Source organism: Triturus cristatus, chromosome 3_2, assembly GCF_964204655.1.
Source record: "Triturus cristatus chromosome 3_2, aTriCri1.1, whole genome shotgun sequence".
NCBI lineage: Eukaryota > Metazoa > Chordata > Amphibia > Caudata > Salamandridae > Triturus > Triturus cristatus.
In genome coordinates, this window is record NC_140584.1 from 1,179,188,315 (window position 1) to 1,179,332,493 (window position 144,179).

Genomic DNA, 144,179 nt, shown 5'->3' on the forward strand with positions numbered 1-144,179 from the left:
CCCACCACAGAGGAGTCAGATGGGGCTTCAGATGGGGAGGTAGACAGCCAGAGCCAAGTAAGGAGACTTAGCCAGGCTAACTTAAGTTTACATGGGAGTTTGCATGGGGTCCCCCCATACAGACCCACAAGTAGACATTCACAGAGAAGCAGGAGGGACAGATCCCCTTCAAGGGAATCCATCCACTCCCATGTCTCTAACATCTCTAATGCTTCCTCTCACAGGGGAATGACTTCACCTGAGAGAAAGGAGCATGCAGCCAGAATGAGGGAGGCTAATCTGAGGATTCAGAGGGAAGAACTTGCCCTTGCCAAAGAGAAGCTTGCTCTGGCTAGAGAACAAAAGTTAAGTGGGTTAGAACCCACTGGTGGCAGCAACATTCCTAGAGATAGAGACAGGCACTATGATAATAGAAACCTGGGCAAGATTGTCCCTCCCTACAAGTGTGGGGATGACATCCACAAATGGATAACTGCTTTGGAGAGAGCTTGCAAAGTACAGCAGGTACCCCAAAGTCAGTGGGCAGCTATCTTGTGGCTCTCCTTCTCTGAGAAAGGAAGAGACAAGCTCCTCACAGTTAGTGATGAGGATGCAGATAATTACACTGTCCTGAAGAGTGCTCTGATTGATGGGTTTGGCCTAACCACTGAACAATACAGGTTGTTGTTCAGGGATACCCAGAAGACAAAGACTCAGGACTGGACTGACTTTGTAGATTGTGCCACTAAGGCTCTGGAAGGCTGGCTAATGGGAAGTAAGGTTAAGGACTATACAGGATTGTATAATTTGATCATGAGAGAGCAAATACTTAACAACTGTCAAAACCAGCTATTGCATCAACACCTGATTGTTTCTGATCTGACTTCTCCCCAAGAATTGGGAAAGAAGGCAGATAGATGGGTCAGGACTAGAGTTAAGCAGAAAAACCAGAACCAGGGCGGTGATCAGAAAAAGGCAGACCAGAAGGGTAATGAGCAGAAACAAAAAGACCAGAAGTCTTCACCAGGCCCCCAAAAGGCTCAGGGGGAGGGTGGTTCCAAAAAGGATAAGAAGAAAGATGGCCAAAAGAAACCATGGTGCAACTATTGTAAGTCCAACTCACATTGGTTTAGTGAGTGCACCAAGAAGGATAAGCCCCCAGCCACCATTGCCCCTAAGGCAACTGTACCCCCTAGTTCAGCTGTAAGTGGTGGTTCCCAGCAAAAGGGTGTAGTAGGGTTAACCCTGGGAACTGAGGAGGATTCTGGCCTAGTCAGAGTACCTACCCAGGCTGTCCTGATCTGTGATGGGGACTTAGCTTTGTCCTCTACTGTAGGCCCCAGTAACCTGGGCAAGTACAGACAGACACCTTTTATCAACCAAAGAATGGCTCAGGCCTACAGGGACACTGGAGCTAGTGTCACAATGGTGACACCTGCTTTTGTGGACCCTGGACAGATCATACTAGGTGAGAATTACCTAGTGACCAACGCTAGCAATGCCACTACCTCCCATAGTGTGGCTATTGTTAACTTCTCCTGGGGAGGGGTAACTGGCCTCAAGAAAGTTGTTGTTAGTTCAGACCTTCCTGTAGAGTGTTTACTGGGCAATGATCTTGAAACTTCAGTTTGGTCTGAAGTGGAGTATAGGACCCATGCAGAAATGCTGGGGATAGATGCACATGTCCTTGCTGTGACCAGGTCACAGGCCAAAAAGTGCAACACTGAACAAGTGCTGGATCCTGAAACTATGGACCAGTCACAACCCAAGAGAAAGAGCAGTAGGGTTAAGGCTGTGCCTTCCCCCCTGCCTCAGGTGGTGGATCAGCCCTCCCAGGAGGATGATTCTGAGAGCCCTGAAGGAACTGTCCTAGAAGAACTTGAACCTGATCAGGTTGAGTTTCTTGGGACAGGGGGACCTTCCAGGGCAGATCTGAGGCAGGCTCAATTAGACTGCCCCTCTCTTGAACCCCTCAGACAGCTGGCTGCTGCTGAGGCTGCAGGGAATGCTCAAGGTACCCATAGAGTGTATTGGGATGAAGGGCTACTGTACTCAGAGGCTAGAGACCCCAAGCCTGGTGCATCCAGGAGGTTGGTCATACCACTGAAGTTCAGAGGCTTCCTTCTAACCTTGGCCCATGATATTCCCCTTGCAGGACATTTAGGCCAGAACAAGACTTGGGACAGGCTTGTCCCTCACTTTCACTGGCCCCATATGTCAGAAGATACTAAGGAGTTTTGTCGCTCCTGTGTCACCTGCCAAGCCAGTGGCAAATCAGGTGGCACCACAAAGGCCACCCTCATACCACTACCTGTGGTGGGGGTCCCCTTTGAAAGAGTGGGCATAGATATTGTAGGACCAATGGACCCACAAACAGCATCTGGGCACAGATTCATACTGGTGATAGTGGACCATGCCACCAGGTACCCAGAAGCAATTCCCCTGAGGACCACAACAGCTCCTGTTGTGGCAAGGGCCCTGCTTGGAGTATTCTCCAGAGTGGGCTTTCCAAAGGAGGTCATTTCTGACAGAGGTGCCAACTTTATGTCAGGATACTTGACTGCAATGTGGAAGGAGTGTGGTGTTAACTATAAGTTCACCACACCCTATCACCCACAGTGCAATGGGCTTGTTGAGAGATTCAACAAGACCCTAAAGGGAATGATAAAAGGATTACCAGACAAGCTTAGGCGAAGATGGGACATCCTTTTACCCTGCCTTCTGTTTGCTTACAGAGAGGTCCCACAAAAGGGGGTTGGCTACAGCCCTTTTGAGCTTTTGTTTGGGCATCCTGTAAGAGGACCCCTGTGTTTGGTGAAGGAAGGATGGGAGAGACCTCTCAGACAACCCAAACTAGACATAGTGGATTATGTACTTGGTCTCCGCTCCAGGATGGCAGAGTATATGAAGAAGGCTTCTAAAAACCTTGAGGCAAGCCAAGAACTCCAAAAAGCTTGGCATGACCAAAAGGCTGTACTGACTGTTTACCAGCCAGGACAGAAAGTGTGGGTGTTGGAGCCAGTGGCCCCAGCAGCACTCCAAGACAAATGGTCTGGACCCCACACTATTGTTGAGAAAAAGGGAGAAGTCACCTACTTGGTGGACCTTGGGACTCCCAGAAGCCCCCACAGGGTGCTTCATGTCAACAGATTGAAGGCATATGTTGACAGGGCAGACATGGGGCTACTCATGGCTACAGATGAGGGGCAGGAGGAAGAGAGTGACCCTCTCCCAGACCTGTTGACTCAGAACCCTGATGATGGCTCAGTTGATGGTGTGGTCTTTTCTGACAGCCTCACTGTCCATCAACAACAGGACTGCAGACAAGTTTTGCAGGCCTACAGACATATGTTCTCTCTGACCCCAAGTCAGACAAACTGGTGCACCCATGAGGTGGACACTGGTGACAGTCTGCCTGTGAAGAGTAAAATCTACAGGCAACCTGACCATGTCAGGGACTGCATAAAAGTAGAGGTACAAAAGATGTTGGAGCTGGGAGTCATTGAGCCTTCAGAGAGCCCTTGGGCTAGTCCTGTAGTCCTTGTGCCAAAACCTCACACCCAAGATGGTAAGAGAGAGATGAGGTTTTGCGTGGATTACAGAGGTCTCAATGCTGTCACTAGGACAGATGCCCACCCAATACCTAGGGCAGATGAGCTCATTGACAGACTGGCAGCTGCTAAGTTTTTGAGCACATTTGACCTAACAGCAGGCTACTGGCAAATCAGACTAGCTGAGAGTGCAAAGGCCAAAACTGCTTTCTCGACCCCAGGAGGACATTATCAATTTGTGGTAATGCCCTTTGGTTTGAAGAATGCACCTGCCACTTTCCAAAGGCTGGTGAATCAAGTCCTTACTGGGTTGGATGATTATTGTGCAGCTTATCTTGATGATATTGCTGTCTTTAGCTCCACCTGGGAGGATCACCTGGTCCACCTGAGGAATGTTTTAGAGGCCCTGCAAAAGGCAGGCCTCACTATCAAGGCCACTAAGTGCCAGATAGGGCAGAGCAAGGTTGTATACCTGGGCCACCTAGTTGGTGGGGGTCAGGTTCAACCACTGGAGAGCAAGATCCAGACCATAAAGGACTGGGCTCCTCCAACTACCCAGACTCAGGTCAGAGCTTTCTTGGGCCTGTCTGGGTACTACAGAAAGTTTGTTAAGAACTATGGGTCCATAGTGACACCACTTAATGACTTGACCTCCAAGAAGATGCCAAAGAAAGTTCAGTGGACAGTAAGCTGTCAAAAAGCATTTGATGACCTGAAGCAGGCCATGTGCAGTGCACCTATTCTGAAAAGTCCAGACTACTCCAAAGAGTTCATTGTCCAGACAGATGCTTCTGAGTTAGGTGTGGGAGCTGTTCTTTCACAACTGAATGTAGATGGTCAAGACCAGCCCATTGCTTTTATAAGTAGAAGGCTGACCCCTAGAGAGAAACGTTGGTCAGCTATTGAGAGGGAGGCCTTTGCTGTGGTTTGGGCCCTGAAGAAGCTGAGGCCATACTTGTTTGGCACTCACTTCAAGATTCAGACAGACCATAAGCCCCTCTTGTGGCTAAATCAGATGAAGGGTGAAAATCCCAAACTTCTTAGGTGGTCCATTTCCCTACAGGGGATGGACTTCACAGTGGAACATAGACCTGGGACTGACCATGCCAATGCAGATGGACTCTCCAGATATTTCCACTTAGAACATGAAGACTCAACTGGTCAAGGTTAGTTTAATGTCCCTAAGTTTGGGGGGGGGGGTTGTGTAGGAGAGTAGGGTCTGCTTTCTATGTTCACCCCCACTTTTTGCTTTTGCTTTACTGGTTTTCGACTTAGATGTGGCTGTGGGCCTGCTACTCAGACCCACAGCCCTGCTGTTCTCTCTCTAAATTAATACTATGTACTTTAGGTGCATAACCCATTGGATAGGATCACCTTATTGGCCCCTGTACCGTGTACCCTAGGTACCCAGGGCATAGGTGTACCCTAGGCCTACCAGGGGCAGCAGCATGTATTGTGCCACCCCTGGCCTGGCCTTCCATTTTGACACAACTGGCTGATCCCTCAGCTGGGGCAAGGTCGTGTAATCACCCCTTGCTTAGGTGTAGTATTCCTATACCTAACTTACATATAGACACATGTGTACCCATCAGTCACTCCTATGGCAGGCCTTGACAATCCTGGAGGCAGAGTGCTTGGTAACATGTGAGATGGTGCTCTAGCATGAGCTGAGCCTGTCTGCAGCTTTCGGAACCTTGTCCTTATAGCTGTTCTATGATATAGCCTACCATATACTCTTAAAGTGCCTTATAATCTTAGACGGTTATGGTAACTATGGTCTGGCTTTATCAAAACATGTCGTGTAAGGTGTCTAACACTCGGGAATAATACCCCCATGCCATTTCTGGACATGAGAATATTATTCCCCCCTTCTAGAGGGAAAGACATGTTAAAATCATACTTCAACTGTTAGCCTCTGACCAAAGCCTCAGCATCACAAAATGGATGCTGCTGCCACGACACAAGTCTGACCTCCTGCAGCTGGGAGTGATCCCAGCCAGGGAGGCCTAGACAATAGGTTTCCTGCTTGGGGAGGTGCTAGCACCTCTCCAGACAGCCTTTAGTGTATTGGGGCAGGGTGGGCTGAAAGGAATGAGACATGCCTGGGGCACACAAGGTGTTCCTTGCATAGTCCAGTTCAAACCGGCGCTGGGGCACTCCAGCCCCAGCTCTGGCGCGAAACTGGACAAAGGGAAGTGGGTGTAACCACCCCCTCCCAGGTCCCACCCATAAGGCGTGACCTAGCAGGTATCCCAGCCCCCCAGATTAGTATAAGAGTGGGAGTTGGGCCTCAAGACTTTCGATTATCCTGAACCTGCAAAACTGAACAGAAACTCTGGACCTTCGACATTCGACGAAAGAAGAAGACTGAAGAATCTCCCTTGTAGCCAAGGAGTGGCTACCCTGTGCAAACAGGCACCATCAAGAGACTACCCTTTGCTTTGCGACAGTTCTACGAGGAACCGACTGCAGAGCCCGACCAGAGCCTTGATTTCCAGACTTCTCCGACCCTCATCCACATCTGCAGCAGAGCTGAGATCCGTGGAGGCGACGAGCGACGTGGGACCGGCTACCTGGGAAAAGTGGCTAGTAACTTACAGCGCAGCTTCTGAGGTACCCTCGAAGTTGTGCACCGGGGATTGAGAAGCCCCAACCCCAAGCACCATCTGCACCAAAGACCAGCCCCCCACACTCCACGAGTCCTGCGTGGGGCCCTTCAGCATTTTCCTGCTTGCCGCGTCTGTCCGGTTGCTTGCCCGCTGGCTAGTGGCCTTTGTGACGACGCTCCCTGAAATCTTCTGCGCTGGTTTGGCTCCTCCAGACTGGCTCCCGCTTCTCTGCAAAGAAGAAGCACCCCAGACCTTCCTGGTCTGCACCAGAAGCAAGTCCTTTGTTCTTCGTGGGTTCCGCTTGCCAAGGCTTGGTGAGTCCTAGTCCAACTTCGACGCCGCCGACAGCAAGAGCCTTCGTGGGACAGCTCGCCTCCTGGTCCTGGTCGTCCTCGACGCTTCCTGGTCCTCCTGGCTGCAGCGACAAGCTTCACCCTCACCTGCAACTCTTCACGACATCGCCTGGTTCCTTCCTGGTTCCACGTGGTCACTGGCTAGTGACCTTGACTCTGTCCCTTCTGCTTGCAGGTTTCTTCTCTTCTTGATCCCAGCCTTGGGATCCACCGGACACTCTCCCCTGACTGCCTGTCAGCATCTTTCTTCAGGCATCCATAGGAGTCGACGACGAAAACGACGCATCTTCACCCCTATGCACCCGCAGCCTGTGGGCTAGGTAACTTCGGGTACTCCGGTGCTCATCAGGATAGTGACTATCCTAGTGTCTAGTTTTCAAGTCTCAACTTCCTAGCTACTCCGGAAGTGTCCTAAATCTACCGTTTTCTAAACTGTACTATTGCTATTGACTTTTACGCATTACGCGTGAGTGTTTCCACTCTGCACACGAATCCCGTGGGCCTCCCACTTCCTAACTAACGCTAGTGTAGTGTAGCCCCAGCGATTCCCTAGGCCTAGGCCTATTCTATTTCCGTGACAGTGGTTCTTATACCACTTATTTAGTATATGGTTTGCGTGGCCCCTAGGGCCTAACTGTATTACTTACCTGTGTGACTTACTGTATGCATTAATAAGACTGTGTTGTACTTACCTCTAATCTCATAAAGAGTGCTGAGGGTTTGCTTAGAATAAATACACTTTATTTTATATATATATCTGTTGTGGTGTCCTTTCATTTGGTATTCAAGGGATTATATATGGTATCACAGCTGGCTTCACATGCCATTCAGAGTTTAGCCTAAGACTGCTCTTGTCCATGCTACCACTAGGATAGCTGGTCTATAAGGTTGACTTTACAACCAATCACCATAAGGGTATTTGGACTGATATAAGGTGTACACTATAACTAGTGACATCATACATCAGGCCAACTTCTCACACAGTGCACACATTTATTACAACCACTGGAAGCTTCCAGAACAGGGTCACATGACCACGAGTTGGGTTACTCTTGGGGGAAGGTATTCTAGTGAGATCATGAGAAGCAGTAAAGCTCGGAGCACGTGTCCTTCAAACGCATCGAAGAATGGAGCGCGACTCCTCCGCGCTCTCCACACACAACAATGTCGAAATGTCACGTGTCAGATTCCAGTTTCCGCTGCGCGGGATTCTGGCAGCAGCGACTCCTCCGCTAAGACAGAGGCGCGTCCACGGCTCTGTGAGCAGTTCAAAAAGGAAAAAGAAAATGATAACGCAATGTTCTTATCATTTTCAATGATAATAATGCAATTTTATTATGCCTTTATTTTTCCGTACTGACTTAGGTGCGGGGCTGAGCTATCCAGAGCAGGAGGCGGAGTGGTGTGCACTCTCTAAGTGTGCATGACGGTTTGACCAGCCGCCTTGGGCTGGCCAAAGAGTCATGTGCCCTTTGCATGTTTTCCACCGGCTGTATTGCACAGCATCAGTGGAGAACATGCACAGGCTCCCAGTCCCCGTCTGAGCGCTGAACCACGGTGGTCAGACCAATCACAACGCTGCTGTCATGCTGGTGACACAAGCATTGTGATTGGCTAGGCAGGCCTGTGTGCTTCCTGCTTCGACGACCGAAGAGGACCGAGAGGTGGCAGCCGGCCTGCAGGTAAGTGGATTCTTTTTTTTCATCCCTACCACCCTCCGCCCACCCCGCCTCCCTCGCTAAGCAGCAGCTGCCATTTGGATTCTGGTTAGCACAATAATAATGAAGATAATCAAAGATGGCTGCTACAGGTACATGACTAACATTAGCATCATTTGGTTTTCACAGCAGTGCCATCTAAAACCACAAAGCGTGTCACAGTGGCCACTGCTGCTGAATGGCGGGGTTACATAATGCAGAGGGACCAGCGTCTTGAGACCCCTGATTGATTGATTGAAAGTATGTACAGGTGTGTGTGGGGGTAGGGGAAGGGGCGTGGTGTCTGAGAATAAACGAGAATGAATCCCAGCTATTGAAATATTATCGTCGTGAGTTAACAAAACCTAATCTCCCATATCTAAGAGTACAGTGGTCAAACGCATGGAATGGTTCCTTTAAGAGCACAAGACTAGCCTCGAAAACCAACAATAACCACTGGACAAAACACCAACCTTTGGTCCCGGAGCAGCGTGCGCCCGGCATGAAGCCCTTTCAGGCCTCATCAGGGGTAGCAGGCAATATATACATACAACTAATATACAATAGAATATATAACCCTTCTGGCCCACATTAGTACTAACACCAGAACACTCAGCAGTTGTGTAGTCTATTGTAGTTCATAGAGACTGAATACAACTTTCCTTACACTGTTTGACAATCTCACACTCACATGAGACAAAACTGCTACCCATCATGTCCATTATACAGTATTGTACCAGTGGCATAATGATAATTGAGGGGGGCCCCCTGCAAGGTACGTGAAGGGGCCCCCTCCGGACTCTATCAGGAGCTCCCCGGCCGAAGTGCAGTGCTGAGGTGGCCCCCTGGAGCTTGGGGGGCCCCCGCACTGCGGGTGATGCGGGGGGCCTGTGTAGTCCGCAGCAATAAACCACCCATCACCAAATGAACAAGCGCGGGTTAGGTGAGGGGATCTGCAACATGCCGCTGGCCAACGGCGAGCTTTAAATCAGTCCACCACCGACAGTTTCAACAAGCCGCCTACTGTGGCCGTTGCTTGACATTTTATCAAGACAAGCAGAGATGGGATGATATTACCAGAGTCCATCCCAGCAGATCTCCCCACCATGACTTCCTTTAATCTGTGCCAGCTCAGGACCAAAAACTTTAATCAAAGTGTCTTAGAGTGGACATCCCAGCACAGTGGACGGCATTAAAGGGACCTGTGGAGCTGCTCAGAGCTGCTCAGAGCTGCCTGTTTACTGAAAACCATGAACTGCCACCTGCGTCTCACACTTCTTCAGCAACCTCACTGTTAATTACTACGTCTCTTCACATGACAACTGCACCTCGGTGGTCCTCGTGCACAACATAGAAACACTTTCTCCACACAGTATTAAAACTAAGACAACATGCTTCCAACAACACGCCCTACAAGGTGTAGCATGCGACCCATGTCCTTCAGCACCCCACACAGGGGTAGTAAGAGCTACATAAGTGTTGTAGCACAACACAATACAATACCTGCTCCCCCACTTGACCAAGATGTGTGATGCTGTGTGCCCCTATGCAAGTCACATTGTTTTATTGGGACCTAATATTGTGTTTGGCAAACCCGGAGTGCTTAGAAGCCGACCGGTCCTCCAGTGCAAGATGCGGGGCTTAGGAGATCATTTGGCTGAGTTCCGGGCTCTGTTGGGGCAGTGGTGGGGCTCGTGTTTCTTGAGGTGCAGTGACCCGCTGGACCAGAATCTTTTGTGCTCCAAGAAGAGCCCCTTGGGTGTAACTTTGGTGTAAGGATGGATGCTGGTATGATGTATGACTGGTTGTCCAAAGAGCCGGAGGATGATGAAGGTTACAGAAGGAGTATGTGATGAAGGCTACAGAGAGAGCACGCAGAAGTGATGAAGGTCAAAGAGGGAGAATGTAGGCATGATAAAGGAGCACAGAGGTGTGGGGACGATTGCCGAGGGAGTACCTGATGAATGATACTGAGGGAAAAGAGAGCACATACAGAAGGTGTCTGGGGAAGCATGTGATGAAGGTTGCTGAGGGAGCACATGAAGAAGGTGTCTGAGGAAGCATGTGAAGAAGGTCGCTGAGGGAGCACATGAAGAAGGCGTCTGAGGAAGCATGTGAAGAAGGTTACTGAGGGAGCACATGAAGAAGGTGTCTGGGGAAGCATGTGAAGAAGGTCGCTGAGGGACCACATGAAGAAGGCGTCTGAGGAAGCATGTGAAGAAGGTCGCTGAGGGAGCACATGAAGAAGGCGTCTGAGGAAGCATGTGAAGAAGGTCGCTGAGGGAGCACATGAAGAAGGTGTCTGAGGAAGCATGTGAAGAAGGTCGCTGAGGGAGCACATGAAGAAGGCGTCTGAGGAAGCATGTGAAGAAGGTTACTGAGGGAGCACATGAAGAAGGTGTCTGGGGAAGCATGTGAAGAAGGTCGCTGAGGGACCACATGAAGAAGGCGTCTGAGGAAGCATGTGAAGAAGGTCGCTGAAGGAGCACATGAAGAAGGTGTCTGAGGAAGCATGTGAAGAAGGTCGCTGAGGGAGCACATGAAGAGGGTGTCTGAGGAAGCATGTGAAGAAGGTCACTGAGGGAGCACATGAAGAAGGTGTCTGAGGAAGCATGTGATGAAGGTCCCTGAGGGAGCACATGAAGAAGGCGTCTGAGGAAGCATGTGATGAAGGTTGCTGAGGGAGCACATGAAGAAGGCGTCTGAGGAAGCATGTGATGAAGGTCGCTGAGGGAGCACATGAAGAAGGTGTCTGGGGAAGCATGTGAAGAAGGTCACTGAGGGAGCACATGAAGAAGGTGTCTGGGGAAGCATGTGATGAAGGTTGCTGAGGGCGCACATGAAGAAGGTGTCTGAGGAAGCATGTGATGAAGGTCACTGAGGGAGCACATGAAGAAGGTGTCTGGGGAAGCATGTGGTGAAGGTTGCTGAGGGAGCCGATACGTGAGGAAGGGCTGCATAGGGAACACCTAGTGAATGTCACAGAGGGAGAACATAAGAACAATGAAGGTTACTGAGGGAGCACATGAAGAAGATCCCTGAAAGAGCACGTGATGAAAGTTGCTGAGGGAGCACGTGATGAAGGTCACTGAGGGAGCACGTGATGAAGGTTACTGAGGGAGCATGCAATGAAGGCTATTGAGGGAGCATGCGATGAAGGTTACTGAGGGAGGATGCGATGAAGGTTACTGAGGGAGCATGCAATGAAGGCTATTGAGGGAGCATGCGATGAAGGTTACTGAGGGAGCATGCGATGAAGGCTATTGAGGGAGCATGCGATGAAGGTTACTGAGGGAGCATGCGATGAAGGTTACTGAGGGGGCATGTGATGCAAGTTACTGAAGGAGCACGTGATGAAGGCTACTGAGGGAGCACATGATGAAGGATGTTGAGGGAGCATGTGATGAAGACTCCTGAGGGAGCATGTGATGGAGGTCACTGAGGCAGCGTGTGATGAAGTTTGCTGAGGGAGCTGATACGCGATGAAGGGCTGCATAGTGACACCAAGTGAATGTTACTGAGGGGGAACATAGGGGTTATGAAGACAACTGAGGGAGCACGTGATGATGGCTACTGAGGGACCACCTAGGTGTGATGAACGTTACAGATGGAGATTGGAGGTCTGATGAAGTCTAGTGAGGGAGCAGTTGATGAAGGGTATTACGAGTGCATGTAAGTGTAATGATGGTTACAGAGCAAGAACATGGTGAAGGTTACTGAGGGAGCATGCGATGAAAGGTACTGAGGGAGCAGGTGATGAAGGTCACTGAGGGAGCATGTACTAAAGGGTATTGAGTGAGAATGGGATGAAGGGTACTGAGGGAGCATGTGTTAAAGGGTATTGAGTGAGCATGGGATCAAGGGTACTTAGGGAGCACATGATGAAGGTTACTGAGGGAGCATGTAATGAGTGGCACTGAGGGAGCACGTAATGAAGGTTGCTGAGGATGCACGTAATGAAGGCTTTTAAGAGAGCACGTCGGTGTAATGATCGTTGCAGAGCAAGAATTTGGTGAAGGGTACTGAAGGGTACTCGATGGTGGCTACTGAGGGAGCATGTGATGAAGGGTACTGAGGGAGCATGTGATGAAGACTACTGAGGGAGCATGTGATGAGGGTACTGAGGGAGCATGTGATGAAGGGTACTGAGGGAGCATGTGATGAAGACTACTGAGGGAGCATGTGATGAAGGGTACTGAGGGAGCATGGGATCAAGGGTACTGAGGGAGCACATGATGAAGGTTACTGAGGGAGCATGTAATGAGTGGCACTGAGGGAGCACGTAATGAAGGTTTCTAAGGATGCACGTAATGAAGGCTTTTAAGAGAGCATGTCGGTGTAATGATCGTTGCAGAGCAAGAATTTGGTGAAGGGTACTGAAGGGTACTCGATGGTGGCTACTGAGGGAGCATGTGATGAAGGGTACTGAGGGAGCATGTGATGAAGACTACTGAGGGAGCATGTGATGAGGGTACTGAGGGAGCATGTGATGAAGGGTACTGAGGGAGCATGTGATGAAGACTACTGAGGGAGCATGTGATGAAGGGTACTGAGGGAGCAAGTAGGTGTGATGAAGGTTACTGAGGGAGCACTGTTGCAGGGATTCTGCTCGGGAACAGAACTATGCTTGGGACCATAGAATGTCAGCAGGAAGGGACTGAGTCATCATACCCCCTCAGTACCACGAGCCCGACTAGCTATAGTCTCTCACTTGCCCTCCGAACCATATCCAGATAGACAAGTGAATTGACACCCCAGAACACAACGCTCCCAACCCTCTCAGTGACCGCGGTAACAGCACACACCCTTTCGCTTTCACACTTGTTCACAGCCACAAAAAGATATAACAACGACACAAAGGAAGTTTGAAATGTTTACTTAAACTGTTGTGCTCTAGAATGCAGTATTCGTGCCCCATAATCAGTACACAAATGCCTAACAAAAATACAGTCAGCGTAGACAGTAAACCGTATCTTAGGAAAAGCCCGGTCATATTATAAGACAGATTAGCCGAACTCCCGTCCCCTTCTACAGAAGTGGAATGATTATATAACAAAGATCTCTGGGATTAGTAGCGGACCCCGCACCTTAGCATACATGGGTGGACATTCTACATCTCAGGTTCAGCTGTGTTCTCTTCTCTGAAAATCTCTCTCTATGTATGTAACATTACTGCGCATGCCTATATGACAAGGCTCATATGCAGACCTACAACAGCTGCACTCGTGTGTTGTGTCTAGGTGCCTGTACCTGACAAAAACCAAGTAACAAGGGACATTGTTATTTGACCTTGTCTGTTCAGACTAAATCCCAGAAAAGATCAGAACACAAAAACAGCTGCATGTTCTTGTGTGAAGATACAATATGGCGCAAAAATATTCGTATGTGTCTATAGTAATGTGTGCAAAGCAAATGCGGCCTGTCTCGTGCATAGTTAGGCTAACATATGGAAAACTACAATGGGCCATGCACCGAACACATGACAGCATGTAGGTTTGATGAAGGTTATAGAAAGAGAATGTAGGCATGATGAAGGATACGGAGGGTGCATGTAGGCAGACCTTAGGCACATGGGAACCTGTGAATTTAATGAGTATTCCAAAAAAAAAAAGAGTGGTACTCAATGGTATAATTCATGAGCAAACTGTGATAATCAATGAAATCTCTGTCTGCACTTAATGCCCATATTTTTATTGCAACGTACGACCAACACTAAGAATTTCAAATCACGGAAAAGACTTTATCCAAAATTATTCACCAAGTAATATTGTACAATTATTTTCCAAACGTGCATGAGGTGGGTCCCCAGTGAGAAAACAGAAATAAATGCAACCAAAAAAGTGGTGAAAGGAAAAAGTGACAATGATGAGAATCCTTGTGTGTTTACAACAACTGTGTGTGATTCTTAATAATCCAACAATTGTTTCTATGCTGTTCAGTTGTCGACGACGTTTCGACACTCGCTAGGGTATAGGAGTCTCATCAGGACAGTTTCAACTAAAAACATTTGTAACAAATGAATTAAGGAATTAGAAAATGTGGTCTGTGATCATGTATGTTGCATGTAAGGGAAGTTGAGAAAATAAATCGCTAAAGGCCAGATGCTTATAATATAGGTTGCTTAAAATCTCTCAATTGTAACGTTCAGAGGGTAAAGATTTATGTTTTCTTCAATGTCATTCCCCGTCATCCATCTTGTCGTGCCATCGCCGTCTAACACGTGACTTGAACTAGTGTTTATTGTGTCTTATGATGAAGACTCGTCGATTTCATTGGCTGAGAAAATTATTCTGGTAGCTGAGTAAAGTGCATTTTCCCAAGGACAGAGCAACTGTACCAGACTGAATAATATACTATGTAACACTTTATGTGCCGAGAACAGATGTGGTGAACACTAGAGCTCCATGTATTAGAATAGGGAGGAATCCTAGACTGTATCTTGAGCCAACTGTTGCTCTTTGCTTATTCTCTGTCGGTTATGAGTACGAGAACCATGTACTACAGTAGTAAAATTGTGAAGCCTTTGTCTAAAACCCTATAAAAGACCGTGATTTCTCCACGCCGAGACGAGACCCAGGTCCCATTCTTAGAAAGCGAATCTATGCTGGACATTCAGTAGAACTTTAGAGTTCTTGCCGTACTCTTTACAATGTGTGTGCTTATTATTCTAACTCTAAACGGGGCACCTTGTCTGTCGTTCTTTACCAGCAATGCTTTATTTTGTCGTCTGCATGTTCCTCACCTTGCTTACTAAGAGAGACGGGTCCAGCGGCGAGCACCCAGGTCCAACAGGGACTAGACTGCTCCCGATCCGGCGCCAGTGCACCTGGGAGCACACCTCATATATGAGCTGGTCTGGATATATTGGTGTCGCATCACGGTAACGTGCTCGCCAGTGGTAGTTTGGAAAACATAATACAATCACTTAGTGGTAATCGATGCGCCTACATATGGGCAGCAAGGAGTGAAATCATCAGTCTCCTTCTGTTTGTAAACGCAGGCAGAGCAGAATATCTGAATGAACTTACCCCCCAAGTAGGTGGGGGACTGAGCAAATCAACATCTTGTAGCCCTCCCTCAATAGGATTCGAGGCGCAGGACACTAAGTACAAGGCTAAATGTGTGGACTCTGGTTGGACCTGTGGCGTCCTCCCAAGCCCGGGCACCCGCCAAATGACTATGGCACACGTGTTGGTATGTAACTGGGAACTTAACATTATAAACCTGCATTCGCTTCACTACGGTCACATCAGGCAACAAAGGTTCCGTCATTGCTAACTCACACTACACTACAGGTCTGTTGTAGGAAACCACCTCTTCCCGATACAGCCAGTGCAAAAAGTGAGACTGGCTGCAGCAAACTTGCATGCGTAGGCACGCTGGTCTGTGTTCAGTACCCATCCTCGAGAAGAAGGCTTGGAACACAGCGTGCCTTCCATCAGCCAGACCGTCACTGTCAATGATGGTCTGGCTGCTACCAGAGGTATACAGCGCATCAGTGGATGTGGAAACGGGCCCCTGGTATCTGAAACAGGGCCGTGCCATGCATAAGATCCGTGCACAAACGTTTGTGTCTTAGAGCCAATAATATTGTCTAGTAGCCCATCGACAGTTATATCAGAGAGCGAAACAGTAACATTCATCAATGTGGAACAGATAAACTTATTACAAAATCATTTTGCAAAAGTACTGCATTCATATTGTTAAAATCCTAGACAACAATAGTTGAGAATATTCAAAGATATTGGTGTGCCTCCTGCACTAGTGCATCCTCACAAAGCAGAACCAATGAGAGAAAATATAACAATTGCAATTCTATGTCAGGACCGGAGGCTCCGATTATGCTTCTCAATCTTTACTAGAAGCTCACAGCAGCCAATGAAAACACAGAAATAAACCATGTGACAACCATAGAGTCTCTGCTATATAAGGTCCCTGCCAGTCCATAGAGTCCTCTTTCTTTGCTCCGCAGCCAGTTAAGTGCATTTCAACTTTTCTCCATCCAAGCGATCTTCCCGGGCCCCCTTCACTACCGGGCCCTCCAGCGGCTCAAGATCCGACATCTCCGAAAAGGTCTCAGCTACTCAGAACAGATCCCTCTCTCAGAAGAGGCGAGGCTGGAGATGGAATGGTGGTTAAATCACATGGAGGCCTGGAACGGCCGAGCGCTTTTTGGAGCGGCACCGGATGTGATAATCGAATCGGATGCCAGCCGATGGGGTTGGGGAGCCCGTTGCGACACATTGACCACGGGTGGTCGCTGGTCTTCGGAGGAATTGCGCTTACATATCAATTGCCTAGAACTATTGGCCGGTTCCTTTGCGATCAGATGCCTTTCGCCACAGAAGGCAGATTGTTGCATCCTCCTCCGAATGGACAATATATCGGCGGTACGCTACGTCAACAAGTTGGGTGGTACCAAGTCGAAGATGTTGGCGGAGATCGCCAAAGATTTCTGGCATTTCTGTCTACAGAACAGAATTTCGGTGGTTGCAGAATACCTTCCCGGCTCCAGCAACCAGGTAGCAGATTGGAATTCCCGCCATCTGCAGGACTCCAGCGATTGGAGGTTGTTACCCACGGTGTTTCGACGCCTGACACAGGTTTGGGGTCCTTGCCTGATAGACCTATTTGCATCTCGACTGAACAAGCAAGTTCCCCAATTCTTCAGTTGGAGGCCGGATCCAGAGGCGATAGCCACGGATGCCTTCCTACAGGATTGGCCGACATCTCTGTGCTATGCATTCCCTCCGTTTCTCATGATCCCCAGGGTCCTGGCGCGAGTCAGGACTTTTCGCGCGGAGCTCATATTGATCACCCCTTTGTGGAGGGCTCAGGCATGGTTTCCAGTATTGTTAGCCATGACTTGTGCGATTCCGATCCTTCTTCCACGGGTGCAGAACCTATTGCTGGACCCTCTTCAGAATCCTCATCCCTTGGTGGCATCGGGCCAGCTCCCACTCGTTGCTTGGCGGGTTTCAGGGACAGATGGAGTGTCCCGGGCCTTTCACGCGAAGCTAGCAACACCCATAAGAGATATTCCTCATCTTGGAGGAGATGGTGTGATTGGTGCGCTCAACGGGACGTGGATCCCGCTAAGGCACATGTCTCTTTAGTGGTCAACTTCCTAGCCTCCATGGCTTCCTCCGGTTTAGCGTACAGGACGGTCAACAACTTCCGGTCCGCGATCTCGGCGGGACATCTACCTTTAGACGGTAAACCCATAGGGGAACACCCTCTGGTATGTAAATTGCTTAGAGGGGTCAGGATGGTGAAGCCTCCTTGCCCAAAGTATTCTCATCTCTGGGATGTCTCGGTGGTCCTTAGATTTCTTGAAGCCTGGCCTTCCAACAGATTCTTATCTCGGAAGCAGCTTTCGGCCAAGTTAACTATGCTCCTATGTTTGGTTTCCTGCAAACGGGTGTCTGATGTACGGGCACTGGATTTGGCGGGGCGTAGATTTACCCCGGACGGTGTGCATTTCATTCTATCCAGAAGAACCAAATGCAACACCACTTCAGTCACATATCCAAGTTTTCCTACTAATCCTAAATTGTGCGTAGTGCAATGTATTAAGGATTACGAGGTAAGTACTGAAGAATTTCGTACTATTATGCAAGGACAGTTGCATATTGCTCTGCAGAAGCCATTTCGCCCAGTGACTCCAGCTACTTTATCTAGATGGATGCGTTGGCTCATGGGCGAAGCGGGAATTGACATCTCCAAATTTGGAGCGCATTCTGCATGCGGAGCCATGGCTACGAAAGCATATTCGTCAGGTGTCAGCCTGGTAGATATCATGAATACAGCTGACTGGTCTAATGAGAGTATCTTCAAAACATTTTACTATAAACCCATTGTGAATATTGCGTCAATGGTGGTGGATCAGCTTTGAACAAGCATAATCGGAGCCTCCGGTCCTGACATAGAATTAAAAATTTGCGAACATTCGTGACAAGAATTTTCAATTCTATTAAGGACTACGGAGGCGAGGATTATCCCACCCAGAGATATACATTGTTTGATATAATGATTTTTATTCACCATGCTTTGCACATGGTATGTTATGATGCTTAGATTTCATCATGTGATGTTGTTGCTTATGCTATGGATTTGCATTTCTCTGTGTACTGTTTCCCCCCCCCCCTTTTCTCATGCTGTAATGTGGCTTTACTGAGCACTCTGGAACAGCTTTTATGGGGTGTTTCCTTTCCTTTCTTTCAGGAACAGACAGCAAGTAAGCTGGACTATGGTTTATCGGTGACTGGATGACTAACGTTCGGTGCTCCGCTCACGTGCGAGTTTGTCTGGATCGGGATCCAGGAAGAAGTTCGGCCCCGTTGGGCTTACAGTTCCTTGGTTGGAGAAGGCCCTGGCTATCGGTGATCCTCGAGAGCAGGTCGTGCATGGACTTAACTACCGTTCCAAAGAAAGAGGACTCTATGGACTGACAGGGACCTTATATAGCAGAGACTCTATGGTTGTCACATGGTTTATTTCTGTGTTTTCATTGGCTGCTGTGAGCTTCTAGTAAAGATTGAGAAGCATAATCCTCGCCTCCGTAGTCCTTAATAGAATTGAAAATTCTTGTCACGAATGTTCGCAAATTTTTAATTCAATGTTACCGTCTCCATAATGTTAAAAGCACGAGAATGACAGTGCAGCATTTACTAATATGTATCTGGACCTCATCAGCGGCACATTCTTTCGAAGGAGAACCAGAGAAAGACATAGCTCGCAGTTACTGGGTTGTGCCATGAAACTGCGCCATTCTTCTCTGTTATTCAGTCCATTGTCAATTGAGTTGCATTTAGTGATCCACTTGCACTCCAGCCTTTGGAGAATAAGTGCAAGATTTCCTCCTCTTTAGGAAGCTGTGCCATATCGATCACCTATGACCTGATTCTCATCATCCCCGTGTCGTTCTTTTCTTGTTAATGTAGGACCAAAGGTGCTCTTGTGACTCCACACCTGATCCTGCTCCGATGTTGTCCAATACGAGTTCCCACTTGTTGTGTGCCTTGCCCATGTAGATCTGTTGGCATGGGCACCAGATGCATCCAGTGGAAATCCATTGTGACAGCCAGCGCCTTTAACTCAAAGGACCCGCTGGGGAGACTCTAGGTGAGGTTATTGCTGACGTACAAAGTGAAACTGCTACCAAAGAGTCAACAGATTGTATGGTGATCTAAGTACTCTACAATGGCGAGAAGAAAGCCCGGGAGACCCTAGCGCCGCAGGCCACCTCCCCGGAGCCCGCGCTCGTATCAAAGCCCCGCAGACACCGGCTGTAAAGGCAGCGCAGCAGGGGGAGCGGCAGTATCCCGGACACTGCTAATTATGCTCAGACAAGTGTAAGCTTTGGATTGGAGAGGGGGAAAGGACATACAAGCTATGACCACCGCTCCTACCGCTGCGACGAGTCCTGGTGCCCGTCCACCCTCCGAGCCCGAGCTGCAGAGGGAATGATCCGAGCGCCGGGGCTGCAGCGCGGAGTCCGGCCGGAGCACGGGGAGCGCCCGGAGCGGGCCAGGTGGGAACATGCCGGGCTGGAAATAGAACTCGCTGGCTGGTGGTGCGCCCTCGCAGCGCCGGCCTTGTTGACAGTCCGTTGCTTTGGAAATATTTCATTTTTTCAGATTTCTCCATCTGTGAGTCCCGGCCTTGGGAGGAAGGCCGTCCGGGCACAGTCCCCATTATCATTTGGGCGATCTCCAGAGCCATGTATATCAAAAGCGGCGCTAGACAACGGCGGCGCCATTCATCGGACGGGGGAGACGAAGCTACGGAAACGCCGGTTTCCATGACCAGCGACCCAAGCCAGCAGGACACGCTGGCTACAACTTATGTGGGGCTGTGATCGAACTACTTTGAAACAGGGGTAAGGAGACTTGCCCCCCTCCGACAACAAAGAGCACGATAATGGACAAAGGAAAGATGGCGGTATTGGTCTAGGAGCGAAACCGAAACTAAGCTCCGAGAAAGCAACGGCAACGCCGCCATTTTAACCAGTGAGTAAAGACCCAGCAACCCAGTGTGGGTAAGAGACGCAATAGATACAGGGAGGTGTGTTCTTGTCCGTAGAGCTATGAGACGCTGGGGGGGGTATTACCAATAAGCTCAACCGCACGGTCAGTGGGACTGAGACGGGACTGTGGTGACGGCACATCTAGCTTCTCGCATCGTAAGCGAGAGCATGTAGCATGAGCGGTGGAAAATGCAAGGCGATGCGGGGAAATAAATAAAAAGAGTCCTCTAACAGACACAGAAAGGGGAGAGGCGTGAAGTGGTAGAGTGCAAAATGGTGCTGGGCTCCATGAGCAGTAGACAAAAGAAGTGAAAGTGAAACCTGCAAAGGGGTAAGCACCGAGGTTATACCTACACAACCGGAGGTTAGCACAGCAGAAGCGCCGTAATCTGTAGCCAAGCGTCTCTCCTAGCATCTGCAAGTGCTTGCACACACACCTGGGAGTGGCAGGACAAAGTGTACAGTGATCGGGGAGGCAGTAAGGGAGTTAAGCAGCAGTGGCAACCACTGCTGCTTATCGATCTACCCTCCACATGTTCACAGGTGACAGAGACGGCGTGCAAGGTTATTAATGTGCAGTAGGGAAGGAGCAACCACAAGTCTGGGGCAGATAAGTCCTCTCCGAACCAACGTAAGTTGCCCTCCTCTAGGCTCTTAGGGTATTTGAGGGTAGTTCTGTCTGAGTTAGGAGTGAGATGCACTCCTTGCCCCATTTCTTCACAGCTGTGCAGCACTTAATGCCAGCTACAATGTTTAGATGTGCGCAAGTACGCACCCTGGTCTTTTGCTGCATTGTCAGCAGCCCCGACATTCTGGACACAGGGCATTTGAGCCCCTTTGAGGTGGCCAGTTGACCAGGGGGGCCGGGGGGTTTGTAGGGGGCCAGGCCCTAATGTGTATTTGTGGTGCTAGGAAATGTATTTCATGTAGTTTGATTTTCGGACCCTGTTCTGGCTACCTCTAAATGTGTTTTTATGATTTTGAGGTTGTCTTGCATACTTTGGTTTATGCTAGTGAGATTATGTTCCACCCTGTGCTTTATGCCCCTAATGTTGGAGATACTTAGGAGGTTAGGGTCTAATATTAGACTGTTGAGATTTTGGGCGAACAATGTGTTTAGGGCCTACTGTGATGCTGTGCATAATGTGGTTTATGTCACAGGATGATGATAAGTACAGTGATTTTCCTCTTACACCACTCCATCTTCAGTCCTATCTTGTTGAATCAGTCCTGTTCTGAAGTAACAACCTGTTCCTAATCGCCTCACTTTCCTGACTCCACAATAGCTCAGATCCCTTCACCAGACGTCTGGATTATGTGCCCCCTTCTTGTCCTCATACTTCTCCTCACCACCGCCTTCCTAGTAACACCCTTCTCATATTCCCACCCCCCTCCTCCTCCACAATTTCCCAACATGGCCACCACTCGAATTAAGTCTGGAATTAATTGTTACAAAATCATTTACCCTTCTAACCTCACTAAAGCTGCAGCAAAATGTTTCAAGCATAACACCATTGAATGTTTCCCTGATTCCCTTTTTGTTGATCAGTTTTACAATGTTCGCTATGGGAGGCTCAAAAACGATCTCATTTTTTTCACGCACGACATTCCCTCTTGGTCTACCAGCTTTCACAATTCCCTTAACGTCACCTCCTCCTCCTCTATCCCTCATGGGAAACAGCTAAAAATGTCCCCCTCTGCGTGTTTCAACGGCTCCCTCACTATCTCACTCTATAACAACAGTACTGTCATGATCCAAGCCAAAGACACCTGTCCCTCTTGATTTGACCACCTCTTCCCTTCCCTACTCCCCTCCCCTGCGACCGGGCTATCCCTTGACTCTTCATCTAGCTCCACCAATTACTCCCTTTCTCCTCCCCGGACCCCCCCCCCCTCTCCAATAGGCTGCACCCTTGGGAGGCACAGGTCGACCCTCTTCTCTCCCCTCTGCCCTCCTCCCATTCTTCCCCCCTCAGAGTATGCCCCCCCTCTTCACTTCAGCCTTACCTCTAGCTAACACGCTCCTCGTCCATTCTGCACCGTCCCGGCACTCCATTCTCATCTCCTCCCCCCTATCCCTTCCGACCACCCCCCTCTTTAGACCACCTCTCCTCCAGCCTTCTCCCCTAGTTAACTTTCCTTACATTCCCCTTATTCCCTCCTCCTCTCTGCTTTTCCTCCCCCTCCTCCCCTCACTATGTACCCCGATTTACCCACAAATACATTCCATCTCTCTCCTCCCCCACACTCCTCCAGCAATGCTGTGCTACCCCCTTTCCCCCCCTGGTAACCCTTTCCCTCCCTCAGACCGAGCAGAACCACTTCCTTTCTTCAACTTCCCTATCTCCCAATCCCCCCCACTCTGCCTGATACCCGCTCCCTCACAGCCACCTCACCTAGCTGCCAGGACCTCCCCAATCCCCTCCCCTCTCTTCCTCCCAAACCTCCTTCACCCCTATGACTCCACACACTCCTCCCCTCTCCTTCCGCCCCACCGCCTCACTCCTCTCCTATCGTCCCCTAATTTTGTCCTTAATTCCTATCCTTCTTGCAACGCCAACAAAGACAATTCTCCTCCCACCCCTGGTGCACCAACTCCTGCTCTCATCCAAAACCTTTCCCCACCTCTGAACCCTATACCCCTACTCCCCTCCCATTCCCCCACCTCTCCCTGCCTTCCACCGCCAAGTGCACCCCCTCCTGTTTCCATCGAGCCACCCAACATGCCGGACTCTGCCTTACTCTCTCTGGAAAATAAGCTAGGCTCTCTAATCACCTCCATCTCCCAACTTGAAGCTACCATTTTAGTTTTAAGCTCCAAGATCTCAACTTTTCCATACACCTCAATTCCTTTGGAAAACACTCACCCTACCACGAGATGCACCTCGCCCCCACACCCCATAATAGCTAAGCATAGCCTGTCCTCTGCACATTCACACAAGCACTCGAACGCCACCCTTCTTCCACTTTCACTTCCCAGTAACCCTGTTATCGACACTACTCCGACCATCTCCTCTGTCAGAACCACTCATCCACCCAAACCCTCCTGAGCACCCTCATATAAGTACAATATCCCCATCACCCCTCATAGCCCAAGTGACCCCGTCACCAAAACAGTCGCGACAGAGCTGCGCTGTATGCTCCACAACTGCAGATCTGCAATAAAACACAAACTTGAAATCTCCGATACCATCAACTTGCACAATATTGACATGCTCCTCCTCACAGAGACCTGGTTCAACGATACCTCTCACTCTATGTTTGATCTCCTAGTACCCACAGGCTGTTCTATACTTAGAAATGACAGAATTGACAAAGTTGGGGTAGGTGTTGCAGTCATCTTTAGAAACTCCCTTCAACTTAAGGCTCTTCCTAACAGCTCCTTCCACACTTTTGAATGCCTATCTCTTGAGCTTCAATTCCACCACCGCTCACCTCTCAGATTCCATGTTATTTACCACCCGCCTGTTAGCAGCCCTTCGTTTATGGAGGAACTCAAGGACTGCATCAGCGACCAATACTCGCAAAGTGACAATCAGATCTTAGTGGATGACTTCAATGTCCACTGGGGCTCGCCTCAAGACACCTATGCGAATTTGCTGGCCACCTTCCTCTCTGCAAACGATCTTATCCAACACTGCACTGAAACAACACACTCTAAGGGCTCAACCCTGGACCTTGTTATTTCTAAAGCAGGCTTGCTGACCATCGCTACCCCTATTCATGTAGACTGGTCTGACCACCTCCTCATCCCATTCTCTCTTTACCTATCTCACTCTATAACTCTTGGCCAGCCTAAGAGGGCTACTTCCTGGTTCCGTGACACTAAAAATATTGACCTCAGTACCCTCTGTGATTCTGCTTTGCTATCACTTCCAAGGCTAGACCCGGACCTAGATGTTAACGAACTCAACTCCCAATGCCTTACAGTCCTTGCAGTCGAAATCAATAATGTCGCTCCTCTCCAAAGCAAAAAGAAAAGGCCCACTCCCTCAGCACCTTGGTTCAATAAATTCCTCTATGAAGAAAGGAAGTACCTAAGAGTCCTTGAGAAACAATGGAGACAAGCGCCCTCCACCGAAAATTTGGCCACGCTTCGTTCAGCAAGATCCAAGTACCACAAGCACATCTTCCTTGGAAAAGCGTCGCACTTAAAATCCCTCCTTGACTCAGCCAAAAATAGACCCAAAAAACTATTCGACCTCATCAAGAATCCAAACAGCTCTCCCCCAACCTCCAAATTGGAGGATTCCACAAAGAAAGCAGCGGAATTCGCTATATTCTTTGACGAAAAGGTGAAATCACTTGTAGATCAGGTCATTCATCCTACCCCTACAGAGGAGCGCAAATCCTTAACCATTTGGCAAAACTTTGACCCCATCTCTGATGATGCCCTCCTTAAATGCTTCCTCGATACAAAGCCCTCTAACCATTCTCTTGACCCCATCCCTAGTGCCATTGCCATTGACTTCAATACACATTCTCTTTCCTATTGGATCACTCTGGTCAACCTCTCCCTCAGTCAAGGCTCCCTCCCTGTTTCCTTCAAAACTGGGCAGGTCACTCCTCTGCTTAAAAACCCACCGCTGATGCGAACGACCTCAACAACTACCGTCCCATCACTAACCTACCCTTTCTTGCGAAAATCACAGAAAAATGTGTAGCGAAACAACTCTCTCGCCATATCAAGGACAATGATCTTCTGGACAACTTCCAATCCGGCTTCATTCAAAACTGCAGCACTGAAACAGCCCTGCTGCTAGTGATTGATGACGCGCTGCGGATACTCGATTCAGGGGAGTCTTGTCTTCTAATTCTTCTTGACCTTTCTGCAGCCTTTGACACAGTCAATCACAACACTCTCCTTAACACTCTTCAACAGAGAATGGGCATGGAGGGCACTGTGCTGAAATGGTTTGCCTCCTTCCTCTCTGATAGATCCCAAATGATCAAAATAGCGAACAGTCTTTCATCGCCTTTAGCGGTCGGTCAAGGTGTTCCTCAAGGCTCTATACTTGCACCCACACTGTTCAATCTCTATTTAGAACCATTGGGAAATCTCCTGAGTAAATCCGGGATCCACTATCATCTATATGCGGACGACACTCAAATCTACCTTAAGGTGGCCTCCTCTCACGATCTCTCCTTCCTAAGCTCTACTCTCGACTCCATTCAAAACTGGATGTTAACTCATCAACTGATCCTAAATCCCTCCAAAACTGAATTCCTCCTCCTCTCCTCCTCACTTTCTCCTCCCACAGTGAAATCATGGATGAATCAGATTAATCTACTGAACAATAAACCCATCATTGTCGAGAGCGCAAAATCCATTGGTGTCATACTCGACTAAAAACTCAATCTACTCTCCCACATTGATTCCATTGCAAAGTCTGCTCGATACCAACTGCGCCTTCTTTGGGGGATTCGTCGCTTCTTCCCGGAGCATGACCTTAAAACCCTGGTCCAATCGCTGGTTCTCTCCAGATTGGACTACTGCAATTCTCTTCTTACTGGCCTCCCCAAATCCCACCTGTCCCCCCTGAAGTCGGTTCTCCATTCAGCAGCTCGTTTCATATATGGGGCCAAAAGAAGCGACAACATCACACCCATTTTATCCACCCTCCGTTGGCTTCCCATAGAGGCAAGATCTATCTACAAGACTGCCTGTATCACCCACAAAGCCTTGCACCCCTCCTCCCCTCGCTACCTGGCGAATAAACTGAAACTCTCTGGAGGCTCCAGACCATCACGTAATGCAGAAAATGTATTGCTTGAACCTCCCACTTTCAAGAAGGAAAGATCGATGGCCCAATCCTTTTCAGGCAACGCGGTGAGAATCTGGAACTCACTTCCGCCTCAGCTCCGGACCACCACCTCTTCCCAGGCCTTCAAAACTGACCTCAAAGCTCTCCTCCTTCAAATACACTTCCAAATTTAATTCACGCCCTCTATTTTCTGAAGGAAGTCCTTCCATTATAGGAAATTCTGTTCTCCATGCCTATAGAAGTGCCTTCCCAGTGTGTGTTTGTGTTTTGAGTGTCTGCCATTTAGTGCAGTATTATACCTCTAATTGTACTTTTTACTCTTTTGTAACATGCACATATGTCACCTTTCCTTTTGTAACGTAGCGTTTGCTACCTCTTGTATTTTTTTGCTTGTGATACATGCACAATGGCCACCACTGCCTCATGTAACGTAACCTTTATTTTAGTGTTTTGAGTGTCTGCAATGTATTGCAATTTTTTACCTCTACGTGTACTTTGTATGCTCTTGTAACCTGCACACGTCACTTTATTCCTTTTGTAACGTATCGTTTGCTACCTCTTGTATTTTGTTTGCTCCTGATACTTGCACTAATGTCACTATTGCCTCATGTAACGTACCGTTTGATTTTGTAACATGCTCACTTGTAATTTTCTCCTCATGTATCATTACTGTTCCTATTGTGAAGCGCTCTGACACCTTCGGGTAAAGTCCGCGCTATATAAAAACGCATTAAATAAAAATAAAATAAAAATAAATGCAGTAGACCACATTCGATGTGTTACAGTTCGAGAAATATTTTAGTTACACATTTATCGTGCTGTGTTCAAGCCCTTTGGGATTGCGTGTGTATTCGTAGGCTACACACTTGCATGGATAGCGACCCTTCAAGGGTTCAAGTCCTCACACACTTACTAAGGTATCGTTGCAGGCAGCGTTGTCATTACTAGCTGACCTGACAACATGGTCTCTGATACCCTCACCTCTTCAGAAGCAAACAAAGGAGGTTCAAAGGACTTGTCCAGACTCCCTGGAATGTGCCAATCTTTTTATGATGGAAGTTACTTTGTTGGCAATGGGGCAAAAACTAGTGAGACACACTATCCCGTCACTCGACTCCTTGGACCTTGTCTTCCGGGGTTCTCGGGTGGTTACAGATCGAGCAGCACATGTCTAGGACAGTGTCAGGGTGTGAAATGTGCAGTCTGAAGGCACACGACACACAACTGCCACTGGCGGGTCTCCTGGGATAAAAACAACTTCAGGATGAGACCCGGCTGCTCTCGCGGTGGCTGAGATGGTGAATGATACATGTCAATGGCCTTTTACATCCTCCAGGTTCACCCGACAGTTGTCTTGGGTGTGTCCAAATGTCTCTGTCCCGGCCTGAGAAAAGGCTTTGTTGCCTCTTGGTTTGGCGCGATAATCACAGACTTTAATCCCCACTAACCCTAATGTGTAAGGAAGAGGGCTGATGGGCCTGGAATGATCTTACTACACGGGGCAGGGCATGCCATGGGTGCCAAGGCAAACACCAAAGCAAAGCCAGTGCCGGCAAACCACCCCGGGGCAAATATTAGGAGAGCGCGATGGGAACAAAGCCTCTTAGAAACTGTTCGTCCGCAGTGCCTGCGGTCACACGAAGGAGCACCCTACGAGTGCAGTTTACACAGCACACAGCGCTGGACGAGTTGTCTGACGTCACCCAGAAAAGGAAGTTGTTATTAGTATCTAACTCAACAGCAGCCACTGTAAGGGGGTCTGCAGCCAGGCAGGCTGAGGGGGCCCTGAAGGATCTGAACCTGTGACGGATACTTACACCGAAGAGCCTCACCCAGTGTGTTGTACACACAGCAGCACAAAAATGTCTGTTGTTAACTGCCCGCCTCCTCCTCAACATAGCACCCCAAAGAGCCTGGCAAATCACACTCATTCAGTCAATGCATTTGTACACACTCAATGTATGGAAAATCTCACCTGCATCCCTGAACGAATCCAGGGCCATATTTACAAGGGCTTTATCTCCGCTTTTTTGGCTTTTAAAGCCAAAAAAGCGGAGATAAAAATATCGCCCTATTAACAAGAGGGTGCTAACATGCATTAGCGCATGTTAGCACCCTTTTACCCGACGCCTCCCTTCGCATCTCTAATGAGATGCAAAGTGGGCGTCACTGGGCAGTACAACCTTGTAAATATCGCTGATGTACACATCGCAATATTTACAAGGCTGCCCACGCATTTTAGCAGACGTTAGTTTTTGGAGAAAACAGCTGTTTTCTCCAAAAACGAACATCTGCTAAAACGCAGACTTACCTATATTTACCATTGGGGTTGGATCGTATCAGCAAGGTTATCGCCGTTTTCCATGGAACATCGCTGGAAAACCAGCAATGTTTCATGGAAAACATTGCTATCGCTGGGAAATTATCGCCATTGCGCTATGCGTTGTTAATACAACGCTAGCATGGCGATAATTTCCTGCGATAGCCAGCGATAACATCTTTCTCACTAAGAGCGGCCAGCGATAATTATCACTGCCGCTTGTTAATATGCCCCCCAGGGGCATATTATCAAGGACGGCGTTAAAAATTATCACCGGTTTAGCGGCAGAAAACTGCAGCTAAAGCGGCGATAATGGGCTTGATAATATGCCCTTGAGAATTCCCATAGAAGCCCATGTTCTGGTGTCAACATGGGCTTCTATTGGAATTCTCCAGGGCATATTATCAAGCCCATTATCGCTGCTTTAGCGGCAGTTTTCTGCCGCTAAACCGGCGATAATTTTAACGCCGTCCTTGATAATATGCCCCCCTGTACATTGTTGGTGATAAACGATATGTATGAGGTTGACTTACCGCCCAGGCTCTGCAGGTGTTCACTATGTGCCCATCGGGGCACTGCTTTCGGCGCCAAACTCTGCCCTCTAAACTTCTGATTAAGACACTGATGGGCCAGATTTACTAAGAAGCCACACAACGCAGCACAACAACAAAAGTTCTGCGCTGCGTGAAAGGTAGAGAGCAGAACAGCACCCTATCTGCCTAGCTGTGGCGCTGTTCTCCTCCCTCCCTGTCCTGGCGCACTCTTGACGGTCATGCACTCACACCCACACCCTGGTGCCGCAGTGCTAGGGGGCCCGTGTTCTCCGAAGCATGGGTTTTGTACTGGAAGGAGTCTCTTCAGTGCTTTTCTCACTTTGTACGTGTGCTGGACAATGCAACTCACATGCAAAGTAGGAAAAATGAGGAGCCGCGGCCCGTGGAGGGAGTTCCGTGGGCCGGTAAGGCGGGGCGGGGGAGGGGCAGGGTGGGGGGTTCTAAAAACTGGAATATGGATAATTGCAATACGAAATTCGTTACCTGTAATTATCCATATTCCGGTTTTTAGAACCCCCCCACCCTGCCCCTCCCCCGCCCCGCCTTACCGCCCCACGGAACTCCCTCCACGGGCCGCGGCTGAAAATGAGGAGAAATGAGGGGGCATACTATCAAGGTCCGGCGATAAATATCGCAAAGCGCGCTTAGCGCTTGCATATTTATCGCCGGCTATCTCTGGAATTTATCACCCCGTTAGCGCGTTATCAACAACGCGCATCATCAAGGCGATAAAAATTCCAGAGATAGTTGAGATATCGCCGTTTCCCATGGTGGAAAAAGGCAATATCCTAGATGATAGGGCCTGTGGTCTTAGCCACACAATCCACCCCCCATGTTAAGTATGCCTTAGTCAGGAATTTAACAGACGTTAAATTCCTGCGTTAAGGCATACTTAACGCGATTTAAAAAATCGCTCACCTTCCTTGATAATATCACGAAGCTGCCTTCGCGATATTTCCCCTGGTTGGTTTCATAGCCACGCCTAATTACCATCTCATTAGCGATGCAAAGTAAGGCATGCTGGAAACGGGGGCTAAATCAGCAAAACACGCCATAGCGTGTCTTTGCTGATAAGGCAATGAAATTATCGCCGCTTTTCGGCCGGAAACGGACGCAAAAGTGGCGGTAATTTCATTGTGCTGCCTTGATGATATGCCCTGAAATCTTTCTCATCGGTGCACCTGTTTCGAGGAGTTGTAGGATGTGGTTGCAAATCTCTGTCTTCACTTGTTTGTAGGTAGGGATTTGCATCAAAACCCATGGGGGTGGCACAGGAACGCTACTCATGGAATGAGTTCTTGAGACAAAGTAACACAAGGCAGTGAACTGTGCAACTTTGCATTAATTTGGGATACTATCAAACGCAAGTCCAGATATGCTTTGGATAGTAAATCACTCCTTAACCCTTTGCGTTGGGTTTGCGTTCTAAAAGTAAAACAATCCTGACGCAAAGCATCAGTGAACCTGAGCCTTTGCTCCACACCTCAGACAACCTTTCCTCTTGAAGAGAAATAGTCCTGCCCTCTGACATGGACGGCCACCTGAGTGTCACATTTTGGGCAGGTACATTGAGCACTTCCTGTCCAGGAATCTAGTCTGTAACTCTACAGTACATGTAAATGTAAATGTGCAGATATTTATATAGCGCAAATCACCAACCGGTCTCTAAGCGCTTGCTTAGGGAACCCGTCCTGGTATTCCCCTGTGAGATAACCCAGCAGGGCATCCACAAGGTGAAAGCCAGGCATCCCGCCGCGAGGGGCCATTGTGGAGATTAAGCAAGCTATTGCCCAGAGTCGCAGAGTGTGAACCCATGAATCGAGTATGCACTGGAGCGAGAATTATCGAGTCCATGGACAATTTATGGACTCAAGACCCAGCCGAGCCGGGAATTGAACCCTGGTCCCGGGCTGACCTCTGCTTCCAGGTCTGCCTACTCTAACCAGTGAGCCACACTTCTCCACATGACTGTGCAACCAGAGCAGATTCTTTCCTGTTCCTTGCTTCAACCCTTTCTCTCTCCTCTGCATGGACTGTAATTATGTAACCTGAGGCAGACATCTTTTACTGGGCCTTATTACTGTGCGAACAAGAAGTCCTCGCTTTGCAGCAAAGGAAGGGGGTGTATTTAGCATCTCAGACGCGAACATTTATATTTGATGTGTTTGAAGAATGATGAGGAGCTGAGCCACATTGGACATTTTCATTAGACTTTGATGCATATTTGAGGGCTAAGAGCTTGGCCAGTAACTGTACCGTGCCACGGGAAGGGTCACAGCATGACAGCGGAGGGTCTACTTGGCAAATTACCTGTAGGAAAGTAGGATCTGCTTTAATTGTTACCCCCATGTTTTGCCTGGTGTAATGCTGTTTCTGACTAGTCTGACTGGGATCCTGCTAATCAGGACCCCAGTCTCTGTGCTTTCGCTCCTAAATTGGGCATGGAGAGTACTTAAGTAAATCCCAGATTGGCTACTGGTGTACCCTAGTAAGTCCCTAGTATATGGTACTGAGGTACCCAGGGCATAGGTACACCAGGAGTCCCCTATGGGCTGAAGCATGCATTATGCCACTCATGGGTGACCACTCAAATTGTGACTACAGGCCTACCAGCGCAGCCTGTGTAAGCTGATGCTAGCACATCTTACAACAGATATAAGTTTGCTGACTACCTCTCAGACAGGGTTTAGTGTATTGGGGTCGGGTGGGGATGCTTGCCAGCGCCACTCAGACTGCTTGAGGGGCACCTTTTATGTCCTCCTTGCATACTCCAGCTGAAACCAGTTCGGTGAGCCATTGGCCCCCGCTCTGGTGCGAAACTGGACAAAGGACATGGGAGTATCCTCCCCACTGTCCGACCCCTCCCCTGGGTGAGACCCCTGAATCGTCCCAGCCATTTCCTTAGGGTACTTAAGGGCTTACCTGTGGGTGGGTCCCTAGATTGTCGTGGGATTCAATTCAGATCAAACTCCGCGTCCTCTTCAACCATCTGGACATTCTGACCGAGTCCTGCAGACCGCGTCGGACTGACTGTATTGGACTTCACCTTTGGAAACCAGACTGTAACCAGGAAGACTCAGTCTGCTCCTGGTCTCTTCGTTCTGCAAGCCCGCTGCACCGTCAGTGTCCATGCTCCATACAGGTCCCTTGCAGGTCCTGTGGGCATCGAAAGACATGCGAAGAAATCTCCCTGGGAGTGAAGGCGTCACTCCTCTGCATTCGCAGGCACCACAACACAAGCTGACCGATTGCTGATCCTGGTCTCCTACCGGGTCGGTAACACAGGTGATGGTTCCACACTTCTTTGAGGCCTGCACTGTCTTCAGACCGAGTCTGAGGCCAGGATCTCTTGTCGACACCACCGAAACTGAGTTCCTGTGCACCGTGTCGGCTGGCCATTGCTAAGGCTGGGCGGCTCTTGTCTCCAGAGATCTTTGGCCCTGTTGAGGGTCTTCTTTGATTCTAGTGGGCTCCCCTGATTGCTCAGGGCCTACTCTGACTCACTTGAGCATGGTGAGTCCCTCAGACCTTGTTGGTCCCAACGCTGCACCTTTTTCCCTTGCCACGTTGTTTGCAGGTGCCAAAGCTGGTTGGTGCTCCTGACGGACACCGACCCCTTAACTCTCAACATCCAATGTGGAACAGCTCGTGAACTGCTTCTGGTCTTCCACAGCATTGCCTGGTCCTCACAGCTGCAGCTCTGAGGTCACCGCCAACTCTCCTGCAACACCTGAAATCAGTGGGCATTCGTATTCCTTGCCTGGTCACTCCTGAGTGGCATGGACTCTGTCCCTTCTGCTTGCAGGTACTTCTCTCCTTGAATTCACCTTTGGATTCCACAAGACACTTTCACCTTCTCCAGCAGCGGCATCTTCCTGAAGTCCTCCATTGGAATTGACTGCAGTTTCCAACGCCACTTCACACCTATGCACTCGTCTTCCCTGGTGCAGGTATCCTGGTTCCTAGGGTATCCACGGGTGGGGTGGCTCTCAAATCTTCTGTCTTCCACAGGGTTTCTTCAGGGTCCTCAGGGAAGGGTCCTTCTCCTTTAAAATTGCAATCACGACTTACCCATTGACTTGAATTGAGCTCGCGGTCGTGTTCCCACTCTGCTCACAGCCTCGTTGGGGTTCCTGGTTACTTACCTTGGGCCATTCCTTGGGTCCCCAGCATTTCTATGTCTTCTGGGTAAGTCTCGACTCAATTCGCGATTCGCAGTCCATCTAATTTAGTATATGCTTTGGTCTCCCACTGGCGACCACTGTGTATTTCGTGCTACTTACTTCTTTTTATTGCAAAATATTGTGTGCATTGCGCATATCTCTGGTTAGGCGATAATTGTATGTGTTGGTAAGTGTCTTATAATAAATACATATTTTTCTAAATACACTTTGTGGTTCTTTTTCTTTTAATCTATACCAATAAGACTAAGCTCTGGTAAAACAAGCTGCTTTACACTCCTTCTGGACTAAGTCTGTAGCCACAGCTACCACTTAGAGAGCTTTCTAAGGTTGTCTAAGACCACTACAATTACCACAAGGGTTGTCTGGATTAATGCAGGGTGCCCACTTACATAAGTGAGCACCATAAACTAAGCCAGCATCCTACATTACCCACTAAAGATTTTTAGATAAAAATAATTTGCCTGTTAAGGGGCATGTTGCCACAACATTATCAAACCTGTTAACTGGCAGGTGGGTAAGTTGCTCGGGGCAAACTTTTTACCACCATACTATGAAGCAGGATTCTGGAGATGGGTGACAAAAATGTTGGTGCCTATTTGTTGTTATGCATATTGTGGCGTTGGTGGTGGTGATGTGTTTGTTTGTTTTTTTGCGCGACAGTGCATTTGTGCTGTATTTGCGCAAAGAGAGTTTGTTAAGTTGTTCTGTGGTTGCAGGTTTTGGGTTTGTTTTCACTGTTCTTTTATTGTGCCCTGTTATCTTTTAATTGTGCTATTATGTTGCTTTGTGTAGGTTATCGTGTCATATTCTGTTGTTTACTTCCACGTTTCCAGCCAAAAGCCCAACATGCTGCTAGAGTTTTAGTGGCCAGCGATCCTTTACCTCTGTCAGAGGTGGTAAAATCGTGTTGCTCCCGCGTTTCAAGTGTTTAAGACAACAGTCATCCCAAAACTGTAGCAGAGACGTTCTAACCCTAGCGCTGCCAATGCTTACTTTATGTTATATGTCCCTCTACGACTACGTTGATGCTTTTAAGGGCCATCTCCTCTCAGCTTCTCCAGCTCTCGCGAGCACGCGCCTGCACGTCAGAATTGTAAAACCTGGCCATGTCACTAATGATAGAAGCGTCTGAAATTGGGTTTTACTAGTGTGCGCTGCTTTATCTCCGTAATATCGACTCCTTGGTTAATCAAGGAGTCCTTGGTATGAATGAATGAATGAAAAACTTTATTCGATTACTATTAACAATAATCATAAAAGCATCATCATAAATAAATACATAGTAAGCAAAAAAATTTGCACAATTTATACAAATACAAAAAGAGCATCACATTTACATGGTAAGGAGTATTCCTACTTTTAGGGAATCCACCTCGTTCATAATATAATAGATTTCCTACATTTTACCACGTTTTTCAAAAAATTTGCCAGGCACCAAATAACGAATTCATTATTTAAAAATTGTAGTACTAAAAACGCTGGTCGACATTTTTTAAAATCTAATTCCTTTAAAATTGGTAACAACCATTTTTTCCTTATCAAAGTATAAAATCTACAAAAAAATACGGTGTGAATTGTAGATTGTATTGAAGTATCGTCACAGGGGCATAATTGCATCTCTTGTGACCATTCCTTCGCTTTTGGGAAGCTTATCATGCGATGAAAGATATCTAATCTACATCTGGCTATCAGTAGTCTTTCATATTGGCTAGAAACCAGAATAAGATAAGGTTGCATGTTATATGTGGTCATTGTCATTGGGTGATGTACTACCGCAGGCTTCGATACTTCTTTCGATAGCCGTCGTGATTCTAGGAGTGCCATAGATTTCCTTCTCAGCTCCTTCTCAGCTAGGTATCATTCTCATAGTACGCGGGTCCTTATAGAAATTAGGATGTCCTAAATCATTTAAAAAGTCACGGACATATTTTAACCATTTTAAATTCATTACATCAGTCATTCCCATAACATCCTTAAAAACATCTTGATTTACATGAGTTTCCTCGTTTGTCCACAGCCTGTGCCACAGCATCACTGGCTCTGTCTTAATTATATCTGTTAGAAATGGGTCGCCTAATTCTGCATGGCAAACGTACGATGATGTACTTCTGGGAAGTGCCAGTATATATCTCAAAAATGTATTTTCAATTAACTGGAGTGATTGGACATTACAATGCCCCCATAATCCAGAGCCATACGTAGCTAAGGATATGCATTTCGCTCTATAAATTTGTAATAATATTTGCGGGAGCCTTGTACCTAATTTCTTTGAGAAGTTATATAAAGCAGCAGTTGTCTTAATAAAAACAAGTCTTCTCGTTTGAACCGCTTGAACCCATGTTAAGTTATGATCAAATAAGATACCTAGGTAGCTAAAAGTGTTGACAAAATTAATTTCTATAAAAAGGTCTCTACACTTTTTACTCCCTCTTCCACATCTCATGATAAAGGTTTTTGTTGTATTAACCCTTAGACCCAACTCAGACATCAAATCCACATAGCTATCTAATAATCTTTGCAATCCTACCTGGGTTCGACACATTAAAACTGCGTCGTCCCCATACATTAAAGATGGATTGGGACGGCCATTGATTACTGGAAAGTCGTGACCTGATTGGAGCAAAGCGTTTTCCAGACCATTTGTATAAAGATTAAAAAGATAGGGGGCCAGGACACAACCTTGCCTGACCCCCTTCTTTATTGGAAAAAATCTTGTACATGCACCATCATTACCATAGCGTACTCTCGCCTTGGCATTCTGGTACGTATCTCTCAGAAAGTCTATAATGTCACGATTTACCCCTATGCCTTCGAGGATCCCCCCCAGCTTCACGTGTACCACACAATCAAACGCTGCGGTTATATCGACGAATGCTAAATATAGCTTTCATTTTTTTAAATGAGCATACTTTCCCATTAGAATGCTCAGATTAAGACTCTGTTCAATGGTTCCCAATCCATTACGGAAACCGTATTGCAGGTCTGAAAAAAATCTTCTTTTCCTCCCCCCACTCCTGTAGTCTAGCCAATATGACCCGCCCAACAATTTTCGCAGTAGAATCTAATAAAGATATTGGGCGATAGCATGCCGGATCGTGTCTATTGCCATTTTTAAATATTGGGACCAAAATTGATTGGCTCCAAGTCTCGATATAATTAGGCGGGCTGCTAGCCCTTAATATTTGTGTCAGTATGGGTCCCCATAAATCTACGTTTGTCCTATACAAGTCAAGAGGAATCGCGTCGGGGCCTGGTGCCTTTACCCCCTTACTTGCTAATATTGCCATATTAACCTCTTCTAATGTAATTTGGAGATTATTTGTTTGTACTTGCTGCAATGAAGTAGGCTTAAAGTCTTCTTTATCTGTGGATTCTAGTAAATCTCCGGAAACGTGATTACTAAAAAGTTTGGCAAAATGCTCTACCCATTTGTCTTCCGTTATGGCTATTTCTATTTTTGGGGTATCATCTGACTCCAGGGAGGGTGCCCGGACTGCTTTCCAGAAAGCCGCCCTGTCCTTAGACTTGGCCGCTTCCTGTAAGGTTTGCCAGTGCCCCTCCCTAATTTCCCTTTTACGTTGTTTTATTATATTTGAATAATCCTTCCTTGCCTCCCTCAGTTTAATTTGGTCCCGGGGGATTGTATGGGTCTCTCTTTTCAGTTTGGAATAGGCTTTGGTGCACTTTGAATCAAACCATCCTTTATCCTTTTTCACGGAGCTTCTACTGGTTTTCCATAGCACATCGTTTATGACTCTGGTAACCTCTTGAAAGGATGCCAAGATTATATCATTCGTTACATTTTCCGCTAGTAGTGCATCTATTGGTAGTTTACTTTTCACCACTGTTTTGTGAGTTATTTCTACCGGATCTACCAGCTGCCATTTTAGAGAGTATCCATTTCTCTTGTTCAATTCCAATTGTTCAGGGGGGTATGTATTCTTAGAAATTTGATTATCTTTACTGGTCGTAATCAAAAAGGAATGGATCACTTGTAGCTGGCACCAGGGTTCGGGTAGTTGTTTCCGATATTTGGTAAAAAACCCTCATTCACGTAAGGCAGTTTGTGGGCGGTATATCTTGTTTCTCCGCCTGATATTAAATACGTGACAGCATCATCATAGGGTTTTTCCCATGCTTCCTCCAACCCGGAGGGAACCACTGGAAGTTCCAGTAGTTACCAGTCCAATTCGACTCCTATTGATGATAGGTTTAAGACAACCTTTAAAGAAAGCTATCCTAGTGGTAGCTGTGGAGAGCAGCCTTCAGGCTAAGTCTTGAAGGAGTGTTAAGCTTATTGTTTTACCATAATAACCTCTTGAATAACCAAATGAAAGAGTAGCCCACACAGGTATATATATAAAATATATGTATTTATTCTAGACAGAATCCCACAGTCACTTTATGTGGCTAGTGGCAAAGTTACACTTCAAACAAGCATTTATAAACACAATAAATAGCACAGAAATCAATGGGCCCCAGGGGGGGACCAAACCATATACTAAAATAGTGGTATAAGAACCACGACAATTCTACAGGCAATGCCTAGGGCATTCAGGATCGCTGGCCCCTTTAGAATCCACCCACAGTTAAGAGGAAGGGGACCCACGGGAGGCGTGTGCAGTACGAGAAGTTGCTATCGGGATCGCAATGTTAGCCTATGGAGAATGTCGCGGTTGAATAATTAAGGTTTAAGGACAATTCTAACAACAGTACAAAGTTAAGGCTTGAGACTTAAGGCTTTGGAGAGCCCACCACCACGGAAGTACCGAAGTACCACTGTTACCTGCCCCAGGGAAGCCGGGTGCATAGGTCGATTCTGGTGTCGGGTCGCGGGCTGATTTTCTATGGAAAAGTAGTCCAAACTGCTGCTAGCTGGAAGCGTCGTTGAAGTCGTGAAGATTAAAGTTGAAGAGAAGATAAAGATGAACCTGAAAGCAGAGGGGACAGAGTCTGGGTCACAGCACAGTGACCAGGGAGCTCACAGGAAGGAACTCGTGGATGTCGGGTGCTTCAGGTGTGGAAGGTACAGCGGGGCTCTGCAGTCACGGGCTCCGGGAGGCTTCAAGGAAGGCCAGCTTCTGGAGGGCGACTGTCCCACGTCGGCTGAGGGTCGCTGCGGTGTTAGTGTCCCGATTGGATCCACTAAGCATTGGCAACCGCAACCCACGCAAGATGAACAAAGCAGCTGCAGGTGCAGACCCACGAGGTCTGAGGGTGCTCTCCTTTGCAGGGAGCGTAGAGCAGGCCTGGAGCAACCAGGGGAACTCTTGGAAAAGAAGATTGTCCTCCGTCAGGGCCCACAAGTCGAGAGACAAGGGACCGCGGAAGGCAGCAAAATGGAGTGCGTAAAAGGGCTCCCACGGGCCACCGGAGCGAGCCAGGGAGCTGAGAGTCGGCACAAATGCTGCTGGATGGTTGGCTCAGAAATGGGCCAAAGCACAACTTCCCCACTGGTCGGGGTCATGTGCTGGACAAGAGGTGGCCGGTGTCTCGGGGTATGCAGGGATCTCGACACCCACGTGGTCCAGGGTGCTCAGACTTGCTGGGCACACTCACAGGACGCTGGGATGCACTGGAGATCCACCTCGAGGTTGCTGGAAGGCGTCGAAGGTCGTGAGAGCAACGAAGTTCCAACCGGGTATCTTGTAGTCTTTTAGGTGCCTGCCAAGCAGGGGGATAACTCCTTTATCCCAAGGGAGATTTCTTCAGTCAGCTGGGCAGCAGCTTGTCGGAGGTCAGTTCTGTGAAGTCCTGTACGAATCTAAGGCTCTAGGGCAAAGTTATTCCCATATATCCCCAAGATCAGGGGATGGTCCAAAATAGAGCCTACCAATCAGAGTAGAGGCGGGAAAGGGTGGCTACACCCACTCCCCTTTGTGTGTTTCCCGCCTGGGCGAGGGGCAGGATGCCCCTGAACCGGTTCCAGGCGGTGTATGCAGAATTGGGGCTCTGCAGCTGCCTACGTGCAACTCTGAAAGGACATTTGGTGCACCCACCCTGTTCCAATCCACATTATCCTGTCTGGGGAGGTGCTGGCACCTCCCTGCCACAGGAGCCCTATTGTCCAGATGGCGAGGCTGGGGTTTTCCCCAGCAACAGCCAGCCAGAGTCGTGTAGGTGGCGGACAGTAGCCATTTTGTGGTACATGTGCACTTTTAAATTGGGGTCTAAATTCTACCGCTTTTCCCATATCACCCTCCTAGCAAGGGGGAATCGTGCCCCCATGCCCATGGCTGGACTGGGGGTATGATTCCTTCATGTTTGACACCAAACACGATATGGTTCTGTGTAGCCATTCCCAAGTTACAGCGATGACGCAATAACTTATAATGCGGTTAAGAGTATATGGTATGGCTACACTACAAACAACCCAGTAACGATTTTACGAAGGTTGCAGAGAGGTCCTACTCACGTAGGGGTCCCCCCTCACACATACCTCAGCACCCAGCCCTGTAGGATTACCAGGGCCTGCCATAGGGGTGACCTATGAGAGTATATGTGTTGTAATGGTATGGGACATAGGGTACCTACATCCCTGTAAGGGGTGCTAGCACCACCTTACCCAGGCTACAGTAGTGGCCTGGTGGTGTCAGTTTGGGTGGCTGTCCCAGGGTGGCACAATAAGTGCTGCAGCCCTGGTAGGCCTACTGGGGGACCCATGCCCTGGGTACCTAGGGTACCATCTACAAGGGATTGGTAGGGCATGCCCAGCATCCAATTATGTTTGTACCTAGAGTACTCACAACAGTTTTAGGGAGAAAGCAGATAGGCTGGGGTCCTGGATAGCAGGATCCCAGCCAGACTAGTCAAAAACCACTTAAATACCAGGCAAAAAGTTGGGGGCAACCATTAGTCAGATTCCACTCTCCTACATAACCCCCCCCCCCCCCAAACGAAAGGAGATAAGGCAAACCTTGTCCAGATAAGCCTTTATTTCCTGAGTGGCCATATAAGGAAGAACCTGTACTAACATGGTTGCTCCCTGTGTCATGGTCCACTTGGGAAATCCTACCCCAAGGGGTTCTAGAGTTTCTCCAAAGTCTGGGAAAATTACCTGTATTGGTTTTTGGGTCAGAGGTGGGCTGGTGGGGTGTCTGAGTCTGGAAGTGAGACCCTACTTGTGTTGGTCTCAACCTCCTCAGATCACTGGCCACTATGGAAGCCTTTCTGCCCATGACTGTGTCATATCTGGCCCTAAGGGTCAACCTCTGGCTGCCTACAGCTGGGGGTTGGATCCCTTTGGCTGGAAGAGTGGAGGGCACTGGAAGGTTTGGGGCAGCTAGGCCCCAGGTTTCCCTGTGCTCAACAACATCCATTTGAGGGGTGCCTATACCTAGGGGTAAGGGGGATCCCTCAGTTTGTAGAGGAATATTCACCTGGCTGAAACTACTCTGCTGGGTGTCCCTAATCTGTTGATGAGGGGGTTCCTCTGGACAGGGGCCCAATAAGGGTCCACTGACCTCCGTGACCTCTGCAGCCCTGGGCTGACTGAGGCAGGGTAGAGAGGGGCAGGATACCTGCTCCAGACTGGGTACCACCTTGGAAGGGTCCCCTGCCATCAGAGAGGTGGGCAGGCCAGGCCTGTCCACTTCTGGGGCAGTTACTTCACAAGGGGCAGGATCAGTTCCCTGAGAAACTTGACCCTTACCTGTAGTCTGGTGGGGGGAGGACTGTTCCTCTTCCCCTATGCTCTCTGTTTGGGTAGAGTGATCCATAGTTTCAGGCTTCACTCTTTCTATTTTCTCCTGGGGTGGAGGTGAGGCCCTCAGGGGCTCATCCACTCTCTCAGGGATTCCTACCATTTTCAAATGGGCCTTGTGGTCAACCTCAGCCCAGGCTGAGATTTCTAGATCATTCCCCAGTAGACAATCTACAGGCAAGTTTGGGGACACTGCCACTCTCTTTGGGCCAGTGACCCCTCCCCAGCTGAGATTTATCACTGCCATGGGATGATCTGTCCTGATTCCATCTATATTGGTCACCTGGTAGCTAAACCCAGGTAAAAGCTGATCTAGGGGCACTAGCCTCTTGGTCACCATGGTGACACTGGCCCCTGTGTCCTTATAGGCCACAGCCTTCTGACCATTGATTATTGGTTCTTGTCTGTACCTGCCCAGAATACTGGGGCTCATGGTAAAGTTGGCAAACCCCATGCCACCATCACAGACCATAGTTGCTTGAGTAGGGGACCTGGATAGGCCAGAGTCCCCCTGAGTTCCCCAACAAATCCCAACTAAGTTTTTGGGTGCACTCCCACCACCTGGGGGATTACTACTAGTAGCAACAGGAGGTGTTGGAGCTGGTTTTGGAGGAACATTTTCTTTATTGCCATTCTTAGGACAGCCGGAGTCAGTTTTCCAGTGGCCAGGTTGCTTACACACATGGCAATATGGTTTCTTGTTGTTAGAGGAAGTATTTTGGGACCCACCCCCAGCACTGGGTTTTTGGGGCCCTTCAGAGGACTTTTCTTGTTTATCATCCCCACCTTTCTCTTTGGGCTTAGTGGAATCCTTCTTCTGGTCACCAACTTGGTTCTTAGGCCTAATCCTGGTTCTGACCCATTTGTCTGCCTTCTTTCCCAATTCTTGGGGAGAGGTCAGATCAGAGTCCACCAGGTGCTGGTGTAAAAGTTGATTTTGACAATTATTAAGAATCTGCTCCCTCATAATGAGATTATACAATCCTTGATAATCATTAACTTTACTGCCATTTAACCAACCTTCCAGTGCCTTGGTTGCACAATCCACAAAGTCTACCCAATCTTGATTCTGTGCTTTCTGGGTGTCTCTGAACTTAAGTCTGTATTGATCAGTGGTTAAGCCAAACCCATCTATTAAAGCAGCTTTCAAGATATAATAATCATCAGCATCCTCTTCTCTTACAGAGAGGAGCTTGTCTCTTCCTTTATCTGAAAAGGAGAGCCACAGGATTGCTGCCCACTGCTCTACTGGGACCCTCTGTACTCTACAGGCCCTTTCAAGAGCAGATATCCATTTGTGGATATCATCCCCATTGTGATAGGGGGGCACAATCTTGTGGAGGTTCCTATTGTCAGGGACTTTCTCTCTAACTCTAGGGGTTTCATTACTGCCACCAGGGATCTCTAGACCCCACTTTCTTGAAGCTTTCTGAAGCTCCAGGGTTTCCTTGTCCAATGCTAACTGTTCTCTTTTAAGCTCAAGCTTAGCCTGCTCAAATTTGATCAGTCTGCATTTCCTCTCATGAGAGGATTCTCTTCTCTGAGAAGAGGCAGAGGACCCTTTGGATCTCCTAGAATGGTTGGATCCCACTGAGGGGGATCTGTTCCTTCTTGGATCCACCACTCTCCTTTTAAGGGTGGAGGGAGTGCCTTTTGAGCCATCACCTCCATGTTGTGAGTGGTTTGTTTCTTCCAGGTCAGGATTTTCATCCTCTTCCTGTTCCTCATCAGAGTCCACTCTGGGAGTGTCCTCTTCTGAAGGATGCCCACCCACTCTGTCTGTCCCTCTGGACCCTATGGACTCCATAAAGTCTGCTATGAGCAGGATTTCCCTGAGACGTTGTGTGTTGGCACCTTTGTTTGTCTTCAGTTTTCTAAGGGTGCACATTTCCCTGAGCTCTGCAAAGGAGAAATTATCATACTTATCTACTGGGACCCTCTGGGGTCCTTCCATAGCCTTAGTGGCACCTGCACCTGAAGACATGTTTAGTGTAGTGATGTATCTACCTACACTAAGTGTGGCCTACTGAACCCTCTCTTGAGTTGTAGTCAAGGTGTGCTAAACCCTCTAGACACAACTCTAAGTTCAGTAGAACTTATTGTATTCTAGCTTGAATTTATATGTACCTTTGGTACCTTGTGGCTTTCACTTTAGAAATTCAATTTGTTATCTGGTAAAACAATGGCAAGCTTGAATCCAACCGCTGCACACCAATGTGAGAAGTTGGCCTGGCATATGCTGTTCCTAGTTATAGGGACACCTTGCACCAGTCCAATTCGACTCCTATTGATGATAGGTTTAAGACAACCTTTAAAGAAAGCTATCCTAGTGGTAGCTGTGGAGAGCAGCCTTCAGGCTAAGTCTTGAAGGAGTGTTAAGCTTATTGTTTTACCATAATAACCTCTTGAATAACCAAATGAAAGACTAGCCCACACAGGTATATATATAAAATATATGTATTTATTCTAGACAGAATCCCACAGTCACTTTATGTGGCTAGTGGCAAAGTTACACTTCAAACAAGCATTTATAAACACAATAAATAGCACAGAAATCAATGGGCCCCAGGGGGGGACCAAACCATATACTAAAATAGTGGTATAAGAACCACGACAATTCTACAGGCAATGCCTAGGGCATTCAGGATCGCTGGCCCCTTTAGAATCCACCCACAGTTAAGAGGAAGGGGACCCACGGGAGGCGTGTGCAGTACGAGAAGTTGCTATCGGGATCGCAATGTTAGCCTATGGAGAATGTCGCGGTTGAATAATTAAGGTTTAAGGACACTTCTAACAACAGTACAAAGTTAAGGCTTGAGACTTAAGGCTTTGGAGAGCCCACCACCACGGAAGTACCGAAGTACCACTGTTACCTGCCCCAGGGAAGCCGGGTGCATAGGTCGATTCTGGTGTCGGGTCGCGGGCTGATTTTCTATGGAAAAGTAGTCCAAACTGCTGCTAGCTGGAAGCGTCGTTGAAGTCGTGAAGATTAAAGTTGAAGAGAAGATAAAGATGAACCTGAAAGCAGAGGGGACAGAGTCTGGGTCACAGCACAGTGACCAGGGAGCTCACAGGAAGGAACTCGTGGATGTCGGGTGCTTCAGGTGTGGAAGGTACAGCGGGGCTCTGCAGTCACGGGCTCCAGGAGGCTTCAAGGAAGGCCAGCTTCTGGAGGGCGACTGTCCCACGTCGGCTGAGGGTCGCTGCGGTGTTAGTGTCCCGATTGGATCCACTAAGCATTGGCAACCGCAACCCACGCAAGATGAACAAAGCAGCTGCTGGTGCAGACCCACGAGGTCTGAGGGTGCTCTCCTTTGCAGGGAGCGTAGAGCAGGCCTGGAGCAACCAGGGGAACTCTTGGAAAAGAAGATTGTCCTCCGTCAGGGCCCACAAGTCGAGAGACAAGGGACCGTGGAAGGCAGCAAAATGGAGTGCGTAAAAGGGCTCCCACGGGCCACCGGAGCGGGCCAGGGAGCTGAGAGTCGGCACAAATGCTGCTGGATGGTTGGCTCAGAAATGGGCCAAAGCACAACTTCCCCACTGGTCGGGGTCGTGTGCTGGACAAGAGGTGGCCGGTGTCTCGGGGTATGCGGGGATCTCGACACCCACGTGGTCCAGGGTGCTCAGACTTGCTGGGCACACTCACAGGACGCTGGGATGCACTGGAGACCCACCTCGAGGTTGCTGGAAGGCTTTGAAGGTCGTGAGAGCAACGAAGTTCCAACCGGGTATCTTGTAGTCTTTTAGGTGCCTGCCAAGCAGGGGGATAACTCCTTTATCCCAAGGGAGATTTCTTCAGTCAGCTGGGCAGCAGCTCGTCGAAGGTCAGTTCTGTGAAGTCCTGTACGAATCTAAGGCTCTAGGGCAAAGTTATTCCCATATATCCCCAAGATTAGGGGATGGTCCAAAATAGAGCCTACCAATCAGAGTAGAGGCGGGAAAGGGTGGCTACACCCACTCCCCTTTGTGTGTTTCCCGCCTGGGCGAGGGGCAGGATGCCCCTGAACCGGTTCCAGGCGGTGTATGCAGAATTGGGGCTCTGCAGCTGCCTACGTGCAACTCTGAAAGGACATTTGGTGCACCCACCCTGTTCCAATCCACATTATCCTGTCTGGGGAGGTGCTGGCACCTCCCTGCCACAGGAGCCCTATTGTCCAGATGGCGAGGCTGGGGTTTTCCCCAGCAACAGCCAGCCAGAGTCGTGTAGGTGGCGGACAGTAGCCATTTTGTGGTACATGTGCACTTTTAAATTGGGGTCTAAATTCTACCGCTTTTCCCATATCACCCTCCTAGCAAGGGGGAATCATGCCCCCATGCCCATGGCTGGACTGGGGGTATGATTCCTTCATGTTTGACACCAAACACGATATGGTTCTGTGTAGCCATTCCCAAGTTACAGCGATGACGCAATAACTTATAATGCGGTTAAGAGTATATGGTATGGCTACACTACAAACAACCCAGTAACGATTTTACGAAGGTTGCAGAGAGGTCCTACTCACGTAGGGGTCCCCCCTCACACATACCTCAGCACCCAGCCCTGTAGGATTACCAGGGCCTGCCATAGGGGTGACCTATGAGAGTATATGTGTTGTAATGGTATGGGACATAGGGTACCTACATCCCTGTAAGGGGTGCTAGCACCACCTTACCCAGGCTACAGTAGTGGCCTGGTGGTGTCAGTTTGGGTGGCTGTCCCAGGGTGGCACAATAAGTGCTGCAGCCCTGGTAGGCCTACTGGGGGGCCCATGCCCTGGGTACCTAGGGTACCATCTACAAGGGACTGGTAGGGCATGCCCAGCATCCAATTATGTTTGTACCTAGAGTACTCACAACAGTTTTAGGGAGAAAGCAGATAGGCTGGGCTCCTGGATAGCAGGATCCCAGCCAGACTAGTCAAAAACCACTTAAATACCAGGCAAAAAGTTGGGGGCAACCATTAGTCAGATTCCACTGTCCTACAGTGATTACTAAAAATTTTGGCAAAATGCTCTACCCATTTGTCTTCCGTTATGGCTATTTCTATTTTTGGGGTATCATCTGACTCCAGGGAGGGTGCCCGGACTGCTTTCCAGAAAGCCGCCCTGTCCTTAGACTTGGCCGCTTCCTGTAAGGTTTGCCAGTGCCCCTCCCTAATTTCCCTTTTACGTTGTTTTATTATATTTGAATAATCCTTCCTTGCCTCCCTCAGTTTAATTTGGTCCCGGGGATTGTATGGGTCTCTCTTTTCAGTTTGGAATAGGCTTTGGTGCACTTTGAATCAAACCATCCTTTATCCTTTTTCACGGAGCTTCTACTGGTTTTCCATAGCACATCGTTTATGACTCTGGTAACCTCTTGAAAGGATGCCAAGATTATATCATTCGTTACATTTTCCGCTAGTAGTGCATCTATTGATAGTTTACTTTTCACCACTGTTTTGTGAGTTATTTCTACCGGATCTACCAGCTGCCATTTTAGAGAGTATCCATTTCTCTTGTTCAATTCCAATTGTTCAGGGGGGTATGTATTCTTAGAAATTTGATTATCTTTACTGGTCGTAATCAAAAAGGAATGGATCACTTGTAGCTGGCACCAGGGTTCGGGTAGTTGTTTCCGATATTTGGTAAAAAACCCTCATTCACGTAAGGCAGTTTGTGGGCGGTATATCTTGTTTCTCCGCCTGATATTAAATACGTGACAGCATCATCATAGGGTTTTTCCCATGCTTCCTCCAACCCGGAGGGAACCACTGGAAGTTCCAGTAGTGATCAGGGAAAAAAACTAAAAATACAAAAATGTGAGAAGTGCTCAAGTGTTGTGACTAGTTATGTTAAAAAATTCCTCAAGCTACCTATATTCAATTTTATTCTGTTAGGTACAGGGAAAAAAATAAAAAACAGCTAGTTGCAGAGTGGACGTATAATGAATCCGCTGCAATTTTAGTCTGAGTGGTCGGTCGACATGTTTCAGCCCCTAATGTGCCCAATCGGGTCGGGGGGCTTTATTCAGGACCTTAGGTGCAAACAAAGTGAGATATGGATAGTCTCCAAAAACAGGTGGATGGTCCAATATTGCTCATATGGACTTTGTCGAGGGTAGTCCCTATGACCCCGGGGGCGGGGGGAGGGGGAGGAAGAGAGGTAAACATATACGTCCTTGATTAGTACAAAAAGGACGAGGTCATTATCTAGTAAAGCTGAAATCACAATACAGAAGCAAATATAAATGGCAAATCGTTTGATACATATTGGTATACATCTTTACAAGCAAGTGGAGATTCGAACCAACTGCGTTGAGGAATGGTGGGTTAAAAACAGGTAAGTGAAAAGGGGTTAAAAAATAGCACAGATAGTACTTGTAACGAAATAGAGATTGCACTCGTGTTAGGTGGATAAATAAGTGCAGAGCTTAGAAGTTCTGTTGAAATTTTCATGGGGTGTAATTGAAAAAACCGGCGATTAATAGTGTTGTTAGTTCTCTCAATAGATGCCTCAGGATATTGGGGAGGTCGAGAGGTCGTGTTAAATAAAGTTATTGCAAAGCATTGGTTAGTACAAATATTGTTAGTTAATTCTAGACGGTAAGTTATCTCAAGTATAAGTTATATCAAGTGTAAGGGCCCAGAAAGAACTAGCCTCTACTTAGGAAAGTTGTTGGTAAAAGTTATGATAAACGATATAGATGTAAATACCTTCGAGGTTCCAATTCAGAACTCCGTGAGGGCGAACAAGTATGCGATATTACTGTTAGGATAAAGAGGGGAAACAAGGGATAACAATGTAGAATTCGTAACGGTACAAAATAACATTACGAAATAACTTTACGTGTCTTCTTTGGAGGCTGAAGGTGGTTCACCATACCGCGATTTCGGTGCAGCCACGACTTGTGCTGACGCTGTCTTCCTGTTCACACGGAAGACCCGAGAGGCGGGATTAAGTAGAGGTTAGAGCCAGGGAAGAAAGACTGTTTGTGTTGGGATAGTATCATGGCTATTACAAAAACCTTGGTGAGAGAGTGAATATCGTTTATTAGTGACAACGAAAAACGTTGGATGATAACAACGAAAAAATGGAAAAGGAAGATGACGAGTTTGAGATTTTAGAAATTAATTGAGTACTCAATTGCTGCGGTAGTGATTGCCATCATAGAGAATTGGCCAAACAAGATAATGTTGGCAAGTCACATGAGAGGGAGAGTGCTCGTGTACGTTCAGGTTCTGTTCTGACATCTAGGTTCCTTAAAACGTTCAGCCAATGAGTGTCATGCTCAGATGAGAAAGTGTTCGTGGATATTCATGTTCATGTTATATTCAGGCGTCTAGTTACAGTTACACGCTCAACCAAGAGATGTCGTCGTTCAATCCTTGTATATTAGTCTTTAGGCGGTGCACCCACCTTTGTTCCTTTTCAAAAAGTATTCTTTCAGCATTGGATCTTTTTGAAGTTAGGGTTTCAAGTATTATCCATCTGAGATCGTCGACAGTGTGTGGGTGATCGATATAGTGACTGCTCATTTTGGTTGTTCCTCGTCTGCACTTAACATTACTTCTATGTTCGCAGATTCTCTGTTTGATTTTGCGGCAGGTCATCCCGATATATCTGAGATTACACGGGCAAGTGATCATGTAAATGACGTGGGTCGTGTTGCAGTTGGTATGTTGTCTCATTGTCCAAGTCATTTGAGGTGATAGTTGTATGGTTTTGACAGTTTCAGTTAGATGGCATACGGAACAATTTCCGCATGGAAAGTGACCGGTCACTGGGGGTAGGGTCGACAGGGTATTCTCAGTCGGGTTCGGCTTAAGATCTGGTGGGCGTGTATGTACCAAAATGTCTTTGTAATTCCTTGTTCGTCTGTTGGCGAACATGGGTTTGGACCAATTCAGGGTGCCTGAGGTGAGGATACGCCAATTCTTGTTGATAATCTTTTTAACTGAATTGGTGACTATGCTGTATGTTGTGACACAAGTCAGTTTGTCAGCTGTAGTCGTTTTTGGAATTGTTTCTAAAAGGCTCTCCCTTGGCTGATTTCTTGCTCTCTTCTGGCATTTATTAATTATTTTCTCAGGGTAGTCTCTTTTGTAAAGTTTAGTGCAGAGATCTTGTGCTTGCGTCTTGTACTCTCTGAGTTCGCTACAGTTCCTTTTGAGACGAAGGAACTGACTGTATGGCAGGTTTTCTCGCAAAGGACGAGGGTGGAAATCTAGCCTTGTCAGAGCTGTAGGTGAACTTGAGACAGGGGTTTTGGGTATTGACCTTACTATCTATGTAGAAAGCGATGTCATCAAGACTAAAACCTTCTTTAGACCAACTGCCAAAAACAGTTGGCTTTCATTCAACAGTTTCCACCCTCGTCCTTTGCGAGAAAACCTGCCATACAGTCAGTTCCTTCGTCTCAAAAGGAACTGTAGCGAACTCAGAGAGTACAAGACGCAAGCACAAGATCTCTGCACTAAACTTTACAAAAGAGACTACCCTGAGAAAATAATTAATAAATGCCAGAAGAGAGCAAGAAATCAGCCAAGGGAGAGCCTTTTAGAAACAATTCCAAAAACGACTACAGCTGACAAACTGACTTGTGTCACAACATACAGCATAGTCACCAATTCAGTTAAAAAGATTATCAACAAGAATTGGCGTATCCTCACCTCAGGCACCCTGAATTGGTCCAAACCCATGTTCGCCAACAGACGAACAAGGAATTACAAAGACATTTTGGTACATACACGCCCACCAGATCTTAAGCCGAACCCGACTGAGAATACCCTGTGGACCCTACCCCCAGTGACCGGTCACTTTCCATGCGGAAATTGTTCCGTATGCCATCTAACTGAAACTGTCAAAACCATACAACTATCACCTCAAATGACTTGGACAATGAGACAACATACCAACTGCAACACGACCCACGTCATTTACATGATCACTTGCCCGTGTAATCTCAGATATATCGGGATGACCTGCCGCAAAATCAAACAGAGAATCTGCGAACATAGAAGTAATGTTAAGTGCAGACGAGGAACAACCAAAATGAGCAGTCACTATATCGATCACCCACACACTGTCGACGATCTCAGATGGATAATACTTGAAACCCTAACTTCAAAAAGATCCAATGCTGAAAGAATACTTTTTGAAAAGGAACAAAGGTGGGTGCACCGCCTAAAGACTAATATACAAGGATTGAACGACGACATCTCTTGGTTGAGCGTGTAACTGTAACTAGACGCCTGAATATAACATGAACATGAATATCCACGAACACTTTCTCATCTGAGCATGACACTCATTGGCTGAACGTTTTAAGGAACCTAGATGTCAGAACAGAACCTGAACGTACACGAGCACTCTCCCTCTCATGTGACTTGCCAACATTATCTTGTTTGGCCAATTCTCTATGATGGCAATCACTACCGCAGCAATTGAGTACTCAATTAATTTCAAAATCTCAAACTCGTCATCTTCCTTTTCCATTTATTCGTTGTTATTATCCAACGTTTTTTGTTGTCACTAATAAACGATATTCACTCTCTCACCAAGGTTTTTGTAACAGCCATGATACTATCCCAACACAAACAGTCTTTCTTCCCTGGCTCTAACCTCTACTTAATCCCGCCTCTCGGGTCTTCCGTGTGAACAGGAAGACAGCGTCAGCACAAGTCGTGGCTGCACCGAAATCGCGGTATGGTGAACCACCTTCAGCCTCCAAAGAAGACACGTAAAGGTATTTCGTAATGTTATTTTGTACCGTTACGAATTCTACATTGTTTTCCCTTGTTTCCCCCTCTTTATCCTAACAGTAATATCGCATACTTGTTCGCCCTCACGGAGTTCTGAATTGGAACCTCGAAGGTATTTACATCTATATCGTTTATCATAACTTTTACCAACAACTTTCCTAAGGAGAGGCTAGTTCTTTCTGGGCCCTTATACTTGAGATAACTTATACTTGAGATAACTTACCGTCTAGAATTAACTAACAATATTTGTACTAACCAATGCTTTGCAATAACTTTATTTAACACGACCTCTCGACCTCCCCAATATCCTGAGGCATCTATTGAGAGAACTAACAACACTATTAATCGCCGGTTTTTTCAATTACACCCCATGAAAATTTAAACAGAACTTCTAAGCTCTGCACTTATTTATCTACCTAACACGAGTGCAATCTCTATTTCGTTCCCAGTACTATCTGTGCTATTTTTTAACCCCTTTTCACTTACCTGTTTTTAACCCACCATTCCTCAACGCAGTTGGTTCGAATCTCCACTTGCTTGTAAAGATGTATACCAATATGTATCAAAAGATTTGCCATTTATATTTGCTTCTGTATTGTGATTTCAGCTTTACTAGATAATGACCTCGTCCTTTTTGTACTAATCAAGGACGTATATGTTTACCTCTCTTCCTCCCCCTCACCCCCCTGGGGTCATAGGGACTACCCTCGACGAAGTCCATATGAGCAATATTGGACCATCCACCTTTTTTTGGAGACTATCCATATCTCACTTTGTTTGCACCTAAGGTCCTGAAGAAAGCCCCCCCGACCCTAGTGGGCACATTAGGGGCTGAAACATGTCGACGGACCACTCAGACTAAAATTGCAGCGGATTCATTATACGTCCACTCTGCAACTAGCTGTTTTTTATTTTTTTCCCTGTACCTAACAGAATAAAATTGAATATAGGTAGCTTGAGGAATTTTTTAACATAACTAGTCACAACACTTGAGCACTTCTCACATTTTTGTATTTTTAGTTTTTTTCCCTGATCACTACTGGAACTTCCAGTGGTTCCCTCCGGGTTGGAGGAAGCATGGGAAAAACCCTATGATGATGCTGTCACGCATTTAATATCAGGCGGAGAAACAAGATATACCGCCCACGAACTGCCTTACGTGAATGAGGGTTTTTTACCAAATATCGGAAACAACTACCCAAACCCTGGTGCCAGCTACAAGTGATCCATTCCTTTTTGATTACTACTAATTAGTTGGAAGCTGAATGGATCACAGCTTCTTCTATTTCCCTACTTTTGATTAAAATATCTTTACTGGTCAACAAGTTCAGCGATAAACTCAAAGGAAAATTATCACTCAATGTGACATCGTTAGTAACAAATTGATACGTTTTTGACGCCAAATTTGAAGAGAGTAAGATGTAATCTATCACAGTGGAGCAGCCTCTCCCATGTAATATACTCTCAAACGGCGCCCACTTATTACTTAATTCATTCACATAGCCTAAATCAAGCTGAGGCATCAATTTGTTTAAAATATTCCCATATTGAGTGTGAGTGAAGTGAGATTGACATTCACCAATTTCATTTACAATCCCACAATTTTTGCACATAATGCAATATTAAACCCCCCCCCCAGATAATAGACATACCCCCGCTTGTTTCTTTTACAATTTTTACTAAGGTGTTTAGTAGATTCGTGATAATTCCCACAATTTTATCTGACGATGCATTGTTATAAAAATTTACCAGCATTAAACTTTGCTTGCTCCCCATACATATCTCCATTAATTGATAATTCACATCTTCAAATTTCACTGTAATTTTCCTTATATTTAACATATTTGAGACATAAATAGCCAGCCCCCCTTCGCCCTCCCATATTTTCCTCCAACTGCGAGCATTTGATAGGAGCGATAACCACACAAATGAACAGGCTCCTTTACCCACGTTTCTTGCAGACATAAAATTTGGAAACCGTCTACGAAACTGCGCCACTCTGTGTTTTCTAGCTTTGTTAGTAGCCCTGCCACGCTCCAAAACATCAATTTTAGCAAATTGTTGCCGTCTATACAGATTTCGTCTAGTGTAGCTACCTCGTCCGAAAAATTAGTGGGTTTATGTTCTAATACAAATCGATCATTTGCCGGTTGATCCTCAGAGATCATAGTTAGGCATTGGGATTGTAATGGACTAGTTTCTTCGAGTCAATCCTGATCTTCTAAGCTATATAGACTTTCGAATCTATTTACTATAGGGATGTTATAACAGGATCTTTTTGGGTATAACTGGTTCTTAGGATCCCTGCTGTAGATGGTTTTTAAAAAAAACCCTAAAGAGACCACATTAATACCTTGAGGGTCAATCAGAAAACTCCCAAGGCGTTCCAATATTATATGTACTAGGTGGGTTGAGGCAAATGTTAGAACTATACAGTCCCCAGCTATATTTTTGGGCGTTTTCCCCACCCACGCTATTCTTCTCGCCATTTTAAACCCCCTGAATAATACTCTATCCAGGCCTGTCTTTGTATTCAGCCAGTGCAAGGATTTGTTTCTCAGGGTCTCCCAAGATTCTTTTTCTTGATCAGTTAGCTGCGGGACATTTGTTAGAATTATAGAATATGGGGTTGCTTCGGGAGGAAGTTCTAATGAGTTTATACATTGCCCAATATTACTCTGAGTAGAGATTGGAAACGGCTGATTAGCTTGGAGCTTGTGTGTGGTAATACGTCTCTGTGCGGGACTTGACATATTATTAACATCACTTAATTGGCTTGTTGTATACTGTGATGGAAGATTTTGGCCAGTTGGAAATATTTGGGCATTAATGCCTTGAGGATCATATTTCCTTTTATAACCTAGGTCCCCTCTTTCATCTCATATCTATATTGTTCTTATTTAGTGAAGTGCTTGTTACTAATGGACTCGTTGCTACTATTTCTTGTAATCTTGATCTCCTTCTAGTCTCATTTTTGTTATTCTCCTGTTTATTACTGACTATGGTTTTCTCATAGATCTTATCTAAGATCATTTCGATACTTTTTAATCTTTCATCCATCTTACTCGGTGCTTCTTTCATTACCATTTCGAGGTCCTTTATCGACGATGGAACTACGTTTACCTCACTATTGTGACATTGCTCCTTCTGTATAGGATCTTTCCTTGTCTGCCTTTGTTTGGGTTTGGCTATTGTCTTCTTCCTTTTTGGAGTTTTATTCTGTTTCCTTATGGGCGCTGTATTAGAGACACGTAAGCCCCCATTATCTAGTCCCTCTCCCTCCTCAGGGTTTCTCATACGTTTAGAGGGAGGTTGATACCCATCCACATCATCATCGCTAACCCACACTTGATCAATTGTTGATTGAACGCAGCCGTTTCTGGGCAATGTGTTCTTTACATGTATCTCTTTTTGACCCGTTCCGTCCTGAGTAGTTGGAATTTGTGTTTCCCCCCTGCTTTCTGCATTAAGTGTCTATTCTACTGTACTTATCTGCTTTTCGATCGCACCCACAGCGCCCGTCAAATAGTTCAATAATGAAGAACAGTTTTTGGGTCCTTTTTTTGAGTCGGGGATTTCCCTGGCAGTTTTATTGTCTCAGACTTTCGTTTCCCCATATCAGTTGAAACGGGTGGGTGACGAACAAAAAATAAGCTATTGAGCTTACAGCGGTGAGCAAACTACAGAGATACCCAGTTACCACTTTTTACGTCGTCAAAAATCCACTGATTGATATTTTAACAAACTCCCAGAAGAAATTAGCTTGCAACTGAATTTACAATATACTCACAGGCTGAAAAGTGTGTGGCGCAAACCACGGGGGTGGCCCAGCCCTGCCTCCTCCTGACTCAGACGGGCACGGACGGGCCCGCCCTTGGCCCGGGCTTCGCCCGGGTGCGGCCCGCGCACGTCTCGCGCTGCGGAAGGCTGCTGATTGTTTAAGCGCCTCCAGGCGCGCTCTACCGCGTCACAGCGGTCGTCTGGCTGGGGCATCTGGGAGGTGTAGTTAAGTGCTGGTCGTTGCCCTCACGGCGATGACGGCGTGATCCCCGGTGCTGCCGATAGCGATGTCCCATGCTGCGGGAGGCTGCTGATTGTTTAAGCGCCTCCAGGCGCGCTCTACCGCGTCACAGCGGTCGTCTGGCTGGGGCGTCTGGGAGGTGTAGTTAAGTGCTGGCCGTTGCCCTCACGGCGATGTCGGCGTGATCCCCGGTGCTGCCGATAGCGATGTCTTCTTCTGTTATTCTTCTCTACCTGCTTCCGGGTTTTTCGTGTGTTTGCCGAGTTCTCTGTGGGCTCTTCACATTGGGAAGACTATCTTCTTGCGTCATCAGAGTTGCTTCGAGATGTCTGCATCTCAGCCGTTACTTCTATGCTGCTCAAAGTTGGCAGCTTAAAGGCCTGCCCGCATCCCTGGGACCAATTTTGGACCAAGGTTAGACCCACTCAGAATAATGAGAGTCGACACCCAGAGCACCATGATCTTCTAAAGGCAAGAGCTTGAAGACATATTTCCCTAAACCTTGGTATATTCTTCTGTGATCACAGCCTTTAGTAAAATGAGTTCCAGACTCCGCGGAAAGCAGAATTCTGACGTTTTCTGGAACAGTAGCGCATGCGCCGTCTCTGGGTCTCTCCGGTACTGTGAGGCAGCTTTGCAGATTTACATTACGTCCAACCAACGAAAACCGAGAAGGCCTTAATATAGAAGGGACCAATCAGGAATGTGCATTCTCCTGAGCTAAAAGTCTTACACTCTCCTTCAAGGGTGGGCCGTTCAACAACGGATACGAAAAGTGGACAGGACTCTTGTTCCTGCCTCGTGGACGGTGCAGGAGGCGATGGATTTCCAGATGGCAGGGTGGCTGCTGAGCTGACTTCAAATTCAGGAAAAACACTGATGGACCTAAGGTAGGCAAGAATGTCAAAGGAGCGACTGTGGGGTCGCCTCAGTTGTTGGGTTGCTTCGGAAATTATTCTCACGCGCATTTTTACTGTCCAGGATCTTCACGTCATCCATGGTGAAAAGATACCAAATGTCACATGGGAAGAAATCCTTCATGTTAGGATCATTGCTTTCATTTTCCAAAGACATGCCTGCATGAGGTGGGGGGGTCTGGCTGTGAAGAATGAAAGAGTGCCAACAGGGCGGCCATGCCACCATTGACTTGTGCACCAATGTGTCCGTCACCAGGCAAAAGGGCTGATGCCACAAAGGCGTGAGCCACTGTAGTGAGAAAGCATACGAAACGGAGGTGAAACACTAAGGGCCAGATGTACGACGCTTTTTAGCGAGTGCAAACAAGTCCTAGACCCGTTTGCGCATGCTATAAAGCATGGGCCCATGTACAAACAGTATCTTGCGACTCGCAAATAAATTGCGACTCGCAAAATACTGTTTTGCGACTCCCTATTAGGAAGGGGCGTTCCCTTCCTAATAGCAACCACAAAGCTATGTACCAATGTTTTGCGACTGCAATTGCAGTCGCAAAACACTCGCAAATTACCTCCTACTTCAAGTAGGTGGTAATGCATTTGCAAATGGGAAGGGACCCCTTCCCCTTTGCAAATGCATGCAATATTGTTTTTTAAGGGCAGGTAGTGGCCCCAGACAGGCAGTGATCCCAGGGCCCTTGCCTGCCCTTAAAAAATGAAACGAAAACATTTCTTTTTTTTTTTTAAATGCAGCCCGTTTTCCTTTAAGGAAAACGGGCTGCATATAAAAAAAAAAGCTACTGTAGATAGATAGATAGAAATCTTTATTCGGTTTTTCAGACAAAAAGAACCATAAAAGCACAATAACAGATAAAAAATAATGCACAAAAACTTGATGTACAGAGATAAAATACCCAAGTGTTAAAATATGTATTCAGAACAACAGACACAATTAAGCATATATCATAATAGCAGCAAATCTAGACAGTTAACTCGCCCTGCTGTTTCTGAGTTTTAAGGCAGTTTTTAGAAAACCAGTCAAAAATAATGTACTTTCAGGGTTTAACATTTGTAAATAACAAAGGGCTGGTCTAACCTGGGTAAAATTCTGTTTTTTTAAAAGGGGTTTTAGATAGAACCTCCGGGGTAAATCGTAAAAGGGACAAATAAATAAAAAGTGCACCAAATCCTGCGGAGATTCATTGTCGCAGCCGCAGTTTGGTAACACTTGACCATGATGACAACCCCTTGGAACAGTTAAAAGAAGATGAAAATAGTCCAGCCGGAACCTAATTAACAGGTATCGCTCAAAGCCCGACAAGGGCCATGATAAATAAGGCTCCATTAAAAGTGTAGTTTTCAACATGGCATGTTTTCGAACACTCGGTTTGTTTAATTCCACCTCTTCACAATTCATTTGTCGTGATAAGAAAAAGGTTTTCCTCACAAACTCTACATCAGCAAGTTTAATCAACTCAGGATTAAGAAAAAGTTCTGAGTGCCCCATAACAGAAAAGCAGTCTTTCAGATATTTTAGCCAAGGGATTTTAAGCATATTATCCATAGATATTGCTTCCCTTAGGAGTAGGTGATTTAAAATCAGATCTTTATTTAGCCAACATTTTAACCAAAAAGTTAGTGGCCGTAGTGCTAGAATGTCACTAATAAAAGGTGTACCAGTTTCTTCATGCACTATTTGGTTGGGAGTCCCCTTTGGAACCCCCAACAATTGTTTCAGGAAAAATTTAAAAGCAGTCGCAGACATGGTGGTCAGCTGTGCCCAGCAGGCCACTATCCCTGGGAGGACTTGTCATTCCCAACGGGCTCGCAAATTGCGAGAGGATCATTAATATTCATGAGCCTCGCAATTAGCGACCCCATTGGGAATCTCAAACAGTGTCAAACACACTGTTGTAGATGCCAAATAGCGCCTCGCAAATTGCGTACACGTGGCCCTAAGTTTGGTAGGCTGTCAGGTGTGTTCTCTCCTTTCAGTCGGTGTGGCAGCCACCACCAATCTTTAGGTGAGCACCAGAGTGGGATAAAGAATGCATTTGATTAAGTGAATTTGAGTTTGGAGGTCAAGCCACCAGGTGAATGTGGTCGCGGAAGCACGGATTCTACAAGCCCTCCACAGCTGCCTGCAAAATGCGGGGTTCTCATCGGTTTTATTGTGTTTTTCTGTCAAAATAGAGAAAAAACATAAAGGGATGGCTGGTCTGCGAGATGGATCTGTCAACACTTTAAGCGAGGTGGGTAATGCGAGAGGTGGGTAGACAAATGTCCAATCTCTAAACCCGGCCCTCAATGTTGTTTCTGTTTGGCTTCACAGCGGGGAGCGCACGCGTGCACATGCACTGTAGCTCTAGGCTGGCCTGGTAGCACTTTTTGGAGCCCTCTCAATAAGTCTCGCCAGACCAGCGCATGCGCTGGGTCAGGCGAGACCTAAAAACGGGGCAAATAAATATCACCTCAGGAAGCGTACGGATTTGACACTTTCCCGGGATTACATCACTTTGTAAATCTGGGGCAGCGTCAAATGGTTTTGTGTGAAAAAATCCACTGCAACGCCAATGGAACGCCTCCCAGTTGCAGAGTAAGGCGATGCAGCGATTTGCAATGTGTTGCCTTTCTCAAGGTTTATGAGGCCATGCAAAGCCACACAGGGTGGCTTCTTAAATCTTTATGAGAGCTCTGTGTCAAACCTCTTGCTTAGCATCGCACTCTCAGTCACAAGGTAGGGGGGTCAGGGTCCCAAACTATGGAGGGATACATGGAGCTAAGATCAGGGCCGGATTGGCCATAGAGGGCACCGGGCATTTCCCCGGTAGGTTGCTAGGGTGGGGGCCGGTTTTGGGCCCCTGGGGGCCGTTTTTGTTACGGGTGTCAGCAATATCGGCCCCCTGTAACAAAATCGGCCGAAACAGGCCCTCGCAAACTGCTCGGCTGCACTCCCCCTCACACCAGCAGGGGGCCGGCTGAGCAGTTTGCCAGGGCCGGTTTCTGTTCCCAGTCCTGCCCTGGCTAAGATCCAGAGACCTCTGTCGGCAGCAGCTGGGATGAATGTGGCATTTCAATAAAACATCAGCGAGTGAAAATAGAGCTTACGTTAGTCTTAGTGAAGGGGCCTGATAGTGAAGGGGCCTGATAGTGAAGGGGCCTGATAGTGAAGGGACCTGATAGTGAAGGGGCCTGATAGTGAAGGGTGTTGTCTTATTCTGAAACACACCCAGACACTGGAAGAGGTGCTTTGAAGGAAGTGCCAAGGCCTCTGGTTCAGGAAGGGTTGGTGCTTCTCTGGGTGAGAAGTACGAGCTCTGTACCAACCCTCCCCTCAAACTAGGGCCCTCTTTTATGGCATTTTGGGGTAGGGCAGCGCAGGAAGGCACCTTCCTGCGCTGCCCTTCTCCAAAGTGGAAGGGCAGGAATGCACTGTATTCAAGCAATACGGTGCGTTCACGTCCTTTCCCCCTGCGCTAGCGGCATCTTCCTACACAAAAGCAATCCTACTAGGCATTTTCCTTGTGTGCTGAAGAATGGAAATGGAAAGAGGAAACAAGCATTGGCATAGCCAATAGGTCTCGCCTTTGGGACCTTATAAGTGTTTAGTTATGCAACAGTTGCATAAATAAATACTTATAAGGTCCCAAAAGCGAGACCTATTGGCTATGCCAAGCAGCCGTGCGGCCACGAAAGTGAAAGTGATCGCGATCACGATCAAGTTTTAAGAAAAACAAGGGTACCCCAATACGTGAACCTGGGGTGAAATATGCGGTAAAACAACAATGGTTCGGGTGTGTCCAAAAGGTCCAATAATAAAGTGATCCTAAGAAGAGCACTTATGGTTAGAGAGTTGAAGATTAATTATTTTAAACAAGCAAAAAAATGAATAATGTACATAGGGACATAAGTCAGTTCATGTGAAACATTTATTTCCACAACAATAGAATTCAGGTGCTCACACAATAAGAGAAAGAGGCGTGATGTGCAGAGTGATGGTGAAGTTTAAAATAACGCATCGCATTGACAATAGTGTAAAAACTCCTCAAGCAACTTAATAGAATAGGAAGAGTTTTGTTGTAAAGGGTCAACGGCGTTTCGATCTCAACTGTTCGAGATCATCATCAGGACATATAACGGGTGAGCAAGCTGAATTGATGCAATTATTCGTAGCGCAAGGAAGAGCAATTGAGGGCTTCAGAAAACAGCTGAGGGTAGACGAGTTCACCCAGATTAATTTGCTGAAGGTACGAGCGTGAGAATATCACGTGTGTGTAAACTTGAAAGGCAGGGTCAGCTGTATAAATTGCGCTTAATGATTTGCTGTCAATAAGTTTAGTTAAAGTCACTCCTAGTTCATATTTGGAAAGTCTTGGAAGAGGAGCTCAGCGCGTCATGCTGCTTGGGCTGTTCACGATCAAACATCAAAGCGGTCACGCGGCCGCGAAAGTTAAAGTAATCACGGTAAAGCGGGGCACGCGCGCACATGCACTGTAGCTCTAGGCTGGCCTGGTAGCACTTTTTGGAGCCCTCTCAATAAGTCTCGCCAGGCCAGCGCATGCGGTGGGTCAGGCGAGACCTAAAAATGGGGCAAAATAAATATCACCTCATGAAGCGTACGGATTTGACACTTTCCCGGGATTACATCACTTTGTAAATCTGGGGCAGCGTCAAATTCCATGGGTTTTGTGTGGAAAAATACACTGCAACGCCAATGGAACGCCTCCCAGTTGCAGAGTAAGGCGGTGCAGCGATTTGCAATGTGTTGCCTTTCTCAAGGTTTATGAGGCCATGCAAAGCCACGCAGGGTGGCTTCTTAAATCTTTATGAGAGCTCTGTGTCACACATGTACCACTTTACATGGTGCAAAAGTGGCACAGGGCTCTGATAAATAACCCCAAGGCTTCTTGGGCACAGCACAAGCAAAGAACTGTTACTCGTTGATGGCGCGCCCGCTCTCTTTGGGGGAGCTGTCGAGGGCAAAACTCTCCTTCAAAAGATATTGATTGTCATGGTTAAATTAATTCAGCAATTCAATACAGTGGAGAAATCGAATTAACGATAGAATGATAGTTGCTTTTGATTCATTTAAAAAAGATTGTTTCCAAGCCAAAAAGTGAAAAAAAACTCCACCATTAAAATCAAAATATCTATATGATAAACGTATGCATCCTTGCACGTATAATAGCTGGGAGGCAAAAAAGGTACCTGAAAAGTAACTACATCCATACAGAGTGGCAAGAGATTGGGCGATTAACCGTAGCGTAGGCAGAATGTCACGGGCACTCGTGCAAGGAAGGAATTTAGTCCCCCAGAGCCGTTTGAATTGTGAAATACAGCAATAACCAGGGCTCAGTCAACCCCTCAGGCCTCTGAGCCCTGGTACCACTGCACCTGCTGCACCAATGGAGGCCACGCCGCTGCCGACCATGAATAGTGGGCTGCCATAGACAGTACTAAGGTCTGATGGGTGTAGGTCCATCCTTCACTGTAGGAGCTAGCTTCAGGAGCTTGGACATTGAGTGGGTGGAGTCTTGTACCAGAAGCTCCACCCCCTATTCTGGCTGCTGGTTGCTCTTACAGAGCGCCTCTACACTTGACCTTCAGTGGTTTCATTGCAGTGTCTCTTATTTGCTTCATGTAACCCCTTGATGCTCTGAAATGCTCCCATTACTTACCGGTAATCTTCATTACTCCGACTCCTAGTCTTCCCCGATCTAGTCCTAAATTGGCCAGGGAATAATACCTGTAGAAGGAGATGGGATCTTACATGGAAGGACTGGATCAGGGTAGATGAACGAGGAGGTAATGGAAAGTTCTAGAGTGCAGAAGATATCACTGCTTCTCCTCCAAATCACCCCCGCCCCCAGGTTCTGCTTCACCATCCATCCTGCCTAATGGTTGCTACGACTCTTGCAAACATATTCCATGCAAGCGCCTCACCTGACAGTCCTTCTTCCAGGCGCCTGACTTGCCCACACTGGCTGGTGACGAAGAAACAACAGGCACTGGGCACCTCACCTGGTCACATGATGACGTTTAAAGGCCATGGTAACTTGATTATTTATTTATGTATTTATTGGGTGTTTTCTATGTCATTTACAAGGCCTAAAAACTTTAAAGCGCTTTGCAAAAGAGAACCTGTGCAGGTCAGGAGCAGCAGATGCTATGTTATGTATGTACAAAGAAAGAGCAGAGAGTGACCCCTCTTTACCAAGAGTCAGGGTACCATAAATGCCTAAAATATTCAATTACTCTTGGAAAGCTTATATTCAACCTCTCATTGCACACATCATACGGCACTCAAAAAATTCCACTCTACCAGTCTTGAAAGGGAAGACCAAAAAAAGTAAAAATAATAATTAAAATGTAATCTTATATCATTAAAAAAAAAATTGATCATACATTTGCGTATAAAGTCACAATAGCATAGTTAAAAACAATTCAAATAATTATTACACACAATATTAAAACCACTAAAGAGAGATACGGTACAAGACATATACATTTGTCATTAATAACGGTTAATTTAAAGGAATCAATCAAAATATTGACACAATTTCATTATCTAGATGCAACACCTTGTTCCTCAAATTTACCGATAAGCAACAAGCGTCGACGCGTTACAGTGGTATTTAGAATGATGAAGGCACCTTCCTCAGGACAACAAAATATATATCCCTCTTAAATGAATGGCCTGGGAGATTCACCTACTCTACAGGGTGAGACCAAGGTTCATAATATTTCTGTCTGTTCTCAAATTTTGGAAAAATCAGCAGTGGCTCCTAGTTTAAAAAACTAGTGTATACGCACAAGTGGTAACCCAAGGAGGTGTGGAAGGCGATTTTAAAATCAGTGCAGCCCGCAAATCAGTCAAGTCTTCATACGCCAGTCCTCATTATGCAGAGATTATACATTCATCACGAAGGACGTCTCTTTAAAGATGTGTCTCTATGTAGGCCAAACATATACGGGTCACTGTTCGCCGAAGCAGTTGAGACTTGCCACCACATGTGCCGACTTCTTTGTGAAGTGCACCATCACCCGAGTGGGTGCCCTCACGTTGGTGCAGTGATGCGCAGGTGTAGGACAGAGGGTGTGCACGTTTGTTAAACTATATGAATACAAATATACAAAGGTGTGAAAAAGAAATATATAGAGAAGTGGAGGCTTATGGGAGACGCAGCCATATCCTCATGCAAAAGTACCAGGTAAGGCCCTCGTGGTACCAAGGGGTGATTGGGGGGAGTGGCCGACCCATAAATTGGTTGGGCTCCTGCTCCCAGCCACCATTTTAGGTTTGGTGGCTGGGAGCATAGGCATAGTTACTGTTAGGTTAAGGGGTAGCTTTGCGACTTTTTTTTTCTTTTCAGGATTTTCGAGCGGTTATGGCGCAGGAGGATTACCGCGTCTTGGAGGCCCTCCTGCTGCTCAGCGAGGCGGGCCGGATGAACATCGTCGTTGGTGAGGTGGCGGGCACGTCGATACCGGCACGACAGGCCTCTGCTGGTGTGGCAGAGGCGGTGGCCACTTGCAGGTCCCCGAAGCGTACCCGGACTTCGCTGGTAAGTGAGCGGGCCGCCCGCGGACTAAGAAGGCGGCCTCTGCTGTGTTGGGTCAGGCGGGGAAGGGGGGTTGGTCGGAGGAGGCCTCCACCGACCCAGACACAGCAGCCCGCAACCTCAGACAGTGGATTGAAAACTGCGCCAACACCCTCGCACCACTCAGGAAACCCCCCATCAACCACACCAGCAAGAAAGCCACCTGGTTCACCGACGAGCTACAGACCTCCAAACGTGCCTGCCGGAAACTGAAGAAGAAATGGCTCCACGATCGCACACCTGACAGTCACGCAGCCCACAAGGACGCCACTCGTAGACACCACCACCTCATCAGAATGCCCAAAAGATCCTCCTTCAAAAACAGACTGGACAACAACGCACACGACAGCAAAGAGCTCTTCAGCATCGTGAAGGAACTCTCCAACCCCAACGCCAATGCCAATGACGTCCCGCCCTCACAAGAACTGTGCAATGCTCTGGCAACCTTCTTCCACCAGAAGATAGCAGACATCCACCACAGCTTCAACATCCCGATCAACCTGACCGCGCCAGACTCCTCCCTCGCGAACACCACCTGGACCAACCACCTGACCTCCTGGACCAACGTCAACGACGAAGAAACACGCAAGCTCATGAACTCCATCCACTCTGGATCACCGTCAGACCCTTGCCCTCACCACGTGTTCAACAAAGCCGACGCAACCATCGCACCCCTACTACGGAAGGTCATCAATGCCTCCTTCGAGACAGCCACATTCCCGGACAGCTGGAAGCACGCCGAAATCAACGCCCTCCTCAAGAAGCCCAAGGCGGACCCCAAGGATCTCAAGAACTTCCGACCCATCTCCCTCCTCCCGTTCCCGACGAAGGTCATTGAGAAAATCGTCAACGCGCAACTAACCCACCACCTCGAAGACAACAACATCCTGGACCCGTCCCAGTCCGGGTTCAGACGAAACCACAGCACGGAAACAGCCCTCATCGCCGCCACAGATGACATCAGGCGACAACTCGACAACGGCGAAACTTCAGCCCTCATCCTCCTGGACCTTTTGGCCGCCTTCAACACGGTCTGCCATCGCACCCTAAAAACACGCCTTCAAGAAGCCGGGATCCATGAGAAAGCCCTCAGCTGGACCACATCCTTCCTCTCCGACAGAACCCAGAGAGTCCGACTCCCACCCTTCCTATCCGAAGCCACCAACATCATCTGTGGCGTACTCCAGGGATCATCACTCAGCCCAACGCTGTTCAACATCCACATGGCCCCCCTCGCACAAGTAACCCGCCAGCACAACCTCAACATCATCTCCTACACCGACGACACCCAGCTCATCCTTTCCCTCACCAAGGACCCGCACACCGCCAAAACAAACCTCCACGAGGGAATGAAGGCTGTCGCCGAATGGATGCAGAGCAGCCGTCTGAAACTGAACTCGGACAAGACGGAGGTCCTCATCCTCGGTTCCACCCCCTCGGCCTGGGACGTCTCGTGGTGGCCTACAATGCTGGGAACGGCACCCACACCTACTGACCATGCACGCAACCTCGGATTCGTCCTCGACTCCTCCCTCTCCATGTCGAAGCAGATCAACGCCGTCTCCTCCTCCTGCTACAACACCCTCCGCATGCTCCGCAGGATCTACAAGTGGATCCCGTCCGAAACAAGGAGAACTGTTACACAGGCCCTCGGCAGCAGCAGGCTGGACTACGGCAACGCACTCTACGCAGGAATCCCAGCCAAACACCTGCATTGACTACAACGCATCCAAAACGCCTCTGCACGTCTGATCCTCGACGTACCCCGACGCAGCCACATCACCCCCCACCTGAAAGACCTGCACTGGCTCCCCGTCGACAAGAGGATCACCTTCAAACTCCTCACCCACGCACACAAAGCACTCCACAACACCGGACCAGCCTACCTGAACGACAGACTCAACTTCTACACCCCCACCCGCCAGCTCTGCTCAGCAAACCTCGCCCTCGCTGCTGTCCCCTGCATCCAACGAAAGACCACCGGCGGCAGATCATTCTCCTACCTGGCCGCCAAGACATGAACACCCTCCCCACCCACCTACGGCAGACTCCGGACCTGTTCACCTTCAGAAGACATCTGAAGACCTGGCTCTTTGAGCAGTAGCGGTTCCACCTTCCCTTCAGCGCCTTGAGACCCTCACGGGTAATTAGTGCGCTATACAAATTCCCTGATTGATTGATTGATTGAGGAGGCAGGCCGGTTGGGGCGCGAGGGAAGGAGGGCCGCATGGAGGGGCGGGGGATGTTGCTGGGGCAGCTTGGTGACCCTCTCCCGGTGGCGGAATGGCGGGAGAGGGCCGTTTCAGCACCCGCGGAGAGAGGGAGGTGAGGGGGAGCGCGAGGCAGCAATCGGCGCTTCCCCGCTTTGCCTTTTGTGGGGGAATCAACGGCAGCGGCGATGGGGGGTGTGGTGGGTGTGCAGGTATTCACAGCATGGGTGGGGAGGCGGGAGCGGGTGGTTTGGCGGCGGGGGGTCTGGGCACCCAAATAGATCTCGCCCAATCGTGGCCAGAGCCAGGCGGCAGGGCGGAGGGACTAGTTGCATTAAAAGTTGGGCATCTGCAGGATTGCGCGAGGGATTTGGCATTTTTGTCACCCTCTGGGCGTGCAGGCGGGGAGGAGTTGTGCTCTTTGGGGGCAGGAGACATGCGTGGGGTGTATATGGCCAGCCCCCTCCTTTTTTCCCCACCAGTTTTATTGAGGGGTGACAGGTGGTCTGTGTGGGGCAGCTCGCTGGGGGAGGGGGAGTGGGCTTAGATGCGAGGGTGGGAGGACAGGCAGACTTTGGTGCCCAGCAGGGCACATGGAGGGGCCGGGCCAACCCCACATTTCAGTGGGGGGGTAGGGGAGGACCCCGAGTTGGGAGAGGGGGATTTTGGTGAGGATGGGTTGGATGGGGGGCTTTCTTGGCAGCGGGAGGGGGACGTGGCCGCAGACTTGGATCTGGCTGGGGGTGCTTGGGCATGGGAGTGTTTGGATATTTTGCCATCCTGGGCGGAGGGGGTTCAGGGCAGCGCTGGGAGGGGGCAGCCGGAGGGCGCCCCCCTTGGGTTTTAGGAAGTGCGCACACGTTTCCACCGGGATTTTGGAGGGGGAGGGTGCTGGAGGGGGGGCTCTTGGGGGCGTTGAAGGTGCGGGAAAGAGGGGGGGCCCGGCCTCGGCATTAGTTCAGGCGATGTTAGATTGGAGTGGGGACGAGGATGGGAGGACACCCCCCAGATGGGGCGTTTGGTCGGTGTTGGGCCGGACGGGGGTCGGCGCTCAGGTGTGGGTGCGCTGGGCTCTTGGGAGGAAAGGGTAGCTGGTAGGGGTGAGGGTCCCAGCACGTCAGTCCAAACTTTTTCTTTGCAGGTCAAGTGGCATTGCAGCACTGCGGACTCGGTAGGGCGTGGCACGGCCTATTTACACCGAGGAGAAGGGAGGGTAGAGCCCTGCACGGCGCATCCCGTACTGGCAGGGATCCCGTCATGGCCAGCTCATGAAGGCCCCGCACGGCCTCGCTGGCCCCAACATCTAGTGGAGCGTGTTGGTCAGCTTTACCAGCGGAGAAGGATTTTCAAGGAGGTCAACGCATGGGGGAGCACCGGCGTGTACAGCCGGCTCCCCCGCACAGGGGTCATGTGGCCGTTAGGGCCAGCGCTGGACAGGTGGGGATCGGTAAGTCCCGGTGTGTAGGATTTGATACTGAAGTGCTCCAGGAGGAGGAGCCCATTGTGCTTGATTATGATGAAGATACCCCCGAAGAGGGGGAGTTACGGGAGGTGGAGGAGGGGGGGGCCCTCTCACGTTGTGTGTAGTCTGTTGCAGGCTCCGACTGTGGCGCCGATCAGAAAGAAAGCAGCGTCTGGGTCCAGGAGAGACTGCGGCCCCATGGTGAGGGCTCCTCGGCTGGATTCTGCGGAAGCGGTGGCAAGGCGGCCATCGGCTGTCCAAGCACCCACCTTAGAGCCAGGTGAGACTAACAGACCACAGGCCAAACCAAAAATGGTGTCTGTGGGGACGGGGGGTGAAGGGGGTGGGGGGGCCGGAGGGGAGACTGCATAGAGGGAAATACGTTAAGGACAAAGGAGTGGGACCGGATGCTGGGGGGGCGCCTCAGGGTACCAAGGTGGAAAGCGGGACAAACACGGAGGCTGGGAGGGGCACGGAGCCCTTACAGAGCAAAGAGTTGAAGATTAAGAAACTGCCATATATGGGGGTGAGAAAGCCTTTGGAGGCGCATTTAATGTTGGCTACCAAGGAGCGTATCTGGAAAGGAGAATACGTGGAATTATTGAAGCTATTACAAAGGGATTACTTTGAGGCCTGTTTATTCTCAACCCTGATGGTGGATGTAGTTTCAGCACCCGCGGAGAGAGGGAGGTGAGGGGGAGCGCGAGGCAGCAATCGGCGCTTCCCCGCTTTGCCTTTTGTGGGGGAATCAACGGCGGCGGGCGATGGGGGGTGTGGTGGGTGTGCAGGTATTCACAGCATGGGTGGGGAGGCGGGAGCGGGTGGTTTGGCGGCGGGGGGTCTGGGCCCCCAAATAGATCTCGCCCAATCGTGGCCAGAGCCAGGCGGCAGGGCGGAGGGACTAGTTGCATTAAAAGTTGGGCATCTGCAGGATTGCGCGAGGGATTTGGCATTTTTGTCACCCTCTGGGCGTGCAGGCGGGGAGGAGTTGTGCTCTTTGGGGGCAGGAGACATGCGTGGGGTGTATATGGCCAGCCCCCTCCTTTTTTCCCCACCAGTTTTATTGAGGGGTGACAGGTGGTCTGTGGGGGGCAGCTCGCTGGGGGAGGGGGAGTGGGCTTAGATGGGAGGGTGGGAGGACAGGCAGACTTTGGTGCCCAGCAGGGCACATGGAGGGGCTGGGCCAACCCCACATTTCAGTGGGGGGGTAGGGGAGGACCCCGAGTTGGGAGAGGGGGATTTTGGTGAGGATGGGTTGGATGGGGGGCTTTCTTGGCAGCGGGAGGGGGACGTGGCCGCAGACTTGGATCTGGCTGGGGGTGCTTGGGCATGGGAGTGTTTGGATATTTTGCCATCCTGGGCGGAGGGGGTTCGGGGCAGCGCTGGGAGGGGGCAGCCGGAGGGCGCCCCCCCTTGGGTTTTAGGAAGTGCGCACACGTTTCCACCGGGATTTTGGAGGGGGAGGGTGCTGGAGGGGGGGCTCTTGGGGGCGTTGAAGGTGCGGGAAAGAGGGGGGGCCCGGCCTCGGCATTAGTTCAGGCGATGTTAGATTAGAGTGGGGACGATGATGGGAGGACACCCCCCAGATGGGGCGTTTGGTCGGTGTTGGGCCGGACGGGGGTCGGCGCTCAGGTGTGGGTGCGCTGGGCTCTTGGGAGGAAAGGGTAGCTGGTAGGGGTGAGGGTCCCAGCACGTCAGTCCAAACTTTTTCTTTGCAGGTCAAGTGGCATTGCAGCACTGCGGACTCGGTAGGGCGTGGCACGGCCTATTTACACCGAGGAGAAGGGAGGGTAGAGCCCTGCACGGCGCATCCCGTACTGGCAGGGATCCCGTCATGGCCAGCTCATGAAGGCCCCGCACGGCCTCGCTGGCCCCAACATCTAGTGGAGCGTGTTGGTCAGCTTTACCAGCGGAGAAGGATTTTCAAGGAGGTCAACGCATGGGGGAGCACCGGCGTGTACAGCCGGCTCCCCCGCACAGGGGTCATGTGGCCGTTAGGGTCAGCGCTGGACAGGTGGGGATCGGTAAGTCCCGGTGTGTAGGATTTGATACTGAAGTGCTCCAGGAGGAGGAGCCCATTGTGCTTGATTATGATGAAGATACCCCCGAAGAGGGGGAGTTACGGGAGGTGGAGGAGGGGGGGGCCCTCTCACGTTGTGTGTAGTCTGTTGCAGGCTTCGACTGTGGCGCCGATCAGAAAGAAAGCAGCGTCTGGGTCCAGGAGAGACTGCGGCCCCATGGTGAGGGCTCCTCGGCTGGATTCTGCGGAAGCGGTGGCAAGGCGGCCATCAGCTGTCCAAGCACCCACCTTAGAGCCAGGTGAGACTAACAGACCACAGGCCAAACCAAAAATGGTGTCTGTGGGGACGGGGGGTGAAGGGGGTGGGGGGGCCGGAGGGGAGACTGCATAGAGGGAAATACGTTAAGGACAAAGGAGTGGGACCGGATGCTGGGGGGGCGCCTCAGGGTACCAAGGTGGAAAGCGGGACAAACACGGAGGCTGGGAGGGGCACGGAGCCCTTACAGAGCAAAGAGTTGAAGATTAAGAAACTGCCATATATGGGGGTGAGAAAGCCTTTGGAGGCGCATTTAATGTTGGCTACCAAGGAGCGTATCTGGAAAGGAGAATACGTGGAATTATTGAAGCTATCACAAAGGGTAAGATTCAAAGAGGGCTCTAAGGAGGAAGAATATGAGCTGGCTAAAAGACCTAGGGTGCCAGTGACAATAGAAAACTGGACTGCGGCATTTCTCATATACGTCAGTGTGTACTGTGAGAAGTTTCCAGAGCGCTGCGTATCCCTGTTTAAATACATGGATGTCATTAGAAAGGCGCAGCTTACGGGGGGCGGTTACGCTTGGGTGCAATATGATGAGGAGTTTCGGGCGCGTATGGCATGGGACCCGGAGGCCAAATGTGGGGAGCTAGACACGGATCTGTGGCAGCTGCCACTGGTGTACCGGCCCTTTCAGGGGAAGCCCGCCCGGGGAGGGGTGGGAGGCACAGGGTCAATGCAAACTGGGACAGGAGCGTGCTGGGACTTTAATAAAGGCCTGTGCACGAGGGAATACTGCAAATGCAGGCATGAATGTTCAAAGTGTGGAAAGCGCCACCCTCTGGTTAACTGTTGGGGCATCACACCGCAGGGAAACCAGCAATGGCAGCAGCCAGGTAACAGCACCCCGGGCCCCTCTCAGCCATTCCCGAGTAATGGGGGGGTAAGGGTCTGCAGGGCACTGGGCCCAAAAGCTCCTACGCCAGTTATGCTGGCAAAATTGGTGGAAGACCTGCAGGGGTATGGGGCTCTGGGGGCAAAAAAGGTTTTGATTGAGGGGTTTCAGTGGGGGTTTCGTTTGGGCTATCAGGGTCAACGACAGAGAAGGTGGGCGGATAATTTGAAATCAGCAGCGGAACACAGGGTGGGGGTGCAAGAGAAACTGAACAAGGAGGTGAGCGAAGGGAGAATGGCAGGCCCCTTTAATGATTGTCCAACAGAAGACTTGATCATATCACCGATTGCCCAAAAGGAAGATGGACAACACAGGCTGATTCAGCACCTTTCATGGCCGAGGGGTCTTCAGATAACGATTTAATTGATGAGGAGGCAGTCTCAGTTTCTTATTCCTCAGTTGTGGTGGTGAGCGGAGGCGCGACTGCAGAAATGGCAAAGTGTGACATAAAGTCGGCTTTTCGGTTGCTTCCAGTCCATCCCGATGATTGGAACTTGCTAGGTATCCAGTTTAAGGAGGAAAAATGGTACATGGACAAAGCTCTGCCGATGGGTTGTTCAATGTCATGTGCTTTATTTGAATGTTTTAGCACATTTTTGCAGTAGTACTTCTCGCAGCACACGGGTCACACATGGGTGATGCACTACCTGGATGATTTCTTCTTTGTCGGTTCACCGGGCTCCACGGAGTGCCAGGTAGCCCTGGACACCTTCCATGAGCTCATGGGTGACATGGGAGTGCCGTTGGCACCCGAGAAGACAATGGGTCCTTGTACGATTTTGTCCTTCTTAGGGATTGAAATTGACTCTGTGGCAATGCGGGCTTGCTTGCCAGATGACAAGAAAGGTAAAATGTTGCAATTGTTGGACGGAATGCTGTCCAGACGGAAGGTGATAGTAAAAGACTTACAGGTGCTCCTCGGTCATCTTAACTTTGCATGCAGGGTGGTCAGAGCAGGGAGGACATTTTGCAGGCAGTTGGGACGGGCGCTGGCAGGTCATCATCTACCTCACCACCATGTTCGCCTATCAGCAGGGGTGAAGGAGGATTTGCGCATGTGGACAGTTTTTCTGCAATCTTTCAATGGGGTGCCATTGGCCAGGGAGGAGGACGTACAGTGGGACGTGCAGATCTTTTCTGATGCAGCAGGCGGTGCAGGATTTGGCATTTACTGACAGGGCAGGTGGTGCGCTGAGCAGTGGCCACAGCAGTGGAAAGATTGGGGGAGGAGTATAGCTTTCCTGGAGCTTTTCCCGCTACTGGTTGCATTGACACTGTGGGGCGAAGAGTTGGCACATAAGAAAGTCTTGTTTCGGGTGGACAACATGGCGGTGGTGGAGGTCATTAACAGACAGTCCGCTAGAGATGAACAAATTCTGAAGTTGCTGCGGGTTTTTGTGCTTGGCTGCCTCAGACATGGCATTGCTTTTAAGGCCTTGCATATACCAGGTGTGGACAATGACATAGCGGATGCTTTGTCTCATTCACAGTGGGGGAGATTCCGTAGGCTTGCCAAGGAGGCGGACAGGACACCGACCCCAATGCCGGAGCATCTTTGGTATCTAGGCAACGTAGGGTGCTACAGCTGGTGTTAGGATCCTTGTCGGCTTCGACATGGTCAGCATACAATCTGGCTTGGAGGGATTTCTTGTCATCTGGGGCTTGTAGGCGAACTGAGGTCTGACATCGGTCGGAGGATGTTATTCAGTTCATTTTGGTACTAATGGAAAGAGGCCTGACGAAGGTTACCATTGCGGGAAAGTTGGCAGGTATAGCTTTCATGGGGAAACTCCTGTGGGGATATACTCTGTCGGCAGGGGATGTGGGAAGGAGGAAGTTGGAAGGTTGGGCTAGGGAGAGAGGGGGAGAGTGTGGTGCATACCCCCCTCACTTGGCAGAAGCTATCTCGTATACTGGAGGAGTTGTCGGCGGTCTGCACGGATGACTTTGAGGCCTGTTTATTCTCAACCCTGATGGTGTGGATATTCTTCGGGGCGTTCGGGGTGTCAGAGCTTCTGGGTAATAGGCTAAAACGGGGTGTGCGGTGGGAGGATGTGTCCATTGGGGAGGAAGGAATTCATATTTGGTTAGCCAGCTCTAAAACGGACCAGAGGGGATTGGGGAAAGGAGTGCGGTTGGAAGCGGATGTGCCAGCCGCAACGTGCCCCCTTAACTGGGCGCACCGCTGGTGTGCTATTTCGCAGGGTGTGGGGTCTGAGGCGGTTTTCCAGCATGATAACGGGAAGAGGGTAACAGATTACCAGTTGAGGATGGTGTTGCGGAAGGCTTTGTCCAGTATTGGGTTGGACGGTGCGGGGTAATGGGACGCACTCCTTCAGGATTGGGGCTGCAACGGAGGCCCATAACAGGGGCTGGTCACGGGGGGATATAATGAGGTTGGGGCGCTGGTCATCTGATTGTTACCATCGCTACGTGAGGCAGAAAGCCGAGGAGGCGCATGCGTCATCCTCCTTGGTTTGAGTCTCACTTTTCCTTTTCTCGTTACAGGTTCTGTGGCTGGGCCCCGGGCATCGGAGCTGACCTCTTGGATTGTGGGGCATTCATTTGTAAAATGGGCACAGTTTCAGGCATGCCTTCGTTACTTTGGTGAAATGTTGGGTTTTAATGCACAGAGGTTTAGAGTTGTTTGGAATGGTAAGGGTGGGATGTTGTGGAAAGAACTGATTCCGTGCCTTAATAGATGGATGGTTGGGGGCCAGTGCCCGGACGTGTTGCTGATTCATTTAGGAGAGAACGATTTGGTCGGTGTAAAAGGTGTGCTATTGATGAGGGCCATGAAGAAGGACTTAGCGAGATTGAAGGAGCAATGGACTGGGTGCCATGTTTTGTGGACGGAGTTGATGCCGCGCAGAGTGTGGAGGGGTGCTTTGAACCCGAGAGCCATTGACAGGGCGCGTAGGAAGGTGAACTCCGAAATTTCTCGGATTTGTCGTCTCCTTGGTTTTGGAAGAGTGGTGCATAGAGAGCTTCATTTTGAGGCAGTTGAATTTTTCAGGAACGACGGGGTGCATTTGTCCAGGATGGGCATGGACCTTTATCTGCTTGAAATTAGGGAGGTGTTGGCAAGGTGTTTGTAAGTGCAGGTGTGGTCCAGGTAGGGGGAAAGCAGCTGGCCTAGTTGGGGGGGCAGAAAGGGGGGGTAGTTTGCTCCCTCCCCCCCCTTTCTGGGTGGCGGGGGTTATTCGAAGTTTGCCAGGTTAAAAGAGGTTTTTTGGTTACGGTTGGATTTGGGGTGTCGACAGGGAATGGTAGGCAAGTTATGTTATATATAGGTTGCGCATGTTTGGGGTTTGTCAAGGGTAAAGAGGCAAGCAGGGGAAGTTGTTTAACGGAAAGTTTTGGTTTTGGGGTTTATATTTTGTTGCATTGATGTGTATTGTTGTAATGTTGTAATGTGTGGGTGGGGGCAGGGTCAAGAACATTTTAGGGGCGGGGCAGGGCCAGGGTTAGGTATTTGGTTGGTTAGTGAGGATTAGTTTTGTAAGGCGTTTGCCGAGGAATTTTATGTTATGTGCACCTGTTTCAATAAAGCAGCCTTTTTCACACATTTCTGGGTCTGTGGTCTGCTCCCTCCCCCCACCCCTCCCTCCCAAGGGGGGTTTGGGGGGAGTGGCCGACCGCAGGGAGGTCCCCCCCAGGTGGTTTGGGAGGGGCGGTGGGGAGGGGGGTGACGGACACATGCCTGCCATTTTATGTTTGGGTTTATAATTTTTGTAGCCCAATTGTAGCCCAATGGAGCCCAACCATAAATTGGTTGGGCTCCTGCTCCCAGCCACCATTTTAGATTTGGTGACCTGGTGGCTGGGAGCGTATGCATAGTTTTTGGTGTTTTTTCCCCTCCCTCCCTCCCCATTTTTGGGTTTTTTTCCTCTTTGGGTTGTTGTTTTTGAATTTTTCAGTTTTAGGCGGACGTTGTTGGAACAGGTGCGCAGGGGTATGGCTATGTTTGTCGCTTGGAACAGGTGCAGTACGGGGGTTATTCGAAGTTTGCCAGGTTAAAAGAGGTTTTTTGGTTATGGTTGGATTTGGGGTGTCGACAGGGAATGGGTAGGCAAGTTATGTTATGTATAGGTTACGCATGTTTGGGGTTTGTCAAGGGTAAAGAGGCAGGCAGGGTACGTTGTTTAACGGAACGTTTTGGTTTTGGGAGTTATATTTTGTTGCATTGATGTGTATTGTTGTAATGTTTGTAATGTGTGGGTGGGGGGGGATCAAGAACATTTTTGGGGTGGTGCCGGGGGTTATGTATTTGGTTGGTTAGTGAGGATTAGTTTTGTAAGGCGTTTGTCGAGGAATTTTATGTTATGTGCACCTGTTTCAATAAAGCGGCCTTTTTCACACATTTCTGGGTCTGTGGTCTGCTCCCTCCCCCCACCCCTTCCTCCCAATGGGCTCTCCTTTCACTGGCTGCACTGCCCATAAGGTCTACAGAGGGCGTTCGTCCTCTGCTCGAAGGAGGTCTCTTGTCTGGCACCAGGCAGGGGACTCCTGGCGGCTTCTCTCTCATTCTTGTGATCATTAATAAAACAATGCTTTACATGCGGCTTAAACTGCAGAGCCCAGTTATTTGTAGCTCACAGTTGTGCTTCACCGGCCTCGGATGCTCACCTCTGGTGAATGCTGGTGTCTGACCTCTCCCCCCTCCCTTCTACGAACCAGGGGCGCTGAGGGTGCTGAGAGATGTGTGTGTTGGGACTGGTGAGGAGAGGGGGCCGAGCCAGCTTTACACGGCTGGAAATAAAATACAAACACGTGTTACGCATCTCTGCCCGCTGCAGGGCCGTGAGGTGCCAGGTGTGATGGACATCGGAGAATAGAGGCTGACACAGGAAGGGCATCGGAACGTTCGTGAATTACGCAACGCAAATGTCATATGGGCTGAGTAAGGATTCAGTCATCTCTGCCCTGGTACACTGTGCCTTGGAGTAACGTGGGTGCAGCAGTATGGGGAGCTAACGGAGGCACCGCCCTCTACCTGGACAGCCATTCTGGACCAGAAACTTGTAAGCACCTATCGGATGCGAAAGGCGCACCCACAAGGACAGAAAGAAGTAGTTCCTGTGGAAGGAACTTTCGGTATTGAGAGTGCAGCATGCCCTAAACAGGCACTAACGAATTTAACAAGCATTTGCAATGCAATAGGTCTCGCATTAGTAAAATTTAGAGTTTTTGGTGTGTCAAATAATAATGCAATAGTAATGTTAAAATTTGTATTAAAATGATTTTTAACAGTGTAGTTAGTTAGTATACAAAACAGTCAATTCAATTCAATAATCCTTTATTCGGTACTTAAAAAATACCATAAAAGTCCATATACAGTTAAAATCAGTAAAATACGGTTCATAACACATGGTTGAAGACAATTGGCCAAAAAAAAAAATAATAATAATTCATTCAACACCGCCCTCTTGAGTTCCTGAACCTTAAAGCAACCTTAGTATAATTCATAATGCAATACAAAACAGTCATTTAAGGATCACAGGGCAAGTGTGTAACTTAACAATAATATGCAAGGGACGGTAGGGAGCCGGCAAATGAGAGAGCATGACGTGTGAGCACGCCGTGCATCGGACATGTGCATATGTTTTTTTTTAAGTATTGCAAGACACGTGCATACTTTTTTGTCTTTTAAGTTGCGCTAACGGTGCTGTACGCGTGCGACCAAGAAAGGAACAGACGTGCTAATACGCCGCCAGCCGTACTCTTGCACATTTCCTGCCCTTGGAGTTTTGCTGAGGACGCCATACGCATGCACAACGCCGTCTTTGTACGCATGCAGATATTATGTGCGCATTGCGGGGAGCTGAGCAGCTTTGGAGGACCAACATTGAAGTAGTACAATAAACTTTAAGTTATTTTTAAACAATAATGAGTAAGTGTGTGGCCTGTAGCATGCAAAGGCTTTGGGCTTGTGTTAATTTGCAGTTCTGTTTTTTGCTGGCGTTTGCAAACGCGGAAAAGCTGAGTGTTAGATTAAAGTGGCGTTGGTTACAATCAATCAATCAATCAAACATTTGTAAATCGCACTACATACCCGCGAGGGTCTCAAAGCGCTGGGGGGGGGAGGCGGCTACTGATCAAAGAGCCAGGTCTTGAGTGTTCTCCTGAAGGTCAGCAGGTCTTGGGTCTGTCGTAGGCTCAGCGGTAGGGTGTTCCATGTTTAGGTGGCGAGGTGGGAGAAGGATCTCCCGTCGGTGGTAGTTCTTCGGATGCGCGGATCGGTGGCAAGTGCGAGGTCGGAGGATCGTAGCTGGCGGTTGGGGATGTAGAAGGAGAGTCGACTGTTGAGGTAGGCAGGGCCGGTCTTGTGGAGTGCCTTGTGTGAGTGGATGAGGAGCTTGAAGGATATCCTCTTGTTGACGGGGAGCCAGTGCAGGTTTCTTAGGTGGGGGGTGAAGTGGCTGTGGCGTGGGATGTCGTGGATCAGTCGTGCCGAGGTGTTTTGGATGCGTTGAAGTTGTTTGATGATTTTGGTTGGGGCTCCCGCGTAGAGGGCGTTTCGGTAGTCGAGTCTGCTGCTGTTGAGGGCTTGGGTGACTGTCTTTCTTCTGTCTGTTGGGATCCATTTGTAGATTTTGCGGAGCATGCAGAGGATGTTGAAGCAGAAGGAGGAGACGGCGTTGACTTGCTTTGTCATTGTGAGCGTTGAGTCGAGGATGATTCCCAGGTTGCGTGCGTGGTCTGTGGGTGTCGGGGCTGTCCCTAGTGCTGTCGGCCACCAGTAGTCGTCCCAGGCTGAAGGGTTGGAGCCGAGGATGAGGACCTCCGTCTTGTCCGAGTTCAGCTTCAGGCGGCTGGCCCTCATCCAGTCGGCGACGGCCCTCATTCCTTTGTGGAGGTTGTCTTTGGCGGTGGTGGGGTCCTTGGTGAGGGAGAGGATCAGCTATGTGTCGTCAGAGTAGGAGATTATGTTGAGGTCGTGCTGTCAGGCGATGTGTGCAAGCGGGGCCATGTAGATGTTGAACAGTGTCAGGCTGAGGGAGGAGCCCTGGGGTACGCCGCAGATGGTCTCGGAGGCTTCGGATCAGAATGGGGGGAAGGCGGACGCTCTGGGTTCTGCCTGAGAGGAAGGATGTGGTTCCATTCCAGAGTCTTGTCTCGGATCCCTGCGGCATGGAGTTGTGCGCATAGTGTACGGTGGCAGACGGTGGCAGACGGTGTCGAAGGCGGCGGAGAGGTCTAGGAGGATGAGTGCTGCAGTCTCACCGTTGTCCAGCAGGGTCCTAATGTCGTTGGTGGCGGCGATGAGGGCGGTCTCGGTGCTGTGGTTGCTGCGGAACCCTGACTGAGAAGGGTCCTGGACTGTGTTAGTGACTTGAAAGTTTGTGAACTGGGAACGTCGCTAATTTATCCATTGTGGCTAACCTCGGCAGTGGATTGCAAATTAGAGGCAATAATAATGAGAAACGGTATGCGTGCTTTCTGTTTTAACCCATTGTGGCATTGTACGGGTTCATTATGGCTGTGCTGAGACTGAATGGAGGTAGAAGGGTGGCTGATGGCAGGCATCGTATTGTTGCCAGAGGTGGCTAGGAGTATGGAGGGGGCGAATGGTGAGCGGGCATCCAGGGTTTGGGAGATTTTAGTTATGCCCTAGGGGGATGGCAAAGTGTTCTAAGCTTTACAAGTGGTGAGGGGTATGGGAGAGGTGCAAAGCAGGAAGAGCTGGCTGGGAAATCGGAGGGCTGATCAGGGAGTTTGCTGGGTTATCGTTGTTTGTGAGCAGGCCCCTATATGTGGATAATGGAGGCTGCTGAGTGCTTGGTTATTTGCACAGAATATAAAGCTTTGTGTAGCGGGGGAGTTAGAGCTGTAACAGGCTTTGGGAGTATGCAAAAAAAAATTGTTAGTATGCAGTGGTAAAAGGTAACTTGCGAGGAACTTTGTAAAAAAGTATTGTGTAAGAAGAAAGATTGTAGATTAGACTTGGGCAAGAAACGGCAAGCAGGCAGCAAGTGAGAAGAAAAGAAAATTGGCAAGCAAAACAATAAATGAAGATCGCAGGGCATGTGTATAATTGAACAATAATACACAAGGAGCAATAGGCACACAAGGGGCGGGAGGAAGCCAGTGAACGAGAGAGTACAAAGTGTTATCACGCCATGAGCCGCACACGCATAAATGTATTTTTTAATAAAAGTATCAGAGAACTCGTGCACATCTCCACTCTGCGAGTTGTGCGTCGCTGTGCGCGTGCGAGGAAGCAAAGTGGAGGCGTGTTAATGCGCCTCAACCCATACGCGTACACATCTCCTGTCCTCTGAGTCCTGCTAACGACGCCATATGCGTGCACAACTGCTATGTTTTGTAATAATGCGCAAGAAACGGCAATCAGCCAGCAAGTGTGAATAAAAGAAAATTAGCATGCAAAACAATGAATAAGGATTGCAGGGCATTTTTATAATTCAACAATAATACAGAAGGGGCAACAGGCACACAAGGGCCAGTAGGTGGACAGTGAATGAGAAAGCACAACGTGTTATCATGCCATGAGCTGTACACGCGTAAATGTATTCTAAAAAGTATCAGAAAACTCGTGCACATCTCCTGCCCTGCGAGTTGTGCATCGCTGTACGCGTGCGAGCAAGCAAGGAGGAGGTGTCTTCATGCGCCGCAAGCCGTACGCGTGCACATGTCTTGTCCTCCGAGTCCTGCTAACGATGCCATACGCGTGCACAACTGCTGACTTTTGTACGCGTGCACATATCCTGTCCCCCTTCGCAAACCAAGTCCACAACAATAGATCTCGCCAAGGCGAGCAGCGCTTGGTGCTGCGTCGCTAGCCTAGACCTAAAAACTAGGACCTCTGCTGGAATCCAAGTGACGTCTGAGCTGACAAGAGAAGGCTGCCAAGTGTCGTCAGGACTAACCCCGGGCGTAGCACTACGCTTCGCCCACGTAGTGTACGTAGCGCTGCCTGCTTCGCACTTTCCGAAGTAGGCGAAGCAGGGCAGCGCTACGCACACGCCGAGGGCGAAGCGTAGCTGCTTGCCACCCGCCACCCACCTCCCGCCTGCCCTCCTTTTAATAATATAAGCAATGAAAAATAAATTAAAGTAAGTCGACTTACCGTAAGCGCGGCGTCTCCGGGGCTCCCTCTTTCTGTTTCTAATTTCTTCTGGCAAATGCGCATGCGCGGACACCCGCGCATGCGCATTTCTCGCGAGAAATGCGCATGCGCGGGCGTCCGCGCATGCGCATTTGTCAGAAGAAATTAGAAACGAAGAAGAGGGAGCCCCGGAGACGCCACGCTTACGGTAAGTCGCTTTACTTTAATTTATTTTATATTGCTGATATTATTTAAAAGAAGGGCGGGCGGGAGGTGGGTGGCACGTAGTGGGGCTACGCGAAGCGCGTAGTGTGCGTAGATTTGGGCACACTACGTGCTGCTTCACGTAGCCCCACTACGCCCACTACGCCCACCCTTAGTCAGGACTCACAGGATAGAAGACTGCAACAGTTACAAGAATAATGGAAATACCAGATAAGCGACGTGCACCAGAGGCTCAAATCTACCAGGTCCCTCCCTCTGTTCTCCAACAGCCCCCACCCCCATATCAAGTCCTCAAAATAAACAATGAAGTGCAAGAAGGCAAAGCCCTTCTAGACATATTGCACCTGCCACGGCTGAGGGCAGGAGGGGGGTGATGGAGCAGCGGCTAAGGGGTAAACACAACCATCACCCGATAGTACTTCGCCCCAATTACCGACCCCTGCTACAGCACGGTGGCCCCTCCCCACTCTGAGACCGGGACAGGTGTGAAGGCGGCTGGTACCTAGGGTAAGGAGGTCTGGGCCAGCTGCAGGGGGCATGCATGGAGAACGCGCATGCACTTTCAATGTTGCATGTGTCAGGCGTATCTGTGGTGCTTAGCTGTATGGGGGCAGGAAACCCTTTTAGGTCCCTATGTGTGTGTGTATGGTCCCCAAGATGAAGGATAGACTGAGCCTGCCGGACAGGGCATAGATTGTAGAACAATTCTGAGGTTTTTTGAAGTGGGCAGGCTCCTGTGAAAGGAGGGATGGAACTAGATGCCCCTGTGAAGAGTAGGGACAGTCCCTGCCCCTTCCTGATTGATTCTTACCAAAGGTGTTACTGTAGATGGTGTAATGTAATGGCAATATTTGTTCCTCTTTTGTGTCTATGTTTTTGGTTTCCCTGACAGGAAACACCTAACTCCATCCTCTTTTAATGTTGAACTTTGAATACAAAATATAGCCTGACCAGTCTTAGACCAATGATACAGTGTCAAGAACTGCCCGAAGCCAGCTCTAGAGATGGAGTTCTGGTGTACACATTATTGTCTCTAAAGCTAGGATAACTAGAGAGTAGAAAGAAACCCAGGCCAGACGGCTAGTACTACCATTGACTTCCAGAATGCTGTGCAAACATCAAAATATTCCAAAACAAAAACACCCAGTTCCCTCTGCTCCAAGGAGAGCTGGCTGCTGGGTTTGGGCTTGTGGTCGGCCAACCCTGGGCCTTTCTGATTGTTCTGGAGTTTTCTGTCACATCATTGTGAGGGAATTTAGTTTTTGCATTCAAACTTTGACATCTGGAAGTAGGAGAACAATGTGGGATCCATGCAGGCCCCACCACCCTCGATTGCCCTCAGTCTGTAGATCTTAGAAAAGCCCAGGTTTGGTAGAGTTCCTCTCCTTAGGTGCCAAGAGTAAATTAAAAGGAGTGTGGGAGATAATTTAACCCACTGGCGAGAGCTGACATGTTTTAATCTTGTTTGGCAACCTGTAGCGAGGGGCTGGGGCATTCTACAGTATGTGGTCTCCCTCTCTGCTCAACTATTGTAAGTGAATAAAGATACCCACAACCTGCGGTCAGAGGATTCATCCTAGCGGGTTGTCTAAGATAATTTTGGATGGATATTGTGTCCTAATAAAGAGTTTCTTATTGTTTCATTCCAACGGTGGGAGTACAACAGCGAGAACTGTAATGATCTTTCCATCCTGTTGAAGAGTCTCCAAAGAAACCCTTGTAGTCCACCCAAGATAGTTTTCGCATTGCTAGTTGGCCCCCAGGGACCCTCAGGATTGAAGGGGAATTAATCCCCCTCCTTAAAATGCGCCACGGAGCGCGCTTACACAGTGGTCCAGGGAGGGGGCGGGGCCTGATGTGACACGTGTGCAAACGCACCCGTGGCGCGTTTTAAGTTGGGGGATTAAGTCCCCTTGAATCCTGAGGGTCCCTGGGGTCCAAATCGCCCACCAGGTACCTCCAGTAAGTGCCATAGAGCTGCGTTGCAGAGAGGTGTAAAAAGGGGCGTGGCCTCGGAACACCTCTCTGCAAGACAGCCCTGTGGCGCTTACTGGAGGTACCTGGTGGGCTAGTTGGCCCCCAGGGACCCTCAGGATTGAAGGGGAATCAATTCCCCAACTTAAAACGCACCACGGGGCACGTTTGCAGAGTGTTGCTGGGAGGGGGCGGGGCCTCCCACGCGATGCCGGCTTTTTAATAAAAAATTTTTTAGAAGGGGGGCTGTGTGGCCCCCCTTCCTTTCCTATTTTTTGGGCCCTGGGGACCCCATCCCCCAGGGCCTGACCCCTATTTTGTTAATCTTTAAAAAAAATGAAAGGGGGGCATGGCCAGTATTTATTTATTTTTTTATAATTTTGGAGGGGGGCCGCATTACCCCCCTCCTCAGGCCATTTATGGCCCAGGGACCCCATCCCTCGGGGCCAGCCTTTCCTTTTTTATTTCTTTCTTTCTTTATTTATTTATTTTAAAGGGGAGGGGGGCCTCGTGGCCCCCCTCCCGGGCCATTTCTGGCAGCCCGAGGATCCCATCCCCTGGGGCCTGGCCACTCTTTTTTTAAATTTATTTTTGGGAGGGAGTCCGCGTGGCCCCCCTCCACAGGACAATTATGGCCAGGGGACCACGTCCCCCGGGGCCGGCCTGCCTTTTCTATTTTCTTTTTTTTTCTTTCAAAGGGGAGGGGGGGCACGTGGCCCCCCTCCCAGGCAACTTCTGGCCCTGAGGAACCCATACCCCGGGGCCGGCCCTATCCATTGGGGACCGTGGGGGGACCCCAATTCCCCCACGGTCCCTGCCGGCTCCCCGCCTCTTGTGGGAGCCAGCATTGCTTTTCGACACGGGGAGCTGCTGACGTGCATCTCCCCGTGTGGAAAAGCAATCTGCTTTGGATTTCACTTCCAAAATCCAAAGCAGAGTTTTCTATGACAGGGCGGGAGCTATGCTTCAGCCCTGTCATAGCAAACAGCAGTGTCCCTGGGGTGGGCACCCCAGGACACTGCAGGAGCCGGCACTGGGGGGTCCCCAGGGCCATCAAGGGCTCCAGGAGGGGGACCGCGCAGCCCCCCTCCCTTCAATTAGATAGCCCCGGGGAGGTGGTCGTACCCGGGGGTCCGTAACGCACCCCCGCATTTGCATTTTAGTGCCCCGGGGAGGTGGCAGTCCCCGGGCGTGTGGGGGGCTCGAGCCTCCCCACACAGGTTTATTTTTATTTTTTTAAAACAAGCCCCGGGGGTGGTGGTCCCCGGGGCTGCAGGGAGGCAGTGTGCCCCCGTGAACATTTTAGAAAAAACCCGGGGGTGGCGTCCCCCGGGGGGGCCTTGAAGGCCCCCCACACAATAACAACAAGGAAGCCCCAGGCGGCGGTGGTCCCCGGGGCTGCGGAAGGGCCGCGTGCCATCCCGCATAGTATTTACATAACCCTGGGGAGGCGGCGGTCCCCGGGGCTACGGGGCCCCGTGGGTCCCCACTACATACATAAATAAATGCCCCCGGGACTTGGCCCACCCGGGGGCTTTGAAAACGAAGCGCGGGAGACAGCGCTTTGTTTTTTTACATTTTCGAATGGATTCACGCATCGGCACGACCCCGCCCCAAAATGTTTTTTACAAATGCTTTTTTTGGGCCTGGGGGTCACTATGGGGCCCCCTGAGCAGGCCTGGGGTCAGGGTGTTTTTACCCTGCCCCCTTTTATTGTTGTTTTATCTTTTTTCTCACCTATTTCTTTCTCCCTCGGTCCGAGCACAAGATTGCTGCCAACACTTCCTGGTTTGAAGTGTTGGCAGCCAATTAGAGCCAAGCTCGTGCTAGGGGGTTAGGCTCCGCCCAGATATTGAAACGTTTTATTTTTTGAAGTTCTCAGGAACTAGTGAACGGATTTACACCATTTAACAACAAGCATTTACAATGCAACGGTCTCGGCATTATTAAAGTTAGAGCTATTGGCATTGCTCATGACATTTTTTGTTGTTTATGTTTTTGTTTTTAAAACATGTAAAGAAACGGCATTGTTATTTACAATGTCAATAGCTTAATCAGTGTGTGTGTAGGTGGCTCTGTGTGTGGGTGCAAATGCAATAGCTCTCACATTTGAGAGTGATTAAGCTATTGACATTGTAAATAACAATGCTGTTTCTTTAGATGTTTTAAAAACAAAAACAAACAAAAATAATGTCATGAGCAATGCCAATTTGCACCCACACACAGAGCCACACACACAAGTTGGTTTCTCACCTCTGAAGCCGGTACAGCAGCCACCGAAAAACAGACGTGTCAAGGCAACTACAGTATGAAAAATATATTATTATGTCGGTTTTATTACCTCTTCGACTGGGCAGAGAAGGCCCAACGCCGCTCCACAGGGCTTATGCCATTAAAAAAACACCCTGGGAAACTTTGGTATCTCCTACGCTGAGAAGTTAAGCAGAGAGGAGTCAGCAAATGGACATCACCGTGAAGCAGAAACACACAGCCTAAAGCGTATGCAGAAACCATCAAGCAAGCACCAACTACATTAAACACTATTCGCCTGCCAACCGGCTACAACCGAAGCAACGTTTCACCCACGCAACAGCGCCAACCGAGCCAAAGTGTCTTCAGAGCCAATGAGACTCCCGAGACCCCACGCACAGCTGGCCCTCTGAACTAAAGCCGGACAACTACCAATCCAAAGCGTCATATGTCCCCGTGGTGAATGTTGCCACCAAGACCCGATGTAGTTGCTGACCCAGCCTGTTGTACACAAAGGCAAATAGGCCGACGTGCTGACACAGATCAGCAAACGTGGACCCAGCATGGTATGCGCGAGCCCTCAACTTCCGACCGCCTGTGATTATTTCAGATAAAAATCAATGACGCGAGAGCACTGCTTCCCCACAGACACCTCTTTGTGAAGTTCAAAAAACAACAGAAAAATTAACGTGGGAAGCGTCATATATTGCGATATACACAATATATATGTCTCCATGCTAGGTGGGCACCGTTCATTTCTTAGGCTGTTGGGGCTACTTAATGATTCAACTATATGTCTATACCCTAACAGCAAAGCAGCATGCACCTGTAGCTGCAGAGGGACGGCTCTCCATTCCTTGATACCATCAAACACGAAAAAGTTATAAACCCCCGGCTCTCCCCCGTTACACCCTAGGCTGCGGGTGGCTGGCAGTGCTCGAACTGTGGTTCCGCTGACCCGGGAGTGGCCTGAAACACCACCACCCCTCGCCTCGGCGCTGTCCTCACCTTCAGTGCTCTGGGGCGATCCGCGGTCCGGGGCGGGCAGGAGGGATGCGAACAGCAGAAGCGCTCAGACCCAGAGGTCCCTCATCCTGCTCCGGTGCTGGCTGCCTCCGTCGGGCTCCAGGATCCCAGGTCGTGCTCTTTGATGCTCCACCACCACCTGTCTCAGCCCTTCCGGCTTCAGTGTCTCCTGTCCGGCTGCAAGCTGCCGCTCCTCCCGTCGCTCCACGTTTCCAAGGCGCTCTAGTCACTGCTGACCGAGCTCCAGGTGCAGCTTCCCCGACGCCTCTGATTTCAGCCTCTCTTCGAGCCCCCTTCAGCTGCAGTCCCCCAGCCCCGCCAGCGCACACCGTTCCAGCCTCGGGCTCCGTCTGCTAGGACGGACGATAGCTAAAAAATGGCGGATGGAGCCCACGGTCACACAGTGCATCAGCCAGGACCAAAAGCAAGCCACCCGAAACGGAAAAGGAGAAAATCGAGTGTAAAAGAGAAAGGGGAAGAGAGAAATGGGAAACGGGAAAGGAAGCAACAAGAAAGTAAATTAAAACAAGGAAACAAGCGTGCGCCACGCGCTCAAAAGTTAAAAATAAAAAAGAAACACGACAGAATCAGAGAGAGACAACTGCCTTTCTCCGAGGCGAAGCAGAAATGCCTCGGAGAAAGACAGCGGATCCTCGGAGGGCTGATGAAATACCTGGATGACCTGGGGGCTCTCTAACGAAAGCTTCCACATAATCGAACCAAGACAAGGATCAGCTGCTCCGTTCCCAGTCCCGCCGCGCACGAAATGGCTGAACCTTCGGATGAAAAAAAAAAAAAACAAACACGCCCACCAGCGAAAAAAGGGCTGGCCTGCGATAATTAGAAAAGTAGCAAAAAAAATGCTCCCGAATCCGAAAAGGACGGGGCCTGTTTGGAGAGACAAACCTCTTCTCCAATGGCTGGCCAGCATTCAAGAAGCCAGCCAATGGAGAAGAGGGGAGAAGAGGGGCGGGATCAAGCCCCTCTTCTCCAAGTCATTAAATCCCACGAGCGAGACTGCGCAAGCGCTGGCTTCGCTAGCCGAGACCTAAAAAAGACTCTTTCTGAACCAAGGGCTACCTTTTTGCCAAATTTGGTGTAATTCCGTTCAGCAGTTCGGGCTGTAGCTTTGTCTAAAGTTTCCTATGGAAAATAACATGGGGAAAACGTGTTTTGGGACCCCCCTTTTTTCTCGGTCACCGCTTGGCAATCACCCCGAAACTTTCAAGACAGAAGCTGATCACTAGTTTTGAAAATTTTGCGAAGATTTGTCAACCTGAGCGAAAGTTATTATGAAAACAAAAAACGCTTTTCCTATGGAAACTAGGTCCTAACTATAACTACCTACTGGCGACCGCCAGTAGGGTATATATATATATATATGCTTCTAGACGTGCTGTGACGGCCACCTTGGAATGCTAGATCTAAATAATTAAGAATGTAAACCAAATCCAGTTCAGTTCAAATCTTTATTTGTGAATTTAATTAAAACCATTGCAAAAAGTAAAACAAAAGGATGTGGTCGACATGTTTGCGGCAATTCATCCAAGCATTAGTTAGAACCTTAAACGAAATAGGAACTAAAATATTTAAATGCATGACATCAGCGGGAAAAAGTGTTCCACAGCTGAAGGCTAAAATAAACACAGCCGTAATTGCAGAGCGCTGAGCCGAACGCAGATTGCTTTCGCCTGCGTAGCCCCCCCTGTTAAAAATGATCTTAACTAGAGTCGATCTAGGCTGATGCAGCACGAGCGTTTGAATTAAAGACTCCTCTCCCTTGGCTAAAACTTTAGAAAAGTGTCAAAGGGAGAAAGTGCTCGTCAGTGCAGAGGGTGGGGGACCAGCTCCTATCGGGGGGCGAGCAGTAATATCCAGCCAATGTGCAGCATCGCAAAACAGACTTCGCAAACCCAGTCCAAGCTGCAGGGCCGTCAACATTCGAGTTTAAAACACCCCGCCCGTTAGTCACAGCAACTAAAACTGGACAAAAAGCCTAACAGGCGAAGAGCACGCATCCGGACAGACGGCCAGGGGGGCCCCTCTTGTCGTCGATCAGCAGTGGAAGGGTCTTCAGTTCGTCAGGTGACCCTACTCGCTCCTCGACCCCCCGAATGGATGAGACTACAGCACCTCTGTGTTGGAGGGGCGTTCTCCGGGGGGCTTCGGAATATGTTCCTGACCACCCTTTGACCCACCTCTCCCAGAGTTAGGCCGAGCAAGGGCGGGGAGGCCCTTCCTGGAAGGGTCTCGTTCCTAGGATCGCACACGCTGAGCTTGCACTAGCTGACAGAGGGACACCACACAGTAGTTCTTCGTAAGACAGTATACTTTATCGATAGTTTCAGGGGATCTTTATGATCCGAGATGCAGTTATTAAATCAATGCCACAAGTGGCGGCGGTCTCGTGATGGGGGTATTGGGGTAGCGGGACAGTCTTTGAATTCAGTGTCTCTACGGAGTATTCTTCGCACAGCTCCCAATCCTCGAGCTGGGGGATGTTGTTTCTCTCGGCAATCTCTGCCGATTCTCCTGGAGGGAAGTGCCGCGAGTCACTCAGTAGGCACAGGTGGTTTCGGAGTCGGGGAGCCGCGACAGCATCAGCAGGACTCAGATGGTTCAGAGTTCGGGGAGCCGCGACAGCGTCAGCAGGGCTCAGATGGTTCAGAGTTCGGGGAGCCGCGACAGCGTCAGCAGGGCTCAGATGGTTCAGAGTTCGGGGAGCCGCGACAGCGTCAGCAGGGCTCAGATGGTTCAGAGTTCGGGGAGCCGCGACAGCGTCAGCAGGGCTCAGATGGTTCAGAGTTCAGGGAGCCGCGACAGCGACAGCAGGGCTCAGATGGTTCAGAGTTCGGGTAGCGTTTCTTCGGTTCAGGGATCGATCGAGCCGCAACCAGGTCAGCAGGGCTCTCGTAGGTCCAGGTCTTCTCTGCCTCCCGTCCCTTCAGCACCCCTTGTTATACTCCCCCTCCTCTTTGAAGTCCGGAGTCCTCGCTGAGAGGGGTCTTGGTGCCTGGGGGCGGTGTGTCAGGATTTCCTGTCGCTCGGCCCTTTGATCTGTTCAGGTGGGTCTGGGAGGGACTTCAGACACCCAGCAGGCGAGGCGCCCGCTCACCGGGGGCCTGGTGGCCGATCGAAACCCTTCTTGGGGAGGAGATCAGAGGTGTGACTGAGACGGCGTCTCCTGGTCTTGCTTGGGGGTTTCCCCCTCCCTCGGCCGGGCATGCGCGGTAGTGTTGTGGGTACGGCTGGGGCCCCGGCCGGCCATCGGGTTTGTTGGGTCATGGTGGCCGGAAGTCTGTGACATCGGGGATCAGGTGCGGTTGCAGGGTTGCTTGCTGGTCGGGAGGGCCCATGCCACGAGGCCGGTCTCACACGTGCCCCACCCAGCTGAAAGGCGGGGAGAACTACCTATCCACTTGGGGGTTCTCCTCGCTGAAGCGGAAGAATCGGGAAAGGCCGTCAGCGTTGGCGTGGGCCGTCCCGGGGCGATGATCCACAGTGAAGTCCATCCCCTGGAGGGAGATTGTCCATCGTAGCAGCTTGGGGTTTTCTCCTCTCATTTGCATCAGCCACCGTAAGGGTCGATGGTCCGTCTGAACTCGGAAGTGGGTTCCGAACAAGTAGGGCCGCAGCTTTTTGAGGGCCCAGACTACTGCGAAGGTCTCTCTTTCAATGGTGCTCCACCGTTGTTCCCGAGGTAGTAACCTTCGGCTGATGAAGGCTATGGGCTGATCTATGCCTTTGTCGTTGAACTGTGAGAGGACTGCCCCGATGCCGTGTTCCGAAGCCTCCGTCTGGACCACAAACTCCTGAGAGTAGTCGGTGGCTTTGAGTACCGGAGCAGTACATAATGCGGCTTTCAAGGCGTCGAATGCTTTCTGGCATGGGGGAGTCCACTGTATCTTCTTTGGGTGCTTTTTAAAGGTTAACTCTGTGAGGGGCCTGCGAGGCTGCCATAGTTCTTAATAAACCTCCGGTAGTAACCGGTGAGGCCCAGGAAGGCCCGGACTTCCGTTTGGATCGTGGGGGGTTCCCAGGACAAGATGGCATCGATCTTCGGCTGGAGGGGGGCGACCTGCCCACTCCCCACCTGGTGCCCCAGATAGATCACTGAGCCTTGTCCAATTTGACATTTGCTGGCTTTAATGGTTAGGCCGGCCTGGCGCAGGGCCAGCAGTACTTGTCGGAGGTGCTGGAGGTGCTCGGTCCATTGGGAGCTGAATACTGCTATGTCGTCTAGGTACGCTGCGCTGAACCCCTCGAGTCCGGCCAGGACCCTGTTCACCAGTCGCTGGAAGGTGGCCGGGGTATTTTTCATTCCAAACGGCATAACCCTGAAGCGGTAGTGCCCATCCGGGGTGGAGAAGGCGGAGCGCTGCTTGGCTCCCTCAGTGAGCGCAATCTGCCAGTATCCGCAGGTTAGGTCGAAGGTGCTGAGGTAGCGAGCGGCCCCGAGGCGGTCGATGAGCTCGTCTGCGCGGGGGATAGGGTGAGCGTCCGCTCGGGTGACCGCGTTGAGTCCCCGGTAGTCCACACAGAATCTCAGCTCGGGGGCGACACCAGGGGCGGCCGCTTTCGGGACCAGGACTACCGGGCTGGCCCAGGGGCTGTCGGAGAGTTCAATCACCCCTAGGGCCAACATCTTGGTGACTTCGGTCTGGATGCAGGTCCGGACTCGGTCAGGGACCCGGTAGGCTCGGTGTCTCACCGGCGGGCTGTCGCCGGTCTCTACGTCGTGGACACACCAGTCGGTGACCCTAGGGGTGAGGGAGAAGAGGTCTGTGAATTGTCTCAGTAGCTGGCGGCAGTCGTCGGACTGTTGGGGGGTGAGGGTGGATGACAGTCTCACCCCCTCTACGGAGCCATCTTTCTCTTTAGCACACAGGGGGTCCGGAAGGGGCTCTGTGTCTTCTTCAGTCCCATCGTCGGTGGCCAGGAGCAAACTCAACTCCGTCCTCACAAAGTGGGGTTTGAGGCGGTTCACGTGGAGGACCCAGAGGGGGTTCCGAGGGGACTGAACATTAACTAGATACGTGACTTGACTCTTCCGCTCGACCACTTTGAAGGGACCAGTCCATTTGTCTTGGAGGGCGCAGGGTTTCACCGGGGCCATTACCCAGACCTGTTGGCCCGGCTGAAACTCGACCAGCGTGGCATTCTGGTCATACCAGCGCTTCATCTCTTCTTGGCTAGCCTCGAGGTTTGCCTCAGCGAGCTCTCGGAACTTCCGGGTCTGGTTGCGGAGCGCCAGGATATAGAGGAATACATCAGGAGGGGTTCCTCGGAGAGCCGTTTCCCAGCCCTCTTTGACCAGGCTCAGGGGTCCCCGGACGGGGTGTCCGTAGAGTAATTCAAACGGGCTGAACCCCAGAGATTTTTGGGGAACCTCCCGGTAGGCGAACAAGAGGCAAGGGAGGAGGACGTCCCATTTCCGCGTAGGGTTTCTTCGAGGCCCATGATCATCCCTTTCAGGGTCCGGTTAAATCGTTCAACTAGGCCATTCCCTTGGGGGTGGTATGGGGTGGTGAACTTGTACGATACCCCGCACTGCTGCCATAGGGACCTCATGTACTTGGATATAAAGTTTGTGCCACGATCACTCACGACTTCGCGAGGGAACCCCACGCGGGAGAAGATCCCCATCAAGGCCCGGCCTACCACGGGGGCCGTCACGGTGCGGAGGGGAATGGCCTCTGGGTAGCGGGTGGCATGGTCCACCAGTACGAGGATGAATCGGTGGCCCTGGGCGGTCTTGGGATCCAGGGGTCCCACGATGTCGATTCCCACCTGCTCAAAAGGGGTACTAACCAAGGGGAAGGGTTGTAGCGGAGCCTTGCGCTTCCCACCACTCTTTCCGCTGGCCTGGCACATGAGGCATGACTTGCAGTGGGCCTCCACATTCGCTCGCATTTTGGGCCAATAGAAGTGAGTGACGAGTCGCTGATAGGTTTTGTCTTGGCCTAAGTGTCCTGCCAGGGGTACATCATGGGCTAGGCCCAGGAGGAAACTTCGGAAGCGCAGGGGTACCACCAGTACCCGGGCCGATCCCAGCTCGGCCGACTTCTGTTCGCTGTACAGGAGGCCGTTTTCCCAATATACCCAGTGGGTTCCGGACTGGTCGCCTGCTGCCTGGGTTTCGGCCTGCTGTCGGGATCCAATGAGGGAAGGGCAGGTGGCCTGTTCCCTGCAGAATTCTTCTCGGGAGGGACCTCCCTCGCAGTGCCACTGGGCCATCTCGGGCAGGTCCCCGAGCTCGGTCAGTTGCTCGGGATCTGGATGCACTGACCCGTCATCGGGAACGTTTTTTTCTTTCGGAAGAGGGTCGTCGGGCTCGGGTATCGCGTCCCGGTCCTCGGGGACGGCGACTGGGTTCAGGGGTAAGGCCTCAACTCCCTCGGAGGAAGGCGATCGGGTAGTCATGGAACGCGTGGTGGCGCATACCCATTCGGGTAGGCCCATCATCTCCAGATGGGCTCTTCGTTCCACTTGTCCCCACGGGGAACTCTCGAGGTCGTTGCCCAGGAGGCAGTCTACGGGTTGGGAGGTTCGGACTGCCACTCTCAATTTACCGGTGACTCCCCCCCATTCGAAGGGTACCAGGGCCATCCGGCAGAGGCTCTCGGAATTGTCCGAAGATATGACAGGACAGAAAGCATCGGGCAGGATCTGGTCTTCGGAGATCAGGTGGCAGTGGACCGCTGTGACACTCGCTCCGGTGTCGCAGAGGCCCTCGACTCGGTGACCGTTGACCGTCACTTGCTGTCGGTACTTCTTCGTGTTGGCGGGTAGGGGTGTTCCGGGGACCATCGCTCGGTCCCCAAGGGAGACCAGGGCCATGGCGGCTGGTTCCCACTCTTCGGAGTCTTCCATCTCTTCTCCTAGGGCTACGGAGGCCATTTGTCGGGCCAGAGGGGCTGTCGTTGCGGGTCGTTGGTACATGGGACACTGGGGGTCACTGGCATAGTGTCCGGTCTGTTGGCAGCGGAAACAGGTGATCTTGACTTGGGGTCCCGGCCTCCCCGGGGGCCCGGTGCTGGCTGGAGGTGGGGCTGGAAAGTGCGGAGGTTGGCCTCTGGGGGGACTGTGCTGGGAGCCCACCTGGGATTCTCTCGGTCGGCCTTGGTTCCCTCCGCCCCTCTGGCGGGGGTGTCCCTGACTGTGGCGACCGTAGTCTCCCACGGGACCCCGGGAGGCCTGGGTGTTCACCCATCGGTCAGCTTCGACTGCCAGTTTCCGCGGGTCAGTGAGCTTGTTGTCCAGGAGGTGCTGACGTAACTCCACAAAGCAATTTGCGGACAAGTGTTCCCATGCTATTAGGTCAAACAGTTCCTCAAAGGTGGAGACCTTGCTGCCCTTGATCCAACCGTCCAAGGCCCGGCTGTAAAAGTTCACGCACTCTACCCATGTAGTACCGGGTATCTTCTTGCAGTCTCGAAACCGTTGCCGGTACATTTCGGGGGTGAGCCCATATATGGCTACTAGGGCCTCTTTCATGTGACTGTAGGAGTTCAGCACCGTGGAGGGCAGGTCCAGCAGGGTGTCTCTCCCCTCGCTCAGGAACCGGCCCCACAAACCAGCCCCCCAATCTTTCTGCGGAACTCGGTGGGAGGTCATGGCGACTTCGTAGGCCTTGAACCACTGCTGGATGTCGTCGTTCTTGTAGTATTCCTTCACCACATCCTTGGGGATGTGGACCTTTGGTTCCACGGCGGAGGAGGGTGGTTGATTTCCCGAGGTTCTGGACTCCTCACTTTTGGCCTTGAGTTCGATCTCTTTCAGGCTGCGTTCGTGTTCTAGTTGAAGTTTTCTTTCTTCGTGTTCTCTCTGACGTTTCTTTTCCTCGAGTTCTCCTTGTAGGCATAATTGTTCTACGGCTAACTTTTTCTCGGCCAGTTTTAGCTCTCCCTCTATTTTCAGTTTCGCTAGTTCTAGTTCGTGGTTGTGGCCCCTCTCTCGGTCCGCTAGCTCCTCCGGGGATAGGCCCCCCTCTGGGGCGCTGCTCCTTACCGGGATGCTTCGTGTCTCGTTTGGCGGCTCTCCTTCTGTTTGGGCCAGGGAAGCTCCTGCCTCGACCCAGGTCTTCAATGCTCCCTGGAAATCTTCTTTCGTGCTTAATCCGGTGGTAGCGATTCCAAGGTCTTTGCAAAATTGTTTTAGTTCTCGATGCGTATAATATTCCAACTGGTCCTCTCGGAATGTTGGGCTTGTGTTGGTTCCTGCGGCACCTAGGGAGGTTTCTCCTTCCATCTCTTTTCGGTAGTGCGTCAGCCGTTTACTGCACAATCTCTAGGTGTCGGCTCGGATCCCGTCGTCTGCCACCAAATGTTGGAGGGGCGTTCTCCGGGGGGCTTCGGAATACGTTCCTGACCACCCTTTGACCCACCTCTCCCAGAGTTAGGCCGAGCAAGGGCGGGGAGGCCCTTCCTGGAAGGGTCTCGTTCCTAGGATCGCACACGCTGAGCTTGCACTAGCTGACAGAGGGACACCACACAGTAGTTCTTCGTAAGACAGTATACTTTATCGATAGCTTCAGGGGATCTTTATGATTCGAGATGCAGTTATTAAATCAATGCCACAAGCGGCGGCGGTCTCGTGATGGGAGTATTGGGGTAGCGGGACAGTCTTTGAATTCAGTGTCTCTGCGGAGTATCCTTCGCACAGCTCCCAATCCTCGAGCTGGGGGATGTTGTTTCTCTCTGCAATCTCTGCCGATTCTCCTGGAGGGGAGTGCCGCGAGTCACTCAGCAGGCACAGGTGGTTTCGGAGTCGGGGAGCCGCGACAGCGTCAGCAGGGCTCAGATGGTTCAGAGTTCGGGGAGCCGCGACAGCGTCATCAGGGCTCAGATGGTTCAGAGTTCGGGGAGCCGCGACAGCGTCAGCAGGGCTCAGATGGTTCAGAGTTTGGGGAGCCGCGACAGCGTCAGCAGGGCTCAGATGGTTCAGAGTTCGGGGAGCCGCGACAGCGTCAGCATGGCTCAGATGGTTCAGAGTTCGGGTAGCGTTTCTTCGGTTCAGGGATCGATCGAGCCGCGACCAGGTCAGCAGGGTTCTCGTAGGTCCAGGTCTTCTCTGCCTCCCGTCCATTCAGCACCCCTTGTTATACTCCCCCTCCTCTTTGAAGTCCGGAGTCCTCGCTGAGAGGGGTCTTGGTGCCTGGGGGCGATGTGTCGGGATTTCCTGTCGCTCGGCCCTTTGATCTGTTCAGGTGGGTCCCCGCTCACCGGGGGCCTGGTGGCCGATCGAAACCCTCCTTGGGGAGGAGATCAGAGGTGTGACTGAGACGGCGTCTCCTGGTCTTGCTTGGGGGTTTCACGCTCCCTCGGCTGGGCATGCGCTGTAGTGTTGTGGGTTCGGCTGGGGCCCCGGCCGGCCATCGGGTTTGTTGGGTCATGGTGGCCGGAAGTCTGTGACATCGGGAATCAGGTGCGGTTGCAGGGTTGCTTGCTGGTCGGGAGGGCCCACGCCACGAGGCCGGTCTCACACTCTGCATTGGCCATGGTCAAGGGAGGGGCTTTCTTCATGGTCATAGCTTCTTTGGCAGACTTTGAACATAGCCCCAGACTGCTCGTTTCCCTCAAAGCCCGGGCTCTTCTGGTTTCACAACTGATCCCGTGAAGATGAACTTGGTAAAGCAGCTGTGGGTGGTGGGAAGCCCCTTCCACACAGAGCAGCACTGCGGGCCGGGTGCTCCTGGCACCGTCTGAACTGGAACTCGTTCGGGGATGCTCTCTGCTCCAGGGCAGTGCGGCTGAGCGATGCGTAATATGTGCACGAGGCCCTCCAGTGACAGGCCTGCGACCTCTGTCCTCCCTCGGTGGCGGCCATTGCGGTCGGGCCCCCATTGAGGCAACATTCCAGATCTGGCCTGAAGCTCATTGGTTATCGGGTGGGTTCTCGGGGCGATATTTCGAGCACGGTTGTGCACTTGGAGCCTTGAAGGGGTTAATTGTCACCCGTGGGTGTTTGCGCAATTTAAGTTTAACTTCATCTTCCACCAGGAGATCGGTCTTTGTTGTTTATTCAACAGAGTGTAAGCAGCTGGTGCAGCAGGTTAGAATCCCACAGCTGCTCTGCTTCCAGATGTTTTAATGAAGCTTTTGTTTTGCTGGCCAGCTGTTTGTGTTGTGAGTACAGTCCAAGGCTCTCTCTTCCATAGTAACCCTCTTGCTGTGTTAGCTCTGACCTGCTTTACAAAGAAGCACATTTGGCAGCAGTCCTCTGGGGCAGCCTCCTGTTCCTGAAGGCCAAATTCAGGTCCGACCTGTGCCGGCAGGAGCTTTGCAACGGGCTTAACATAAGACGATAGACTGGACCCTGGGCCTCCTCGGCCGATATCAGCGAAGGCAGCAGCTTCGCTCTCACTGCAGGTACCAGGGCAGCCACGGGGTCTTCCTAACGTGTTTGCCACGCCCTGAAGCCCTGTTATTGTGACTCCGCCCTCGCGTTCAGTGTGTTGGATGCAGACGGTGGGACCTGCGTTCCAGGGGCGTAGGAGAATTCTGGGGGGGACAGGGACAACCTTGTGCACTTTCCAGTGACCCTATATAAATCACCGCCCGTTAAACAAATACAATCGCATACTTTTGAAGTGAAATATTGAGAAAAGCAGGCATGTAGTCACAGTTTGCATGTATGCTTTATTGTTATTTACATTCATATAGTAATGAGACCAAATGTTTAAAAAAAACATATATATGAATCTTGCATCTTAATGCACAAAGCAAACAAAGGCCGCTGACTTAGGGTGGGGGCGTCGTGTTTGCAAGTGCATTAGGGTTTGAAAAGTACCTGCTGCTGCATTCCTGGTCTCCAGCAATTTTCAGGCAACAATAAAAATGTGAAGATAACTTTGGTGATTAATGTTCTTTTTTTGAGAGAGATCGAAGGCTTGTCTAGTGAAAGTTTTAATTCAATAGATCAGTGAGTTACTGCTTTTGTCTGAGATATTCTTTTGGTATTTGAAGTTTATAAGTTAAAATCCTAACATTGAACAGTGAGCTATTAACCGTCATCAAAGAGCTGCATAAAAACTTCAATGTATAGATTAGAACGTTATGATTTTTCCCCTGTCTTTCCCTATCCTAATGTTGGAAAATGGGTTCATTAGGATAGAAATCAATTCTGATTATTGAAGAGAACCCCCCAACCATGGTGTTATGTTTTGCATTCTGAGTTTGTGTTTCTCTAGTGTTGCAAAGCCGCCCTGGGCACTCCCCAACGTTTTGCTGACTGGTACTGGTGGTACCTGACTGACTGACCCTGGCCTCTGCCTAAACAGCCAGTGCTATTCTGAAAGAGGCACTTAAAAATACAGTGAAAACACCTACATACACTAGGGTGCACTATGGGTTAGGGTACCCCTGTGATTGGCATGACCTCTCCTATAAGGCCCTAGTACATAATAGGGCAGGGGGATTAGAACTACTTTTAAGTCCCTAGAATATAATAAGGCATAGCAGTTTAGAGGCCAGCAGCCCTTTCTGCGCTTGCATGTGTGCACTGCTGAAGCCTGGGGTCAGTTTAAAAGTAGCCCTGTGTTATAGGGCTGCTTTTAAAATGCAAATTGTGCCCAAACTCGACTTTTGGGTTTGGGGAACTTACAAATTGATCAACTACAATGTTGGGGCAAAATTAAGTGGAAAAATGTTTTCCACTTAACTATGGCTGTATCATATTTGCCACATAATACATCATCTGCTGCATAATCTAACGATTTCCTCCAAAACAATTTTGTAGCTCAAACGGATCCCAAATTACTAAAAGAAATGTGACTTGTGTTGCTGTGAAGTTTAGGGCCCTTTGCAAAGGTTAGTAAAGAAAACAATTCCTAAGAAAACAATTGGTCCCAGACACTCCTAATGACACTCAAATTAATACCTGTAGGAGAGTGTACTATGCAATCAATTCATACAACCGAAAATGTATAATGTAAAGGCACATTCAACAGGGAAATCTCATAGATAAGAGGCCAACCAAAGTCAATTAAATTGCAAACATCAATTTATTTCCCGCTGAATCATATTCATAAAATGCAAACTTAGGGGCTGACTACGATGGCAGGCGGACTTCAGTACCACCGCCATCGAATCGGGGAATGGGACCGCTGGCCTTCAAGGTGGAGGTCCCACGATAGGCATTACAATGCGACTGCCACTACGGTGTTCACAGTGCCTATCTTTTACATTGCAGCAGGTGCTGCTGGCTGCATCATCCGCTGCAAAGTAAAAAAAAAAAGGAACATGTTAAATATATCGGTGCCTGCCACATGGTGCATTGATATGTTGTGGGGCATCATAGATGCCCCCCAGGACCCATGTCTGAGGGCCAGGGGTAAAGGGGCCTGCTATGGGCCCCCAATGTCCCTTTCGCCAGCATTTCCATGGCAGGTGAACCGCCATTGATAAGCTGGCGGGTAAGGGACATCGTAATCCCTGCTGCGGTGCATGGTACAAAAGAACAAAACAAAAAGCCAATGCTGCACACGGCTCACCTACACTTTGAAGGGTGAACTGAATGAAACGGTAACACTAGCAACCACTTTTTCCGTTGGATTTAATCCATAGAGTATTTTACATTTTTATATTAACTGCATTTTCAGTTTGTTAAAACGTGTTCATTACAAAAACAGACAAAATAAACATCATTACCACAACAATATCGACAATTTGGATTGATTTTATACAATTTGACACCAATACAAAAAAACTACACTCAACCATATAAACATCTCAGTCATACAAATCATCCATCTTCACTAGACAATATACACATTAGGATAATTATAAACAAATAATGTACAGAAAGGCCATCAATAGAAAAAACTTAGCATAGTTGTGAATCACTGCACTGTATTATTTAGCAAAGATTGGCCAAAAGTGGAAAAAGGACTACGCGTCTCGAATCCCTTAATGTGCGGGGATTCTCATCAGGACCAACATATAGCTGAAACAAAACAGAGAAGATGTTTTAATCAAGTGACCCCACTCTATTGCGTTATAGCTGCATGCGTTTGATAGGCTCTTACCTTATACTAAAGCAAGCCGAAATTTTCAAAGTTGTCACTACTTCAATCCGTGACCTAAATGCAATAAGGACCAACAAAGTGTCACCTCTTCATGTTTCTATGACCAAAACGACGAGCTAATTATTAAAAACAACCCATCTTACTTGTGAAGCTGTGGTATACAATGGAGCTGAGCCCAACAGAGTATTCTCTCCTCACTTATGTTTCATACAGCGGCGAGTGCTTGGTAAGTCACCGGTCTTGTGTCCGTTGAAAGCAAATCTCGACGTTCACGTATTCTAAAAAGCGAACAGCGCTGTCTATCAATATATGCCTTCATAGTGTGTGTGTGTTGTGCTGAGTATTTTTAAGGGTTTTGGTCTTACCTCGACACGTGTAGACATGAAGAGTCAAAAGGTGTCCTTTCCTCGCTATATTGCACAAGGCGACGGGTGCTCCAAAGGGGCGACCAAGTTGGACTGAGGCTAGCGTGGAGAATGAATCTCGGCGTCCACTCAATCTGGAAAAACGAACGGTGAGACCCGATCAATGTGTGCCTACGTATCAATTGGTGTGTTACGAGGCCACCTTAGAGGTAGAGGAGCGTGAATGCTCATATCTCTTTGCTTCGATAACTAGCCTCAGGACTGGTACGGGCTGAAAGCGGCCATTCCCGACAGTCGTTTGGACATTTTCTGACGTGAGCGAGCTGATGAACTACAAGTCGAATGGGAATTGTAGTTTTTTAAGGATGAAATCAATGCGTTTCTGTTTTTCTTTTAGGCTCCAAAGTTTATTGAAGGACAAACTGCCTAAATCCATTTCGGAGCAAGCATGGATACTTGAATCACTTTGCTTGAATCACCGCGCTACGAGCTAGTGAAAGCTGAGAAAGGAGTTTATATTTTCTTGGAAGAACAATCAGATGGACTACAGGTCTGATGGGATTTGTAGTTTTTAATGTGTTTCATTATGATTTTCTTGGGAGAAAACTGGGGCTGAAAAATGGAACGAACTTTGTCAATGCAAAATATTAAAGCAACAGACTTGCTGGTTCATAGATTATAAATCTCAGAAAGTTCATTTAATCCATTGATAGACGTGTTGAATTTGATTATAAGCATGGCTTCTCTTTTAAGTAATTTCGCATCCAAGTCGCCGCCTCGCTGATCTCGTTCCATTTTCGAAATGACTGTCCATTTGAATTCCTGTTCTGTGTGATTCTTCAAGTGCCAATGATTTACCAGTGGGGCATTTTGCACATTTTTGCGAATTCTTGATTTGTGTTGCTGAATTCGATTCCTTACCTCCTGATTGGTCTTTCCAATATAAAGTTTATTACATGGACAACGGATGCCATATACTACAAATTTTGATTTACAATTGGAGAAGGTCTCATGTTTCCAATGTATACCATTGTGGGATAATAGGTTTCCTTCAGTAGTTGAATCGCAACAGACACATGTGCCGCACTTGTGATGTCCCTGTATTGGCGGAAGGCTCAGCAGGTCTCTTATATCCGGGCCTTTTGTTCTAGGTAGTGCTGCTCGCACTATCTGATTGGCAATGCTTTTGTCCTTTTTGAAGGCAAATAAAGGAATTTCGTTTAATGTTGTGTCCAAGTTCTTTACTAGGTTCCAATTTTGTTTAATGATCTTTTTAAACCAATTGGATGTTGGACCAAACGTAGAAACGCATACAATTCTCTCAGTTTTCAATTTCTCGCGTCTTTCAAGCAAAGTTTCACGTGGTGTCCACCAGACTCGTTTGATGGCTTTTTTCAAGAGCTTTTTCGGATAACCTCTCGCTAGTAAGTTTTCTTTCAGTTTTTCTGCATGGAGAAAATATTCATCCTTAAATGAACAATTTCGTCGGATGCGCAGGAATTGCCCATAAGGCAAGTTTTCTCGTAGACTGCGTGGATGATTGCTTGAATAATGCAACGCTTTGTTTCTGTCCGTTTCCTTTTTATATAATGTAGTCATTAGACGTCCATCTGTTGGGTACACCTCCACATCCAGAAATGCCATTTTAGATTTGGAGTAATTCATGCTGAATTGTATGTCAGGTGTTCTATTATTAAGCCAATTGAAGAACGCGGTGCATGGTAGGCACCACCAGCATTGTAGGAACCACGAGCCCCTCTACCACACCGGCGGGCTCAAGAAGCCCGTCGGGTGCGTGGTGGTTGGTCTTTCCGACCGCCAGGTAACCACCCGCCATTGTAATATGGCGGGCTGTGATGCAGTCACCATTGGCGGTGGGACCGCCACCGACGGGGTGACGTGGCGGTCCCACTGCCATTATAATCACCCCCTAAGTTTGGTGTGCATGCAAATCCTACATTGCCAACCCCTGGCAAGTTGCACTGCTAGTGCTGGAAAAAGGCCAATGGAGGTACCAATGGGTGAGGTGGACTGGCCTCAAGGGTCTTGTGACCTCAGTGACAGATTCACTGTCGATCTAGGATGTGCTTCTTCATATGCCTGCCCGTAAGACTGGAAGTGAACTGCCTGTATGGATTGTGGTGGACAGGTCCACCTGCGGGTGCTAAGACACCTGGGCTTCTAAGGTCTATCGGGCCTTCTAAGGTGTAGCATCGGAATAAGCTCTGTCAGGAGTGTGGTATGGTGAACTGGTCATGAAGGTCTGAACATGGTTCTCCAGTTCCAAATTCAGCAGCTCTGGCCAGAGTGCCACATTCTCTCCCACACTGAACACCATACTGCCCCACTGAGAGAAACTCGCACTGCCTTCAGCACAACTCAATTGTGCTGCGACTAAATTCAAATTATGCACTAGACAACAGTAAAATGCTGCCTGAAAAAAATGAATAACACCCTGGAAAAAGCAAACACTCATAGGGAATGCAAGAATAAGCAAAGCATGTGAACTGTAATCAGAAAAAAACATGGTTACCTTAACGGTTTTAAACTCATTATTCAGAAATCAGTAAGTGATTTTGCCTGAAAAGTTCAAGACATGGCTACAGGACCAGGAAGAGACCCCTTTAAATGTCCATTGCTTATATCCTTTCAAAATGTATGCAGTTTGGTTTAAAAAAGACCACATCCCCAAACACAGAGTCGCATTTTATAAGCTAAAATAATTAAAAAGTCGAAAACGGTCGTATTAAACGTGTCCACTCTACCCATCAACCAGGTATTGCAGTCTCTTTAGGAATGGCGCACTTACCCACCCTGGGAAAAAAATGTTGTTCAAAGAAAGAAGATAAAAAGAAAGTAGCGCTTTCACTGGCAAACTCTGTAAAGTGGCGCTAATGTGTGTGGGTGTAAATAACAGTCTGGCCTGTCTGCTGTCCACTCTGTATTGCTTTATTTAGGTATTTAACAATTTTTTCTCTACATTCCGAGGTTTTCCTTTTCAATAGAAAATGGTCAGAAAATGAGGACATTTCCAGCCAAAGTGTTCAGCCTTTTTTGGATCAATTTCACAGGGGAACAAATAAAGAAAAGGAGAGGCAAGAGGGAGTACCTTAAGAGCTGCCTCTTGACATCAGCACGTAAGCAGGAGCGAGACAGAGACAGAAAGAGATGGAGGTATAAAGAGTTATGTTATGTTATGTTATTTATTCTTTTGTATAGCGCAACGGTTACTCAAAAAGAGTGTCCCGGCGCTTTTAGGTAAGGGAAACAGATTTCAGAATAACACAACACAACTAAAAACAGGTTAAAAGATAAACAAAAAGAAAACAAAAGACTGGGAAACCTATTGAGTAAACAGCCAGGTTTTGAGACCTCTTCTAAAATCAAGGAGAGTGAACGCCCCCCTCAAAGGGAGCGGTAGTGCGTTCCACATCTGTGGGGCCAACAGACTGAAAGAGCGGCCCCCCAGGCGAGCCCTCTTCACACGCGGAACAGCCGCCAAGAGTAGAGATTCTGACCTCAACGAGCGAGTCGGATGGTAGAAGGTCAGTCTCTTTTGAAGATGTTTAGCTCCCACCGCATGGAGCGCCTTGTAGGCCAGGGTCAAAGCCTTAAAGGCAATCCGTTTGCGAATGGGTAGCCAGTGTAACGCCACCAACAACCCAGAGGCGCTGGCCCGTCTACTTAGGCCAAAGATGGCCCTGGCCGCCGCGTTCTGTACAACTTGAAGCCTTTGTAGCAGATACTCTGGCAGGCCCAGGTAAAGAATGTTGGCATAATCCAACCTGGAGCCTATCAGAGCCTGCACCGTCAGCCTCCTGTGCTCCTCGGACAAGAGAGGCAAGAACCTCCGCAGCATTTTTAACAGGCCGAAGCAAGTGCCGGTTACCCCCAGGATCTGGGCTTTCATCGTCAGCCCCTTGTCCATCTTAACCCCCAAGTTTTTAGCCATGGGAGAAGAGCCGGACGGAGGGAACATGTCGATGGGCCACCAGGCCTGCCAGCTAGGCTCCGTATCGCACCCGAAGAAGAGTACCTCCGATTTGTCGGAATTGCACTTGAGGCGGTTCAGTTGGAACCATGCGAACACAGCCCCAAGGCAATTCTGGATACTCTCCCCGTCAAAGTCAGCCCCTCTCTCGCAAGAGAAGAGGAGCTGGGTGTCGTCGGCATACGACACGATCCGGGCACCAAATGACTCCGCCACCGCCGCCAAAGGGGTCATAAAGATGTTAAAAAGGGTCGGGCTCAAAATAGAGCCCTGAGGGACCCCGACTCCCAGAGGCGGCATTACGGCGGTGTCAGATGATGTCCAGACCGTTTGCCGGCGGCCGGCCAGAAAGGAAGAAAACCATTTGAGCACCGTCCCCCGCAGACCAATCTCAAAGAGTCTTGCGAGCAGGCCCTCATGGGGGACGGTGTCAAAAGCCGCCGACAAGTCCAACAACACCAGCATGACTTTGCCCCCGGTATCCAACACCCCTTTAATGGTTTCAGAAACCTCAAGGAGCGCGGTCTCGGTGCTACGATGTGGACGGAAGCCCGACTGGGAGTCATGTAATATCTCATGAGACTCCAGAAAATTGGAGAGCACCGACTGAACGTGCTTCTCCAAAATTTTTACAAGAGAGGAGGGCAGCCGCCAGAGGCAGGTCAGGAGTAGTGGACACGGTCCTTGCCATGAAGGAAAAGAGACAGCGTTTATTTGTTCTCCGTTCTCTGCCCTTCCCAGAACGGCTGAGCCTTCCTGCAGCAGAACAAAAGGCAGAGGGCGGGTGGCCTCTGACTCCAGGCAGGTCAAGTGCAGGGCCATTAGGTAGCGCTTTCGCGTGCTAATGGCCCTGCGATAACAGAAGGAAGAGGGGAAATTCCTTTGTCCCCCGTCCCCCCCACCCTTGTCCCCTGTGTCCCCCCACTCCAAAATCTGGGGGGGGGGATATATCCCCCGCGTCTCCCACACTTCCTACGCCCATGCTGCGCTCCGCAGCCCTCTGCAGACAGAGGTCCACGCCGCTCCGTCCTCCGGGGCCGGGAGCCCCCGCAGGACCCGGGCTTCACCGGATCACCCTCTTCCCGAGGCAACGACCTCTGTTTTCTCGAGGTTTATGATCAGCTCATCAGCAGCGCAGCGTTCAACAAAGAATGCGTTCGATTTATAGGCCAATACCTGATACGTTGAATAAAACAATGTCATTGGCGAGTAATAATGCTGCGATACGTTGTAGCCTCATTTTGGGGGTGTGAGCAGGTGGAATCTAGTTGTGTGCTCACGGGGCCGGAGATAAACTGAATCAAGTCGGAGCCAGAGCGCGCCCTTGTTTGACGCCTCTCGCTCTGGATTCTAGATGTTAAAACCCTGTTTCTTCCCAGGGTGACCCTGGCCCTGTTTTCTAAGCACAAGGCTGCACCCCTCTGAGCAGGTTCCGGGGGATATTCCAAGCCCCGAGGGTTCCACCGGCGGCTCCTGGTGACCAGATCACATGCTCGGGTCAGATCATCAAAGCCGCTGGACTGCGCCATTGTCCTTCCCGAATATTCTTCCTGCCCAAGGCCAGAGCAGAAAGATTGTCTGTGGTTCTGGGTACTGACAGAAAGCCCGGTTGATTTAAAGGAACAAGGTAAATGGGGGAACAGTTCACGGATGGCAAGCCAGCACAATTGGCGTCGCCAATGCTCTTGCAACAACTTTACAAGCATTGGCACATCCATTGCCAGCAACGGTGAGTGTTGGGCAGTACCGGCGGCGAACCGAGACAAGCTGGCTTTGCCAGTGCTTGTTTTTGCAGACACTTTCATTTTCCTTAAACTCACACTGTGTTTTCCTGCGGCTTCTGCTGGTTTTGTAGCGCCACGAGGCAGTTTATTTTGCAGTGTGCGCTGCATACAGCTTTTCACCCCTTTCTAAAAAAGATTGTCTGTGGTTCTGGGTACTGACAGAAAGCCCGGTTGATTTAAAGGAACAAGGTAAATGGGGGAACAGTTCACGGATGGCAAGCCAGCACAATTGGCGTCGCCAATGCTCTTGCAACAACTTTACAAGCATTGGCACATCCATTGCCAGCAACGGTGAGTGTTGGGCAGTACCGGCGGCGAACCGAGACAAGCTGGCTTTGCCAGTGCTTGTTTTTGCAGACACTTTCATTTTCCTTAAACTCACACTGTGTTTTCCTGCGGCTTCTGCTGGTTTTGTAGCGCCACGAGGCAGTTTATTTTGCAGTGTGCGCTGCATACAGCTTTTCACCCCTTTCTAAAAAAGATTGTCTGTGGTTCTGGGTACTGACAGAAAGCCCGGTTGATTTAAAGGAACAAGGTAAATGGGGGAACAGTTCACGGATGGCAAGCCAGCACAATTGGCGTCGCCAATGCTCTTGCAACAACTTTACAAGCATTGGCACATCCATTGCCAGCAACGGTGAGTGTTGGGCAGTACCGGCGGCGAACCGAGACAAGCTGGCTTTGCCAGTGCTTGTTTTTGCAGACACTTTCATTTTCCTTAAACTCACACTGTGTTTTCCTGCGGCTTCTGCTGGTTTTGTAGCGCCACGAGGCAGTTTATTTTGCAGTGTGCGCTGCATACAGCTTTTCACCCCTTTCTAAAAAATGTCGACTCTGCACAAAATCGCATCGCTTTTCGCCCTCGCGGTGAGCGAGAGGTCCGCGGTTTGGGGGGTGGGGGGGAGGGGGGGGGGGGCGCCCGCACTCCGTTGAAACGAAATGATCGTGCTCTGTTCTGGGGATAGGACCAGGAGTGTTGGGGTTAGGGATGGTCAACATGTGTTTTTAAAATGATATATATATTTTTAGAAAAAGCGTAAAACTGGGTTTAGTGAATGGAGCCAACCATGAACGGACGCAATGCGTGTCTATGAAAATTGCGTTCTTTCGCCTCCGTTCCATTTTTCACCAATAGTTTTGTTTTCAAGCAAGATTCGTTTTTACACAAATGGATTCGTTTGTAACATACTTTGATCAATTCGTGTAACCTTGTTTCCATATTTGATGTATTTTCAGGGCAGTTTTTTTATGCGAATTGGTGGTGACCACGTCGTTTTACGGCACGGGGACATAGTCACCTTGATTGATAACTGGACATTACTTTATAAAATGTAAACAACGAACCGATTCGTCGATCTCACAGCGTTTGCTGTGGCCTGCGGGCGACCGCCGAGCTCTGCGCCACGTGCATGCACCCACTCATTTACCCTGCAGCGTGTTTTCCTGTGGAATACAGGCTGCCTGCCGTCATCTGCAGTGGGTGCATTCACCCACAGGGCTATCCTAATCGAGCTGAGATTGCGGGTTAATTGTATTTCTATGCAGCACCTACTGCTCAAAAGTATTTAGGGGAGAAATCGAGTATTAAAGTTAAGGCGCGTTCCTGGGGTTAATCCCCATTAATATGAAAGAGCAGATCACCGGCTGGCGGTGAGTGACGCAGGGAGTTCGGGGCTTCTGGCGGTCCGGGGCGCGTGTGGGTGTTGGGGGGAGGGGGGTGCACCTCACACCTAGCACTGCCGGCGCTGGCAGCAGAGGGGGTTAATCAGTAAATAGCCTGGGCGGAAGCGCTGCATACAGATGGAGCCCTCCCCCACCCCCTTCATTAGCATGCTGTTAGTGTGATGAAGGCTGCCTCATGTTTATTTAGTCGATATTTCTTCAGGCTGCTGCCAAGGGATTATTTTTATACATGCATATCTTACTGTATATTTATAAATATCCCGAGTAAGGTCGCCGAGGCCCCAACCAATCAAAGGGCGGGCACACGAGTGAAATCGCTGCAGTCACGCAGAGGGCTCGTGCGCCTGCTGCACAGGCATCCGCAGATCAAACATCCGAATCCATGCAAGGGAAGGCTCAGCCACTCATCCTTCTGAGACAATGTTACGTGAACACCCCTGAATAAGGACAGTGGTATCACCCGGTGCTGGGCATTGTTTGTGATGAGCCGAGAGATACCGGTTAATACTGTTTGGCGGGGGGAACGGTAGCGTAACAATAGCCCCCCCCCCCCCACCACCCGCGTGGGGAGTAGCTCTAAGTCCAGGGTACCATCTCCGGCATTTAGCAAGGTCAGTCGGGGCCCTGGCCCGAGTTCCTGACTGGGGCCGGAGGGTGGGGGCATCCCTCCATGTATTTTGCAGCCCCCTCCTTAAGTTTCGTTACCCCACTTGGGGGGGGGGGGGGCAGGGGGGACACACCATTAAGTGTCCGCGGGACCAGCATGTCAGTCAGGTTTCCGTTTCCTTTTGTGCGATATTACCTGTTCTACAGTGTGATTATGTGTGATATTTCAGCACCTTATGTGTGACACTTTTGAGTGACACCGTATCAGAAGCCTCATAAATAGCTGTATCCACGTCATCAGATTCATTTAAGGAAGTCTCCCCACTAAAACAGCAGGGTAGCACAGAGAGGGTTTAACATAGCTGCAGCTCTACCGAAGTGCATGTCGGGTAACGAACACGAACCCACATCTCCATTTTAAAATTGCAGTCTTGAAACATTTGTGGTGCCACAGAAACCAACACACGTCATTTGTAGGCATAATGACCAATGTGCAGAGACCTCACTGGCACACATGCACTACCCTCGCACACCTTGCAGTCTCGGGCGACAGACACCCTCTGTAATACTCACGGAGACCTGTGGCCTGTCCCACAGTTTGTTAGCACCTGCCTGGCTTGGCATGTCAAAGACACAGACCCACGTCCTGGCATCTACCTCTCCTCTACCGTCCTTGCAGAACCGTGGCACACCACGTTGTATACAGACACACCTCCTACACACATGCTTAAGCCTGCCTTTCCTAGTTCTGCAGAGACCCGTGACACACGTCATCACCCCACCTGCCTCTAATACACATCAGCCTCTCACATGCCCCTGACACACATCATCAACCCCACCTGCCCCTGACACACATCATCAACCCCACCTGCCCCTTACACACATCACCATCCCCTACCTGCCCCTTACACACATCATCACCCCAACCTGCCCCGACACACATCAGACACACATCATCACCCCCACCTGCCCCTGACACACATCATCAGTCCCTCACCTGCCCCTGACACGCATCATCAGTCCCTCACCTGCCCCTGACACACATAGTCACACCACCTACCCCTGACACACATCATCACTCCCTTCCCCTGACACACATCACCAGCCCCTACCTGCCCCTTACACACATCATCACCCCACCTGCCCCTGACACACATCACCATCCCCCTACCTGCCCCTTACACACATCATCACCCCACCTGCCCCTGACACACATCCTAACCCCCACCTGCCCCTGACACACATCCTAACCCCCACCTGCCCCTGACACACATCATCACCACCACCTGCCCCTGACACACACCCTAACCCCACCTGCCCCTGACACACATCATCAGCCTCTACCTCCCCTGACACACATCCTAACCCCCCTGACACACATCAGCCCCTACCTACCCCAGAGACACATCACCCCCACCTGCCCCTTACACACATCATCAACCCCACCTGCCCCTGACACACATCCTAACCCCACCTGCCCCTGACACACATCATCATCTCCACCTCCCCTGACACACATCCTAACCCCCCTGACACACATCAGCCCCTACCTACCCCAGAGACACATCACCCCCACCTGCCCCTTACACACATCATCAACCCCACCTGCCCCTGACACACATCCTAACCCCCACCTGCCCCTGTAACACATCAACCCCACCTGCCCCAGACACACATCCTAACCCCAACTGTCCCTGACACACATCATCACCTCCCCTGACACACATCCTAACCCTCTCGCCCCTGACACACATCATCACCCCACCTGCCCCTGACCCACAGCATCAGTCCCTACCTGCCCCTGGCACATCGCCCCTGTCCCTGACACACATCATCAGTCCCTATCTGCCCCAGAGACACATCATCACCCCACCTGCCCCTGACACACATCATCACCCCTTCCTCTGACACACATCATCACCCCACATGCCCCTGACACACATCATCACCCTCACCTGCCCCTGACACACATCATCACCCCACCTGCCCCTGACACACATCATCATCCCTTGTCCCTGGCACACATCATCACCCCACATGCCCCTGACACACATCATCACCCTCACCTGCCCCTGACACACATCATCACCCCACCTGCCCCTGACACACATCATCATCCCTTGTCCCTGACACACATCATCACCCTCACCTGCCCCTGACACACATCATCACCCTCACCTGCCCTGACACACATCATCACCCTCACCTGCCCCTGACACACATCATCACCCCACCTGCCCCTGACACACATCATCACCCTCACCTGCCCTGACACACATCATCACCCTCACCTGCCCCTGACACACATCATCAGTCCCTCACCTGCCCCTGACACACATAGTCACACCACCTACCCCTGACACACATCATCACTCCCTTCCCCTGACACACATCACCAGCCCCTACCTGCCCCTTACACACATCATCACCCCACCTGCCCCTGACACACATCACCATCCCCCTACCTGCCCCTGACACACATCATCACCCCACCTGCCCCTGACACACATCACCATCCCCCTACCTGCCCCTTACACACATCATCACCCCACCTGCCCCTGACACACATCCTAACCCCCACCTGCCCCTGACACACATCATCACCACCACCTGCCCCTGACACACACCCTAACCCCACCTGCCCCTGACACACATCATCAGCCTCTACCTCCCCTGACACACATCCTAACCCCCCTGACACACATCAGCCCCTACCTACCCCAGAGACACATCACCCCCACCTGCCCCTTACACACATCATCAACCCCACCTGCCCCTGACACACATCCTAACCCCACCTGCCCCTGACACACATCATCATCTCCACCTCCCCTGACACACATCCTAACCCCCCTGACACTCATCAGCCCCTACCTACCCCAGAGACACATCACCCCCACCTGCCCCTTACACACATCATCAACCCCACCTGCCCCTGACACACATCCTAACCCCCACCTGCCCCTGTAACACATCAACCCCACCTGCCCCAGACACACATCCTAACCCCAACTGTCCCTGACACACATCATCACCTCCCCTCACACATCCTAACCCTCTCGCCCCTGACACACATCATCACCCCACCTGCCCCTGACCCACAGCATCAGTCCCTACCTGCCCCTGACCCACAGCATCACCCCTTCCTCTGACACACATCATCACCCTCACCTGCCCCAGAGACACATCATCATCCCTTGTCCCTGGCACACATCATCACCCCACCTGCCCCTGACACACATCATCACCCCACCTGCCCCTGACACACATCATCACCCTCACCTGCCCTGACACACATCATCACCCCACCTGCCCCTGACACACATCATCACCCCACCTGCCCCTGACACTCATCATCACCCCACCTGCCCCTGACACACATCATCACCCTCACCTGCCCCTGACACTCATCATCAGCCTCTACCTGCCCCTGACACTCATCATCAGCCTCTACCTGCCCCTGACACTCATCATCAGCCTCTACCTGCCCCTGACACTCATCATCACCCTCACCTGCCCCTGACACTCATCACCAGCCTCTACCTGCCCCTGACACTCATCATCATCCCTTGTCCCTGACACACATCATCAGCCCCTCCCTGCGCACTGGGACATGGAGTCCTCACAGAAACCTCCATTGTAAGAGATTTCAGCACCTTGGAACTCCATGCTGTAAACTGCCAATGGGATAACACTAAACTGTATGATTACAATGAACAATAAACTGACATTGGCATAATTAATATCTGTGAGCACTGTACAGTTCGATTTGTGTTTTAAAAAAAAATCTGTTTATTAAGAGTTTTTCATAATACAGTTACAGCATGATAATAAACATAAGAATATTGCAAGGGTTTTAATAAATGATCGTGCAATAAAGACATTTGAGTGAGCACGACCTTGCTAGCCCAGGTTTCATCCCCGTAATGCAGGAAATAATTAACCTGTGTAGCTTTGAGTAAGAGTGAGAGATGCCTCTCAACATGACCAGTCCAGATATATCTATATTTTCTGCAAATTCCATGCTAATGACATCAAACATATATGAACTGTATAACTGTGAGCAACCATTTAGCTCAGGGGGAACAGAAATAAACAATATGAGGGTGAGGTGGAATAAGTAGGGATGGGGCAAGGGAGTAAACAGAGGTTCGCTATCGCTCTATGCAGTACCTGTTCGTCTTGAGTAAAGTGCCACCAATATGTGGAAATTTAGCTTGCGAACTGAACATTATCTGCGCCATCTTGTCTCTCCCCAGCGCGACACACAGGAAAGCGCACGGCAGCCATTTTTAGGCACCCTGGTCTCTCCCTGCTCATTGCCGATCGCCAGCGCGTCCCCCTGGCGCTGCGAGCATTCCCCCGCGCGCCGGCCACCCCCGCTCTCTCATACACAGGCCATAAACCCTCTCCTTCTGCGCGACCCTGCCATGGAACCACATCCCACGCCTTACCGACATCCCATACATGGTCATGCATCTCTTTGATAACCCCCTTCCTCTGCGCTCAATTGTCCGAACCGATCCCAGGCCATCACCTAGCCCTGCGGATGCAGTTTATTGCCCCTACTGTAAGGGAAACACCCCACATCAAAGGGATTACAGTAGATCAAGGCCCCCCACCCCCTGAGACCCGACCGGTCACACACACCCCCGGGAATTGGCGGAATGTCCAGCTGTGTGATAGCCATCTCCTACTGTGGGTGGGGTGGGGACTTCCACTGTAGATATGTGTGGGAACGAGCTTGAAGTGGGGATTCTGAGGATGTTCTTTCATGTATCAAAGCGATCTCAAGAATGTGCCATGTATGATAAACCTGCAATAAAGTCATAAACCTGTGTATAAGAGGCCAGGCCTCAGAGATGCAGTTAGAGCACCTCGTGACGATACCTCGTTGTCTGATCTGATGTGTTCCACTCCGACGGAATAAAACTTTGTTTCCTGCCTTCCAGTCTCCAGCGCCTGCCTCTTTGTTGGTTTAGCATCGAATGGTATAAGAGGCGATTACCGCCGGGCAATACTTGAAAGGTTATCGACTACGACTGCCGCTACCATTTAACAATTGGCGTCCCAAGCGTGGGGCCCATCAGCGACACGTGGATCCAGTGGGAGAGGTCCCAACGACAGAGTGAACGACTGCAACGATCGGGAGAGCTCCTGCCCGATAGACCCTCGTCTGGCAGCCGATCATCCGAACTTCACTGATTCCGAGCAGACCTCTCTCGAGTGATCTACGGTCCTGACTGGGAACCATCAGGAGTGCCGCGGCAATAACGGAGAGTAGAGGACGATCGGGCGCTGGAGGCGGAAGAGGAGAAACTGTCCACGCAGTCCGGGTAAGGTCGTGAAACACGACAAATTGCGAAACGATTGATTGATTGATTGAAATACTAGTATTTGCTTATTGATTGTTCTCTTTGAGATATTCGCTGTCTACAAACGGGGAGGAGTAGAAATACTCTCTCTTCCTTTGCAGATAGTGAAGGGTAGGTAACGCAGACTTTTGTCCCCATTGTAACCCGTCGTGCCTATTTTTATCTCCCCACTGATTGATTGTCCGAATATTGATTGTTTTGAAGGATAGTGCTCCTTGAGATATTCTCTGTTTGCAAATAACGCAGAATAGAAATATTCTGTCTAGTCTTTGCAAATAGTGAAGGGTAGGTAACGCAGACTTTTGTCCCCATTGTAACCCGTCGTGCCTATCTCTCTCACCATTGATTGATTGATTGTCCGAACACTAGTTGTTCGATATTGGTTCTTTGGAGGTATTCTCTGCTAACAAATAACGAGGAATAGAGAAATTCTGTCTAGTCTTTGCAAGCAGTGAAAAGATAGGTAGTGCTGACTTTTGTCCCCGTTGTAACCCGTCATGCCTATCTTCTCCCCACTGATTGGTAGTTGGTTCTGCCCGGACCGCTTATTAGAGGTGGACCACCCGGCTCCACTGGAGGGCACCCCTAATAAGGACATGTTCACTAAATATGGACTAGTCGCCGTAGCTTATAGCATGCTATGGCATAAATATACAAAGAAGGACCCCGAGAGTCAGTGGCCACTGAAGGGATCCTTCGACGACCATAAAATAGAAATGCTAGAAATAGCTCTGCGTAGTAATAAAACGACGCCTACTATGCTTGACAGTATCGGCATGTGGCGCAAAGAAGCAACACAACGGAAAAAGAGGGAAGAAGTAAAAGCAGAAAAGGAATTACGAAAGGCAGCTCACCTTGCCGCTAGAAAGTTAGAGGAAGAAATAAAGGAGAGAAGGGAAGCTAAACTAAGACAAGAGCCTGAAACATCAGGCCAGTACCCTGTTAGGACCCCCTCTATGCTCTACCCTGTGTTGTCTTCTAAGCAACGAATGAATGACGAATTGCTATTAGGTCCCCCGATCATTTACATGCCCCCTCCATACACACCCTCCCAACCGGTAGTGCAACACCCACAACCCCCAAACACAAGCGAAAGCAGTACTGGGGCCTCGGTCCTCACGGCCTCCACGCCGGCCGAGCCTCTTGTACTGAACACACCGTTGGCGATAACGTTGGATGACCCTGAGATGAGAAAGAAAGATTCCACCAGAATGAATCGACTAACAAAGGATGAACGAGCAGGAATCGACAAGATAGTAAGGACACTGGTGGAGCGAAAGGAAAGTGAGGAGTATATAACAGACGTGTATAACTCGTATGCCGACAACCGCAGACGACACTTTGTCGTACGACTTTGTTATCACGCCCTGAATACATATGAGGATAGGTACCACGATAAAGGTCCCGAAGGCTTAGCGGCCCTATATAGGAAGGTAGACATTGGGAAAGAAGGAGAGGACGATGTGACGGACCTCTTCACTCGTACGCTCGAGGTCTACCGGCACCTTAAAGAGCACAGACAGACAACCAAAGCAGAAACCCCCATAGCAACTAAGCCCCAGGCAGGAAGGGCTGATACCATGATGCCCATCAAAGAGGCCGCCCCCTACTGGGTCCCCCCACGAGGTCAGGGAACACATGACGACATCAACCACCAAGATGCGAAGGGAAGGGTTGTATATAATTGGGTCTACCAGCCATGGGACCGACAAGACATTTTGACCTTTAGAAAAACCCTACCCGACTTAAGAAAGAACCCGACTGCCTTCTACACCGAACTAGGTACAGCCTTAGGTTCAACAATAATGACCTTAGCAGATATGGACTTGTTCTTCGGGTTATGTCTGCCGGCTGATGTGTGGAAGCAAATCCGGAAAGTTGACCACGCTGAGCCGTTCGGATATACTTGGGTACAACTTGATACCACAGACAAACAGCGAGAACCGGGACAAAAACCCCCGAAAGCCATATTGGAGCTCCCAGACAAGATTGTACAGAAGTTGAAGACTCTAATCCCAGAAAGAAAGGTAGACTGGTCGATAGTGACGGCTTGTCGCCAGAAACCCCTGGAGGATGTGTCTGAATACTTCTCTCGATTCGAGACCGTGTTTTCCGATTATAGTGGCCAGGACATGACCACTGCAACCGGACATCACCTCTTTGTCCAGAATTATGTGAAGGGTCTGTCACAAGAAGTCTCCCAGAAGCTACAGACCAGGCGAGAGTAGTTGGGCAGCCTCCAAACCCGCAGCAATCCTCCAGATGGCCCAATACTACGAAAACAAAAAGAATGAGAACGATAGGGCGTCCGAGAGGAAGAAAAAGGAACTGAAGGAGAGGGTAATGATAGCACAGTTGCAAGGGGTGACCATAGGAAGGGAGCCCCCAAAAGCGAATTACCAACCAACCGCCTCTAGAAAGCTACCCCCTAGAGACCATACACCTGCACCCTACAACGGACGGAGAGATTTAGATGGGAACCAATGTGCGTTCTGTAGAGGGTTCGGACACTGGAAATCCCAGTGCCCGGTCCTTCTGGAAATGAACAAAAATAGGGACCCCAGAGACATAGCATATGACCCCAGAAATAGAGGACAGGGACGAGGGTACACGAACAACGCCATCAACGACAGGCCAGGCAGACCAAACACCTTTGATCGCCCCCGACAAAACCAGTGTCAGCAGTCCGACTACGAAAGCACCCATGACTTCGCATAGGACCGCCAGGGGCAAGGGAGGGATCCAGTCGAACTCCGTGTTGACCAACAAGGTCCTTACGTCACTGCTAAGGTCTTGGGCACAAAGTCTCCATTCCTGGTAGATACTGGGGCGACACGTAGTGCGTTATCTAAACGACTGATTCCTAGGGCACCCTTGTCTGGCTCACACGTAACCTCAATAGGCTTCGATGGAACGCCCTCCACTAACCCCTTATCAGCACCAATCTCCTTTGACTTAGAAGATAACGCCACTCACACGACCTTTATGCTCTCCTCCAACACCCCCGATGCTATTATGGGACTTGATTTGCTAAAACATTTCCGAGCTACCATCAGATGTTCCCCAGACGGAGTTCGAGTCATCCTGCACGATAACCCAGATCTGTTCAGACCTTGTCACACACGACGTATGCTCTCTATAACTGATGCTGACCTGTCCCTACTCGACACGTTACCCTCACATCTATGGGCTAAAACCGACTCAGATGTAGGGCGCATGGTGATCGACCCAGTACACATAACCGTCCGACCGGACGCAGTGCTGCCAAAGCTTCCACAGTATCGAATATCGCCCGAAGGTGAGAAGGCATTGGTGGAAATCATCCAGTCCCTAGTCAATGCAGGAGTAGTAGAAGAAGTAGTCAGTAATGTTTGCAACAGCCCTATCCTACCCATTGTAAAGAAGCAAGGCGAGGGAGATGAGAAAGCATACCGCTTCATTGTTGACTTACGAGAAGTTAACAAAGTAGTCATACCTCAGTACCCCGTGGTCTTAGACATCACCACCATCCTCACCCTAATTCCGTCCACTGCCACCACCTTTACGGTTATTGATCTCAAGAACGCATTCTTCTCCATCCCCATCCACCCAGACAGCCGCTACCTGTTCGGCTTCACTTTAAAAGCCCGGTCGTACAGATTCTGTAGGGCACCCCAAGGCTACACTGAGAGTCCCAGCATTTGCCACTCTTGACCCTGTAGCCAGAGCTTTGCCCACCTGCCTTCGAGCAGTAGCCGCCGCTGCCGTCTCTATCCGGCAAAGTGAGGGGATCGTGCTCTCGAACCCCCTCACTGTATTGGTACCCCATGCGGTTGACACCCTCCTGAACCAGACCAAGACTCAACACCTGACTAGCGCACGACTGACTGGCTATGAACTGACCCTGCTTGCACCCCACATCACATTGAAACGATGCACCACTCTGAATCCAGCCACTCTACTACCTCTCCCTGACACTGACCCCAATGCGCCCCCTATACATGAATGCGTGACTCTCACCGACGAACAGACCAAGAGTAGGGTTGACCTTCGAGATACTGCCTTCCCGGACCCTGACGGAGAACTATGGGTGGATGGCTCATGCATCAAGCTCCCCGATGGCACCACTTCAGCTGCCTATGCAGTCACCACAGCCCGAACAGTTGTTGAGACAGCCCGCATCACACAGCGATCCGCACAGGCAGCTGAACTGATTGCTCTCACACGAGCATGCATCCTGGCAGCAGGGACAACCGCAAACATTTACACAGACAGCCAATACGCCTTCGGGGTAGTACACCACTTTGGGCTCCTTTGGAAGGAGAGGGGATTCTTGACTTCCCATGGCACACCCATCCTGCATGGAGATCTAGTCTCTGCCCTGACCGAAGCAGTCCTCCTCCCCACCCGGCTGGCTGTGATCAAATGCCAGGCACACAAGAAAGTGACAGACATTATAGGACAGGGAAATGCACTAGCTGACATTACTGCCCGAACCACAGCCGAGAATAGGTCCACGACCCGTATGTACGTAACCAGGTCACAAACTGAGAAATGGAAGGATGCTAGGGAAACGATTAGGGACATCCAATTAGCCAGCTCACCACACAAATTAACTGAATGGGCACGGGTGGGATTGAAGGACGATGATGGTTGCTGGCGAACTAAAGACTCGAACAAATGGTGGCTACCAGACTCATACTTGATCCCCATGCTGACCATGGCACCCTCCCCCGCACACATAGGGTCTGCTCCCATGATCGAACTCATCTCCAAAGTCTGGCACAACGACAAAATCTCAGACTCAGCCAAACGTCTGGTCCAGCAATGCCTGGTCTGCCTCCAACACAACCCTGGGAAAGGAACTGCTGTACCCCGGGGAGGGTTTGGGGTTCCCAATCATCCCTTTGAAGTCCTACAAATGGACTACATCCAGTTAGAAAGGTGCCAAGGTTTGAAGTACGTACTTGTCGTTGTGTGCGCCTTCAGCAAGTGGGTGGAAGCCTACCCAACCCGCGACAACACCGCTATGACTACCGCAAATGTACTACTGAAAGAATTCTTCCCCCGGTACGGCCTTTGTCGAATTTTGTGGAGCTACAACGGCCCCCATTTTGTAGCCGAGGTTATCCAACTCATCTTAAAGGGGCTGGGTGTAAAACAGAAGTTCCATGCGGTCTTCCATCCCCAATCTGCAGGCTTGGTTGAGCGACATAATGCCACATTGAAGCTTAAGATAGCAAAAATAGTTGCCACCACAGGACTGAAATGGCCAGACGCTCTCCCGCTAGCATTGCTATCAATGCGTTCCACCCCCACCAAACACCACTTAACCCCCTACGAGGTCGTCTTCAGGCGGCCCATGAACCTTTGGACTGCACCGAAACCAACATCCATCCACGACGTCCCGGACGTCCTCATGTCTGACTATTTGTACAACCTAACTAAAACGTTGTCGGTTATCCATCAGCAGGTGCTGCAAGCCATTCCCGACGTTTCCAGGGGCCCCGGGCACGACATCCAACCGGGTGACTTTGTCTTAGTGCGTAACTTCCAGCGCACCAAGAGTCTGGAGCCCCGGTGGACGGGCCCTCTGCAAGTCCTGATCACCACCCGAACAGCTCTTCGAGTGGAGGGGAAGCGCAATTGGCTGCATGCACACCACTGCAAGAAGGTATCATGGACCCTGACGACCACGGACAACACCACCGCCCAAGAGGAACTTCTGGACAAAGACCGACCATCCCTGAGCCACTGCCCGGATACAGAGACACTTGAATTAACGAAATATCCCGATCCCACTGTGCCATCCAAAGAAGGGTATAACCTACGACGAAAGGAGGGAACTTCGGCTAAACAGGCCACAAACTAAGTTGAAATCTCAGAGCGGTTGCCTAGCCACCTCAAAGGCCACCAGGAGAGAAACTAAACAAAGTCTATGGTTCTGCCCGCTACCGAGTCCCTTGAAGGTGATGGAAGCATCCGACATGAAGATGATGGAAGCAACCGAACGCCCAAAGATCCACTACAAAATCCCAAAGACTGACAAAATGCACAGCTCAAAGACTATTGCACTTTTCATTACCCTTCTCTTTTGCCTTCTCCTCATGGTCACCTTCTGGATCATGGAGGAGAGCGCACCCGCCCATAAGACATTGCTGACCACCGTTCCACCTACCACCATGAAAGAACACCATCTGATCTCACTTTCACCCCAACTCCGAGAAAGGCGTAAGGAGTTCTGGAATAACTCTTTTGTGCAGTTGCTCCACCAACACAATCTTGCCTCCAATGCCACTAATTGCTGGATCTGTGGATTGCTACCACATGCCACTGGACACTCTATCCCTTTCATCCCTTCACCTTTTTCGGTCCATGGTTCCTGCCTCGCCTGGCTAATCCTCCTGCAGGAAAGCTACAAGGACAATGCCACTTCCGGCAAAACTGTGTCACACTTCTACCATGGGTTCTGGCTGAACAAAACTGGAAAAACTTCTGCCCCCTTCTGTCCTCTGAGATCAAACACTTCCTTTCACATGGACATCCCTGCCAAAGAACGAGTTGAAATGCAGGTGTTTAACAACCCAGCCAGACCCACCTTCTCTTACCTCCGGAAACGAACGGCCGCCACCCTAACAGTGGCCCTATCCGTCATCAACATCACTGGACTTGTGTGCCTCGAAGGCCTGGGGGCGCAGCTGGTGGGCCACAGCTCCTGCCTCATCACCCAAACATTGGACTCAGTTGATCCACCCTCCTTTGTTGCCTCCCCAAATATGTACTTCGTCTGTGGTACTAAGGCCTACACCTGGCTTCCGAGAGGTTGGGGAGGCACCTGCTACATCGCTTTTGTCCTTCCTCCGACATATGTGGCCCCTGCAAACCATCACCGACAGAAACGTGCCAAAGACATTGTGCAAGCCGACTCCACCGGAGCACAGTTCATGGACGCAGTAAAAGGACTTGTTCCACTCTGGGGTCCAATGGCAAACAGCCGTGCCATCCGCCACTTAACTCAGGCAGTCGAAACGGCGATGAACATTACGGCTGGCATCCTCACCAACAATACCGCCGAGCTTCAGGCCGTCCGCCTGGTGGTTCTTCAGAACCGCCTCGTTCTAGATGTGGTTCTGGCTGATCGTGGAGGAGCATGCCGCATCATTGGGTGCAGCTGTTGTACCTACGTACCGGATAACTCACCCTCAGTCTACAAAGCAATTGAACACCTCCACAGACTTTCCGCAGAGGTTCATCAGGAGCAAGAAGAATGGTCACTGGGAAGTTGGGTTTGGGACACTATTAGAAGTTGGGGATGGAAGCTGTTTTCATTTATCCTAATACCAATTGTGATACTATGTGGATGCTGCTTGGGAATTCAGTGTCTGCCACCTTTATGTTCGCTTTTTATGAACTGCATCTGCCCTAAGACTCTGAACTTTGAAGCGGAGCGAATGAAAGCTTTGTATGAGGTGGAAGTTCGTAGTATCATGGGGATAGATCCGAACTAAAACAAGCTGGCGAGATATGTTAAAAGGGAGGACTGTGGAAATTTAGCTTGCGAACTGAACATTATCTGCGCCATCTTGTCTCTCCCCAGCGCGACACACAGGAAAGCGCACGGCAGCCATTTTTAGGCACACTGGTCTCTCCCTGCTCATTGCCGATCGCCAGCGCGTCCCCCTGGCGCTGCGAGCATTCCCTCGCGCGCCGGCCACCCCTGCTCTCTCATACACAGGCCATAAACCCTCTCCTTCTGCGCGACCCTGCCATGGAACCACATCCTACGCCTGACCGACATCCCATACATGGTCATGCATCTCTTTGATAACCCCCTTCCTCTGCGCTCAATTGTCCGAACCGATCCCAGGCCATCACCTAGCCCTGCGGATGCAGTTTATTGCCCCTACTGTAAGGGAAACACCCCACATCAAAGGGATTACAGTAGATCAAGGCCCCCCACCCCCTGAGACCCGACCGGTCACACACACCCCTGGGAATTGGCGGAATGTCCAGCTGTGTGATAGCCATCTCCTACTGTGGGTGGGGTGGGGACTGTCACTGTAGATATGTGTGGGAACGAGCTTGAAGTGGGGATTCTGAGGATGTTCTTTCATGTATCAAAGCGATCTCAAGAATGTGCCATGTATGATAAACCTGCAATAAAGTCATAAACCTGTGTATAAGAGGCCAGGCCTCAGAGATGCAGTTAGAGCACCTCGTGACGATACCTCGTTGTCTGATCTGATGTGTTCCACTCCGACGAAATAAAACTTTGTTTCCTGCCTTCCAGTCTCCGGCGCCTGCCTCTTTGTTGGTTTAGCATCGAATGGTATAAGAGGCGATTACCGCCGGGCAATACTTGAAAGGTTATCGACTACGACTGCCGCTACCATTTAACAAATACAATGTAACTCTGTTTCACTTCATACCTATCTCAGAGTGCACACAAAGAAGCATTACAGACCGTAGAGTCCATAGAGTCATGGCCTACGATGAGATGCTTGAACGGGTGCTATTTATAGATCTATAGTATCGCCTGCTTCCCCTTCAGGGCACAATGCAATTTGGAGGGCCGCCAAGATCACGTCCCAGTCGGGGGCAGCCCGCATCCAGCCAATGTTTTTCTGGGGTAAAATATGCCCTGTGGACTATGTATTACTGTATTAACCAGAACCTAGCATTGTGAGGGACAAACGTAGTGCTCACCAGAATCAATTTCCATTTCCAAGGTGTGCATGGACGAGCCAAATCTGTGTCCCAGCGGTGTTGCAGGGAAGTGAAATCCGTGGTAGGTTGCAGACAAAGTGCATCCGCAAAGGTGAGATGACACCCCTCGCCCATGATGTGTAGGTATTGGAGTGTGAGATGTGTTTGTGGTTCTTTTATAATGTCTCCCCGGTGGCGCTGAAGTAAACCAGTCCAAGAGGCGTGATTAATGAAGTGTCCTGGGGGCATACCTTCTTCTTGTGATAGGATGTCATAAGTCATGAATGTGCCGTCCCGATAGAGGTGGCCTAATGTGTGTAGGCCTGCTGTGTGCCACGCTGAGAACTCAGCTAGTATTGTTCTACTGTTGCCTCTGGGCAGACCCAATAATGGGATTGCTGGTGTGTAGGGTGTTATATGTTTGGTGAGAAATAAGCAGCGACAAAAACAACGATAGGCCACCTGTAACAGTAGAGAGAGAGGCCAAGATGTCTTAATACAGGGGTAAAACAGGTAAAGAAGATTGTCCAGTCTATAACGAGGACCGTCCACTGCCGTGTCCGATAGATGCAACCCCGCCATCCAGCTAGCCACCCATTGTATCTGGGATACTAAGTCGTAATGTTCCAGGTTGGGTACAGTTAGCCCTTCTTGGGTTGATGGTAGATACAGCTTCGAGAGCGTCACCGTACATTGAGCTTTGTTCCATAGTAGATCACGAAGCATACGCTCAGTGGAGTGGAAAAAGGACGGAGGGAGATACAGCAGCAGGTTGGTAAAATAATATAGAAGCTGCAAGGGCACCACCATTTTCATAAGAGCAATGCTCCCTGTAACTGAGACAGCAAGGGCCAGATGTACGTACAATTTTAGCATGCGCAAACAGGTTAGCGACCCGTTTGCACATGCTAAAATTGTCATGGCCATGTACAAAACATTTTTGCGAGTCGCAAATGAATTGCGACTTGAAAAAAAGTGTTTAGAGACTCACTATTTGGAAGGGGCGTTCCCTTCCAAATAGCGAGTCTCAAACCTAATGTTTTGCGACCGCAATTGCCACCTACTTCAAGTTGGTGGTAATGCATTCGCAAATGGGAAGGGGTCCCTAGGGGAATCCTCCCCTTTGCAAATGCATGCAAGATTACTTTTAAGGGCAGGCAGTGGTCCCAGGGACCACTGCCTGCCCTTAAACAATGAAACAAAAAAGTTTAATTTTTTTATTTTTTAAATCTATCCCGTTTTCCTTTAAGGAAAACGGGCTGCATTTAAAAAGAAAACTGCTTTATTTAAAAGCAGTCCCAGACATGGTGGTCTGCTGAGCCCAGCAGACCAGCATCCCTGGGAGGGCCTGTCATTCCCAATGGGCTCACAAATTGCAAGATGCTTATTCATAGTAATGAGCCTCACAATTTGCTACCCCATTGGGAATCGTAAACAGTGTTAAACATTTGATTTTGTGCCTCGCAATTTGTCACAAATTGCGAGGTGCAGAATCTAATGGTTTTACATCTGACCCCTTGTGTCTTCCAAAACAACATCTGCGACGTTTGGGAGGTGAGTGCCCTAGTGAGGTTGCCATCCAGTAAGTCTCGGTCAGTATGGTAAATTTGAATACCCTGGTACCGGAACATAGTCGGCTGCCAATTAACTGGAGCATGATTAATTATGAGTGCCGGGTCCGGTAAACTGGGTGCAAAGGGAACAAGCAGGACTTCTCCCAGTTGACATGCTGTCTAGATAGACGTGCAAAACAATTCAGGAGGTCAGGTATGACATCCGGGATGGAACAGACATCCCTGACATACAACAGTAGACTGTCTGTGTATAACGATATTGTGTGAAAATCCCTGCCCATTGGTATACCCATGCCTCTCTGAAGCACGTATGGCTAGAACCAAGGGCTCCATAGCTAAGGAGAAAAGGAGTGGGGAAAGGGGGCATCCCTGCATGGTGCCTCTGCATACTTTTATAGATTCTGAGACGAGACTTCCAGTTCGGACCCGTAAGGTCGATCTGTCATAGAGGAGCTTCACTAAGTGAATAAAACTAGTGAAGGAAGTGACCCGATTAGGGCCACCCGTGTCACTCGCGACCACCTCTCAGTCTTCCATACAAATGAAGAGTAGGTCAGATGGTAGAGAATACAAACCAAGTATATTTTATTCAGGTACACTCGAGCGGAGTCCAGTCTGACCAGCATCCTAGGATTGCTGCAGAGGGACTGGCCTCAGCCAACATGGAGATACATTATGTAAATTTTCTGAACGAAGAAAGTCCCGCCCATACAGAATTCTACTAGCAGGTGCAGCTAAAACAAAGAAGTACAGAAAGATGAGTTTCGACTCATATTATCTCCATGCCAAGGTCGTTCTGTTCGTGCCTACTGCTACACTAGTGGGAGAAAGCCACTATCTTTGGGAAAGGAATGCATTAAATAAGAACAGTGTATTCATTAGCAGAGCAAGGCCTAACCTTGGAGATATGAACATTTCCACAGCCTGCTTCTCGAGTCAGGGAATACATGGCTGATGAAATGATTTAAAATGGCGGATATATATGAAATGGTGCTGCGAATGCTAACTTAACACGAGAACAGAGCACAAACAAAATAGCAAAACATTTTTTTCATCAGACCCTCCTTTTTGCATTTGCTAAACCATTTTAGATTGTGAAGGAAAAAGGTGTAGTATTCTAAGACGCAAAAGGACATCAACACTTGGAGCCATCCATATACTCAGTATCGGGAATAAAAGTAGCAAGGGATGATGTGGAACCAAAAACGCCCTCATTGATCTGCATCATGTCGTTAATGTCCTTTTGCAATATGAGAGCAGCACTATTGTCATGAACTGACTTCTTCGGTTTAGGGGTGAGAACACTTATACAATAAATGCAGCAGGTCGGGAGACAATGTATGCAGAGGCAACATGTGAAGACAATACCAGCAATCACAGCTAGAAAGATAAGGATCTTCCAATCCCAGGACGTGAACATACCCCAGAACCACCCAGAGAGAGTCCAAGTACCATTTTCTTGGTGTATCTCAGATGAGAGTCTATGCAATTTCTGTATGGCAGCATACACATTGAGGGCGTGGTCAGGTATGTACACACAACAGCTACTACCAATGACGTGACAGGCCCCACTCCTACCTGCAAGTATGACGTCTCACACCACCCGGTTCTGCGAGGTAACTAACCTCGTAGCCTAGAGCTCAGCAGTGATATTTGTCAATATACCAGCTGTTGTATTAATTACCCCTTCAACAACCCTTGTCAAGTGACAAATTTTAAGGCTATTGGACATGGGGCCCCAAAAGGGTTTGATACCCTCCATGGCATCCTCAAACTGTTGTATGGTGGTATCTGTCTGGTCTATAGCCTTTGTGTCAATTACCCTTCTGACTTGGGGCAAGTATACACTCCTGCGCTGCAGCTGATGATCTCTATGGTAATTTGGCAGAGCAGCATAAACTGGGGGAAGAAGAAAAGAGAGGTAACATCTGCCTGACCATCCCCAGGGAGCCAGACATAAGCTTGGAATTCACAAATAAAATAGACATTAGGGGGCAGAATCAAAGGCAGACTGTTAATCGTGCTGAGTGTGTAGTTGAAATTGCATTTACTCTCCCCCACCTCTATTCCCTCAGTCCCCTGGATGCAGAAAGAAGCGGCTGATCTGACCACAGACACCAGTATTGGTTTGTCCTTAGTGATATTACGATCTTGGAAAGATTGGAAATCAGCCATTTCTATTTGAAACCATGTGTTGTTCTTCACCTTGTCATATTTGCTCATACAGGAGTTTGGGGAAAAAGTACCGGAGATGTTTTGTCCTACCTTACCTATGGGAGTAAACCCATGATGAAAACGTATATAATCAACCACAGTGCGAGAATCAGCAGGTGTCATAACCTGAGTGGAGTGGTGGAAAGTAGTGTACCATGACAAACAGTTCAAACCAACCCTCACAACTTCCTATATATGACAAAGGCATGGACAACAAATTATCCCTTTGATGAGTAACTGAGGGGCGCAATCCACAAACCCAACAATTTGTTGTATTGGACACGTCATGAGCTTGATGCAACATTTGCATAAAGACATTATGCGTGTAAGTCTTTCGGTGATCTCCTGTGAGGGGCCAAAGTAACAAAAATGTGTTCGGGGGGAATGGGCGTTGTACCAACCAAGGAATGTACAGGATACTTTCCCTATAGAAACCAAGATATTCCAAGTATCGCTACTAGGGCAATCACAACTATTGATGCAAAAGAGGAAGGCGGGGCCAGCATCGGCCCCGCTGCCATTATGGTGGTCGGCCGTGCCCCCGTATCCTTCCCGTTCCGTTGGCCCCCGCACTGACTGGGGGCCGTGCCCCGGAAGCGACCGGATCGCTTCTGGGTCATGGAAGACTCCGCCGCGCCCCGGAAGTGATCGGATCACTTCCGGGGCGCAGGTGATCCCCACACCAGGAACCAGTTTCATCTGGTGGATGTGCGGTAGTATAAAGCCGGGGGGAGCGCGAAGAGCAGTCTCTTTGCTCTCCGCTCCCCTCGGCAGCACACCCGTCGCGTGTGCCTCCTCCCTCGGGAGGACCTTTAACCTTTTTTCTGCTGTTTTTCAGGTCGCCAGCTGTCTCGTGGAACCGGGGGGAAGTTACAACCCTCGCTGGGAGGCCTTTTTGTCACATCTCCAGCAGGGCGAGCGCGGAATTTGGTCGGCGGCGGCGAGTGAGGGGCGAAAAGAGCGGGAGTCAGTTGTGGCAAGCGGAGCAGCAGCATGAGGGAATCGGGCGCTTTTAAGTGCGAGCCAGCGCCGGTTGCGGGGAGCATCGTGTCGGAGTCAGGAAGCCGCTCAAGCGCTTGGTTTTGCTACGAGGGGCTGGGACCGATGTGCAAGCCTAGCGTGCTGGCGGGGTGAAGAGCGCGACCTCAGGAGCAGGTATAGTGCGTTTGCATGTGTGACCTGGGCGCAAGTAAGAGAGTGAAGAGCACAACTTAAGGGGCGGAAAATATCCTCACGGCGGGTGCAATCAGCGGAGGGAAGTGCGCGTTTAAATTAAGCACGGTCAAAAGCGAGGGTGGGGGGCAGGCGTCTTCTGAGCCGATGTTATCTGTAATCTCCCCATGCAAGGGTTCAGGGAGATAGGTTAAACCGCGTGTCTGCTTTAATTGCATCAGGGGACGGTGTTTGAGGTCCGGTATAGTAGATCTGCCTGCTGCGTGACTAAGTTACATGGAACCTCTTTTATCCTTCGTGGGGGACAGCGGATGGTCCTGTGGGGTATCAGGCGCTTGCAGGGAGCACGCTTCTACATGGTGTGTGATCCCTTTGTTACAGAGCTTCAGGCGAAGGGGATCGCGCCCGGGGCTGTTTGAAATTTGCATGCAAATGGTTGCGTTTCGATGCAGGTGAACGGCCGCGAACTCTAATGAACCGATTGTAAGGCGGTGCAGTAATACATAAGGAGCCACTGCACTTCACTGTAGCGCATGCAAAACGGAAATCTGACAAAACAAAAGATACAAGCGCAACTGTGATGCTATTTTACCTTCAAACGCAGTAGGGTCTGACCAAGGTTCACGCACAACTACCGTAAAATTTAAGGGTGACATATGACCACATAACTACTTAATTGCTGTGCCCATAATTCGAGGGCTGCTAGTTTTCTGTCACGAGTCTTCTCCGAAGTTCAATTGGGAGTATTAAGTATTCACTTTCTGGCCGGTAGCTCCACATGTTTTTGCCCTTTCCACTTCACTCGGAGGTGGCCAGCTGGCTTTGGATAACGACGTCTTCCTTCCTGCATAATTGCTCATTTAGCTTATGGTGTTACGTCAGTGGCGAGGTATTTGTAAATATCGTTTATGCAATTTGATAACGCTTAGGTGCACCACTGCACCCTTGTGGCACTTCCCACAAGACTCTGTGCCCACACTCGAAACACCTTTGCATTTTATGAATTGCTGAAAGGTGTAGGGAAGTTGGGGCAGGAAACTGCGGTGGGGGTGGCGCAGCTCTGCTGTGAAGGCACATTTAATGTAATGCTGTGATCGTTTGTCGTCAAGCCTACATTATATTTCAGCGGTGGCCATCCACTCCGATGTTCACCCCCCTGGACTACGCACACCGGCCTTAACATCTGTATAATGTGCGCTTGATTGCAAACGGTAGGACATTCTTGGGTCCATTCTTAATAGTGGCGGATGGCTAATAACCTGCAGGCTCTACTACGCTGCCCGTTCTCCCGCTGATGTTGAACACTGCAAACTACCAACGTCCAATGAAGTGGCGTAGTAGCATCGCAATGGGCTCTATTACAAACATGCAAATTGACCCCTGGCCAACCAGTGCGTTATGAAAAGCACGTGCATCTTGGGTGCGGAGTCCTCTCTATCCTGGGGGTTTTGGTGTTACTGCACTTGCTGCACAATTGACAGCTACGGCCCGGGTCCCCCCTGGCAAGGCATCTTCCCCTTCGTCATATACATATCTTTCCCTTCAAATCTCTAACTGGAAGAGCCGGAAAGCGTGCATTTGTTCTTTAAAGAGTTAATAAATAGGGTGTGACCATGTTTGCCACAGGATACACTTAACACATGCATGGTACATAGCACGCCGGTGTATGTGTCCATTCACTTAAACTTGATAAACATGGGTAAGGTTAATAGTGACGTGTAAGTTTAAGCGCAGGAGAGACATACCCCACTGTGTAGGGTCGGTGTGTGTGCACAAAGCACCTGACAATCAGAGGTACAAAAATTGAAAATGACCATGTATGTTTTAAGCACAGGATATACATAAATCATTGTGAGGGTTATTTTATGTGTGGGTACGCTAAGCACAGGATACAGTTGTAGGCCCTGGATACATCACGTTTCTGGTACGTCTGTTGGTGCACTGAGCATGTTGTATATGCACTAAACACTCGCGGCAGTCACTGCCATGCCTATAGTTTGCGTCTGTATGCGCTAGTTCCATGAGATAGCACAGTTGCATGTTTACAGTCTGAAGGTGTGCAAACAAAATGCGAGCAACTACATAGTACGGTGTTTATATTTGGACTGGTGGACTCAGGACATAATGCACATACTACCAATTTTTATAGTCTGTAAGGTGCACCGAGGCTGCATGCTCAAACATAGTCCGTATCTGCACCAGGCACGATACCAAATGACATACTCTGTTCGGTGTTACACTGGGGACAGGGAGATGCACACAGTACCGGGTTTGTAGCCTGTGTATATATGGGGCCCATGATACATGTATACTTAACCTCAATTTATGGTCCGTATGTGCAATATGTATATATACACTTAGTGTCATATTTACAGACTGAAGGTGTATGTCTAGATCTGAAGACAACATAATAGTTACTCGGGGAGGGCCTCCTCCTCATGCACACGATGGTGGGTTGGTATTTTAATAGGTGCACTAAAAAGGGCACGCAAGAGGTAATCCCTCATCTGTGGTCTCTGCCTTGATTGGTACCAAGCGTTAGGAAACATCGTGTGTGTTTTGATGCATTTAGGTTTGAAAAGGATTTGGCAATACCAATAGCACCGGTTTGGCGAGGGATGGGCATTTTCGTGCCATGGCTTCAGCCGGCTTTAAGTAACCATGAATGCGCTAGTACACTCCACTCTATACCCCATACCTTCCTTAGGTAACCATGAATGTGCTATTATATTCCACTGCATACTTCTATTCTTTTATTAGTGGGCCACGCGCACACGTGTAGTGCACCTTCGGGGGGGCCAGGTACATGGTATACGGTTAAGTAGAAGCCTAATCTATAGCAAACCTAATGGATTGCATTCCCCACTAGTCAGGTTGTCAGGTTAGGCAGCCGCAATTGGACCTGGTCCTTGAAGGCACACAGCCAACCAGCGATCACATTTAGCTCTGAGAAATTCTTTGATGTGTGCCTTAGCTGATTCAATGGGATCGCAAACGCAGTGATGGGATTAGATCCATCATTTTATCATGCCTGTTTTGAAACACAGCGAAACGTCATTTTTTGCTGCAAGTACTGGAATTAGGTTTCCCGGATGGTTCTATTAAACAGCAGCAAGGTGCTCAGTTTCTTGGAGCTGGAGTCTTACAAGAAACTCTCACGGGGCAATTCTGGTAATACACCTTTAGCGTGACAAGGGGGGGCGGTGCTTGAGAATGCAAAGCGCTCAATGTTACATGCGCATGCGCGTTTTAAGGGTCACATAGTAAGGTGGCAGCGGCAAGGTTTTGGGGCACTAATGGCCTGGCTGGGGGGGCATTTTGTTGCTATCAGAATGGCCCAATCATCGGCATTTGCAGTACAAAACGTGACTTGCCTTTCAGTGGGCATTCACATCTAGACTTCCAAGCTGTCATATGTTGAGGCGGTGGCCCGGGTGAGGTCACCCAAGCGCATTGCAATGACATCTATACAGCAATATATGCCAGTGGTTGTCACAGAGTACCGGTTCACCCAGGTGCTCTACTGGTAGATATGCATATTACTAAGTTATTGTGGCACGAACTATCTCTGCACCCAGGTGCCAGAACACTGGGTCATTGGATATCGGTGTGGTGGCACACGCTACCGGTCCGCCCTATATACCTGATCACGCATTGGAGGATTATGGTTTGTCACGCGATATCTCTGCACTCGGTTCTGCGATACACTGTACCTACCGCTCACGGCTTGTGCATTTATAGTGTGTGGGATGCCTATGATATCTTGCATTCGTTTAGTGTCACACAATGTATCACACTGTATCTTTTAAAAAACACTAATCATCTGTGTTTGCTTTTCATTTATGTATGACTGGATCCATGTCGGTTACATGGGAGGCGCTCCACACCGCAATGACCGCAAGATGTGGGCAGGCAGGTGGACCGAAAGATCCAGGACTGGAGTGGCCTGTCACGCAGGAAGGAAGACAGCGACACCTCATCACGAAGAAGACACAACCACGACGAAAGTCTATTCTCTGGACGCCAAGTTGGAACTTCAGGCGGGTGTTGTCGGCCATTCGTATGTCTCCCGTTTAAAGTAACCGTTATATTGCGGGAGATGGGACAGCTCGCGCAAAGCGCTTAGGTGCCAGGGGCTCCTTTTTTGTTTTTGGGCACGGGGGGCTGCGTTTCGACAAGTTCAGGGAGCGGATAGGTCACAGGCTTGCTTCCATTGGCACTCCCCCCGACGCCATCAGTTTACATTTTGGTGGTAACGACTTGGTGCACCTAAAATAGGAGGATCCTGATTGAACAGTACTGTCAGAGTCAGTGTGGCTGGCCAGGCGCTGCCCAGGAGCGGTTATTGTGTGGTCACACAGGATACCAAGGTTTCAGTGGCGGGGAGGGGGAATCAGGGGGGTCTCTCAATCACTCGGTTCCGTGGATCAATAATAAACAGACAAGCGGTTTAGGGCACCGAGATTACAAGTGATTGCTCAGGGGTGCATAAAAGGCGTCTGCTATTGGCGTGATGGGGTTCACCTTTATAGGTTGGGGAACGAGATATTCCTGGGCAACATTTTAGCTTGGCTGGACCAATTTCAATGGTGAGTATGACCTTGGGTTTTTTGGGGGGGGCCTGATAGTCGGTCAACTATGCAGGCTTGTGCGGTAAGGTCATCGGTTGGACAGACTAAATTGACTAATCTTTTGGGGCGTCTTATTAAGTGGGGCGCCCAGAGGGGAGGGACATGTGGCTCTCACCAGACTCCAGGGGCAGTTACAACCGGTTGGTTGCAACGGTGCGGGGACAAACGGGGGTTACGCTTTCCATTGGCTGGTTGGCCACCCCGCACGCGGGCGTAAGTAAGCTGCGCTGTCTGCATGGCCCCTTTATGGAGTAAGTCTTGAACGTATGGGGGTTGCCTGGAAGGAACTACTTCCGGGTCAGCTGGGCCCCCTGCGCATGCGCACCCCGGTTGGGGGCGCGGGACAAATATGGGGTAAGTCTTGAACGTATGGGGGTTGCCTGGAAGGAAGTGCTTCCGGGTCAGCTGGGCCCCCTGCGCATGCGCACTCTGGTTAGGGTGCGCGGGACAATTTGGATTAAAGGGGGAGGGGCCAGCGTGTTGACCTTGCCGTAGGCCCAAAAGGAATACGCAGAAATGTGGTCAGCAATATGTTTAGACTAGGATAGGAACATTATGTATTGGAGCTTGGTTAAAGCTAGGAATGAAACAAATGTACCGAATCCTGTCTTGTCATTTCATTTCTGCGTAATTATATATTTGTGTGCAAATATGTGTGTTTGTTAATAAAATACGATCGGGGGTCGATGACCCCCTATTCCAAATAAAATGATTGTATTGGTTTCTGTCACAATAGAAGGGAGGAGGGGGCAGTAGGCCGTACCGGACCATAGAGGAAGGCGGGGCCAGCATCGGCCCCGCTGCCATTATGGTGGTCGGCCGTGCCCCCGTATCCTTCCCGTTCCGTTGGCCCCCGCACTGACTGGGGGCCGTGCCCCGGAAGCGACCGGATCGCTTCCGGGTCATGGAAGACTCCGCCGCGCCCCGGAAGTGATCGGATCACTTCCGGGGCGCGGGTGATCCCCACACCAGGAACCAGTTTCATCTGGTGGATGTGCGGTAGTATAAAGCCGGGGGGAGCGCGAAGAGCAGTCTCTCTGCTCTCCGCTCCCCTCGGCAGCACACCCGTCGCGTGTGCCTCCTCCCTCGGGAGGACCTTAAACCTTTTTTCCCCACCCACCATCCCTGAGATAGATGTTTGTTGAAGTGAAATATGTTAGTGTGTTTTTTCCACAGGGTGTCAATTACGAAGAAAATTGGATGTAAATGCCTTTTTGTCGTGTTTTAGGCGGTATTTCAGGTCAGGCGGTAAGGTCATCGGTTGGACAGACTAAATTGACTAATCTTTTGGGGCGCCTTATTAAGTGGGGCGCCCAGAGGGGAGGGACATGTGGCTCTCACCAGACTCCAGGGGCAGTTACAACCGGTTGGTTGCAACGGTGCGGGGACAAACGGGGGTTACGCTTTCCATTGGCTGGTTGGCCACCCCGCACGCGGGCATAAGTAAGCTGCGCTGTCTGCATGGCCCCTTTATGGAGTAAGTCTTGAACGTATGGGGGTTGCCTGGAAGGAACTACTTCCGGGTCAGCTGGGCCCCCTGCGCATGCGCACCCCGGTTGGGGGCGCGGGACAAATATGGGGTAAGTCTTGAACGTATGGGGGTTGCCTGGAAGGAAGTGCTTCCGGGTCAGCTGGGCCCCCTGCGCATGCGCACTCTGGTTAGGGTGCGCGGGACAATTTGGATTAAAAGGGGAGGGGCCAGCGTATTGACCTTGCCGTAGGCCCAAAAGGAATACGCAGAAATGTGGTCAGCGATATGTTTAGACTAGGATAGGAACATTATGTATTGAAGCTTGGTTAAAGCTAGGAATGAAACAAATGTACCGAATCCTGTCTTGTCATTTCATTTCTGCGTAATTATATATTTGTGTGCAAATATGTGTGTTTGTTAATAAAATACGATCGGGGGTCGACGACCCCCTATTCCAAATAAAATGATTGTTTTGGTTTCTGTCACAATAGAAGGGAGGAGGGGGTAGTAGGCCGTACCGGACCATATCAATTTTACTCTTTGTAGACCAACCCCGCTCTGGACATGGTGGTTCAAATGGCTGTTCCTCCTCGTTAATAGGCCGACCAAACGGATGCATTATGAAGCAAAAAAGGAACCGCAGTAAAAATTAATAACAAAGTAAATTTTTCCCAGTGTCCATCTGAGCCTCACTGGTACAGGCTCCTACTATTTATCAACGTTGGCGCTCTTGAGCACCGGCAGTGGAACTGCTCAGTCCTAGCTCTCGAGAAATCCCACATCGCACAGGATAATGCACCCCCCTCCAATGGAGCACGTTCGATGTATCCTGTCCAATGTCAGAACAATGCACCAATTTTGCCTCATCCTAAATCAACAACGTTGGTACTATGACAAAGTACACCCTGACTTGCACAGTCCATCCCTAACTAATCTGACTTCTCCTTTGGTACACTGTTCTTCAACCGAGGACGCAAATTGTACCTGGTGACTCCAGGCACCGAGGGGTCAATGAACAGGGGCTCTTTAATGGATCTGATTTCGGGGGGGACTGCTGCATTTAGTACATCGTCATTCTCAGCATCCGTTTGGGTCCATATAAGCTGCCCGTCACTAATAGGGATGAACTGAGGTACCATCTCACCCTCAGCCTCCCTAATACCATCCCTCACCAATTCGTCATAGGGTAAGGGCAAGGGTACTCTGCGGCAGTGACTGGAATGAATCCAATTCTTTCAGCCAGCGACTTTCACAGCAGTCCTGGTAACGAGGAGAACTTGCTCGGGCCCCTTCCAACGGGGTTCCAAGCTCTTCTTCCGTTGAAAGCAGTAGTGGCTCCTGGAGGGAGTGCTGCCAGGCGGTGACACAAGGCAGGGGAGGGGCAGGGTGGGGGGTAGTAAACTCCGGATTATGGCCTAACGGAGGTAAGTATACAAATAAATAAAAGAATTTCGTTACGCGTGCTGCATCGCCAAATGCCAAGTGCATAAGTGCATGTTACTATTCAAAAGGCTCATCATCTTTAACTACACTCCACACGTCTTCCACACTGTCAATGGGATTACGAGCCCACCGCCCAGCCTGATTAGTCACCACCTGTTTCTCTGCATCTCCCACATAAGATCAGACCAATGTCCGTCCTATGCGCTCCTTAAATTTCATGCAATCTCTATCCTCAGGGCAGCGCACTGGTGTCTCACTACTCCGTATGTATAAATACTAATAAATAAAAATTATGAATTACTTTATTCAAATTAAATTACTTCCCACCCTATTCTCCCATAAACCTAAAACTCACTACTAAAAAAAATAATACAATTAACATAATTATCAATTAATTAGTTAGTAAAAATGTATCACCAAATAATTAATTTATAGAAAATTATTATAAATACTAAAAAATGAAATGTATTATTTACTTTATTATAATAAAATTACTTTCCACCCTATTCCCCATTAAACCCACAACCCACTCCTAAAAAAAAGTAACGCAATTAACATAATTATCTATTAATTAATTAATAAAATTTGATAACCAATGAAAAATTAATTAATAAAAAATTAATTATAAATACTAATATACAAATTATTAATTACTTTATTATAATTGAATTATTTCCCACCCTATCCTCCTATAAACCCACAACCTGATCCTAAACAAAATAACACAATTAACATAAGTATCAATTAATTAATTAATAACAAATAATCACCAATTAATATTAATTCATTTTTTTTACTATAATTACTAATGAATAACAATTATTAATTAATTTATTATAATTAAATTACTTCCCACCCTATTCCCCTATAAACCTACAACCCACTACAGAACTAAAATAGGCAAAATTTACTTAACATAAAATTAATCACTTCTAAAAATTTCACGCATGCATCAAAACAAACAGCTATACTTATACAAAAAATTAGATCACATACTTTTAACATAAATACTAAAATACAGAACACTAATATAAATATTGATATTATTAACAACGATATTAATAAAAAACAATATTACTGACTTCAATATTACAGAAAACAATATTTCTTACCTTCAAGTCGATATTCTGGTCAACGATATTCTTGCAGTCGATATTATGCCACTTCGATATTCACAACTCGATATTCTGGTTTTTGATATTCACAACTTGATATTCTGTCTGTGCACCGAAAAAACTTACAGCAAATACTTGCCCCCCTCCATCTGTGTTGTAATTTAGTTGTTTCTAAGTGCATTAAGTGTGATTCTTGCAGTTAGGTGATTTGGGCATGATGTCTTTTGAGTTATAAGTATACTGCGTATCGACCGGCTGCGGTACGCAGACCACGAACATTCCAGGTGATAATAAATTGAGGGCGTTATGTTATGTCTGTGTGGTATAGTGTGAAACACCTAAATCTGAGAGTGTACATTTAAGTACATTGGACAGCTAAGGCAAAGATCCACAAGGAACATGTGTAGCAGAACCCAAACAACATAATATTTTAACCCGGTACCAATGTGGCATATTCTCAATAACAACTCAAAATAGGGGGTGGCATAGCCTGTATACATCGCAGCAGCTTCACCATAAACAGAGCCTTATCGCCGACATTCACATCTTGCGAATACTTGTGTTTGGACATTAGTTGCTATGGCAAACCAGTATGTTCATCCCACATCATCTATCATCCCCCAGGAGACAACCTCCTCTTCATCGAACACCTCATGGACTTGATCGCTTCTAACATGGGTCAGCAGAATACCCAAATATTCCTGGGCGACTTCAATCTCCATTGGAACGACATCAATGACTCAGTGGTCAAGAGTTTCAAAAACTTCTTGGATGATCTTACCCTCATCCAATCCTGCAACAGCCCGACACACAATAAAGGCTCAACCATTGATCTTATAATCGCCAAATCTGACATCATCCAGGTGGATTCGATCCAACCCTGTGACTGGTCGGACCATCATATTATTGCCTTCTATATCAAGGGAACCACCAAACACATTCCTGCGCAATCCACAAAACCAAAAATCTGGAAAAGAGACCTGAAAAAACTCAATCCAAACTCACTACCCTCTTCCTGCTACAATCTGCTCCAGCCCCCTTCAGTCACCTCTGATGTGCATGCTCTCACCAACCACTATCTTAATGCTATGACTACGATAATTAATGAGGTAGCCCCTCTGCAACTTAAGAGAGCTCCCATTAAAGATTCCAAGCCTTGGTATAACTCACTCCTTAATGAGGACAGACGGGCTCTCAGATCCTTTGAACGCAACTGGAGATCAATCCCCTCAGCTATCCACCTTAAACTTCTAAGGAAAAAGAGAAATGCTTACTACAAAAAGATTAAACACACTAAAGCTGATTTCTTCAGCCATCAACTAAACCAAGCAAAAAACCGCCCAAAAAAACTTTTCGAATTAATCAAAAATCAATCCAAGGATGCACCCCGACGGGTACAAGACCTAGTTCGCCCTCAACCTAACTGTGAAGAATTCTCTACTTTCTTTAATCTGAAGGCCGACAACATCTCGAAGGATCTCCTCAATAACCAACTACCACACGCTGCTCCTAATACAGAAATCTCCACCTCCTGTCCAACCACGTCTGGCCAACCCCACCCTAAGCCTGGCCCTAAAAACGAGGCAGCATGGTCCTCCTTTGATTTGTACACTGAACACGACCTAGGCATAATCCTAAATTCCCTGAAACCGGCCAATCACCTCATTGACCCCCTCCCTGCCAATGCAGTCAAAGACCTTGCCCCTTGGCTTCTTCCACTTTGGACCAAAATCATTAACAGCTCTCTTCATCAAGGTTGCATCCCGGACTCCCTCAAAGTAGGTCAAGTCTCACCTATTCTAAAGAAACCCACTGCTGACCCTACGGATCTTAACAACTATCGACCTATATCCAATATTCCCACCCTCGCCAAATTGCTGGAAAAATGTGTTCACCGACAACTAACCAATCACATAGATCACTTTGAACTCCTAAATATACACCAATCAGGTTTCAGAGCAGGTCACAGCACTGAATCAGCCATGACACACATTATTGATGATGCGCTTCAAATCCTTGACCAGAACGATGCGTGCCTACTCATCCTGCTAGACCTTTCCTCAGCCTTTGACACGGTAAAACACCAGAAACTAATCGATCTTCTGGAGCACAGAATGGGTATGTCTGGCACAGTGTTAAATTGGTTTACCTCCTTCCTCCATAACCGTACACAAAAATTCAAGGTCAACAACACGCTTTCCAATTCCTCTCCTGTAACACTTGGGGTTCCGCAAGGGTCCGCACTCTCACCGACCTTATTCAACTTGTTCATGGAACCTCTCACTTAAATTCTGCACGTGTCTAACGTACAATTCCATATGTACGCAGACGACACACAACTCTATCTCAAGATCAACTCCCTAGAAGACATTAATTTGCTTAACTCCACTCTCAGGACCACCCAGTCCTGGCTTTCAGATAATCATCTCAAACTGAACACGCTAAAAACAGAATTCCTCCTCATAGCACCACCGGTCAAAGTCCCTTTAATGCACGACCTGATCAAACAGCTTACCGCCTTCAACGTTCAACCAACCATCGTGGATTCAGCAAAATCCTTGGGAATTAACCTCGACAGCAACCTTATGATGCAAAAACACATCAGCAACGCTACAAAAGGAGCTAATTTCCAGATAAATACATTGAGGAAGCTGAAACCCTTCCTGCCCTTCGAGGACTTCAAATTGGCAGTACAAGCTCTAGTTATCCCTCATGTTGAGTATGGAAGTGTCTCCTTATGTGGCCTCCCAAAAGTTGCTACAGCCCCACTACGAGCAACTATCAACGCAGCAGCTAGACTCATCACTGGCTCAAAAAGAAGGGCTCACATTTCCCCTGACCTTAAAGCCCTGAACTGGCTACCATTTGAAGCTAGAATCCATCTCAAAATTGCGTGCATGACTCATAAAGCCCTACATCACAACACCCCCAGCTATCTCGCGCAGAAACTGACTATCTCTGGTGGTCTTAGGTCCTCTAGAAATGCTGGAAAACTTCTACTGAAACCACAAAGGTTCATCAAGAAGAAAACCTATAAACGATCCTTCTCAGGGATGGCGCCCAAAATATGGAACTCTCTTCCCCCTGAAACCAGACTGAATGACTCTTCGGCATCGTTCAAAAAAGAAGTTAAAGCTTTGCTCATGGCAAAACTTACATGAACAATTGCCATCCCTGCCCCGAGTTCTTTAGAGCCCGTTTAAAATGCTCTACTTTTTTAATCCTCCTAAGATTTCGTGCTCCAAATGTGTTTATATGACTGTTACCTGCACACTATTGTTTGTTCCAACTTACTGTTTTGTTGTTATGTAAAGCGCTCTGATATCCGCAAGGATCTTGTTCGCGCTATATAAGACTCTCAAAATAAAAAAATAAAAATAAATAAACAAAAGAGCGAACCTTCAGAAGAGGCTGCTGAAACCAAGACTCAAACTATGTCGAACAGAATGAACCCTCAAAAATTGGTGAGTGGCTGCACAGAACAATTAAAACTGCATTCCCCCCAACACTGTGGAGATAAAGTGAACTCCCAGGAAGCATTCTAGGCTTGAATCAAGTGACAAGCTCCCTTCAAGCCCCTCCATCCAAAGGAGTAGAGAGCCTCCAATCCGCCACCCCCAGGACCAACCCTCCCCAAACATAGAGACAACATGCTTATACAAAGGTACACATGAGAACAGCAGGGGACGTGTAGTAGCTGGTGACAGGTTACATCTTGAATAATGTCATCTGACATCTGTGGTGTGATGTTTGGCAGAATTGTCAAGTTGGTATCCGATGGATAGGCTACAGAAGACTCCTCATCTCTGGACGATGGAGCGCATGCTGCATCCCGATCGGAACCATGAATAGGATCAGAGATCCGTTCTGCCTCCTGAACAGCTGGCGCTCCCTGATGATTTGCTCCAAGTTCGGTATTGCTATCAGAGTGGGTGGACGCGTTTTTCCCTGTCGTTGGTACGGTCCAGGTGCGTTCCCTACCAGATTCTGCTCTCCTCTCCTGCCACTCAGTCGAGGATCAGGAAACCCCCCCAGATGCCTCTAGCCGGTCCCAGGTGTCCTGTGGTGTGTTGAAGAACCTTGTTTTTCCTCCAGCCACTACACGTAGTCTCGCAAGGAAGAGTAAGCAGTACTGGATATCCAGCAGTCGGACTTATTGTTTCACTGCAGGAAAAGAACTGCTTTGGCGTTGTACCCCTAGGGTATAGTCCAGAAAAAACATCACATGCATGTTTTCCAGTCTGACTTCATGCAGCTTCCAAGTTTCACGAAGTATTGAGTCTCTGTGGCGGAAGGGCAGGACTTTGAAAATGAACAGCCGGGGGCCAGAGCCCGGGGCAGGTCACCTAGAGAGAATGTGGTGTGCCCTCACGATAGTATGGAATGACGATAGGGAGGATTCCTGCATTACTTACCTGAGCCAGTGTTCAATAAACTACTGCATGCTGGCCCTCAGCTCTCTCCGGGAGACCAATAAGACAAGCATTGTTACGCCTTGAGCGCCCCTCTGCATCCTCTACTCTGTCCTCCAGGCACTGGATCCTGGCGTCACAGTCTCTAAGTTGCTTTTTCAGCAATTCAATGGCTTGTTGCACCACCGAGAGGGTCTGCTTCGTGGCCGATACTCAGTCAGTTAGTTTTCTGTGATCAGCGTGAAGCAGCATGAGATCGGCCACCACATTATCGATTTTAGATTCCAAGGAGACAGGAGAGCATTCAATAGCCTCCAATACTAAATCAAATCTATCCCCAGGGGGAGATTGCTGACTTTGGGAGTTCAGTTGGTCTGTCTCCGCTATCGACGAAGAGTGTGAGGAGACCCTAGAGCTAGTGCCGTGTGTGCAGCCCATCTTGGTAGCACCTCTGTTGTCCAGGCAGCTATACTTGCGCTCTCCTCCTTAGCACTGACAGCGTGCACAATAGGGTCAATATTCAATAGGGCACAGGTGCAATTGCCACTACACTTCAGCCAGCCGAGCTATAGTATAGCACACGTTGCTCTGTGCTGTGGAGATCCCAAAAGTAGAGAAAGTCACAATAGCCAGGGAGACCAGACCGCGCACCTTTCCTTAGATACGGTTCTTTTAAAGAAAGGGGTGCGGCCTTCATGCACGTGAAAGCGCAGCATGGGGGCATGGACTATAAAAAAAATATTTGCAATGTCATAGGTCTCGCATTTGCAAGAGTTTAAGCTATTGTCATTTACAATGCCAATAGCTAAAACTCTTGCAAATGCGAGACCTATGGCATTGCAAAGTAGCAGCCGCCATTGTCCCAGCTTCTTGGAAAGTGAAAGCGCGCATGGCGCGCTGAATGTAAGGAAAGCACGTCGTGCCTGCAGTAGGGCAAAACCCATTAAAGAAAATAGTGCTTAGAGACAAATTAAAACATACGTTGTCGCAACAGAAGTAAAAGGGCCAGTCGCCATGGGAGGTTTCAAATGAATACAAGGCGGTACTAAGGAGGGACTAACAAGCCTATTAACGAATCAGAAGCCAACATTTACGAAGGACTACGACACAAGGCAATTAAAAATATGGGCGGAGAGTGTGCGGGCTTCAAATCCCTAACTGAATGCAGCATGGCTCGCAAGAGCTAGCTTTCTGCCTAAATCTGATGTCATTCTGTTCTGCTGTTTGGGCTGCACCTTTTCAAACACCTTCATTGAAATTGTGTTCTGAAAACACCCCTTTTTTCTTGGCCAAGCTTGACAGATCACCCAGAAGCTTCCTCGGAAGGGGGCGTGAGAGAGTGAGCGTGCATGCGCGTTGGAGGATTGAACTCTCAGATGCTAAATATATTTCATGGGTTGTAAGCACACAAGCAGGCTTGCCATGGGAAACAAACCCTGTATTGGACCTGAAAAGGCGGACAGGTCTTTGGATCCTGGCCGCAAGCCCAGGGTAAATTCAGGCTTTTGGACATCCCTTCAGCCTCTGGCATCCAAGGTGGTCCAAAGGAGCGAGCAGAGAACATGAACCGCCTTGCATGTGCGCATGCGCAGTGCAGCAGCAGATTAAACAGAGTGCTGGTGGCGTCACGCGGGACCGTGGCTCCGGGTTTAATGAGCCTGTGCTGTGAATTACCCTGTTTAGGGGAAATCTATTAGCCTAAGCGAGAGCTGATTAATTCACTTGACGGCCCGGGCTGCTCGCCCGACACCTGGATGCCTGCAGCGCGGGGGCGGGGGCCACGGGCTTCTATTTGTTCTGCTATTTACCCAGAACGTATTATACAGATTAAATTCCTCCACCATGTGCTCAGAGGTTTCCCAAAGCACCGTTTCCATAGATGACCTGCGTGAGATCAGCCCAGCTCTCAAGCGTCCCGTGTCACGTGTAGCATTAACATAAGCTGTGGTGGTGGGCCTTTAAACTCTGACCCAGTGCATTCTGGGAATATCTTTTTCTGCCCTCGTTGGAGTTGCTAATTTAAGGCTGGTCTCTGGCACAGTTTTGGGCGGAACTGATGTCTTAAATAGTCGAAGAGCCGGAGGGGTGGTATTTGACATCCTTAGACAGCCGTAAATTGATGTTACAGAAAACTTAAAGGAATATTCTGCTTCTGATTAAAAATCTTTCAGAATATGTTACTGTCTCAACAGTAAATAACAGAACATAACACAATACTATAACACAAAACAATATAACAAATCAACTGTAATATGAAGGGCAAGACACAACAAAACAGAAAATTCCACAACAACAACCATAACAAAATACTGCACAACAAATATGAACAAATAACCTACCCTACCCACAGAAATCCATGGTGTAATAGGGTGTAAAAGGTGTCTGCAGCCAGCACTGTTTACTTGTCACCAAGGACATGTCCCAGATGCACCGTGTACGCTGCACGGAGGGATCTTCACGTAATCCAGCAGATAGGGCCTTCTAGATGCACTGTGTAAGCTGCACGGAGGGATCTTCATGTAATCCAGCAGATAGGGCCTTCCACATGCACACTGTAAACTGCATGGAGGGATCTTCATCGAACGCAGCAGATAGGGCCTCCCAGATGCACAGTGTAAACTGCACGGAGGGATCTTCACTTAATCCAGCAGATAGGGCCTTCCAGATGCACCGTGTAAACTTCACGGAGGGATCTTCATGTAATCCAGCAGACAGTGCCTTCCAGATGCACCGTGTAAACTGCACGGAAGGATCTTCACGTAACGCAGCAGATAGGGCCTTCCAGATGCACAGTGTAAACTGCACCGAGGGATCTTCACGTAATCCACCAGATAGGGCCTCCCAGATGCACCGTGTAAACTGCACGGAGGGATCTTCACGTAATCCAGCAGATAGGGCCTTCCAGATGCACCGTGTAAACTGCACGGAGAGATCTTTACACAATCCAGCAGATAGGGCCTTCCAGATGCACCGTGTAAACTGCACGGAAGGATCTTCACGTAACGCAGCAGATAGGGCCTTCCAGATGCACAGTGTAAACTGCACCGAGGGATCTTCACGTAATCCACCAGATAGGGCCTTCCAGATGCACCGTGTAAACTGCACGGAGGGATCTTCACATAATCCACCAGATAGGGCCTTCCAGATGCACCGTATAAACTGCACGGAGGGATCTTCACATAATCCAGCAGATAGGGCCTCCCAGATGCACCGTGTACGCTGCACGGAGGGATCTTCACGTAATCCAGCAGATAGGGCCTTCCAGATGCACCATGTAAAATGCACGGAGGGATCTTCACGTAATCCACCAGATAGGGCCTTCCAGATGCACCGTGTAAACTGCATGGAGGGATCTTCACGTAACGCAGCAGATAGGGCCTCCCAGATGCACCGTGTGCGCTGCACGGAGGGATCTTCACGTAATCCAGCAGATTGGGCCTTCCAGATGCACAGTGTAAAATGCACGGAGGGATCTTCACGTAATCCAGCAGATAGGGCCTTCCGAACTCACCGTGTAAACTGAATGGTGGGCTCTTCACGTAACGCAGCAGATAGGGCCTCCCAGATGCACCGTGTACGCTGCACGGAGGGATCTTCACGTTATCCAGCAGATAGGGCCTCCCAGATGCACAGTGTAAGCTGCATGGAGGGACCATCATGCAACGCAGCAGATAGGGCCTTCTAGATGCACTGTGTAAACTGCACGGAGGGATCTTCACTTAATCCAGCAGATAGGGCCTTCCAGATGCACCGTGTAAACTTCACGGAGGGATCTTCATGTAATCCAGCAGATAGTGCCTTCCAGATGCACACTGTAAGCTGCATGGAGGGATCTTCATCGAACGCAGCAGATAGGGCCTCCCAGATGCACAGTGTAAGCTGCACGGAGGGATCTTCACGTAACGCAGCAGATAGGGCCTTCCAGATGCACTGTGTATGCTTCACGGAGGGATCTTCATGTAATCCAGCAGATCGGGCCTTCCAGATGCACAGTGTAAGCTGCACCGAGGGATCTTCACGTAATCCACCAGCTAGGGCCTTCCAGATGCACCGTGTAAACTGCACGGAGGGATCTTCACGTAATCCACCAGATAGGGCCTTCCAGATGCACCGTGTAAACTGCACGGAGGGATCTTCACATAATCCAGCAGATAGGGCCTCCCAGATGCACCGTGTACGCTGCACGGAGGGATCTTCACGTAATCCAGCAGATAGGGCCTTCCAGATGCACCGTGTAAACTGCATGGAGGGATCTTCACGTAACGCAGCAGATAGGGCCTCCCAGATGCACCGTGTACGCTGCACGGAGGGATCTTCACGTAATCCAGCAGATAGGGCCTTCCAGATGCACAGTGTAAAATGCACGGAGGGATCTTCACGTAATCCAGCAGATAGGGCCTTCCGAACTCACCGTGTAAACTGAATGGTGGGCACTTCACGTAACACAGCAGATAGGGCCTCCCAGATGCACAGTGTAAACTGCACGGAGGGATCTTCACGTACCGCATCAGATAGGGCCTTCAAGATGCACAGTGTAAACTGCATGGAGGGACCATCACGCAACGCAGTAGATAGGGCCTTCTAGATGCACTGTGTAAACTGCACGGAGGGATCTTCACTTAATCCAGCAGATAGGGCCTTCCAGATGCACCGTGTAAACTTCACGGAGGGATCTTCATGTAATCCAGCAGACAGTGCCTTCCAGATGCACACTGTAAGCTGCATGGAGGGATCTTCATCGAACGCAGCAGATAGGGCCTTCCAGATGCACTGTGTATGCTTCACGGAGGGATCTTCATGTAATCCAGCAGATAGGGCCTTCCAGATGCATAGTGTAAGCTGCTTGGAGGGACCTTCATGCAACTCAGCAGATAGGGCCTTCCAGCTGCACTGTGTACGCTGCATGGAGGGATCTTTACACAATGCAGCAGATAGGGCCTTCCAGATGCACAGTGTAAGCTGCATGGAGGGACCTTCATGCAACTCAGCAGATAGGGCCTTCCGGATGCACCGTGTAAGCTGCACGGAGGGATCTTCACGTAATCCAGCAGATAGGGCCTTCCAGATGCACCGTGTTAGCTGCACGGAGGGATCTTCACGTAATCCAGCAGATAGGGCCTTCCAGATGCACCGTGTAAGCTGCATTGAGGGATCTTCTCACAGTGCAGCAGATACAGCCTTCTGAATTCACCATGTGCGCTGCATGGAGGGATATTCACGTAACGCAGCAGATAGGGCCTTTAGCTGGACAGTGAAAGCTGTACGGCGGGATCTTCATGTAATCCAGCAGATAGGGCCTTCATAACGCACCATGTAAGCTGCATGGAGGGATCTTCATACAATAGAGCAGATAGGACCTTCTGAATGCACAGTGTCAGCTGCATGGAGATATCTTCATGCAACGCAGCAGATAGGGCCTTCCAGATGTACTGTGTAAGCTGCATGGAGGGACCTTCATGCAACGCAGAAGATAGGGCCTTCCAGATGCACAGTGTAAACTGCTTGGAGGGATCTTCATACAACGCAGCAGATAGGGCCTTCCAGATGCACCGTGTAAGCTGCTTGGAGAGATCTTCATACAACACAGCAGATAGGGTCTTCTGAAAGCATCGTGTAAGCTGCATGGAGGGACCGTCATACAACGCACCAGATAGGGTCTTCCGAATGCAATGTGTCAGCTGCATGGAGGGACCTTCATGCAACACAGCAGAAAGGGCCTTCCAAACACACTGTGTAAGCTGCATGGAGGGATCTTCACGTAACGCAGCAGATAGGGCCTTCCAGATGCACAGTGTAAGCTGCATGGAGGGACCTTCATGCAACGCACCAGATAGGGCATCCAGATGCACCGTGTAAACTGCACAGAGGGATCTTCACGTAATCCAGCAGATAGGGCCTTCCAGATGCACCGGTAAACTGCACTGAGGGATCTTCACGTAATCCCGCAGATAGGGCCTTCCAAATGCACCGTGTAAGCTGCACGGAGGGATATTCACGTAATCCAGCAGATAGGGCCTTCCAAATGCACCGTGTAAACTGCATGGATAGATCTTCATGTAACGCAGCAGACAGGACCTTCCAGATGCCCAGAGTAAGCTGCACGGAGGGATCTTCACGTAATCCAGCAGATAGGGCCTTCCAAACTCACCGTGTAAACTGCACGGATGGACCTTCATGCAACTC